Source organism: Somniosus microcephalus, chromosome 5 (assembly GCF_052327205.1).
Source record: "Somniosus microcephalus isolate GS21.2 chromosome 5, FLI_Smic_1.0, whole genome shotgun sequence".
Classification (NCBI taxonomy): Eukaryota; Metazoa; Chordata; class Chondrichthyes; order Squaliformes; family Somniosidae; genus Somniosus; species Somniosus microcephalus.
In genome coordinates, this window is record NC_140991.1 from 126340466 (window position 1) to 126482396 (window position 141931).

Genomic DNA, 141931 nt, shown 5'->3' on the forward strand with positions numbered 1-141931 from the left:
AGTGTGTCAGTGAGTGTGGTGCAATGTATTTGGGTGATGTTTGCCAGTGAGTGTGGGGCAATGTGTTTGGGTGAAGTGTGTCAGTGAGTGTGGGGCAGTGTGTTTGGGTGAAGTGTGTCAGTGAGTGTGGGGCAGTGTGTCAGAGAGTGTGGTACAATGTGTTTGGATGAAGCGTTTCAGTGAGTGTGGGGCAGTGTGTTTGGGTGACGTGTGTCAGTGAGTGTGGGGCAGTGTGTTTGGGTGAAGTGTGTCAGTGAGTGTGGTTCACTGTGTTTGGGTGAAGTGTGTCAGTGAGTGTGGTTCACTGTGTTTGGGTGAAGCGTGTCGGTGAGTGTTGTTCACAGTGTTTGGGTGAAGTGTGTCAGTGAGTGTGGTTCACTGTGTTTGGGTGAAGTGTGTCAGTGAGTGTGGTTCACTGTGTTTGGGTGAAGCGTGTCAGTGAGTGTGGTTCACTGTGTTTGGGAGAAGTGTGTCAGTGAGTGTGGTGCAATGTGTTTGGGTGATGTTTGCCAGTGAGTGTGGGGCAATGTGTTTGGGAGAAGTGTATCAGAGAGTGTGGTGCAACGTGTTTGGATGAAGCGTGTCAGTGAGTGTGAGGCAGTGTGTCTGGGTGAAGTGTGTCAGTGAGTGTGGTTCACTGTGTTTGGGTGAAGTGTGTCAGTGAGTGTGGCTCACTGTGTTTGGGTGAAGTGTGTCAGTGAGTGTGGGGCAGTGTGTTTGGGTAAAGTGTGTCAGTGAGTGTGGGGCAGTGTGTTTGGGTGAAGTGTGTCAGAGAGTGTGGTGCAATGTGTTTGGATGAAGCGTGTCAGTGAGTGTGGTTCACTGTGTTTGGGTGAAGTGTGTCAGAGAGTGTGGTGCAATGTGTTTGGATGAAGCGTGTCAGTGAGTGTGGTTCACTGTGTTTGGGTGAAGTGTGTCAGTGAGTGTGGGGCAGTGTGTTTGGGTGAAGTGTGTCAGTGAGTGTGGGGCAGTGTGTCAGAGAGTGTGGTACAATGTGTTTGGATGAAGCGTGTCAGTGAGTGTGGTTCACTGTGTTTGGGTGAAGTGTGTCAGTGAGTGTGGTTCACTGTGTTTGGGTGAAGTGTGTCAGTGAGTGTGGGGCAGTGTGTTTGGGTGAAGTGTGTCAGAGAGTGTGGTGCAATGTGTTTGGGTGAAGTGTGTCAGTGAGTGTGGTTCACTGTGTTTGGGTGAAGTGTGTCAGTGAGTGTTCTTCACTTTGTTTCGGTGAAGTGTGTCAGTGAGTGTGGGGCAGTGTGTTTGGGTGAAGTGTATCAGAGACTGTGGTGCAATGTGTTTGGGTGAAGTGTGTCAGAGAGTGTGGTGCAATATGTTTGGGTGAAGTGTGTCAGTGAGTGTGGTTCACTGTGTTTGGGTGAAGTGTGTCAGTGAGTGTGGTTCACTGTGTTTGGGTGAAGTGTGTCAGTGAGTGTGGTTCACTGTGTTTGGGTGAAGTGTGTCGGTGAGTGTGGTTCACAGTGTTTGGGTGAAGTGTGTCAGTGAGTGTGGTTCACTGTGTTTGGGTGAAGTGTGTCAGTGAGTGTGGTTCACTGTGTTTGGGTGAAGCGTGTCAGTGAGTGTGGTTCACTGTGTTTGGGTGAAGTGTGTCAGTGAGTGTGGGGCAATGTGTTTGGGTGAAGTGTGTCAGTGAGTGTGGTGCAATGTGGTTGGGTGATGTTTGCCAGTGAGTGTGGGGCAATGTGTTTGGGTGAAGTGTATCAGAGAGTGTGGTGCAACGTGTTTGGATGAAGCGTGTCAGTGAGTGTGAGGCAGTGTGTCTGGGTGAAGTGTGTCAGTGAGTGTGGTTCACTGTGTTTGGGTGAAGTGTGTCAGTGAGTGTGGCTCACTGTGTTTGGGTGAAGCGTGTCAGTGAGTGTGGGGCAGTGTGTTTGGGTAAAGTGTGTCAGTGAGTGTGGGGCAGTGTGTTTGGGTGAAGTGTGTCAGAGAGTGTGGTGCAATGTGTTTGGATGAAGCGTGTCAGTGAGTGTGGTTCACTGTGTTTGGGTGAAGTGTGTCAGAGAGTGTGGTGCAATGTGTTTGGATGAAGCGTGTCAGTGAGTGTGGTTCACTGTGTTTGGGTGAGGTGTGTCAGTGAGTGTGGGGCAGTGTGTTTGGGTGAAGTGTGTCAGTGAGTGTGGGGCAGTGTGTCAGAGAGTGTGGTACAATGTGTTTGGATGAAGCGTGTCAGTGAGTGTGGGGCAGTGTGTTTGGGTGATGTGTGTCAGTGAGTGTGGTTCACTGTGTTTGGGTGAAGTGTGTCAGTGAGGTTGGGGCAGTGTGTTTGGGTGAAGTGTGTCAGTGAGTGTGGGGCAGTGTGTCAGAGAGTGTGGTACAATGTGTTTGGATGAAGCGTGTCAGTGAGTGTGGGGCAGTGTGTTTGGGTGACGTGTGTCAGTGAGTGTGGGGCAATGTGTTTGGGTGAAGTGTGTCAGTGAGTGTGGTTCACTGTGTTTGGGTGAAGTGTGTCAGTGAGTGTGGTTCACTGTGTTTGGGTGAAGTGTGTCGGTGAGTGTGGTTCACAGTGTTTGGGTGAAGTGTGTCAGTGAGTGTGGTTCACTGTGTTTGGGTGAAGTCTGTCAGTGAGTGTGTTTCACTGTGTTTGGGTGAAGCATGTCAGTGAGTGTGGTTCACTGTGTTTGGGTGAAGTGTGTCAGTGAGTGTGGTGCAATGTATTTGGGTGATGTTTGCCAGTGAGTGTGGGGCAATGTGTTTGGGTGAAGTGTGTCAGTGAGTGTGGGGCAGTGTGTTTGGGTGAAGTGTGTCAGTGAGTGTGGGGCAGTGTGTCAGAGAGTGTGGTACAATGTGTTTGGATGAAGCGTTTCAGTGAGTGTGGGGCAGTGTGTTTGGGTGACGTGTGTCAGTGAGTGTGGGGCAGTGTGTTTGGGTGAAGTGTGTCAGTGAGTGTGGTTCACTGTGTTTGGGTGAAGTGTGTCAGTGAGTGTGGTTCACTGTGTTTGGGTGAAGCGTGTCGGTGAGTGTTGTTCACAGTGTTTGGGTGAAGTGTGTCAGTGAGTGTGGTTCACTGTGTTTGGGTGAAGTGTGTCAGTGAGTGTGGTTCACTGTGTTTGGGTGAAGCGTGTCAGTGAGTGTGGTTCACTGTGTTTGGGAGAAGTGTGTCAGTGAGTGTGGTGCAATGTGTTTGGGTGATGTTTGCCAGTGAGTGTGGGGCAATGTGTTTGGGAGAAGTGTATCAGAGAGTGTGGTGCAACGTGTTTGGATGAAGCGTGTCAGTGAGTGTGAGGCAGTGTGTCTGGGTGAAGTGTGTCAGTGAGTGTGGTTCACTGTGTTTGGGTGAAGTGTGTCAGTGAGTGTGGCTCACTGTGTTTGGGTGAAGTGTGTCAGTGAGTGTGGGGCAGTGTGTTTGGGTAAAGTGTGTCAGTGAGTGTGGGGCAGTGTGTTTGGGTGAAGTGTGTCAGAGAGTGTGGTGCAATGTGTTTGGATGAAGCGTGTCAGTGAGTGTGGTTCACTGTGTTTGGGTGAAGTGTGTCAGAGAGTGTGGTGCAATGTGTTTGGATGAAGCGTGTCAGTGAGTGTGGTTCACTGTGTTTGGGTGAAGTGTGTCAGTGAGTGTGGGGCAGTGTGTTTGGGTGAAGTGTGTCAGTGAGTGTGGGGCAGTTTGTCAGAGAGTGTGGTACAATGTGTTTGGATGAAGCGTGTCAGTGAGTGTGGGGCAGTGTGTTTGGGTGATGTGTGTCAGTGAGTGTGGTTCACTGTGTTTGGGTGAAGTGTGTCAGTGAGTGTGGGGCAGTGTGTTTGGGTGAAGTGTGTCAGTGAGTGTGGGGCAGTGTGTCAGAGAGTGTGGTACAATGTGTTTGGATGATGCCTGTCAGTGAGTGTGGGGCAGTGTGTTTGGGTGACGTGTGTCAGTGAGTGTGGGGCAATGTGTTTGGGTGAAGTGTGTCAGTGAGTGTGGTTCACTGTGTTTGGGTGAAGTGTGTCAGTGAGTGTGGTTCACTGTGTTTGGGTGAAGTGTGTCGGTGAGTGTGGTTCACAGTGTTTGGGTGAAGTGTGTCAGTGAGTGTGGTTCACTGTGTTTGGGTGAAGTGTGTCAGTGAGTGTGGTTCACTGTGTTTGTGTGAAGCGTGTCAGTGAGTGTGGGGCAATGTGTTTGGGTGAAGTGTGTCAGTGAGTGTGGTGCAATGTGTTTGGGTGAAGTGTGTCAGTGAGTGTGGGGCAGTGTGTTTGGGTGAAGTGTGTCAGTGAGTGCGGGGCAGTGTGTTTGGGTGAAGTGTGTCAGTGAGTGTGCTTCACTGTGTTTGGGTGAAGTGTGTCAGTGAGTGTGGTTCACAGTGTTTGGGTGAAGTGTGTCAGTGAGTGTGGTTCACTGTGTTTGGGTGAAGTGTGTCAGTGAGTGTGGGGCAGTGTGTTTGGGTGAAGTGTGTCAGGGAGTGTGGTGCAATGTGTTTCGGTGAAGTGTGTCAGAGAGTGTGGGGAAATGTGTTTGGGTGAAGTGTGTCAGTGAGTGTGCTTCACTGTGTTTGGGTGAAGTGTGTCAGTGAATGTGGTTCACTGTGTTTGGGTGAAGTGTGTCAGTGAGTGTGATTCACTGTGTTTGGGTGAAGCGTGTCAGTGAGTGTGGTTCACTGTGTTTGGGTGAAGTGTGTCAGTGAGTGTGGTTCACTGTGTTTGGGTGAAGTGTGTCAGTGAGTGTGGTGCAATGTGTTTGGATGAAGCGTGTCAGTGAGTGTGGGGCAGTGTGTTTGGGTGACGTGTGTCAGTGAGTGTGGGGCAGTGTGTTTGGGTGAACTGTGTCAGTGAGTGTGGTTCACTGTGTTTGGGTGAAGTGTGTCAGTGAGTGTGGCTCACTGTGTTTGGGTGAAGTGTGTCAGTGAGTGTGGGGCAGTGTGTTTGGGTAAAGTGTGTCAGTGAGTGTGGGGCAGTGTGTTTGGGTGAAGTGTGTCAGAGAGTGTGGTGCAATGTGTTTGGATGAAGCGTGTCAGTGAGTGTGGTTCACTGTGTTTGGGTGAAGTGTGTCAGAGAATGTGGTGCAATGTGTTTGGATGAAGCGTGTCAGTGAGTGTGGTTCACTGTGTTTGGGTGAAGTGTGTCAGTGAGTGTGGGGCAGTGTGTTTGGGTGAAGTGTGTCAGTGAGTGTGGGGCAGTGTGTCAGAGAGTGTGGTACAATGTGTTTGGATGAAGCGTGTCAGTGAGTGTGGGGCAGTGTGTTTGGGTGATGTGTGTCAGTGAGTGTGGTTCACTGTGTTTGGGTGAAGTGTGTCAGTGAGTGTGGGGCAGTGTGTTTGGGTGAAGTGTGTCAGTGAGTGTGGGGCAGTGTGTCAGAGAGTGTGGTACAATGTGTTTGGATGAAGCGTGTCAGTGAGTGTGGTTCACTGTGTTTGGGTGAAGTGTGTCAGTGAGTGTGGTTCACTGTGTTTGGGTGAAGTGTGTCAGTGAGTGTGGGGCAGTGTGTTTGGGTGAAGTGTGTCAGAGAGTGTGGTGCAATGTGTTTGGGTGAAGTGTGTCAGTGAGTGTGGTTCACTGTGTTTGGGTGAAGTGTGTCAGTGAGTGTTCTTCACTTTGTTTCGGTGAAGTGTGTCAGTGAGTGTGGGGCAGTGTGTTTGGGTGAAGTGTATCAGAGACTGTGGTGCAATGTGTTTGGGTGAAGTGTGTCAGAGAGTGTGGTGCAATATGTTTGGGTGAAGTGTGTCAGTGAGTGTGGTTCACTGTGTTTGGGTGAAGTGTGTCAGTGAGTGTGGTTCACTGTGTTTGGGTGAAGTGTGTCAGTGAGTGTGGGGCAGTGTGTTTGGGTGAAGTGTGTCAGAGAGTGTGGTGCAATGTGTTTGGGTGAAGTGCGTCAGTGAGTGTGGTTCACTGTGTTTGGGTGAAGTGTGTCAGAGAGTGTGGTTCACTGTGTTTGGGTGAAGTGTATCAGAGAGTGTGGTGCAACGTGTTTGGATGAAGCGTGTCAGTGAGTGTGAGGCAGTGTGTCTGGGTGAAGTGTGTCAGTGAGTGTGGTTCACTGTGTTTGGGTGACGTTTGTCAGTGAGTGTGGTTCACTGTGTTTGGGTGAAGTGTGTTAGTGAGTGTGGGGCAGTGTGTTTGGGTAAAGTGTGTCAGTGAGTGTGGGGCAGTGTGTTTGGGTGAAGTGTGTCAGAGAGTGTGGTGCAATGTGTTTGGATGAAGCGTGTCAGTGAGTGTGGTTCACTGTGTTTGGGTGAAGTGTGTCAGAGAGTGTGGTGCAATGTGTTTGGATGAAGCGTGTCAGTGAGTGTGGTTCACTGTGTTTGGGTGAAGCGTGTCAGTGAGTGTGGGGCAGTGTGTTTGGGTGAAGTGTGTCAGTGAGTGTGGGGCAGTCTGTCAGAGAGTGTGGTACAATGTGTTTGGATGAAGCGTGTCAGTGAGTGTGGGGCAGTGTGTTTGGGTGATGTGTGTCAGTGAGTGTGGTTCACTGTGTTTGGGTGAAGTGTGTCAGTGAGTGTGGGGCAGTGTGTTTGGGTGAAGTGTGTCAGTGAGTGTGGGGCAGTGTGTCAGAGAGTGTGGTACAATGTGTTTCGATGAAGCGTGTCAGTGAGTGTGGGGCAGTGTGTTTGGGTGACGTGTGTCAGTGAGTGTGGGGCAGTGTGTTTGGGTGAAGTGTGTCAGTGAGTGTGGTTCACTGTGTTTGGGTGAAGTGTGTCAGTGAGTGTGGTTCACTGTGTTTGGGTGAAGTGTGTCGGTGAGTGTGGTTCACAGTGTTTGGGTGAAGTGTGTCAGTGAGTGTGGTTCACTGTGTTTGGGTGAAGTGTGTCAGTGAGTGTGGTTCACTGTGTTTGGGTGAAGCGTGTCAGTGAGTGTGGTTCACTGTGTTTGGGTGAAATGTGTCAGTGAGTGTGGGGCAATGTGTTTGGGTGAAGTGTGTCAGTGAGTGTGGTGCAATGTGGTTGGGTGATGTTTGCCAGTGAGTGTGGGGCAATGTGTTTGGGTGAAGTGTATCAGAGAGTGTGGTGCAACGTGTTTGGATGAAGCGTGTCAGTGAGTGTGAGGCAGTGTGTCTGGGTGAAGTGTGTCAGTGAGTGTGGTTCACTGTGTTTGGGTGAAGTGTGTCAGTGAGTGTGGCTCACTGTGTTTGGGTGAAGCGTGTCAGTGAGTGTGGGGCAGTGTGTTTGGGTAAAGTGTGTCAGTGAGTGTGGGGCAGTGTGTTTGGGTGAAGTGTGTCAGAGAGTGTGGTGCAATGTGTTTGGATGAAGCGTGTCAGTGAGTGTGGTTCACTGTGTTTGGGTGAAGTGTGTCAGAGAGTGTGGTGCAATGTGTTTGGATGAAGCGTGTCAGTGAGTGTGGTTCACTGTGTTTGGGTGAGGTGTGTCAGTGAGTGTGGGGCAGTGTGTTTGGGTGAAGTGTGTCAGTGAGTGTGGGGCAGTGTGTCAGAGAGTGTGGTACAATGTGTTTGGATGAAGCGTGTCAGTGAGTGTGGGGCAGTGTGTTTGGGTGATGTGTGTCAGTGAGTGTGGTTCACTGTGTTTGGGTGAAGTGTGTCAGTGAGTGTGGGGCAGTGTGTTTGGGTGAAGTGTGTCAGTGAGTGTGGGGCAGTGTGTCAGAGAGTGTGGTACAATGTGTTTGGATGAAGCGTGTCAGTGAGTGTGGGGCAGTGTGTTTGGGTGACGTGTGTCAGTGAGTGTGGGGCAATGTGTTTGGGTGAAGTGTGTCAGTGAGTGTGGTTCACTGTGTTTGGGTGAAGTGTGTCAGTGAGTGTGGTTCACTGTGTTTGGGTGAAGTGTGTCGGTGAGTGTGGTTCACAGTGTTTGGGTGAAGTGTGTCAGTGAGTGTGGTTCACTGTGTTTGGGTGAAGTCTGTCAGTGAGTGTGTTTCACTGTGTTTGGGTGAAGCATGTCAGTGAGTGTGGTTCACTGTGTTTGGGTGAAGTGTGTCAGTGAGTGTGGTGCAATGTATTTGGGTGATGTTTGCCAGTGAGTGTGGGGCAATGTGTTTGGGTGAAGTGTGTCAGTGAGTGTGGGGCAGTGTGTTTGGGTGAAGTGTGTCAGTGAGTGTGGGGCAGTGTGTCAGAGAGTGTGGTACAATGTGTTTGGATGAAGCGTTTCAGTGAGTGTGGGGCAGTGTGTTTGGGTGACGTGTGTCAGTGAGTGTGGGGCAGTGTGTTTGGGTGAAGTGTGTCAGTGAGTGTGGTTCACTGTGTTTGGGTGAAGTGTGTCAGTGAGTGTGGTTCACTGTGTTTGGGTGAAGCGTGTCGGTGAGTGTTGTTCACAGTGTTTGGGTGAAGTGTGTCAGTGAGTGTGGTTCACTGTGTTTGGGTGAAGTGTGTCAGTGAGTGTGGTTCACTGTGTTTGGGTGAAGCGTGTCAGTGAGTGTGGTTCACTGTGTTTGGGAGAAGTGTGTCAGTGAGTGTGGTGCAATGTGTTTGGGTGATGTTTGCCAGTGAGTGTGGGGCAATGTGTTTGGGTGAAGTGTATCAGAGAGTGTGGTGCAACGTGTTTGGATGAAGCGTGTCAGTGAGTGTGAGGCAGTGTGTCTGGGTGAAGTGTGTCAGTGAGTGTGGTTCACTGTGTTTGGGTGAAGTGTGTCAGTGAGTGTGGCTCACTGTGTTTGGGTGAAGTGTGTCAGTGAGTGTGGGGCAGTGTGTTTGGGTAAAGTGTGTCAGTGAGTGTGGGGCAGTGTGTTTGGGTGAAGTGTGTCAGAGAGTGTGGTGCAATGTGTTTGGATGAAGCGTGTCAGTGAGTGTGGTTCACTGTGTTTGGGTGAAGTGTGTCAGAGAGTGTGGTGCAATGTGTTTGGATGAAGCGTGTCAGTGAGTGTGGTTCACTGTGTTTGGGTGAAGTGTGTCAGTGAGTGTGGGGCAGTGTGTTTGGGTGAAGTGTGTCAGTGAGTGTGGGGCAGTTTGTCAGAGAGTGTGGTACAATGTGTTTGGATGAAGCGTGTCAGTGAGTGTGGGGCAGTGTGTTTGGGTGATGTGTGTCAGTGAGTGTGGTTCACTGTGTTTGGGTGAAGTGTGTCAGTGAGTGTGGGGCAGTGTGTTTGGGTGAAGTGTGTCAGTGAGTGTGGGGCAGTGTGTCAGAGAGTGTGGTACAATGTGTTTGGATGATGCCTGTCAGTGAGTGTGGGGCAGTGTGTTTGGGTGACGTGTGTCAGTGAGTGTGGGGCAATGTGTTTGGGTGAAGTGTGTCAGTGAGTGTGGTTCACTGTGTTTGGGTGAAGTGTGTCGGTGAGTGTGGTTCACAGTGTTTGGGTGAAGTGTGTCAGTGAGTGTGGTTCACTGTGTTTGGGTGAAGTGTGTCAGTGAGTGTGGTTCACTGTGTTTGTGTGAAGCGTGTCAGTGAGTGTGGGGCAATGTGTTTGGGTGAAGTGTGTCAGTGAGTGTGGTGCAATGTGTTTGGGTGAAGTGTGTCAGTGAGTGTGGGGCAGTGTGTTTGGGTGAAGTGTGTCAGTGAGTGCGGGGCAGTGTGTTTGGGTGAAGTGTGTCAGTGAGTGTGCTTCACTGTGTTTGGGTGAAGTGTGTCAGTGAGTGTGGTTCACAGTGTTTGGGTGAAGTGTGTCAGTGAGTGTGGTTCACTGTGTTTGGGTGAAGTGTGTCAGTGAGTGTGGGGCAGTGTGTTTGGGTGAAGTGTGTCAGGGAGTGTGGTGCAATGTGTTTCGGTGAAGTGTGTCAGTGAGTGTGGGGAAATGTGTTTGGGTGAAGTGTGTCAGTGAGTGTGCTTCACTGTGTTTGGGTGAAGTGTGTCAGTGAATGTGGTTCACTGTGTTTGGGTGAAGTGTGTCAGTGAGTGTGATTCACTGTGTTTGGGTGAAGCGTGTCAGTGAGTGTGGTTCACTGTGTTTGGGTGAAGTGTGTCAGTGAGTGTGGTTCACTGTGTTTGGGTGAAGTGTGTCAGTGAGTGTGGTGCAATGTGTTTGGGTGAAGTGTGTCAGTGTGTGTGGTTCACTGTGTTTGGGTGAAGTGTGTCAGTGAGTGTGATTCACTGTGTTTGGGTGAAGCGTGTCAGTGAGTTTGGTTCACTGTGTTTGGGTGAAGTGTGTCAGTGAGTGTGGTTCACTGTGTTTGGGTGAAGTGTGTCAGTGAGTGTGGTGCAATGTGTTTGGGTGAAGTGTGTCAGTGTGTGTGGTTCACTGTGTTTGGGTGAAGTGTGTCAGTGAGTGTGGTGCAATGTGTTTGGGTGAAGTGTGTCAGTGAGTGTGGTGCAATGTGTTTGGGTGAAGTGTGTCAGTGAGTGTGGTTCACTGTGTTTGGGTGAAGTGTGTCACAGAGTGTGGTTCACTGTGTTTGGGTGAAGTGTGTCAGTGAGTGTGGGGCAGTGTGTTTGGGTGAAGTGTGTCAGAGAGTGTGGTGCAATGTGTTTGGGTGAAGTGTGTCAGTGAGTGTGGTTCACTGTGTTTGGGTGAAGTGTGTCAGTGAGTGTGCTTCACTGTGTTTGGGTGAAGTGTGTCAGTGAGTGTGGGGCAGTGTGTTTGGGTGAAGTGTATCAGAGAGTGTGGTGCAATGTGTTTGGGTGAAGTGTGTCAGAGAGTGTGGTTCACTGTGTTTGGGTGAAGTGTGTCAGTGAGTGTGGTGCAATGTGTTTGGGTGAAGTGTGTCAGTGAGTGAGGTGCAATGTGCTTGGGTGAAGTGTGTCAGTGAGTGTGCTTCACTGTGTTTGGGTGAAGTGTGTCAGTGAGTGTGGGGCAGTGTGTTTGGGTGAAGTGTATCAGAGAGTGTGGTGCAATGTGTTTGGGTGAAGTGTGTCAGAGATTGTGGTTCACTGTGTTTGGGTGAAGTGTGTCAGAGAGTGTGGTGCAACGTGTTTGGATGAAGCGTGTCAGTGAGTGTGGGGTAGTGTGTATGGGTGAAGTGTGTCAGTGAGTGTGGTTCACTGTGTTTGGGTGAAGTGTGTCAGTGAGTGTGGTTCACTGTGTTTGGGTGAAGTGTGTCAGTGAGTGTGGGGCAGTGTGTTTGGGTGAAGTGTGTCAGTGAGTGTGGGGCAGTGTGTTTGGGTGAAGTGTGTCAGAGGGTGTGGTGCAATGTGTTTGGATGAAGCGTGTCAGTGAGTGTGGGGCAGTGTGTTTGGGTGATGTGTGTCAGTGAGTGTGGTTCACTGTGTTTGGGTGAAGTGTGTCAGTGAGTGTGGGGCAGTGTGTTTGGGTGAAGTGTGTCAGTGAGTGTGGGGCAGTGTGTCAGAGAGTGTGGTACAATGTGTTTCGATGAAGCGTGTCAGTGAGTGTGGGGCAGTGTGTTTGGGTGACGTGTGTCAGTGAGTGTGGGGCAGTGTGTTTGGGTGAAGTGTGTCAGTGAGTGTGCTTCACTGTGTTTGGGTGAAGTGTGTCAGTGAATGTGGTTCACTGTGTTTGGGTGAAGTGTGTCAGTGAGTGTGATTCACTGTGTTTGGGTGAAGCGTGTCAGTGAGTGTGGTTCACTGTGTTTGGGTGAAGTGTGTCAGTGAGTGTGATTCACTGTGTTTGGGTGAAGCGTGTCAGTGAGTGTGGTTCACTGTGTTTGGGTGAAGTGTGTCAGTGTGTGTGGTTCACTGTGTTTGGGTGAAGTGTGTCAGTGAGTGTGATTCACTGTGTTTGGGTGAAGCGTGTCAGTGAGTGCGGTTCACTGTGTTTGGGTGAAGTGTGTCAGTGAGTGTGGTTCACTGTGTTTGGGTGAAGTGTGTCAGTGAGTGTGGTGCAATGTGTTTGGGTGAAGTGTGTCAGTGTGTGTGGTTCACTGTGTTTGGGTGAAGTGTGTCAGTGAGTGTGGTGCAATGTGTTTGGGTGAAGTGTGTCAGTGAGTGTGGTGCAATGTGTTTGGGTGAAGTGTGTCAGTGAGTGTGGTTCACTGTGTTTGGGTGAAGTGTGTCAGTGAGTGTGGTTCACTGTGTTTGGGTGAAGTGTGTCAGTGAGTGTGGGGCAGTGTGTTTGGGTGAAGTGTATCAGAGAGTGTGGTGCAATGTGTTTGGGTGAAGTGTGTCAGAGAGTGTGGTTCACTGTGTTTGGGTGAAGTGTGTCAGTGAGTGTGGTGCAATGTGTTTGGGTGAAGTGTGTCAGTGAGTGAGGTTCACTGTGTTTGGGTGAAGTTTGCCAGTGAGTGTGGTTCACTGTGTTTGGGTGAAGCGTGTCAGTGAGTGCGGTTCCCTGTGTTTGGGTGAAGTGTGTCAGTGAGTGTGGTTCACTGTGTTTGGGTGAAGTGTGTCAGTGAGTGTGGTGCAATGTGTTTGGGTGAAGTGTGTCAGTGAGTGAGGTTCACTGTGTTTGGGTGAAGTGTGTCAGTGAGTGTGATTCACTGTGTTTGGGTGAAGCGTGTCAGTGAGTGCGGCTCACTGTGTTTGGGTGAAGTGTGTCAGTGAGTGTGGTTCACTGTGTTTGGGTGAAGTGTGTCAGTGAGTGTGGTGCAATGTGTTTGGGTGAAGTGTGTCAGTGTGTGTGGTTCACTGTGTTTGGGTGAAGTGTGTCAGTGAGTGTGGTGCAATGTGTTTGGGTGAAGTGTGTCAGTGAGTGTGGTGCAATGTGTTTGGGTGAAGTGTGTCAGTGAGTGTGGTTCACTGTGTTTGGGTGAAGTGTGTCAGTGAGTGTGGTTCACTGTGTTTGGGTGAAGTGTGTCAGTGAGTGTGGGGCAGTGTGTTTGGGTGAAGTGTATCAGAGAGTGTGGTGCAATGTGTTTGGGTGAAGTGTGTCAGAGAGTGTGGTTCACTGTGTTTGGGTGAAGTGTGTCAGTGAGTGTGGTGCAATGTGTTTGGGTGAAGTGTGTCAGTGAGTGTGGTTCACTGTGTTTGGGTGAAGTGTGTCAGTGAGTGTGGTTCACTGTGTTTGGGTGAAGTGTGTCAGTGAGTGTGGGGCAGTGTGTTTGGGTGAAGTGTATCAGAGAGTGTGGTGCAATGTGTTTGGGTGAAGTGTGTCAGAGAGTGTGGTTCACTGTGTTTGGGTGAAGTGTGTCAGTGAGTGTGGTGCAATGTGTTTGGGTGAAGTGTGTCAGTGAGTGAGGTGCAATGTGCTTGGGTGAAGTGTGTCAGTGAGTGTGCTTCACTGTGTTTGGGTGAAGTGTGTCAGTGAGTGTGGGGCAGTGTGTTTGGGTGAAGTGTATCAGAGAGTGTGGTGCAATGTGTTTGGGTGAAGTGTGTCAGAGATTGTGGTTCACTGTGTTTGGGTGAAGTGTGTCAGAGAGTGTGGTGCAACGTGTTTGGATGAAGCGTGTCAGTGAGTGTGGGGTAGTGTGTATGGGTGAAGTGTGTCAGTGAGTGTGGTTCACTGTGTTTGGGTGAAGTGTGTCAGTGAGTGTGGTTCACTGTGTTTGGGTGAAGTGTGTCAGTGAGTGTGGGGCAGTGTGTTTGGGTGAAGTGTGTCAGTGAGTGTGGGGCAGTGTGTTTGGGTGAAGTGTGTCAGAGGGTGTGGTGCAATGTGTTTGGATGAAGCGTGTCAGTGAGTGTGGGGCAGTGTGTTTGGGTGATGTGTGTCAGTGAGTGTGGTTCACTGTGTTTGGGTGAAGTGTGTCAGTGAGTGTGGGGCAGTGTGTTTGGGTGAAGTGTGTCAGTGAGTGTGGGGCAGTGTGTCAGAGAGTGTGGTACAATGTGTTTCGATGAAGCGTGTCAGTGAGTGTGGGGCAGTGTGTTTGGGTGACGTGTGTCAGTGAGTGTGGGGCAGTGTGTTTGGGTGAAGTGTGTCAGTGAGTGTGCTTCACTGTGTTTGGGTGAAGTGTGTCAGTGAATGTGGTTCACTGTGTTTGGGTGAAGTGTGTCAGTGAGTGTGATTCACTGTGTTTGGGTGAAGCGTGTCAGTGAGTGTGGTTCACTGTGTTTGGGTGAAGTGTGTCAGTGAGTGTGGTTCACTGTGTTTGGGTGAAGTGTGTTAGTGAGTGTGGTGCAATGTGTTTGGGTGAAGTGTGTCAGTGTGTGTGGTTCACTGTGTTTGGGTGAAGTGTGTCAGTGAGTGTGATTCACTGTGTTTGGGTGAAGCGTGTCAGTGAGTGCGGTTCACTGTGTTTGGGTGAAGTGTGTCAGTGAGTGTGGTTCACTGTGTTTGGGTGAAGCGTGTCAGTGAGTGTGGTTCACTGTGTTTGGGTGAAGTGTGTCAGTGAGTGTGGTGCAATGTGTTTGGGTGAAGTTTGCCAGTGAGTGTGGGGCAATGTGTTTGGGTGAAGTGTGTCAGTGAGTGTGGTGCAATGTGTTTGGGTGAAGTGTGTCAGTGAGTGTGGTTCACTGTGTTTGGGTGAAGTGTGTCAGTGAGTGTGGTTCACTGTGTTTGGGTGAAGTGTGTCAGTGAGTGTGGGGCAGTGTGTTTGGGTGAAGTGTATCAGAGAGTGTGGTGCAATGTGTTTGGGTGAAGTGTGTCAGAGAGTGTGGTTCACTGTGTTTGGGTGAAGTGTGTCAGTGAGTGTGGTGCAATGTGTTTGGGTGAAGTGTGTCGGTGAGTGAGGTGCAATGTGCTTGGGTGAAGTGTGTCAGTGAGTGTGCTTCACTGTGTTTGGGTGAAGTGTGTCAGTGAGTGTGGGGCAGTGTGTTTGGGTGAAGTGTATCAGAGAGTGTGGTGCAATGTGTTTGGGTGAAGTGTGTCAGAGATTGTGGTTCACTGTGTTTGGGTGAAGTGTGTCAGAGAGTGTGGTGCAACGTGTTTGGATGAAGCGTGTCAGTGAGTGTGGGGTAGTGTGTATGGGTGAAGTGTGTCAGTGAGTGTGGTTCACTGTGTTTGGGTGAAGTGTGTCAGTGAGTGTGGTTCACTGTGTTTGGGTGAAGTGTGTCAGTGAGTGTGGGGCAGTGTGTTTGGGTGAAGTGTGTCAGTGAGTGTGGGGCAGTGTGTTTGGGTGAAGTGTGTCAGAGGGTGTGGTGCAATGTGTTTGGATGAAGCGTGTCAGTGAGTGTGGGGCAGTGTGTTTGGGTGATGTGTGTCAGTGAGTGTGGTTCACTGTGTTTGGGTGAAGTGTGTCAGTGAGTGTGGGGCAGTGTGTTTGGGTGAAGTGTGTCAGTGAGTGTGGGGCAGTGTGTCAGAGAGTGTGGTACAATGTGTTTCGATGAAGCGTGTCAGTGAGTGTGGGGCAGTGTGTTTGGGTGACGTGTGTCAGTGAGTGTGGGGCAGTGTGTTTGGGTGAAGTGTGTCAGTGAGTGTGCTTCACTGTGTTTGGGTGAATTGTGTCAGTGAATGTGGTTCACTGTGTTTGGGTGAAGTGTGTCAGTGAGTGTGATTCACTGTGTTTGGGTGAAGCGTGTCAGTGAGTGTGGTTCACTGTGTTTGGGTGAAGTGTGTCAGTGAGTGTGGTTCACTGTGTTTGGGTGAAGTGTGTTAGTGAGTGTGGTGCAATGTGTTTGGGTGAAGTGTGTCAGTGTGTGTGGTTCACTGTGTTTGGGTGAAGTGTGTCAGTGAGTGTGATTCACTGTGTTTGGGTGAAGCGTGTCAGTGAGTGCGGTTCACTGTGTTTGGGTGAAGTGTGTCAGTGAGTGTGGTTCACTGTGTTTGGGTGAAGTGTGTCAGTGAGTGTGGTGCAATGTGTTTGGGTGAAGTGTGTCAGTGAGTGTGGTGCAATGTGTTTGGGTGAAGTGTGTCAGTGAGTGTGGTTCACTGTGTTTGGGTGAAGTGTGTCAGAGAATGTGGTTCACTGTGTTTGGGTGAAGTGTGTCAGTGAGTGTGGGGCAGTGTGTTTGGGTGAAGTGTGTCAGAGAGTGTGGTGCAATGTGTTTGGGTGAAGTGTGTCAGTGAGTGTGGTTCACTGTGTTTGGGTGAAGCGTGTCAGTGAGTGTGGTTCACTGTGTTTGGGTGAAGTGTGTCAGTGAGTGTGGTGCAATGTGTTTGGGTGAAGTTTGCCAGTGAGTGTGGGGCAATGTGTTTGGGTGAAGTGTGTCAGTGAGTGTGGTTCACTGTGTTTGGGTGAAGTGTGTCATTGAGTGTGGTTCACTGTGTTTGGGTGAAGTGTGTCAGTGAGTGTGGGGCAGTGTGTTTGGGTGAAGTGTATCAGAGAGTGTGGTGCAATGTGTTTGGGTGAAGTGTGTCAGAGAGTGTGGTTCACTGTGTTTGGGTGAAGTGTGTCAGTGAGTGTGGTGCAATGTCTTTGGGTGAAGTGTGTCAGTGAGTGTGGTTCACTGTGTTTGGGTGAAGTGTGTCAGAGAGTGTGGTGCAATGTGTTTGGGTGAAGTGTGTCAGTGAGTGTGGTTCACTGTGTTTGGGTGAAGTGTGTCAGTGAGTGTGGGGCAGTGTGTTTAGGTGAATTGTATCAGAGAGTGTGGTGCAATGTGTTTGGGTGAAGTGTGTCAGAGAGTGTGGTTCACTGTGTTTGGGTGAAGTGTATCAGAGAGTGTGGTGCAACGTGTTTGGATGAAGCGTGTCAGTGAGTGTGGTTCACTGTGTTTGGGTGAAGTGTGTCAGTGAGTGTGGTTCACTGTGTTTGGGTGAAGTGTGTCAGTGAGTGTGGGGCAGTGTGTTTGGGTAAAGTGTGTCAGTGAGTGTGGGGCAGTGTGTTTGGGTGAAGTGTGTCAGAGAGTGTGGTGCAATGTGTTTGGATGAAGCGTGTCAGTGAGTGTGGTTCACTGTGTTTGGGTGAAGTGTGTCAGAGAGTGTGGTGCAATGTGTTTGGATGAAGCGTGTCAGTGAGTGTGGTTCACTGTGTTTGGGTGAAGTGTGTCAGTGAGTGTGGGGCAGTGTGTTTGGGTGAAGTGTGTCAGTGAGTGTGGGGCAGTGTGTCAGAGAGTGTGGTACAATGTGTTTGGATGAAGCGTGTCAGTGAGTGTGGGGCAGTGTGTTTGGGTGATGTGTGTCAGTGAGTGTGGTTCACTGTGTTTGGGTGAAGTGTGTCAGTGAGTGTGGGGCAGTGTGTTTGGGTGAAGTGTGTCAGTGAGTGTGGGGCAGTGTGTCAGAGAGTGTGGTACAATGTGTTTCGATGAAACGTGTCAGTGAGTGTGGGGCAGTGTGTTTGGGTGACGTGTGTCAGTGAGTGTGGGGCAGTGTGTTTGGGTGAAGTGTGTCAGTGAGTGTGGTTCACTGTGTTTGGGTGAAGTGTGTCAGTGAGTGTGGTTCACTGTGTTTGGGTGAAGTGTGTCGGTGAGTGTGGTTCACAGTGTTTGGGTGAAGTGTGTCAGTGAGTGTGGTTCACTGTGTTTGGGTGAAGTGTGTCAGTGAGTGTGGTTCACTGTGTTTGGGTGAAGTGTGTCAGTGAGTGTGGTTCACTGTGTTTGGGTGAAGTGTGTCAGTGAGTGTGGTTCACTGTGTTTGGGTGAAGCGTGTCGGTGAGTGTGGTTCACAGTGTTTGGGTGAAGTGTGTCAGTGAGTGTGGTTCACTGTGTTTGGGTGAAGTGTGTCAGTGAGTGTGGTTCACTGTGTTTGGGTGAAGCGTGTCAGTGAGTGTGGTTCACTGTGTTTGGGAGAAGTGTGTCAGTGAGTGTGGTGCAATGTGTTTGGGTGAAGTGTATCAGAGAGTGTGGTGCAACGTGTTTGGATGAAGCGTGTCAGTGAGTGTGAGGCAGTGTGTCTGGGTGAAGTGTGTCAGTGAGTGTGGTTCACTCTGTTTGGGTGAAGTGTGTCAGTGAGTGTGGCTCACTGTGTTTGGGTGAAGTGTGTCAGTGAGTGTGGGGCAGTGTGTTTGGGTAAAGTGTGTCAGTGAGTGTGGGGCAGTGTGTTTGGGTGAAGTGTGTCAGAGAGTGTGGTGCAATGTGTTTGGATGAAGCGTGTCAGTGAGTGTGGTTCACTGTGTTTGGGTGAAGTGTGTCAGAGAGTGTGGTGCAATGTGTTTGGATGAAGCGTGTCAGTGGGTGTGGTTCACTGTGTTTGGGTGAAGTGTGTCAGTGAGTGTGGGGCAGTGTGTTTGGGTGAAGTGTGTCAGTGAGTGTGGGGCAGTTTGTCAGAGAGTGTGGTACAATGTGTTTGGATGAAGCGTGTCAGTGAGTGTGGGGCAGTGTGTTTGGGTGATGTGTGTCAGTGAGTGTGGTTCACTGTGTTTGGGTGAAGTGTGTCAGTGAGTGTGGGGCAGTGTGTTTGGGTGAAGTGTGTCAGTGAGTGTGGGGCAGTGTGTCAGAGAGTGTGGTACAATGTGTTTGGATGATGCGTGTCAGTGAGTGTGGGGCAGTGTGTTTGGGTGACGTGTGTCAGTGAGTGTGGGGCAATGTGTTTGGGTGAAGTGTGTCAGTGAGTGTGGTTCACTGTGTTTGGGTGAAGTGTGTCAGTGAGTGTGGTTCACTGTGTTTGGGTGAAGTGTGTCGGTGAGTGTGATTCACAGTGTTTGGGTGAAGTGTGTCAGTGAGTGTGGTTCACTGTGTTTGGGTGAAGTGTGTCAGTGAGTGTGGTTCACTGTGTTTGGGTGAAGCGTGTCAGTGAGTGTGGTTCACTGTGTTTGGGTGAAGTGTGTCAGTGAGTGTGGTGCAATGTGTTTGGGTGATGTTTGCCAGTGAGTGTGGGGCAATGTGTTTGGGTGAAGTGTGTCAGTGAGTGTGGTGCAATGTGTTTGGGTGAAGTGTGTCAGTGAGTGTGGGGCAGTGTGTTTGGGTGAAATGTGTCAGTGAGTGCGGGGCAGTGTGTTTGGGTGAAGTGTGTCAGTGAGTGTGCTTCACTGTGTTTGGGTGAAGTGTGTCAGTGAGTGTGGTTCACAGTGTTTGGGTGAAGTGTGTCAGTGAGTGTGGTTCACTGTGTTTGGGTGAAGTGTGTCAGTGAGTGTGGGGCAGTGTGTTTGGGTGAAGTGTGTCAGGGAGTGTGGTGCAATGTGTTTCGGTGAAGTGTGTCAGTGAGTGTGGGGAAATGTGTTTGGGTGAAGTGTGTCAGTGAGTGTGCTTCACTGTGTTTGGGTGATGTGTGTCAGTCAATGTGGTTCACTGTGTTTGGGTGAAGTGTGTCAGTGAGTGTGATTCACTGTGTTTGGGTGAAGCGTGTCAGTGAGTGTGGTTCACTGTGTTTGGGTGAAGTGTGTCAGTGAGTGTGGTTCACTGTGTTTGGGTGAAGTGTGTCAGTGAGTGTGGTGCAATGTGTTTGGGTGAAGTGTGTCAGTGTGTGTGGTTCACTGTGTTTGGGTGAAGTGTGTCAGTGAGTGTGATTCACTGTGTTTGGGTGAAGCGTGTCAGTGAGTGTGGTTCACTGTGTTTGGGTGAAGTGTGTCAGTGAGTGTGGTTCACTGTGTTTGGGTGAAGTGTGTCAGTGAGTGTGGTGCAATGTGTTTGGGTGAAGTGTGTCAGTGTGTGTGGTTCACTGTGTTTGGGTGAAGTGTGTCAGTGAGTGTGGTGCAATGTGTTTGGGTGAAGTGTGTCAGTGAGTGTGGTGCAATGTGTTTGGGTGAAGTGTGTCAGTGAGTGTGGTTCACTGTGTTTGGGTGAAGTGTGTCACAGAGTGTGGTTCACTGTGTTTGGGTGAAGTGTGTCAGTGAGTGTGGGGCAGTGTGTTTGGGTGAAGTGTGTCAGAGAGTGTGGTGCAATGTGTTTGGGTGAAGTGTGTCAGTGAGTGTGGTTCACTGTGTTTGGGTGAAGTGTGTCAGTGAGTGTGCTTCACTGTGTTTGGGTGAAGTGTGTCAGTGAGTGTGGGGCAGTGTGTTTGGGTGAAGTGTATCAGAGAGTGTGGTGCAATGTGTTTGGGTGAAGTGTGTCAGAGAGTGTGGTTCACTGTGTTTGGGTGAAGTGTGTCAGTGAGTGTGGTGCAATGTGTTTGGGTGAAGTGTGTCAGTGAGTGAGGTGCAATGTGTTTGGGTGAAGTGTGTCAGTGAGTGTGCTTCACTGTGTTTGGGTGAAGTGTGTCAGTGAGTGTGGGGCAGTGTGTTTGGGTGAAGTGTATCAGAGAGTGTGGTGCAATGTTTTTGGGTGAAGTGTGTCAGAGATTGTGGTGCAACGTGTTTGGATGAAGCGTGTCAGTGAGTGTGGGGTAGTGTGTATGGGTGAAGTGTGTCAGTGAGTGTGGTTCACTGTGTTTGGGTGAAGTGTGTCAGTGAGTGTGGTTCACTGTGTTTGGGTGAAATGTGTCAGTGAGTGTGGGGCAGCGTGTTTGGGTGAAGTGTGTCAGTGAGTGTGGGGCAGTGTGTTTGGGTGAAGTGTGTCAGAGGGTGTGCTGCAATGTGTTTGGATGAAGCGTGTCAGTGAGTGTGGGGCAGTGTGTTTGGGTGATGTGTGTCAGTGAGTGTGGTTCACTGTGTTTGGGTGAAGTGTGTCAGTGAGTGTGGGGCAGTGTGTTTGGGTGAAGTGTGTCAGTGAGTGTGGGGCAGTGTGTCAGAGAGTGTGGTGCAATGTGTTTCGATGAAGCGTGTCAGTGAGTGTGGGGCAGTGTGTTTGGGTGACGTGTGTCAGTGAGTGTGGGGCAGTGTGTTTGGGTGAAGTGTGTCAGTGAGTGTGCTTCACTGTGTTTGGGTGAAGTGTGTCAGTGAATGTGGTTCACTGTGTTTGGGTGAAGTGTGTCAGTGAGTGTGATTCACTGTGTTTGGGTGAAGCGTGTCAGTGAGTGTGGTTCACTGTGTTTGGGTGAAGTGTGTCAGTGAGTGTGGTTCACTGTGTTTGGGTGAAGTGTGTCAGTGAGTGTGGTGCAATGTGTTTGGGTGAAGTGTGTCAGTGTGTGTGGTTCACTGTGTTTGGGTGAAGTGTGTCAGTGAGTGTGATTCACTGTGTTTGGGTGAAGCGTGTCAGTGAGTGTGGTTCACTGTGTTTGGGTGAAGTGTGTCAGTGAGTGTGGTTCACTGTGTTTGGGTGAAGTGTGTCAGTGAGTGTGGTGCAATGTGTTTGGGTGAAGTGTGTCAGTGTGTGTGGTTCACTGTGTTTGGGTGAAGTGTGTCAGTGAGTGTGGTGCAATGTGTTTGGGTGAAGTGTGTCAGTGAGTGTGGTGCAATGTGTTTGGGTGAAGTGTGTCAGTGAGTGTGGTTCACTGTGTTTGGGTGAAGTGTGTCAGAGAATGTGGTTCACTGTGTTTGGGTGAAGTGTGTCAGTGAGTGTGGGGCAGTGTGTTTGGGTGAAGTGTGTCAGAGAGTGTGGTGCAATGTGTTTGGGTGAAGTGTGTCAGTGAGTGTGGTTCACTGTGTTTGGGTGAAGCGTGTCAGTGAGTGTGGTTCACTGTGTTTGGGTGAAGTGTGTCAGTGAGTGTGGTGCAATGTGTTTGGGTGAAGTTTGCCAGTGAGTGTGGGGCAATGTGTTTGGGTGAAGTGTGTCAGAGAGTGTGGTTCACTGTGTTTGGGTGAAGTGTGTCAGTGAGTGTGGTGCAATGTGTTTGGGTGAAGTGTGTCAGTGAGTGTGGTTCACTGTGTTTGGGTGAAGTGTGTCAGTGAGTGTGGGGCAGTGTGTTTGGGTGAAGTGTGTCAGAGAGTGTGGTGCAATGTGTTTGGGTGAAGTGTGTCAGTGAGTGTGGTTCACTGTGTTTGGGTGAAGTGTGTCAGTGAGTGTGGGGCAGTGTGTTTAGGTGAATTGTATCAGAGAGTGTGGTGCAATGTGTTTGGGTGAAGTGTGTCAGAGAGTGTGGTTCACTGTGTTTGGGTGAAGTGTATCAGAGAGTGTGGTGCAACGTGTTTGGATGAAGCGTGTCAGTGAGTGTGAGGCAGTGTGTCTGGGTGAAGTGTGTCAGTGAGTGTGGTTCACTGTGTTTGGGTGAAGTGTGTCAGTGAGTCTGGTTCACTGTGTTTGGGTGAAGTGTGTCAGTGAGTGTGGGGCAGTGTGTTTGGGTAAAGTGTGTCAGTGAGTGTGGGGCAGTGTGTTTGGGTGAAGTGTGTCAGAGAGTGTGGTGCAATGTGTTTGGATGAAGCGTGTCAGTGAGTGTGGTTCACTGTGTTTGGGTGAAGTGTGTCAGAGAGTGTGGTGCAATGTGTTTGGATGAAGCGTGTCAGTGAGTGTGGTTCACTGTGTTTGGGTGAAGTGTGTCAGTGAGTGTGGGGCAGTGTGTTTGGGTGAAGTGTGTCAGTGAGTGTGGGGCAGTGTGTCAGAGAGTGTAGTACAATGTGTTTGGATGAAGCGTGTCAGTGAGTGTGGGGCAGTGTGTTTGGGTGATGTGTGTCAGTGAGTGTGGTTCACTGTGTTTGGGTGAAGTGTGTCAGTGAGTGTGGGGCAGTGTGTTTGGGTGAAGTGTGTCAGTGAGTGTGGGGAAGTGTGTCAGAGAGTGTGGTACAATGTGTTTCGATGAAACGTGTCAGTGAGTGTGGGGCAGTGTGTTTGGGTGACGTGTGTCAGTGAGTGTCGGGCAGTGTGTTTGGGTGAAGTGTGTCAGTGAGTGTGGTTCACTGTGTTTGGGTGAAGTGTGTCGGTGAGTGTGGTTCACAGTGTTTGGGTGAAGTGTGTCAGTGAGTGTGGTTCACTGTGTTTGGGTGAAGTGTGTCAGTGAGTGTGGTTCACTGTGTTTGGGTGAAGTGTGTCAGTGAGTGTGGTTCACAGTGTTTGGGTGAAGTGTGTCAGTGAGTGTGGTTCACTGTGTTTGGGTGAAGCGTGTCAGTGAGTGTGGTTCACTGTGTTTGGGTGAAGTGTGTCAGTGAGTGTGGTGCAATGTGTTTGGGTGATGTTTGCCAGTGAGTGTGGTGCAATGTGTTTGGGTGAAGTGTGTCAGAGAGTGTGGTGCAACGTGTTTGGATGAAGCGTGTCAGTGAGTGTGAGGCAGTGTGTCTGGGTGAAGTGTGTCAGTGAGTGTGGTTCACTGTGTTTGGGTGAAGTGTGTCAGTGAGTGTGGCTCACTGTGTTTGGGTGAAGTGTGTCAGTGAGTGTGGGGCAGTGTGTTTGGGTGAAGTGTGTCAGAGAGTGTGGTGCAATGTGTTTGGATGAAGCGTGTCAGTGAGTGTGGTTCACTGTGTTTGGGTGAAGTGTGTCAGAGAGTGTGGTGCAATGTGTTTGGATGAAGCGTGTCAGTGGGTGTGGTTCACTGTGTTTGGGTGAAGTGTGTCAGTGAGTGTGGGGCAGTGTGTTTGGGTGAAGTGTGTCAGTGAGTGTGGGGCAGTGTGTCAGAGAGTGTGGTACAATGTGTTTGGATGAAGCGTGTCAGTGAGTGTGGGGCAGTGTGTTTGGGTGATGTGTGTCAGTGAGTGTGGTTCACTGTGTTTGGGTGAAGTGTGTCAGTGAGTGTGGGGCAGTGTGTTTGGGTGAAGTGTGTCAGTGAGTGTGGGGCAGTGTGTCAGAGAGTGTGGTACAATGTGTTTGGATGAAGCGTGTCAGTGAGTGTGGGGCAGTGTGTTTGGGTGACGTGTGTCAGTGAGTGTGGGGCAATGTGTTTGGGTGAAGTGTGTCAGTGAGTGTGGTTCACTGTGTTTGGGTGAAGTGTGTCGGTGAGTGTGGTTCACAGTGTTTGGGTGAAGTGTGTCAGTGAGTGTGGTTCACTGTGTTTGGGTGAAGTCTGTCAGTGAGTGTGGTTCACTGTGTTTGGGTGAAGCGTGTCAGTGAGTGTGGTTCACTGTGTTTGGGTGAAGTGTGTCAGTGAGTGTGGTGCAATGTGTTTGGGTGATGTTTGCCAGTGAGTGTGGGGCAATGTGTTTGGGTGAGGTGTGTCAGTGAGTGTGGGGCAGTGGGTTTGGGTGAAGTGTGTCAGTGAGTGTGGGGCAGTGTGTCAGAGAGTGTGGTACAATGTGCTTGGATGAAGCGTGTCAGTGAGTGTGGGGCAGTGTGTTTGGGTGACGTGTGTCAGTGAGTGTGGGGCAGTGTGTTTGGGTGAAGTGTGTCAGTGAGTGTGGTTCACTGTGTTTGGGTGAAGTGTGTCAGTGAGTGTGGTTCACTGTGTTTGGGTGAAGCATGTCGGTGAGTGTGGTTCACAGTGTTTGGGTGAAGTGTGTCAGTGAGTGTGGTTCACTGTGTTTGGGTGAAGTGTGTCAGTGAGTGTGGTTCACTGTGTTTGGGTGAAGCGTGTCAGTGAGTGTGGTTCACTGTGTTTGGGAGAAGTGTGTCAGTGAGTGTGGTGCAATGTGTTTGGGTGATGTTTGCCAGTGAGTGTGGGGCAATGTGTTTGGGTGAAGTGTATCAGAGAGTGTGGTGCAACGTGTTTGGATGAAGCGTGTCAGTGAGTGTGAGGCAGTGTGTCTGGGTGAAGTGTGTCAGTGAGTGTGGCTCACTGTGTTTGGGTGAAGTGCGTCAGTGAGTGTGGCTCACTGTGTTTGGGTGAAGTGTGTCAGTGAGTGTGGGGCAGTGTGTTTGGGTAAAGTGTGTCAGTGAGTGTGGGGCAGTGTGTTTGGGTGAAGTGTGTCAGAGAGTGTGGTGCAATGTGTTTGGATGAAGCGTGTCAGTGAGTGTGGTTCACTGTGTTTGGGTGAAGTGTGTCAGAGAGTGTGGTGCAATGTGTTTGGATGAAGCGTGTCAGTGAGTGTGGTTCACTGTGTTTGGGTGAAGTGTGTCAGTGAGTGTGGGGCAGTGTGTTTGGGTGAAGTGTGTCAGTGAGTGTGGGGCAGTGTGTCAGAGAGTGTGGTACAATGTGTTTGGATGAAGCGTGTCAGTGAGTGTGGGGCAGTGTGTTTGGGTGATGTGTGTCAGTGAGTTTGGTTCACTGTGTTTGGGTGAAGTGTGTCAGTGAGTGTGGGGCAGTGTGTTTGGGTGAAGTGTGTCAGTGAGTGTGGGGCAGTGTGTCAGAGAGTGTGGTACAATGTGTTTGGATGATGCGTGTCAGTGAGTGTGGGGCAGTGTGTTTGGGTGACGTGTGTCAGTGAGTGTGGGGCAACGTGTTTGGGTGAAGTGTGTCAGTGAGTGTGGTTCACTGTGTTTGGGTGAAGTGTGTCAGTGAGTGTGGGGCAGTGTGTTTGGGTGAAGTGTGTCAGTGAGTGTGGGGCAGTGTGTTTGGGTGAAGTGTGTCAGAGAGTGTGGTGCAATGTGTTTGGATGAAGCGTGTCAGTGAGTGTGGTTCACTGTGTTTGGGTGAAGTGTGTCAGAGAGTGTGGTGCAATGTGTTTGGATGAAGCGTGTCAGTGGGTGTGGTTCACTGTGTTTGGGTGAAGTGTGTCAGTGAGTGTGGGGCAGTGTGTTTGGGTGAAGTGTGTCAGTGAGTGTGGGGCAGTGTGTCAGAGAGTGTGGTACAATGTGTTTGGATGAAGCGTGTCAGTGAGTGTGGGGCAGTGTGTTTGGGTGATGTGTGTCAGTGAGTGTGGTTCACTGTGTTTGGGTGAAGTGTGTCAGTGAGTGTGGGGCAGTGTGTTTGGGTGAAGTGTGTCAGTGAGTGTGGGGCAGTGTGTCAGAGAGTGTGGTACAATGTGTTTGGATGAAGCGTGTCAGTGAGTGTGGGGCAGTGTGTTTGGGTGACGTGTGTCAGTGAGTGTGGGGCAATGTGTTTGGGTGAAGTGTGTCAGTGAGTGTGGTTCACTGTGTTTGGGTGAAGTGTGTCGGTGAGTGTGGTTCACAGTGTTTGGGTGAAGTGTGTCAGTGAGTGTGGTTCACTGTGTTTGGGTGAAGTCTGTCAGTGAGTGTGGTTCACTGTGTTTGGGTGAAGCGTGTCAGTGAGTGTGGTTCACTGTGTTTGGGTGAAGTGTGTCAGTGAGTGTGGTGCAATGTGTTTGGGTGATGTTTGCCAGTGAGTGTGGGGCAATGTGTTTGGGTGAGGTGTGTCAGTGAGTGTGGGGCAGTGGGTTTGGGTGAAGTGTGTCAGTGAGTGTGGGGCAGTGTGTCAGAGAGTGTGGTACAATGTGCTTGGATGAAGCGTGTCAGTGAGTGTGGGGCAGTGTGTTTGGGTGACGTGTGTCAGTGAGTGTGGGGCAGTGTGTTTGGGTGAAGTGTGTCAGTGAGTGTGGTTCACTGTGTTTGGGTGAAGTGTGTCAGTGAGTGTGGTTCACTGTGTTTGGGTGAAGCATGTCGGTGAGTGTGGTTCACAGTGTTTGGGTGAAGTGTGTCAGTGAGTGTGGTTCACTGTGTTTGGGTGAAGTGTGTCAGTGAGTGTGGTTCACTGTGTTTGGGTGAAGCGTGTCAGTGAGTGTGGTTCACTGTGTTTGGGAGAAGTGTGTCAGTGAGTGTGGTGCAATGTGTTTGGGTGATGTTTGCCAGTGAGTGTGGGGCAATGTGTTTGGGTGAAGTGTATCAGAGAGTGTGGTGCAACGTGTTTGGATGAAGCGTGTCAGTGAGTGTGAGGCAGTGTGTCTGGGTGAAGTGTGTCAGTGAGTGTGGCTCACTGTGTTTGGGTGAAGTGCGTCAGTGAGTGTGGCTCACTGTGTTTGGGTGAAGTGTGTCAGTGAGTGTGGGGCAGTGTGTTTGGGTAAAGTGTGTCAGTGAGTGTGGGGCAGTGTGTTTGGGTGAAGTGTGTCAGAGAGTGTGGTGCAATGTGTTTGGATGAAGCGTGTCAGTGAGTGTGGTTCACTGTGTTTGGGTGAAGTGTGTCAGAGAGTGTGGTGCAATGTGTTTGGATGAAGCGTGTCAGTGAGTGTGGTTCACTGTGTTTGGGTGAAGTGTGTCAGTGAGTGTGGGGCAGTGTGTTTGGGTGAAGTGTGTCAGTGAGTGTGGGGCAGTGTGTCAGAGAGTGTGGTACAATGTGTTTGGATGAAGCGTGTCAGTGAGTGTGGGGCAGTGTGTTTGGGTGATGTGTGTCAGTGAGTTTGGTTCACTGTGTTTGGGTGAAGTGTGTCAGTGAGTGTGGGGCAGTGTGTTTGGGTGAAGTGTGTCAGTGAGTGTGGGGCAGTGTGTCAGAGAGTGTGGTACAATGTGTTTGGATGATGCGTGTCAGTGAGTGTGGGGCAGTGTGTTTGGGTGACGTGTGTCAGTGAGTGTGGGGCAACGTGTTTGGGTGAAGTGTGTCAGTGAGTGTGGTTCACTGTGTTTGGGTGAAGTGTGTCAGTGAGTGTGGTTCACTGTGTTTGGGTGAAGTGTGTTGGTGAGTGTGGTTCACAGTGTTTGGGTGAAGTGTGTCAGTGAGTGTGGTTCACTGTGTTTGGGTGAAGTGTGTCAGTGAGTGTGGTTCACTGTGTTTGGGTGAAGCGTGTCAGTGAGTGTGGTTCACTGTGTTTGGGTGAAGTGTGTCAGTGAGTGTGGTGCAATGTGTTTGGGTGATGTTTGCCAGTGAGTGTGGGGCAATGTGTTTGGGTGAAGTGTGTCAGTGAGTGTGGTGCAATGTGTTTGGGTGAAGTGTGTCAGTGAGTGTGGGGCAGTGTGTTTGGGTGAAGTGTGTCAGTGAGTGCGGGGCAGTGTGTTTGGGTGAAGTGTGTCAGTGAGTGTGCTTCACTGTGTTTGGGTGAAGTGTGTCAGTGAGTGTGGTTCACAGTGTTTGGGTGAAGTGTGTCAGTGAGTGTGGTTCACTGTGTTTGGGTGAAGTGTGTCAGTGAGTGTGGGGCAGTGTGTTTGGGTGAAGTGTGTCAGGGAGTGTGGTGCAATGTGTTTCGGTGAAGTGTGTCAGTGAGTGTGGGGAAATGTGTTTGGGTGAAGTGTGTCAGTGAGTGTGCTTCACTGTGTTTGGGTGAAGTGTGTCAGTGAATGTGGTTCACTGTGTTTGGGTGAAGTGTGTCAGTGAGTGTGATTCACTGTGTTTGGGTGAAGCGTGTCAGTGAGTGTGGTTCACTGTGTCTGGGTGAAGTGTGTCAGTGAGTGTGCTTCACTGTGTTTGGGTGAAGTGTGTCAGTGAGTGTGGTGCAATGTGTTTGGGTGAAGTGTGTCAGTGTGTGTGGTTCACTGTGTTTGGGTGAAGTGTGTCAGTGAGTGTGATTCACTGTGTTTGGGTGAAGCGTGTCAGTGAGTGTGGTTCACTGTGTTTGTGTGAAGTGTGTCAGTGAGTGTGGTTCACTGTGTTTGGGTGAAGTGTGTCAGTGAGTGTGGTGCAATGTGTTTGGGTGAAGTGTGTCAGTGTGTGTGGTTCACTGTGTTTGGGTGAAGTGTGTCAGTGAGTGTGGTGCAATGTGTTTGGGTGAAGTGTGTCAGTGAGTGTGGTGCAATGTGTTTGGGTGAAGTGTGTCAGTGAGTGTGGTTCACTGTGTTTGGGTGAAGTGTGTCAGAGAGTGTGGTTCACTGTGTTTGGGTGAAGTGTGTCAGTGAGTGTGAGGCAGTGTGTTTGGGTGAAGTGTGTCAGAGAGTGTGGTGCAATGTGTTTGGGTGAAGTCTGTCAGTGAGTGGGTTCACTGTGTTTGGGTGAAGTGTATCAGAGAGTGTGGTACAATGTGTTTGGATGAAGCGTGTCAGTGAGTCTGGGGCAGTGTGTTTGGGTGATGTGTGTCAGTGAGTGTGGTTCACTGTGTTTGGGTGAAGTGTGTCAGTGAGTGTGGGGCAGTGTGTCAGAGAGTGTGGTACAATGTGTTTGGATGAAGCGTTTCAGTGAGTGTGGGGCAGTGTGTTTGGGTGACGTGTGTCAGTGAGTGTGGGGCAGTGTGTTTGGGTGAAGTGTGTCAGTGAGTGTGGTTCACTGTGTTTGGGTGAAGTGTGTCAGTGAGTGTGGTTCACTGTGTTTGGGTGAAGCGTGTCGGTGAGTGAGTTCACAGTGTTTGGGTGAAGTGTGTCAGTGAGTGTGGTTCACTGTGTTTGGGTGAAGTGTGTCAGTGAGTGTGGTTCACTGTGTTTGGGTGAAGCGTGTCAGTGAGTGTGGTTCACTGTGTTTGGGAGAAGTGTGTCAGTGAGTGTGGTGCAATGTGTTTGGGTGATGTTTGCCAGTGAGTGTGGGGCAAGGTGTTTGGGTGAAGTGTATCAGAGAGTGTGGTGCAACGTGTTTGGATGAAGCGTGTCAGTGAGTGTGAGGCAGTGTGTCTGGGTGAAGTGTGTCAGTGAGTGTGGTTCACTGTGTTTGGGTGAAGTGTGTCAGTGAGTGTGGCTCACTGTATTTGGGTGAAGTGTGTCAGTGAGTGTGGGGCAGTGTGTTTGGGTAAAGTGTGTCAGTTAGTGTGGGGCAGTGTGTTTGGGTGAAGTGTGTCAGAGAGTGTGGTGCAATGTGTTTGGATGAAGCGTGTCAGTGAGTGTGGTTCACTGTGTTTGGGTGAAGTGTGTCAGAGAGTGTGGTGCAATGTGTTTGGATGAAGCGTGTCAGTGAGTGTGGTTCACTGTGTTTGGGTGAAGTGTGTCAGTGAGTGTGGGGCAGTGTGTTTGGGTGAAGTGTGTCAGTGAGTGTGGGGCAGTGTGTCAGAGAGTGTGGTACAATGTGCTTGGATGAAGCGTGTCAGTGAGTGTGGGGCAGTGTGTTTGGGTGATGTGTGTCAGTGAGTGTGGTTCACTGTGTTTGGGTGAAGTGTGTCAGTGAGTGTGGGGCAGTGTGTTTGGGTGAAGTGTGTCAGTGAGTGTGGGGCAGTGTGTCAGAGAGTGTGGTACAATGTGTTTGGATGATGCGTGTCAGTGAGTGTGGGGCAGTGTGTTTGGGTGACGTGTGTCAGTGAGTGTGGGGCAATGTGTTTGGGCGAAGTGTGTCAGTGAGTGTGGTTCACTGTGTTTGGGTGAAGTGTGTCAGTGAGTGTGGTTCACTGTGTTTGGGTGAAGTGTGTCGGTGAGTGTGGTTCACAGTGTTTGGGTGAAGTGTGTCAGTGAGTGTGGTTCACTGTGTTTGGGTGAAGTGTGTCAGTGAGTGTGGTTCACTGTGTTTGGGTGAAGCGTGTCAGTGAGTGTGGTTCACTGTGTTTGGGTGAAGTGTGTCAGTGAGTGTGGTGCAATGTGTTTGGGTGATGTTTGCCAGTGAGTGTGGGGCAATGTGTTTGGGTGAAGTGTGTCAGTGAGTGTGGTGCAATGTGTTTGGGTGAAGTGTGTCAGTGAGTGTGGGGCAGTGTGTTTGGGTGAAGTGTGTCAGTGAGTGCGGGGCAGTGTGTTTGGGTGAAGTGTGTCAGTGAGTGTGCTTCACTGTGTTTGGGTGAAGTGTGTCAGTGAGTGTGGTTCACAGTGTTTGGGTGAAGTGTGTCAGTGAGTGTGGTTCACTGTGTTTGGGTGAAGTGTGTCAGTGAGTGTGGGGCAGTGTGTTTGGGTGAAGTGTGTCAGGGAGTGTGGTGCAATGTGTTTCGGTGAAGTGTGTCAGTGAGTGTGGGGAAATGTGTTTGGGTGAAGTGTGTCAGTGAGTGTGCTTCACTGTGTTTGGGTGAAGTGTGTCAGTGAATGTGGTTCACTGTGTTTGGGTGAAGTGTGTCAGTGAGTGTGATTCACTTTGTTTGGGTGAAGCGTGTCAGTGAGTGTGGTTCACTGTGTTTGGGTGAAGTGTGTCAGTGAGTGTGGTTCACTGTGTTTGGGTGAAGTGTGTCAGTGAGTGTGGTGCAATGTGTTTGGGTGAAGTGTGTCAGTGTGTGTGGTTCACTGTGTTTGGGTGAAGTGTGTCAGTGAGTGTGATTCACTGTGTTTGGGTGAAGCGTGTCAGTGAGTGTGGTTCACTGTGTTTGGGTGAAGTGTGTCAGTGAGTGTGGTTCACTGTGTTTGGGTGAAGTGTGTCAGTGAGTGTGGTGCAATGTGTTTGGGTGAAGCGTGTCAGTGTGTGTGGTTCACTGTGTTTGGGTGAAGTGTGTCAGTGAGTGTGGTGCAATGTGTTTGGGTGAAGTGTGTCAGTGAGTGTGGTGCAATGTGTGTGGGTGAAGTGTGTCAGTGAGTGTGGTTCACTGTGTTTGGGTGAAGTGTGTCAGAGAGTGTGGTTCACTGTGTTTGGGTGAAGTGTGTCAGTGAGTGTGGGGCAGTGTGTTTGGGTGAAGTGTGTCAGAGAGTGTGGTTCACTGTGTTTGGGTGAAGTGTGTCAGTGAGTGTGCTTCACTGTGTTTGGGTGAAGTGTGTCAGTGAGTGTGGGGCAGTGTGTTTGGGTGAAGTGTATCAGAGAGTGTGGGGCAGTGTGTTTGGGTGAAGTGTGTCAGTGAGTGTGGTGCAATGTGTTTGGGTGAAGTGTGTCAGAGAGTGTGGTTCACTGTGTTTGGGTGAAGTGTGTCAGTGAGTGTGGTGCAATGTGTTTGGGTGAAGTGTGTCAGTGAGTGTGGTGCAATGTGTTTGGGTGAAGTGTGTCAGTGAGTGTGCTTCACTGTGTTTGGGTGAAGTGTGTCAGTGAGTGTGGGGCAGTGTGTTTGGGTGAAGTGTATCAGAGAGTGTGGTGCAATGTGTTTGGGTGAAGTGTGTCAGAGATTGTGGTGCAACGTGTTTGGATGAAGCGTGTCAGTGAGTGTGGGGTAGTGTGTTTGGGTGAAGTGTGTCAGTGAGTGTGGTTCACTGTGTTTGGGTGAAGTGTGTCAGTGAGTGTGGTTCACTGTGTTTGGGTGAAGTGTGTCAGAGAGTGTGGTTCATTGTGTTTGGGTGAAGTGTGTCAGTGAGTGTGGGGCAGTGTGTTTGGGTGAAGTGTGTCAGAGGGTGTGGTGCAATGTGTTTGGATGAAGCATGTCAGTGAGTGTGGTTCACTGTGTTTGGGTGAAGTGTGTCAGAGAGTGTGGTGCAATGTGTTTGGATGAAGCGTGTCAGTGAGTGTGGGGCAGTGTGTTTGGGTGATGTGTGTCAGTGAGTGTGGTTCACTGTGTTTGGGTGAAGTGTGTCAGTGAGTGTGGGGCAGTGTGTTTGGGTGAAGTGTGTCAGTGAGTGTGGGGCAGTGTGTCAGAGAGTGTGGTACAATGTGTTTGGATGAAGCGTGTCAGTGAGTGTGGGGCAGTGTGTTTGGGTGACGTGTGTCAGTGAGTGTGGGGCAATGTGTTTGGGTGAAGTGTGTCAGTGAGTGTGGTTCACTGTGTTTGGGTGAAGTGTGTCAGTGAGTGTGGTTCACTGTGTTTGGGTGAAGTGTGTCGGTGAGTGTGGTTCACAGTGTTTGGGTGAAGTGTGTCATTGAGTGTGGTTCACTGTGTTTGGGTGAAGTGTGTCAGTGAGTGAGGTTCACGGTGTTTGGGTTAAGCGTGTCAGTGAGTGTGGTTCACTGTGTTTGGGTGAAGTGTGTCAGTGAGTGTGGTGCAATGTGTTTGGGTGATGTTTGCCAGTGAGTGTGGGGCAATGTGTTTGGGTGAAGTGTGTCAGTGAGTGTGGGGCAGTGTGTTTGGGTGAAGTGTGTCAGTGAGTGTGGGGCAGTGTGTCAGAGAGTGTGGTACAATGTGTTTGGATGAAGCGTTTCAGTGAGTGTGGGGCAGTGTGTTTGGGTGACGTGTGTCAGTGAGTGTGGGGCAGTGTGTTTGGGTGAAGTGTGTCAGTGAGTGTGGTTCACTGTGTTTGGGTGAAGTGTGTCAGTGAGTGTGGTTCACTGTGTTTGGGTGAAGCGTGTCGGTGAGTGTGGTTCACAGTGTTTGGGTGAAGTGTGTCAGTGAGTGTGGTTCACTGTGTTTGGGTGAAGTGTGTCAGTGAGTGTGGTTCACTGTGTTTGGGTGAAGCGTGTCAGTGAGTGTGGTTCACTGTGTTTGGGAGAAGTGTGTCAGTGAGTGTGGTGCAATGTGTTTGGGTGATGTTTGCCAGTGAGTGTGGGGCAAGGTGTTTGGGTGAAGTGTATCAGAGAGTGTGGTGCAACGTGTTTGGATGAAGCGTGTCAGTGAGTGTGAGGCCGTGTGTCTGGGTGAAGTTTGTCAGTGAGTGTGGTTCACTGTGTTTGGGTGAAGTGTGTCAGTGAGTGTGGCTCACTGTGTTTGGGTGAAGTGTGTCAGTGAGTGTGGGGCAGTGTGTTTGGGTAAAGTGTGTCAGTGAGTGTGGGGCAGTGTGTTTGGGTGAAGTGTGTCAGAGAGTGTGGTGCAATATGTTTGGATGAAGCGTGTCAGTGAGTGTGGTTCACTGTGTTTGGGTGAAGTGTGTCAGAGAGTGTGGTGCAATGTGTTTGGATGAAGCGTGTCAGTGAGTGTGGTTCACTGTGTTTGGGTGAAGTGTGTCAGTGAGTGTGGGGCAGTGTGTTTGGGTGAAGTGTGTCAGTGAGTGTGGGGCAGTGTGTCAGAGAGTGTGGTACAATGTGCTTGGATGAAGCGTGTCAGTGAGTGTGGGGCAGTGTGTTTGGGTGATGTGTGTCAGTGAGTGTGGTTCACTGTGTTTGGGTGAAGTGTGTCAGTGAGTGTGGGGCAGTGTGTTTGGGTGAAGTGTGTCAGTGAGTGTGGGGCAGTGTGTCAGAGAGTGTGGTACAATGTGTTTGGATGATGCGTGTCAGTGAGTGTGGGGCAGTGTGTTTGGGTGACGTGTGTCAGTGAGTGTGGGGCAATGTGTTTGGGTGAAGTGTGTCAGTGAGTGTGGTTCACTGTGTTTGGGTGAAGTGTGTCAGTGAGTGTGGTTCACTGTGTTTGGGTGAAGTGTGTCGGTGAGTGTGGTTCACAGTGTTTGGGTGAAGTGTGTCAGTGAGTGTGGTTCACTGTGTTTGGGTGAAGTGTGTCAGTGAGTGTGGTTCACTGTGTTTGGGTGAAGCGTGTCAGTGAGTGTGGTTCACTGTGTTTGGGTGAAGTGTGTCAGTGAGTGTGGTGCAATGTGTTTGGGTGATGTTTGCCAGTGAGTGTGGGGCAATGTGTTTGGGTGAAGTGTGTCAGTGAGTGTGGTGCAATGTGTTTGGGTGAAGTGTGTCAGTGAGTGTGGGGCAGTGTGTTTGGGTGAAGTGTGTCAGTGAGTGCGGGGCAGTGTGTTTGGGTGAAGTGTGTCAGTGAGTGTGCTTCACTGTGTTTGGGTGAAGTGTGTCAGTGAGTGTGGTTCACAGTGTTTGGGTGAAGTGTGTCAGTGAGTGTGGTTCACTGTGTTTGGGTGAAGTGTGTCAGTGAGTGTGGGGCAGTGTGTTTGGGTGAAGTGTGTCAGGGAGTGTGGTGCAATGTGTTTCGGTGAAGTGTGTCAGTGAGTGTGGGGAAATGTGTTTGGGTGAAGTGTGTCAGTGAGTGTGCTTCACTGTGTTTGGGTGAAGTGTGTCAGTGAATGTGGTTCACTGTGTTTGGGTGAAGTGTGTCAGTGAGTGTGATTCACTTTGTTTGGGTGAAGCGTGTCAGTGAGTGTGGTTCACTGTGTTTGGGTGAAGTGTGTCAGTGAGTGTGGTTCACTGTGTTTGGGTGAAGTGTGTCAGTGAGTGTGGTGCAATGTGTTTGGGTGAAGTGTGTCAGTGTGTGTGGTTCACTGTGTTTGGGTGAAGTGTGTCAGTGAGTGTGATTCACTGTGTTTGGGTGAAGCGTGTCAGTGAGTGTGGTTCACTGTGTTTGGGTGAAGTGTGTCAGTGAGTGTGGTTCACTGTGTTTGGGTGAAGTGTGTCAGTGAGTGTGGTGCAATGTGTTTGGGTGAAGTGTGTCAGTGTGTGTGGTTCACTGTGTTTGGGTGAAGTGTGTCAGTGAGTGTGGTGCAATGTGTTTGGGTGAAGTGTGTCAGTGAGTGTGGTGCAATGTGTGTGGGTGAAGTGTGTCAGTGAGTGTGGTTCACTGTGTTTGGGTGAAGTGTGTCAGAGAGTGTGGTTCACTGTGTTTGTGTGAAGTGTGTCAGTGAGTGTTCTTCACTGTGTTTGGGTGAAGTGTGTCAGTGAGTGTGGGGCAGTGTGTTTGGGTGAAGTGTATCAGAGAGTGTGGGGCAGTGTGTTTGGGTGAAGTGTGTCAGTGAGTGTGGTGCAATGTGTTTGGGTGAAGTGTGTCAGTGAGTGTGGTTCACTGTGTTTGGGTGAAGTGTGTCAGTGAGTGTGGTGCAATGTGTTTGGGTGAAGTGTGTCAGTGAGTGTGGTGCAATGTGTTTGGGTGAAGTGTGTCAGTGAGTGTGTTTCACTGTGTTTGGGTGAAGTGTGTCAGTGAGTGTGGGGCAGTGTGTTTGGGTGAAGTGTATCAGAGAGTGTGGTGCAATGTGTTTGGGTGAAGTGTGTCAGAGATTGTGGTGCAACGTGTTTGGATGAAGCGTGTCAGTGAGTGTGGGGTAGTGTGTTTGGGTGAAGTGTGTCAGTGAGTGTGGTTCACTGTGTTTGGGTGAAGTGTGTCAGTGAGTGTGGTTCACTGTGTTTGGGGGAAGTGTGTCAGAGAGTGTGGTTCACTGTGTTTGGATGAAGTGTGTCAGTGAGTGTGGGGCAGTGTGTTTGGGTGAAGTGTGTCAGAGGGTGTGGTGCAATGTGTTTGGATGAAGCATGTCAGTGAGTGTGGTTCACTGTGTTTGGGTGAAGTGTGTCAGAGAGTGTGGTGCAATGTGTTTGGATGAAGCGTGTCAGTGAGTGTGGGGCAGTGTGTTTGGGTGATGTGTGTCAGTGAGTGTGGTTCACTGTGTTTGGGTGAAGTGTGTCAGTGAGTGTGGTGCAATGTGTTTGGCTGAAGTGTGTCAGTGAGTGTGGTTCACAGTGTTTGGGTGAAGTGTGTCAGTGAATGTGGTTCACTGTGTTTGGGTGAAGTGCGTCAGTGAGTGTGATTCACTGTGTTTGGGTGAAGTGTGTCAGTGAGTGTGGTGCAATGTGTTTCGGTGAAGTGTGTCAGTAAGTGTGGTTCACTGTGTTTGGGTGAAGTGTGTCAGTGAGTGTGGTGCAATGTGTTTCGGTGAAGTGTGTCAGTGAGTGTGGTGCAATGTGTTTGGGTGAAGTGTGTCAGTGAGTGTGGTTCACTGTGTTTGGGTGAAGCGTGTCAGTGAGTGTGTTTCACTGTGTTTGGGTGAAGTGTGTCAGTGAGTGTGGTGCAATGTGTTTGGGTGAAGTTTGCCAGTGAGTGTGGGGCAATGTGTTTGGGTGAAGTGTGTCAGTGAGTGTGGTTCACTGTGTTTGGGTGAAGTGTGTCATTGAGTGTGGTTCACTGTGTTTGGGTGAAGTGTGTCAGTGAGTGTGGGGCAGTGTGTTTGGGTGAAGTGTGTCAGTGAGTGTGGTGCAATGTCTTTGGGTGAAGTGTGTCAGTGAGTGTGGTGCAATGTGTTTCGGTGAAGTGTGTCAGTAAGTGTGGTTCACTGTGTTTGGGTGAAGTTTGTCAGTGAGTGTGATTCACTGTGTTTGGGTGAAGTGTGTCAGGGAGTGTGGTGCAATGTGTTTCGGTGAAGTGTGTCAGTGAGTGTGGTGCAATGTGTTTGGGTGAAGTGCGTCAGTGAGTGTGGTTCACTGTGTTTGAGTGAAGCGTTTCAGTGAGTGTGGTTCACTGTGTTTGGGTGAAGTGTGTCAGTGAGTGTGGTGCAATGTGTTTGGGTGAAGTTTGCCAGTGAGTGTGGGGCAATGTGTTTGGGTGAAGTGTGTCAGTGAGTGTGGTTCACTGTGTTTGGGTGAAGTGTATCAGAGAGTGTGGTGCAATGTGTTTGGGTGAAGTGTGTCAGAGAGTGTGGTTCACTGTGTTTGGGTGAAGTGTGTCAGTGAGTGTGGTGCAATGTCTTTGGGTGAAGTGTGTCAGTGAGTGTGGTTCACTGTGTTTGGGTGAAGTGTGCCAGAGAGTGTGGTGCAATGTGTTTGGGTGAAGTGTGTCAGTGAGTGTGGTTCACTGTGTTTGGGTGAAGTGTGTCAGTGAGTGTGGGGCAGTGTGTTTGGGTGAAGTGTATCAGAGAGTGTGGTGCAATGTGTTTGGGTGAAGTGTGTCAGAGAGTGTGGTTCACTGTGTTTGGGTGAAGTGTATCAGAGAGTGTGGTGCAACGTGTTTGGATGAAGCGTGTCAGTGAGTGTGGGGTAGTGTGTTTGGGTGAAGTGTGTCAGTGAGTGTGGTTCACTGTGTTTGGGTGAAGTGTGTCAGTGAGTGTGGTTCACTGTGTTTGGGTGAAGTGTGTCAGTGAGTGTGGGGCAGTGTGTTTGGGTGAAGTGTGTCAGTGAGTGTGGGGCAGTGTGTTTGGGTGAAGTGTGTCAGAGGGTGTGGTGCAATGTGTTTGGATGAAGCATGTCAGTGAGTGTGGTTCACTGTGTTTGGGTGAAGTGTGTCAGAGAGTGTGGTGCAATGTGTTTGGATGAAGCGTGTCAGTGAGTGTGGGGCAGTGTGTTTGGGCGATGTGTGTCAGTGAGTGTGGTTCACTGTGTTTGGGTGAAGTGTGTCAGTGAGTGTGGTGCAATGTGTTTGGCTGAAGTGTGTCAGTGAGTGTGGTTCACAGTGTTTGGGTGAAGTGTGTCAGTGAATGTGGTTCACTGTGTTTGGGTGAAGTGCGTCAGTGAGTGTGATTCACTGTGTTTGGGTGAAGTGTGTCAGTGAGTGTGGTGCAATGTGTTTCGGTGAAGTGTGTCAGTAAGTGTGGTTCACTGTGTTTGGGTGAAGTGTGTCAGTGAGTGTGATTCACTGTGTTTGGGTGAAGTGTGTCAGTGAGTGTGGTGCAATGTGTTTCGGTGAAGTGTGTCAGTGAGTGTGGTGCAATGTGTTTGGGTGAAGTGTGTCAGTGAGTGTGGTTCACTGTGTTTGGGTGAAGCGTGTCAGTGAGTGTGTTTCACTGTGTTTGGGTGAAGTGTGTCAGTGAGTGTGGTGCAATGTGTTTGGGTGAAGTTTGCCAGTGAGTGTGGGGCAATGTGTTTGGGTGAAGTGTGTCAGTGAGTGTGGTTCACTGTGTTTGGGTGAAGTGTGTCATTGAGTGTGGTTCACTGTGTTTGGGTGAAGTGTGTCAGTGAGTGTGGGGCAGTGTGTTTGGGTGAAGTGTGTCAGTGAGTGTGGTGCAATGTCTTTGGGTGAAGTGTGTCAGTGAGTGTGGTGCAATGTGTTTCGGTGAAGTGTGTCAGTAAGTGTGGTTCACTGTGTTTGGGTGAAGTGTGTCAGTGAGTGTGATTCACTGTGTTTGGGTGAAGTGTGTCAGTGAGTGTGGTGCAATGTGTTTCGGTGAAGTGTGTCAGTGAGTGTGGTGCAATGTGTTTGGGTGAAGTGCGTCAGTGAGTGTGGTTCACTGTGTTTGAGTGAAGCGTGTCAGTGAGTGTGGTTCACTGTGTTTGGGTGAAGTGTGTCAGTGATTGTGGTGCAATGTGTTTGGGTGAAGTTTGCCAGTGAGTGTGGTTCACTGTGTTTGGGTGAAGTGTATCAGAGAGTGTGGTGCAATGTGTTTGGGTGAAGTGTGTCAGTGAGTGTGGTGCAATGTCTTTGGGTGAAGTGTGTCAGTGAGTGTGGTTCACTGTGTTTGGGTGAAGTGTGTCAGTGAGTGTGGTGCAATGTCTTTGGGTGAAGTGTGTCAGTGAGTGTGGTTCACTGTGTTTGGGTGAAGTGTGTCAGTGAGTGTGGTGCAATGTGTTTCGGTGAAGTGTGTCAGAGAGTGTGGTTCACTGTGTTTGGGTGAAGTGTGTCAGTGAGTGTGCTTCACTGTGTTTGGGTGAAGTGTGTCAGTGAGTGTGGTGCAATGTGTTTCGGTGAAGTGTGTCAGTGAGTGTGGTGCAATGTGTTTGGGTGAAGTGCGTCAGTGAGTGTGGTTCACTGTGTTTGAGTGAAGCGTGTCAGTGAGTGTGGTACACTGTGTTTGGGTGAAGTGTGTCAGTGAGTGTGGGGCAGTGTGTTTGGGTGAAGTGTATCAGAGAGTGTGGTGCAATGTGTTTGGGTGAAGTGTGTCAGAGAGTGTGGTTCACTGTGTTTGGGTGAAGTGTGTCAGAGAGTGTGGTTCACTGTGTTTGGGTGAAGTGTGTCAGTGAGTGTGCTTCACTGTGTTTGGGTGAAGTGTGTCAGTGAGTGTGGTGCAATGTGTTTCGGTGAAGTGTGTCAGTGAGTGTGGTGCAATGTGTTTGGGTGAAGTGCGTCAGTGAGTGTGGTTCACTGTGTTTGAGTGAAGCGTGTCAGTGAGTGTGGTTCACTGTGTTTGGGTGAAGTGTGTCAGTGAGTGTGGTGCAATGTGTTTGGGTGAAGTTTGCCAGTGAGTGTGGTTCACTGTGTTTGGGTGAAGTGTATCAGAGAGTGTGGTGCAATGTGTTTGGGTGAAGTGTGTCAGAGAGTGTGGTTCACTGTGTTTGGGTGAAGTGTGTCAGTGAGTGTGGTGCAATGTGTTTGGGTGATGTTTGCCAGTGAGTGTGGGGCAATGTGTTTGGGTGAAGTGTGTCAGTGAGTGTGGGGCAGTGTGTTTGGGTGAAGTGTGTCAGTGAGTGTGGGGCAGTGTGTCAGAGAGTGTGGTACAATGTGTTTGGATGCAGCGTTTCAGTGAGTGTGGGGCAGTGTGTTTGGGTGACGTGTGTCAGTGAGTGTGGGGCAGTGTGTTTGGGTGAAGTGTGTCAGTGAGTGTGGTTCACTGTGTTTGGGTGAAGTGTGTCAGTGAGTGTGGTTCACTGTGTTTGGGTGAAGCGTGTCGGTGAGTGTGGTTCACAGTGTTTGGGTGAAGTGTGTCAGTGAGTGTGGTTCACTGTGTTTGGGTGAAGTGTGTCAGTGAGTGTGGTTCACTGTGTTTGGGTGAAGCGTGTCAGTGAGTGTGGTTCACTGTGTTTGGGAGAAGTGTGTCAGTGAGTGTGGTGCAATGTGTTTGGGTGATGTTTGCCAGTGAGTGTGGGGCAAGGTGTTTGGGTGAAGTGTATCAGAGAGTGTGGTGCAACGTGTTTGGATGAAGCGTGTCAGTGAGTGTGAGGCAGTGTGTCTGGGTGAAGTGTGTCAGTGAGTGTGGTTCACTGTGTTTGGGTGAAGTGTGTCAGTGAGTGTGGCTCACTGTGTTTGGGTGAAGTGTGTCAGTGAGTGTGGGGCAGTGTGTTTGGGTAAAGTGTGTCAGTGAGTGTGGGGCAGTGTGTTTCGGTGAAGTGTGTCAGAGAGTGTGGTGCAATATGTTTGGATGAAGCGTGTCAGTGAGTGTGGTTCACTGTGTTTGGGTGAAGTGTGTCAGAGAGTGTGGTGCAATGTGTTTGGATGAAGCGTGTCAGTGAGTGTGGTTCACTGTGTTTGGGTGAAGTGTGTCAGTGAGTGTGGGGCAGTGTGTTTGGGTGAAGTGTGTCAGTGAGTGTGGGGCAGTGTGTCAGAGAGTGTGGTACAATGTGCTTGGATGAAGCGTGTCAGTGAGTGTGGGGCAGTGTGTATTGGGTGATGTGTGTCAGTTAGTGTGGTTCACTGTGTTTGGGTGAAGTGTGTCAGTGAGTGTGGGGCAGTGTGTTTGGGTGAAGTGTGTCAGTGAGTGTGGGGCAGTGTGTCAGAGAGTGTGGTACAATGTGTTTGGATGATGCGTGTCAGTGAGTGTGGGGCAGTGTGTTTGGGTGACGTGTGTCAGTGAGTGTGGGGCAATGTGTTTGGGTGAAGTGTGTCAGTGAGTGTGGTTCACTGTGTTTGGGTGAAGTGTGTCAGTGAGTGTGGTTCACTGTGTTTGGGTGAAGTGTGTCGGTGAGTGTGGTTCACAGTGTTTGGGTGAAGTGTGTCAGTGAGTGTGGTTCACTGTGTTTGGGTGAAGTGTGTCAGTGAGTGTGGTTCACTGTGTTTGGGTGAAGCGTGTCAGTGAGTGTGGTTCACTGTGTTTGGGTGAAGTGTGTCAGTGAGTGTGGTGCAATGTGTTTGGGTGATGTTTGCCAGTGAGTGTGGGGCAATGTGTTTGGGTGAAGTGTGTCAGTGAGTGTGGTGCAATGTGTTTGGGTGAAGTGTGTAAGTGAGTGTGGGGCAGTGTGTTTGGGTGAAGTGTGTCAGTGAGTGCGGGGCAGTGTGTTTGGGTGAAGTGTGTCAGTGAGTGTGCTTCACTGTGTTTGGGTGAAGTGTGTCAGTGAGTGTGGTTCACAGTGTTTGGGTGAAGTGTGTCAGTGAGTGTGGTTCACTGTGTTTGGGTGAAGTGTGTCAGTGAGTGTGGGGCAGTGTGTTTGGGTGAAGTGTGTCAGGGAGTGTGGTGCAATGTGTTTCGGTGAAGTGTGTCAGTGAGTGTGGGGAAATGTGTTTGGGTGAAGTGTGTCAGTGAGTGTGCTTCACTGTGTTTGGGTGAAGTGTGTCAGTGAATGTGGTTCACTGTGTTTGGGTGAAGTGTGTCAGTGAGTGTGATTCACTTTGTTTGGGTGAAGCGTGTCAGTGAGTGTGGTTCACTGTGTTTGGGTGAAGTGTGTCAGTGAGTGTGGTTCACTGTGTTTGGGTGAAGTGTGTCAGTGAGTGTGGTGCAATGTGTTTGGGTGAAGTGTGTCAGTGTGTGTGGTTCACTGTGTTTGGGTGAAGTGTGTCAGTGAGTGTGATTCACTGTGTTTGGGTGAAGCGTGTCAGTGAGTGTGGTTCACTGTGTTTGGGTGAAGTGTGTCAGTGATAGTGGTTCACTGTGTTTGGGTGAAGTGTGTCAGTGAGTGTGGTGCAATGTGTTTGGGTGAAGTGTGTCAGTGTGTGTGGTTCACTGTGTTTGGGTGAAGTGTGTCAGTGAGTGTGGTGCAATGTGTTTGGGTGAAGTGTGTCAGTGAGTGTGGTGCAATGTGTGTAGGTGAAGTGTGTCAGTGAGTGTGGTTCACTGTGTTTGGGTGAAGTGTGTCAGAGAGTGTGGTTCACTGTGTTTGGGTGAAGTGTGTCAGTGAGTGTGGGGCAGTGTGTTTGGGTGAAGTGTGTCAGAGAGTGTGGTTCACTGTGTTTGGGTGAAGTGTGTCAGTGAGTGTGCTTCACTGTGTTTGGGTGAAGTGTGTCAGTGAGTGTGGGGCAGTGTGTTTGGGTGAAGTGTATCAGAGGGTGTGGGGCAGTGTGTTTGGGTGAAGTGTGTCAGTGAGTGTGGTGCAATGTGTTTGGGTGAAGTGTGTCAGAGAGTGTGGTTCACTGTGTTTGGGTGAAGTGTGTCAGTGAGTGTGGTGCAATGTGTTTGGGTGAAGTGTGTCAGTGAGTGTGGTGCAATGTGTTTGGGTGAAGTGTGTCAGTGAGTGTGCTTCACTGTGTTTGGGTGAAGTGTGTCAGTGAGTGTGGGGCAGTGTGTTTGGGTGAAGTGTATCAGAGAGTGTGGTGCAATGTGTTTGGGTGAAGTGTGTCAGAGATTGTGGTGCAACGTGTTTGGATGAAGCGTGTCAGTGAGTGTGGGGTAGTGTGTTTGGGTGAAGTGTGTCAGTGAGTGTGGTTCACTGTGTTTGGGTGAAGTGTGTCAGTGAGTGTGGTTCACTGTGTTTGGGGGAAGTGTGTCAGAGAGTGTGGTTCACTGTGTTTGGGTGAAGTGTGTCAGTGAGTGTGGGGCAGTGTGTTTGGGTGAAGTGTGTCAGAGGGTGTGGTGCAATGTGTTTGGATGAAGCATGTCAGTGAGTGTGGTTCACTGTGTTTGGGTGAAGTGTGTCAGAGAGTGTGGTGCAATGTGTTTGGATGAAGCGTGTCAGTGAGTGTGGGGCAGTGTGTTTGGGTGATGTGTGTCAGTGAGTGTGGTTCACTGTGTTTGGGTGAAGTGTGTCAGTGAGTGTGGTGCAATGTGTTTGGCTGAAGTGTGTCAGTGAGTGTGGTTCACAGTGTTTGGGTGAAGTGTGTCAGTGAATGTGGTTCACTGTGTTTGGGTGAAGTGCGTCAGTGAGTGTGATTCACTGTGTTTGGGTGAAGTGTGTCAGTGAGTGTGGTGCAATGTGTTTCGGTGAAGTGTGTCAGTAAGTGTGGTTCACTGTGTTTGGGTGAAGTGTGTCAGTGAGTGTGATTCACTGTGTTTGGGTGAAGTGTGTCAGTGAGTGTGGTGCAATGTGTTTCGGTGAAGTGTGTCAGTGAGTGTGGTGCAATGTGTTTGGGTGAAGTGTGTCAGTGAGTGTGGTTCACTGTGTTTGGGTGAAGCGTGTCAGTGAGTGTGTTTCACTGTGTTTGGGTGAAGTGTGTCAGTGAGTGTGGTGCAATGTGTTTGGGTGAAGTTTGCCAGTGAGTGTGGGGCAATGTGTTTGGGTGAAGTGTGTCAGTGAGTGTGGTTCACTGTGTTTGGGTGAAGTGTGTCATTGAGTGTGGTTCACTGTGTTTGGGTGAAGTGTGTCAGTGAGTGTGGGGCAGTGTGTTTGGGTGAAGTGTGTCAGTGAGTGTGGTGCAATGTCTTTGGGTGAAGTGTGTCAGTGAGTGTGGTGCAATGTGTTTCGGTGAAGTGTGTCAGTAAGTGTGGTTCACTGTGTTTGGGTGAAGTGTGTCAGTGAGTGTGATTCACTGTGTTTGGGTGAAGTGTGTCAGGGAGTGTGGTGCAATGTGTTTCGGTGAAGTGTGTCAGTGAGTGTGGTGCAATGTGTTTGGGTGAAGTGCGTCAGTGAGTGTGGTTCACTGTGTTTGAGTGAAGCGTGTCAGTGAGTGTGGTTCACTGTGTTTGGGTGAAGTGTGTCAGTGAGTGTGGTGCAATGTGTTTGGGTGAAGTTTGCCAGTGAGTGTGGGGCAATGTGTTTGGGTGAAGTGTGTCAGTGAGTGTGGTGCAATGTGTTTGGGTGAAGTGCGTCAGTGAGTGTGGTTCACTGTGTTTGAGTGAAGCGTGTCAGTGAGTGTGGTTCACTGTGTTTGGGTGAAGTGTGTCAGAGAGTGTGGTTCACTGTGTTTGGGTGAAGTGTGTCAGTGAGTGTGGTGCAATGTCTTTGGGTGAAGTGTGTCAGTGAGTGTGGTTCACTGTATTTGGGTGAAGTGTGCCAGAGAGTGTGGTGCAATGTGTTTGGGTGAAGTGTGTCAGTGAGTGTGGTTCACTGTGTTTGGGTGAAGTGTGTCAGTGAGTGTGGGGCAGTGTGTTTGGGTGAAGTGTATCAGAGAGTGTGGTGCAATGTGTTTGGGTGAAGTGTGTCAGAGAGTGTGGTTCACTGTGTTTGGGTGAAGTGTATCAGAGAGTGTGGTGCAACGTGTTTGGATGAAGCGTGTCAGTGAGTGTGGGGTAGTGTGTCTGGGTGAAGTGTGTCAGTGAGTGTGGTTCACTGTGTTTGGGTGAAGTGTGTCAGTGAGTGTGGTTCACTGTGTTTGGGTGAAGTGTGTCAGTGAGTGTGGGGCAGTGTGTTTGGGTAAAGTGTGTCAGTAAGTGTGGGGCAGTGTGTTTGGAGGAAGTGTGTCAGAGAGTGTGGTGCAATGTGTTTGGATGAAGCGTGTCAGTGAGTGTGGTTCACTGTGTTTGGGTGAAGTGTGTCAGAGAGTGTGGTGCAATGTGTTTGGATGAAGCGTGTCAGTGAGTGTGGTTCACTGTGTTTCGGTGAAGTGTTTCAGTGAGTGTGGGGCAGTGTGTTTGGGTGAAGTGTGTCAGTGAGTGTGGGGCAGTGTGTCAGAGAGTGTGGTACAATGTGTTTGGATGAAGCGTGTCAGTGAGTGTGGGGCAGTGTGTTTGGGTGATGTGTGTCAGTGAGTGTGGTTCACTGTGTTTGGTTGAAGTGTGTCAGTGAGTGTGGGGCAGTGTGTTTGGGTGAAGTGTGTCAGTGAGTGTGGGGCAGTGTGTCAGAGAGTGTGGTACAATATGTTTGGATGAAGCGTGTCAGTGAGCGTGGGGCAGTGTGTTTGGGTGATGTGTGTCAGTGAGTGTGGGGCGGTGTGTTTGGGTGAAGTGTGTCAGTGAGTGTGGTTCACTGTGTTTGGGTGAAGTGTGTCAGTGAGTGTGGTTCACTGTGTTTGGGTGAAGTGTGTCGGTGAGTGTGGTTCACAGTGTTTGGGTGAAGTGTGTCAGTGAGTGTGGTTCACTGTGTTTGGGTGAAGTGTGTCAGTGAGTGTGGTTCACTGTGTTTGGGTGAAGCGTGTCAGTGAGTGTGGTTCACTGTGTTTGGGTGAAGTGTGTCAGTGAGTGTGGTGCAATGTGTTTGGGTGATGTTTGCCAGTGAGTGTGGGGCAATGTGTTTGGGTGAAGTGTATCAGAGAGTGTGGTGCAACGTGTTTGGATGAAGCGTGTCAGTGAGTGTGAGGCAGTGTGTCTGGGTGAAGTGTGTCAGTGAGTGTGGTTCACTGTGTTTGGGTGAAGTGTGTCAGTGAGTGTGGCTCACTGTGTTTGGGTGAAGTGTGTCAGTGAGTGTGGGGCAGTGTGTTTGGGTAAAGTGTGTCAGTGAGTGTGGGGCAGTGTGTTTGGGTGAAGTGTGTCAGAGAGTGTGGTGCAATGTGTTTGGATGAAGCGTGTCAGTGAGTGTGGTTCACTGTGTCTGGGTGAAGTGTGTCAGAGAGTGTGGTGCAATGTGTTTGGATGAAGCGTGTCAGTGAGTGTGGTTCACTGTGTTTGGGTGAAGTGTGTCAGTGAGTGTGGGGCAGTGTGTTTGGGTGAAGTGTGTCAGTGAGTGTGGGGCAGTGTGTCAGGGAGTGTGGTACAATGTGTTTGGATGTAGCGTGTCAGTGAGTGTGGGGCAGTGTGTTTGGGTGATGTGTGTCAGTGAGTGTTGTTCACTGTGTTTGGGTGAAGTGTGTCAGTGAGTGTGGGGCAGTGTGTTTGGGTGAAGTGTGTCAGTGAGTGTGGGGCAGTGTGTCAGAGAGTGTGGTACAATGTGTTTGGATGAAGCGTGTCAGTGAGTGTGGGGCAGTGTGTTTGGGTGACGTGTGTCAGTGATTGTGGGGCAGTGTGTTTGGGTGAAGTGTTTCAGTGAGTGTGGTTCACTGTGTTTGGGTGAAGTGTGTCAGTGAGTGTGGTTCACTGTGTTTGGGTGAAGTGTGTCGGTGAGTGTGGTTCACAGTGTTTGGGTGAAGTGTGTCAGTGAGTGTGGTTCACTGTGTTTGGGTGAAGTGTGTCAGTGAGTGTGGTTCACTGTGTTTGGGTGAAGCGTGTCAGTGAGTGTGGTTCACTGTGTTTGGGTGAAGTGTGTCAGTGAGTGTGGTGCAATGTGTTTGGGTGATGTTTGCCAGTGAGTGTGGGGCAAAGTGTTTGGGTGAAGTCTGTCAGTGAGTGTGGTGCAATGTGTTTGGGTGAATTGTGTCAGTGAGTGTGGGGCAGTGTGTTTGGGTGAAGTGTGTCAGTGAGTGTGGGGCAGTGTGTTTGGGTGAAGTGTGTCAGTGATTGTGGTTCACTGTGTTTGGGTGAAGTGTGTCAGTGAGTGTGGTTCACAGTGTTTGGGTGAAGTGTGTCAGTGAGTGTGGTTCACTGTGTTTGGGTGAAGCGTGTCAGTGAGTGTGGTTCACTGTGTTTGGGTGAAGTGTGTCAGTGAGTGTGGTTCACTGTGTTTGGGTGAAGTGTGTCAGTGAGTGTGGTGCAATGTGTTTGGGTGAAGTGTGTCAGTGTGTGTGGTTCACTGTGTTTGGGTGAAGTGTGTCAGTGAGTGTGGTGCAATGTGTTTGGGTGAAGTGTGTCAGTGAGTGTGGTGCAATGTGTGTGGGTGAAGTGTGTCAGTGAGTGTGGTTCACTGTGTTTGGGTGAAGTGTGTCAGAGAGTGTGGTTCACTGTGTTTGGGTGAAGTGTGTCAGTGAGTGTGGGGCAGTGTGTTTGGGTGAAGTGTGTCAGAGAGTGTGGTTCACTGTGTTTGGGTGAAGTGTGTCAGTGGGTGTGCTTCACTGTGTTTGGGTGAAGTGTGTCAGTGAGTGTGGGGCAGTGTGTTTGGGTGAAGTGTATCAGAGAGTGTGGTGCAATGTGTTTGGGTGAAGTGTGTCAGAGAGTGTGGTTCACTGTGTTTGGGTGAAGTGTGTCAGTGAGTGTGGTGCAATGTGTTTGGGTGAAGTGTGTCAGTGAGTGTGGTGCAATGTGTTTGGGTGAAGTGTGTCAGTGAGTGTGCTTCACTGTGTTTGGGTGAAGTGTGTCAGTGAGTGTGGGGCAGTGTGTTTGGGTGAAGTGTATCAGAGAGTGTGGTGCAATGTGTTTGGGTGAAGTGTGTCAGAGATTGTGGTTCACTGTGTTTGGGTGAAGTGTGTCAGAGAGTGTGGTGCAACGTGTTTGGATGAAGCGTGTCAGTGAGTGTGGGGTAGTGTGTTTGGGTGAAGTGTGTCAGTGAGTGTGGTTCACTGTGTTTGGGTGAAGTGTGTCAGTGAGTGTGGTTCACTGTGTTTGGGTGAAGTGTGTCAGTGAGTGTGGGGCAGTGTGTTTGGGTGAAGTGTGTCAGTGAGTGTGGTTCACTGTGTTTGGGTGAAGCGTGTCAGTGAGTGTGATTCACTGTGTTTGGGTGAAGTGTGTCAGTGAGTGTGGTGCAATGTGTTTCGGTGAAGTGTGTCAGTGAGTGTGGTGCAATGTGTTTGGGTGAAGTGCGTCAGTGAGTGTGGTTCACTGTGTTTGAGTGAAGCGTGTCAGTGAGTGTGGTTCACTGTGTTTGGGTGAAGTGTGTCAGTGAGTGTGGTGCAATGTGTTTGGGTGAAGTTTGCCAGTGAGTGTGGTTCACTGTGTTTGGGTGAAGTGTATCAGAGAGTGTGGTGCAATGTGTTTGGGTGAAGTGTGTCAGAGAGTGTGGTTCACTGTGTTTGGGTGAGGTGTGTGAGTGAGTGTGGTGCAATGTCTTTGGGTGAAGTGTGTCAGTGAGTGTGGTTCACTGTGTTTGGGTGAAGTGTGTCAGTGAGTGTGGTGCAATGTCTTTGGGTGAAGTGTGTCAGTGAGTGTGGTTCACTGTGTTTGGGTGAAGTGTGTCAGTGAGTGTGGGGCAGTGTGTTTGGGTGAAGTGTATCAGAGAGTGTGGTGCAATGTGTTTGGGTGAAGTGTGTCAGAGAGTGTGGTTCACTGTGTTTGGGTGAAGTGTATCAGAGAGTGTGGTGCAACGTGTTTGGATGAAGCGTGTCAGTGAGTGTGAGGCAGTGTGTCTGGGTGAAGTGTGTCAGTGAGTGTGGTTCACTGTGTTTGGGTGAAGTGTGTCAGTGAGTGTGGTTCACTGTGTTTGGGTGAAGTGTGTCAGTGAGTGTGGGGCAGTTTGTTTGGGTAAAGTGTGTCAGTAAGTGTGGGGCAGTGTGTTTGGGTGAAGTGTGTCAGAGAGTATGGTGCAATGTGTTTGGATGAAGCGTGTCAGTGAGTGTGGTTCACTGTGTTTCGGTGAAGTGTGTCAGTGAGTGTGGGGCAGTGTGTTTGGGTGAAGTGTGTCAGTGAGTGTGGGGCAGTGTGTCAGAGAGTGTGGTACAATGTGTTTGGATGAAGCGTGTCAGTGAGTGTGGGGCAGTGTGTTTGGGTGATGTGTGTCAGTGAGTGTGGTTCACTGTGTTTGGGTGAAGTGTGTCAGTGAGTGTGGGGCAGTGTGTTTGGGTGAAGTGTGTCAGAGAGTGTGGTACAATATGTTTGGATGAAGCGTGTCAGTGAGCGTGGGGCAGTGTGTTTGGGTGACGTGTGTCAGTGAGTGTGGGGCAGTGTGTTTGGGTGAAGTGTGTCAGTGAGTGTGGTTCACTGTGTTTGGGTGAAGTGTGTCAGTGAGTGTGGTTCACTGTGTTTGGGTGAAGTGTGTCGGTGAGTGTGGTTCACAGTGTTTGGGTGAAGTGTGTCAGTGAGTGTGGTTCACTGTGTTTGGGTGAAGTGTGTCAGTGAGTGTGGTTCACTGTGTTTGGGTGAAGTGTGTCAGTGAGTGTGGCTCACTGTGTTTGGGTGAAGTGTGTCAGTGAGTGTGGGGCAGTGTGTTTGGGTAAAGTGTGTCAGTGAGTGTGGGGCAGTGTGTTTGGGTGAAGTGTGTCAGAGAGTGTGGTGCAATGTGTTTGGATGAAGCGTGTCAGTGAGTGTGGTTCACTGTGTCTGGGTGAAGTGTGTCAGAGAGTGTTGTGCAATGTGTTTGGATGAAGCGTGTCAGTGAGTGTGGTTCACTGTGTTTGGGTGAAGTGTGTCAGTGAGTGTGGGGCAGTGTGTTTGGGTGAAGTGTGTCAGTAAGTGTGGGGCAGTGTGTCAGGGAGTGTGGTACAATGTGTTTGGATGTAGCGTGTCAGTGAGTGTGGGGCAGTGTGTTTGGGTGATGTGTGTCAGTGAGTGTGGTTCACTGTGTTTGGGTGAAGTGTGTCAGTGAGTGTGGGGCAGTGTGTTTGGGTGAAGTGTGTCAGTGAGTGTGGGGCAGTGTGTCAGAGAGTGTGGTACAATGTGTTTGGATGAAGCGTGTCAGTGAGTGTGGGGCAGTGTGTTTGGGTGACGTGTGTCAGTGATTGTGGGGCAGTGTGTTTGGGTGAAGTGTGTCAGTGAGTGTGGTTCACTGTGTTTGGGTGAAGTGTGTCAGTGAGTGTGGTTCACTGTGTTTGGGTGAAGTGTGTCGGTGAGTGTGGTTCACAGTGTTTGGGTGAAGTGTGTCAGTGAGTGTGGTTCACTGTGTTTGGGTGAAGTGTGTCAGTGAGTGTGGTTCACTGTGTTTGGGTGAAGCGTGTCAGTGAGTGTGGTTCACTGTGTTTGGGTGAAGTGTGTCAGTGAGTGTGGTGCAATGTGTTTGGGTGATGTTTGCCAGTGAGTGTGGGGCAATGTGTTTGGGTGAAGTGTGTCAGTGAGTGTGGTGCAATGTGTTTGGATGAATTGTGTCAGTGAGTGTGGGGCAGTGTGTTTGGGTGAAGTGTGTCAGTGAGTGTGGGGCAGTGTGTTTGGGTGAAGTGTGTCAGTGAGTGTGGTTCACTGTGTTTGGGTGAAGTGTGTCAGTGAGTGTGGTTCACAGTGTTTGGGTGAAGTGTGTCAGTGAGTGTGGTTCACTGTGTTTGGGTGAAGTGTGTCAGTGAGTGTGGGGCAGTGTGTTTGGGTGAAGTTTGTCAGGGAGTGTGGTGCAATGTGTTTCGGTGAAGTGTGTCAGTGAGTGTGGGGAAATGTGTTTGGGTGAAGTGTGTCAGTGAGTGTGGTTCACTGTGTTTGGGTGAAGTGTGTCAGTGAGTGTGGTGCAATGTGTTTGGCTGAAGTGTGTCAGTGAGTGTGGTTCACAGTGTTTGGGTGAAGTGTGTCAGTGAATGTGGTTCACTGTGTTTGGGTGAAGTGTGTCAGTGAGTGTGATTCACTGTGTTTGGGTGAAGCGTGTCAGTGAGTGTGGTTCACTGTGTTTGGGTGAAGTGTGTCAGTGAGTGTGGTTCACTGTGTTTGGGTGAAGTGTGTCAGTGAGTGTGGTGCAATGTGTTTGGGTGAAGTGTGTCAGTGTGTGTGGTTCACTGTGTTTGGGTGAAGTGTGTCAGTGAGTGTGGTGCAATGTGTTTGGGTGAAGTGTGTCAGTGAGTGTGGTGCAATGTGTTTGGGTGAAGTGTGTCAGTGAGTGTGGTTCACTGTGTTTGGGTGAAGTGTGTCAGAGAGTGTGGTTCACTGTGTTTGGGTGAAGTGTGTCAGTGAGTGTGGGGCAGTGTGTTTGGGTGAAGTGTGTCAGAGAGTGTGGTGCAATGTGTTTGGGTGAAGTGTGTCAGTGAGTGTGGTTCACTGTGTTTGGGTGAAGTATGTCAGTGAGTGTGCTTCACTGTGTTTGGGTGAAGTGTGTCAGTGAGTGTGGGGCAGTGTGTTTGGGTGAAGTGTATCAGAGAGTGTGGTGCAATGTGTTTGGGTGAAGTGTGTCAGAGAGTGTGGTTCACTGTGTTTGGGTGAAGTGTGTCAGTGATTGTGGTGCAATGTGTTTGGGTGAAGTGTGTCAGTGAGTGTGGTGCAATGTGTTTGGGTGAAGTGTGTCAGTGAGTGTGGTTCACTGTGTTTGGGTGAAGTGTGTCAGTGAGTGTGGGGCAGTGTGTTTGGGTGAAGTGTATCAGAGAGTGTAGTGCAATGTGTTTGGGTGAAGTGTGTCAGAGATTGTGGTTCACTGTGTTTGGGTGAAGTGTGTCAGAGAGTGTGGTGCAACGTGTTTGGATGAAGCGTGTCAGTGAGTGTGGGGTAGTGTGTTTGGGTGAAGTGTGTCAGTGAGTGTGGTTCACTTTGTTTGGGTGAAGTGTGTCAGTGAGTGTGGTTCACTGTGTTTGGGTGAAGTGTGTCAGTGAGTGTGGGGCAGTGTGTTTGGGTGAAGTGTGTCAGTGAGTGTGGGGCAGTGTGTTTGGGTGAAGTGTGTCAGAGGGTGTGGTGCAATGTGTTTGGATGAAGCGTGTCAGTGAGTGTGGTTCACTGTGTTTGGGTGAAGTGTGTCAGAGAGTGTGGTGCAATGTGTTTGGATGAAGCGTGTCAGTGAGTGTGGGGCAGTGTGTTTGGGTGATGTGTGTCAGTGAGTGTGGTTCACTGTGTTTGGGTGAAGTGTGTCAGTGAGTGTGGGGCAGTGTGTTTGGGTGAAGTGTGTCAGTGAGTGTGGGGCAGTGTGTCAGAGAGTGTGGTACAATGTGTTTGGATGAAGCGTGTCAGTGAGTGTGGTTCACTGTGTTTGGGTGAAGTGTGTCAGAGAGTGTGGTGCAATGTGTTTGGATGAAGCGTGTCAGTGAGTGTGGGGCAGTGTGTTTGGGTGAAGTGTGTCAGTGAGTGTGGTTCACTGTGTTTGGGTGATGTGCCTGTCATGGTTGAATAGCTGACAGTGTGTGTAAGGTGTGAGATGTCAGTGTGAGGCTTGCAGCAGTTGTAAGTGTATGAGGGTGAGGTGAAGCTATGAATGTAAGGTATGAGTCGTGATTGATAGAGATTGTTGGTAGGTGAATAATGGGAGTGTGGTGCATTGGGCATTGTGTGAGGCTACTGGTGCAGTTGGTGGGTGGCAGCTTTTGAAGATGCATTCCCTGACCTGACCACTCGTGTGAGGTCATTAAACTTCTTTCAGCACTGGATTCAGGCCCTCGAAGCAAGGTGGCTGGCAGTGACCGCTTCGGCTGTCTGCACCCACTGCCTTGTGACTGTATTTCTGGCGGGCCTCCTGGCTCCCTACGGGTAGAGGACCTGTCTCCTCCATTTTACCCCCTGTACTAAGGCCTCCAGTGCTGCATCTGAGAACCTATGTGCCTTTTCTCTGCCCCGTTGAGCCATTATTAAGTCACAGTTGCCTTGACAAGCACTTCCAGCAGCTGCTGAATGCAGAATGCACCTCACCTTTAAGAGGTGCAGACTGCCTTTAAAGATGGAGGCTAGCTTTAAATAGAGCTGGCCTCGCACGAACTTCAGCCCCCTGCTGAGTGCTCAGCCATTCAGTGCTGGGCTGCACGCATGAATCATGGAAATGAGCAGGCAGCATGAAGGTTGCTTGTTGCCTGGATTACTTTCAACGGGCGCAGACCGATCGCGATTCCCGTGCCCGTTTTCGGGCCTAATTGAATTTTTAGTACTTACTTTCTGCCTGGTGGAAATTGGCATTGAAATGACCGCTCAGTGAGAAATCATTACATAAAATGATGATGTCATCAGTGGCTGTCATCATTGCACACAAAATTATTTACAGAAGATTCTCTAATTTGCAAAAGGAAAAATCTCACCAATCAGGGGCTTTTAAAATCTCTTCAGCTAAAAACATTTATTTACATTTTCACCCGTATTCCAAATTCTTTTCACTGCATAATTAGCTTATACATGTGACATGTGATGTAATCGCCATGACAACGTGGTCAGATGCTGGCTAAGAATCAGTAAAAAACAGTGAGGTTTCAACAGCCCAGAAACAGGCAGACGTAGCACCTCTATTTAAAAAGGATGGCTAAACAGACTCAGACTACAGGGCCAATAGCCCAACACCAACCATAGAAACTTATTTATGTGCATGGAATAATTTACTAAGAAGTAGCTAACAAGGAGCTAGAAGAAGATGCTCCCTGAAAACCTTCTTGACTTATTTCAGGACGTCCCAGATAAACTAGACAGTGGCAATCCCACAATAGAGCTTACCTAGATTTTAGGAACATTTATCCCCTCGAGCCTGTTCCGTCATTCAACGAGATCATGGCTGATCTGCGACCTAACTCCATACACCCGCCTTTGGCCCATATCCCTTAATACCTTTGGTTAACAAAAAGCTATCAATCTCAGATTTACAATTAACAATTGATCTAGCATCAACTGCCGTTTGTGGAAGAGAGTTCCAAACTGCTAACACCCTTTGTGTTAGAAGTGTTTCCTAATTTCACTCCTGAAAGGCCCGGTTCTAATTTTTAGACTATGCTCCCTAGTCCTAGAATCCCCAACCAGCGGAAATAGTTTCTCTCTATCTACCCTCTCTGTTCCCCTTAATATCCTGAAAACTTCGATCAGATCACCCCATAACCTTCTAAATTCTAGGGAATACAACCCTAATTTGTGTAATCTCTCCTCGTAACTTAACCCTTGGAGTCTGGTAAATCTGTGCTGCACTCCCTCCAAGGCCAATATATCGGGCCAGTAATTCCGGTCCCAACGCATGAGTACGGATGGTGTACTCATGTGTGGGCCCGTTGGAAGTGCCGGATTCCAGCATGCACCGCGCATGCGCAGGAAACCGGCATTTCCTCTCCATCGAACTAAGGGGTTAAGAGGTCCAACGCGTGCGCACAGGACTCTGCGCGCACGCGTTGAACTTCCTTCGTTTAGACAGGTTTGCGCGTGTGCAAGGGACTGAACTTTTTGGAAATGAAAAAAGTAGGCGTAAGCAGTGGATTCTTGAAGGTAAGTGGTCTAATATTTAAAATTGTTACATTTTTTCCACAGCTTCATTGTTTTTAAGGAATTTACAGTAAGGTAAGTTTATTTTTAGACCCGAATTCATGAAAAAAAAAAAAATTTTATTAATTGTTTTAAATAGTTTTTTAAAGTTATTTATAGTTTATTTAATTATTGGGATGTTTTTTAACATTTTATTTAAAGTTAAAGTAGTCTTTTGGGCGCCCGTACTTTTCATGAGTTTGACAGCTCTTACTATCAAACTCATGAATGAGTTTCCCCTCCCCTGATTGGCTGCAGAGTGCTCACCTGATCCCAGCCGGCACATCGCACTAACTACGCCGCTGGATCAGGTAAGCACATCGCGCCGACATCGGAACCGGGCCAGTGACAGGAAATGCAAGCAGGCCCGGGCTTCAGATGTCGGCGCGCAGGGTGAGTGCAGATCGGGGGCTTGCACGCGCGGCAAGCACCCGATCCTAATTTCAGGCCCATTCTTCCTAAGGTGTGATGCCCAGAACAGTTCACAGTACTCCAGGTGTGGTCTAACCAGGGCTTTGTATAGCTGAAGCATGACTTTTACCCTCTTGTATTCTAGTCCTCTAGATATAAAGGCCAGCATTCCATTAGCCTTTCAGATTATTTTCTGAACCTGTTCATGACATTTTAATGATCTATGTATAACTTCAGAAAGCTTTCAACAAAATTCCATCTGAAATACATCTAATTTAATTAATAGTCACAGGATTCCAGACAGAGTAAATCGTGGGATTGGATCTGAAACTGGTTTTAAAAAAATAGGAAAGAGAGAGAATTTGTGCGGTGTAGTGTCAGATTGTGGAGAGGTGTAGCAGATGCCCTATAAAGGCCAACGGTTGGAATCCTGTTGTTTCTCATCTACATATAGATAACCTGAACACCAAAACAAACCATCAATGGTTCAGATTTGCTGTTTGTACAAATATAGGGAGAGTGGTAAGGACGAGGGATCTCTAAAAGCATGCAACCTGGGTAGACAAATGAGAAACAGAATGTAGCAATGCTATAAGTGTAAGTAAGTAAACATTGGTCAAAATAATATGGGATCTAAGAATACAATAATTGGAATCAAATTAGTACAGAGAGACTTTGAAAGGACCCAGCAAGCAACAGGTTTCCAGACAGCACGGCAAAGCAATTTAAATGGCTAATAGAATGCTAGGAAATATAACTAAAACAGTAGAATGCAAGTCTACAGCTAAAGTTTTGCAATGCACTCGGCAGACCACATTTACAGCACTGTGTTCTGTTTTTGCCAAGACAGCACCAAAATTGATTAGAGAAGCTTCGGCATGGAAATTGGATCGCGGCAGAATCGGCGCCGATCCTGGTGCAGCATTTGACGCACATGCCTAATGAGTCTGGTGGCAAATTGGCCCCTAAATTGTACCTCTTTGTGCCCATTTTATGGACGGGAAACAGGCGCACAAAATCATTAGTCTTTACAATCTAGAAATAAGGCTTTTAAGGGAGGTCCTCACTGAAGGATATAAAATATTAAATGGTATAGCTAAGATAAATCCAGATTATTACTTCAAAGTACACCAAGAAAACAGGGCCAGAGTACTTAAATGGAAAAGTAAATTTAGATCAGGAGAAACTACTTCACTCAATCAAAGTAGTGGAGGTGAAAACGTTAGGTTATTCACAATACAATTAGATGCCATGATAGGAGAGTAAATGTACTGCAGGATAAGCTCTGATGAGCCAAATGGTCCTTTTTCATCCCTGACCTTCCTTGCGTTCCTGTCATGTTTACACCTATCTCGGGATTTATTCATTATCACTCATTTTCTTCTTCGGTTGTGGAGCCTGCAAGGGATTCTGGGAAATTCCGGTTTATTTTAAATATGGGCACCATGAAAAACCTCGACCAGTTCCTTAAAAATGGCTGAAACTGCGCCGACAAAAGGCAGGAACTTTTCCATTTCATGCTCCGAGATGAAGTACTAAAGCTGTTCAAACAGTGGGTGGCGCAGTGGCGCAGGGCATTATCTCACCAAGCTGTTGAACCGGTGAGAACTACAGGACCCAGGTACTGTAGGTGCCAGTGAAGGGAGGGTCCTGGCAGAGAGCTGGCCCTAAAGTGATCCCACCACCAAACGTATCTTCCCCTCCCCTCCCCTTTCAGCATTCCGCAGGGACCGCTCTCTCCGAGACACCCTAGTCCACTCCTCTATCACCCCAAACAGCCCTTCCCCTTCGCCTGGCACCTTCCCGTGCAAGCGGAGGAGATGTAACACCTGCCCCTATACCTCCCCCCTCCCCACTGTCCAGGGCCCCAAACACCCCTTCCAGGTGAAACAGCGATTTACTTGTACTTCCCGCAATCTAGTATACTGTATTCGCTGCTCACGATGCGGTCTCCTCTACATTGGGGAGACCAAACGCAGATTGGGTGACCGCTTTGCGGAACACCTCCGTTCAGTCCGTAAGGGTGACCCCGAGCTTCCGGTCGCCTGTCATTTCAATTCACCGCTCCATTCCCACTCGGACCTCACCGTCCTTGGCCTCTTGTACTGTTCCACGGAAGCTCAACGTAAACTCGAGGAACAGCACCTCATCTTCCGATTAGGCAGTCTGCAGCCTTCCGGTCTCAATATCGAGTTCAACAATTTCAGATCATAACCTCGGCCCCTATTTCATTTTCACTTATATTTTTCCACTCCTTTCCTTTCCCCCCCCCCTTTCCTTTTGTTTCTCTCTCACACCTGGCAGCTATCTTTTGCCCTGCCAGTACACTTTACACCTAATCACAGCCTATTACCATCTCGTCTAGCTTCTAATCTCTTTTACTTCTTTTGGTTCTTTTATTCTTTTGTCCGATCGCAGCCCTGCCTTCGATCTAGTTCCTTTTCTCTCCAGTTTTGAAGAAGGGTCAAACCCGAAACGTCAACTCAAATTTCTCTCCACGGATGTTGCCTGACTTGCTGAGTTTTTCCAGCATTTTCTGTTGTTATTAAGGAATTACCATCCTGCCTTTCTATCAGTGGCCTGCTAAAGAGGCTTGGGAGCAAGTCATCTATATTTTCTCCTGAGTGAGTAATGGGTTATGTGGCAGTGAGATTTAACAGAGCGAGAAAATAAAAACACACGCAAAATAAAACCTCAGCAGAAGTAGGTGCAAAGGCCGATCTGAACTGGAAAGAGTTATTGCATTAAAACGGAAATGGACAATCAGATATGTGCCACTGGAAGAAGTGAAGAAAGAGGAAAGGGTTCGTTACCAGTGATTGGCTTATGAATGATGTTTGGTGAGAGGGGGTGATTTTCACGGATTTGCAGTGGTGATGCTGATGAGGCTGTAATGCTTCAGCTCACCGTGGAGAGTCGAAAGAATTTATGCAGATTACACAGACTCAGCCTTTCCAGGAAACAACTTTACACCACAGAAAGTGGAACCAACAATTGTCAACACTCCAGAGACACACAAAGGCTACACCAGAAACATCCAGTCAGGGCAGAGAACTGCTCACACTGGGCAGGGTAAACAAAAACCTGAAAAACATTGCTTGCTAATGGCTGTGGGTTGTTGAGTTCTCAAAGCTCAGTGTTCTGCAGTTCATGCACTCTGTCTCTGAAGCAGGTCCTCCACTTGGCTGATGAACATAGTAAATCAAAATAGCCTGCTTATAATGTCTGAGGTGCACGTGGACCTTAGGTGACGTAGACAGCTACTGCAAATAGAAACCAATTAAAAATAGCCTTTGTCTAAACGTGGAAGGGATGTAAATATAGTAGTAATATCACCTTACCACAGGAGCACTTACATGAAGGCGAACAGAAGCTTTTTATAGAGCCACGTGCGTCACAGGGCTGGAAAAGAAACCGGAGCTTAAATTAGAATTAGCATCCACAGGGAAAGAAAATGTAATTCGTCTCTATTTTCCAGAAGATAGTGAGAGGGGGCGGTTTGGCTGGTTTTTGAATAGCTTGTGATTATGTAAGGATACTTGAGAACTGGAGCTTGCTGTTTGCAGGAGACGGCTGACGCTGTACAGCACCTGACTTGTGACATGTGTCAGTGGAGAGCCCGGCAGGAAGGGAGGAAGAAAATAAACAGCAGTGAGAGACAGGGGCGAGAAGGTTCAATGAATCCACGGGTGTGTCGAGCAGTTATCAAATGCTGCAGCCCACGGCTATTCTTTGTGAGCTGGGGAATTCAAATTTTGCACAGCGCCTAAACTGAACTTTGTGCAGTTTGCGTTCAGCCTATTTTGGTGACGTGTAGCAGGCAGCAAACTAACAGATTTAGGGCGGGAAAGTGGAGTTGAGGTAGAAGATCAGTCATGATCTTATTGAATGGCGGAGCAGGCTCGAGGGGCCATATGGCCTACTCCTGTTCCTATTTCTTATGTTCATATTTAGTTTATAGCATCCTGATAAACTTCAAATAACAACCTTGCAGATTAGCAGGTTGTTTTTCAAACAATCAGTTTAGATTCGGTGAACTTTCTGATGGGTCATTGCTGAATTACAGGGATGGGCACAGTGAATTAGGACATCAATGTGTTTCATCACTAAGCTCCCCTCTACAAATTAAACCTCTTTCACTGAGCAATGTATCATAGTTAAACGACAATAATAATTGGAAGGCCTGAGATGGCTGTCACATGCTGGCTGTCTTTAGTTATAACTGACTATCTTACCATATTACATCACTTAACGTGAGCATTCAGAAACACCTCTGCCTGGATGCTGTATGCTTGAGTTTTGGCTAAGGACAGCCTGACCTGATTGAGGATACTTAGCCCAACATGCCCCTCGCCATGTCAGCAGCAATGTCGAATTCTCTGTTACCATTTGCCGCTGGAGACCAATTTTTGTAAATTAGAAATACTACAGAAAACATGGCAGAACCAGGGATGAGTCTGTAATATTGGAGGCACACACCTACTCCACCAGATCTGTAATATTGGAGGCACATACCTACTCCACTGGATCCCAATTCACTGGGCTGGATTTTTATTGAGGAGGCGTGTAGGAGGCGGGACTACAAATTTTGGGGTTGTAGTCCCACCTCCATCGAGTTGTGGCCAACCCACGCGATTTTCACTTGATTGACCTTGTTGAGCCTGCCCAGCGGGCTCAGCAGGCCAATTAAGGGCCACCCGGCAACAGGTGATGTCACAGACAGACATTTCATCTGTCAAGAGCTTTTGACAGATGAAATATCAGCGTTTCACAGCTGACAATCTGTACTCTAAGTTAATTCCTTCCTCTCAGGATGATTTAGAGATCTCTCCAGAACAGAAAGCTGAATGCTGTAGATTTTGACAGATCGCGGCCATTCTGCTTTCTGTGCCGGTGAGATGAGGGACTCCCGAGACCTGAAGGGAGGAAGGCTGTAAAGGTAAGTACATGTAAGTAAAACTTCTTTAAACACTTTACACACACCAAACACACTTACCTCTGCACTCATGCACCCATCACTCACCTGAACACCGGACATCTCGACCCCTCCAAGCCCTTCATCCCGACGGCCCGCCTCGCTAACTTGGCATGGTTTGGAGCCATCGAGAATCCCACACTTCACCAATAAAAATAGGGATCAGGCTAAAAACTGCCTGTTAACTACCCAGTTAATTGGGACTAATCCTCTTCCCGCCTCGGGGAGGTGGGTCCCAGTGCGGGTCAGGTACCCACCTCCTTTGAAACTGGCATGGAGGCGGGTTGGGGGTGGGATGGGTTCGTGCCCCTCGATTTCAAGATTTTAACCCCCCACACGCCTCCAATCCCGCCTCCACGGCTCAATGAAAATCCTGCCCAATGTCTATGAATTGAAGATATGGGGGTGATTTTCATTCAGAAGTCGGGAAGGAGGCGGGACTACAACTTTCGGGGTTGTAGTCCCGCCTCCATCGAGATGCAGCCAATCCACGTGATTTTAACTTGATTGACCTTGTTGAGCCCGCCCAGCGGGCTCAGCAGGCCAATTAAGGGCCACCCAGCAACAGGTGATGTCACAGACTGAAATTTCATCTGTCAAGACGTTTTGATAGATGAAATATCAGTGATTCACAGCTGTTTGAAGCTGTCAAACACTGACAGTCTTACTTCTAACCTGAGTCCTTCTACACAGACTCAGTTAGGAATCGCACTGGCACAGAAAGCTGCAGGCTGTCACTTTTGACAGATTGCAGCCATTCTGCTTTCTGTGCCGGTTAGATGATGGACTCCCGAAACCTAGAGGAAGGAAGGCTGTAAAGGTAAGTACAGGTAATTTAAACTTCTTTACACACTTTAGACACACCAAACACACTTACCTTTGCACTCATGCACCCATCACTCACCTGAACACCGACATCTCGACCCCTCCAAGTCCTTCAACCCGACGGCCCGACTCCTCCAACTTGGCGTGGTTTGGAGCTGTCGGGAATCCCACACTTCAACATTAAAAATAGGGATTAGGCTAAAAACTGCCTGTTAACTACCTGTTAATTGGCACTAATCCCTTCCCGCCTCGGGTAGGCAGGTCCCAGTGCGGGGCGGGTACCCACCTCCTTTGAAACTTACATGGAGGCGGGTTGGGGGCGGGATGGTGTCGGGACCCCCGAATTCGGGACTTTAACCCCCCCGCACGCCTCCAATCCCGACTCCACGGGTCAATGAAAATCGACCCACTGGTGTTTCTTTTTTGACACGACTAGATAGCCATTATGTAATTATAAAGTCATGGGGAAAGCTAAAATCGAGTTCATGAAAATAGGAAAAAGTTTTTTGTACCCTTTAATTATTCCAAAGGGAACCCTAAACTCTGGAATTCCCTCCCTAAACCCCTCCCCCTCTCCACCTCTCTTTCCTCCTTTAAGATGCACCTTAAAACCTACCTCTTTGACATGTCCTAATATCTCCTTCTGTGGCTCGGTGTGAAATTTTGTCTTATAATACTCCTGTGAAGCAGCTCGGGACATTTTACTACGTGAAAGGTGCTATACAAATGCAAGTTGTTGTTGTTGCTGTTGTGGGATGTCAAATCCACAGGTATCGTGCGAGGTGTGTCAGTCTGTCAGATTTCTGTTAGTGGTGGTGGGGGAATGAACAACACTTGGGCGAATATTGTTTCTTCTTAACAATATAGTGCCTTTGATTTCATGCAAGTTAGCTGTCGATAGGAAACCCCCTACGCTCCTCCCCCCACTTTCCCTTCAGACTGCTGCAAACATTCTTTCAGTTACTGAGCACTGATAAGGACAAGTTTAGCCAGTAGTCAGACTGCTTACAAACAGCTTCCGTGCAGGCAAGATGTAAAAAAACCGTTAAGGCCCAATTGTGAAAAGGAACTGTGTGGGTTTGAAAGAAAGCATAGCATTCAAAGTATTGATCTATATATAGAAAGCAATGTACATGATGCGATCTACTCTGGTATTAAAAGTCCTTTCAGGAGATAATATCTCTTTTGTAGTCCTGCATTGACACTTTCATAAGCAGCAATCACAAAAAAAATCATATCTACTAAATATCTTTTTTTTGTCTGGTGTCAGTATCTTTCAAAAAGTCTCCAAAAAATTCTAGCAGTGTACTCAAGAAGAGATTTACACTACAGTTGAATAGCTCCATGAGGAGGCTCCCCCCATGGTGCAATGAGTAAACACACCATCTAGAAATGCAACTGAGCCTCACAGAGCAAATTTCAACCCAGCTCTGCTCTGATTTTAGTTGGAAGCATTAACATTGTATCAATGCCCCATAGCTAGTGTGGTGGAAAAATCAGTAAAACTCCCCGTCCTGGTCACCATCCGCTGATTCACACTGGAAAGTGTGTGTGGACTTTGGATCAGGTTCAAATGTGATGTCACCGTGGTGGAATAGCCTGCCAACACCCACAGTCTACGCCACTTGGGCAATGTTTTTGGAGGAATAGCAACAGAAAATGCTGGAAAAACTCAGCAGGCCAGGCAACATCCGTGGAGAGAAAAAAGAGTCAACGTTTCGGGTCTAACCCTTTTTGTTTTTGGAGGATTGTTGCTGCCCGTGGAAACATTCCCCTGCCAAAAGTGACAGGAGAGGGGAAAATTGGAGAAAAAACCCCTCCAAAAACAGCTACACTTTACCATGGGCAGAAAAATAATGACAAAATGGAATCTATCAAGATTGAATCTGATATCAAAATGTCCATTTTTAAATTCATCCTTTATAAACAAATGAAAGGTGAAAATGGATCTTTAAAAATAATTCTTTAAAAAAAGGATGAACGCAACAACAGAAGGAGGAGAGACTGTTAGAAAACCATCAGACTGTAGAACGCTGCCATCTGACTGACAGTGGCTGTCACCCAGAGAAAGGCATCAAGTAGGTTTAATAAAGAACCGCGAACGGGGGTTGCATATCTGCTTACAAAGACAGCCCAGGGCACTGTGCAGGCGAGTGCGTTCCTGCTGCTAAGGGCAATGTCACTCACACCACACTGAGGTGTTATTTAAAGGAGCCCACAACTTTATTCTCTGTAACCAGGATACCAGCCAGTGGAACCCAGAAAATCTATCGTTTTAAATCGGCTCCAATCTTATATCAGATAGTGCAAGTTATATAGAAATTAATAGGAAATGCTTCAGTGTTCCAAAAAACCTGCAATTACGCAAAGATTGTTGGCTGGGAGAGAGTAATAAGGACCATCATTTTAGTTGAGAAGTTCGAGTAACATCATAAGCCATGCGGTCTAACCACTAGCCTGGGTCATGAGCAGTATCTGAACCCCAAGATTAAATCACAGCTTTTTTACTCATGGCCTATCACCCATTATTGCTTTTATAATAAAGTGTCAATTGAATGAAAACAATGCAGTTAAAAGTAGAGCTGAAGTAGCACTGATTGATAATCGGGAACTATTGTGAGTTCATCACATACAGAATCCTGCCACATGGTTCACAGCAGGTTACAGTACAGCGAATAACACATAGCATGGAGTGTGTTAGAAGCCAGAGGGGTTCAGATGATATCACAAAACTTGAGAGTGAAGTTCAGGTGGTTTATCAGCTTTATCTGAACCCCAAATGTGTCACCCACCCTTCAAACACTACAAACCATTTTTTGCCAGTTTTTTTGTACTATTTTATTTGAGCTGCGGCGTATCGGGTTCAGTTTTGCAGCATTTTACAGCACAACCTGTGTACATTATACAGAGCCTAACAGATGGCTGGGTGTCATTCCAAGAGTAAAATAGTCTGGATGGATTTGCATAACATCAGAGACCACACTCGAGCGAGTTGTGAATGTCTTCTATACCCTAAGAATGGATTTTAGACCCACAAATGTCTTTTTTTATTCTTTATAATATCCACAGCTCTTCCTTTTTCTTTTCAATACTGAGTTTCGCCATTTAAGTTTGTAATTTTCATTACTGCTGCTAATTCTTCCCTTCCTGTTGTGAGCTGCCACCAATATAGTTGCTGAGTTTCGTTGTACAGCTTCAGATCATGACAGGAAGGTCGGAATTTATAAGGTTCTGACACAAGACCACAATTGTAATAGCAGGAGCTAACAGGGGAAAATACACTTTTGTAGTGATTTGTAATACTTTACTATATATATTATGAGATTTATTTTAATTTATGAGAAGTGATATGAATATTAATATTAGAATTGTAAGTGATTAAATGTTATGATACTAAAAGATCTTTACTATAAGTAAGAGTGAAGGTCTTACGGTCCATAGTGTCTGCTAAGATTACTTGCCCTCTAAGGTTCCTATAGTAAGAATGAGATGATGTCATTGGACTGTATCAGTCAATGGCATCTGATGAAGGAGCTGGTTTTATCAGAAATAATCTTGAAGGTGCCAGGAGATTAAATTGGTCAGGAGAGTCCATGATAGGGCAGATTGCACATGACCTGTAGAAGAGGCAGGCTTGATGACCAAATGACCTTTTTCTTTTTCAAGCATTCTTATGTTCTTCTGAGTCTTTATCAGGGAAAACAAACCCCCAGTGTATATGCATAAAGACCCAGATGGATGGGTGTTGGAGGAGTATCCCAACTTTCAGTGGAATTGCAGTCCATGCTAATCTTTACAGTCAATTTTAAAGAGGCTTACAATGAAAGTGGGACTCCACTGCAGATGCCATTTTGAAGCCGACAATGTTCCTGGCCTTCAAACTAGCATTCAGTCATACTCATCTGACTTCACCCCCAGTTCTTTTGTTGACATGACGCAAGTTGTGCAGATAATAGGTAGGCTATGCTGTCATTTTGGATATGTATTTACACTGCATTGATTTGAAGTCAGAATGACACACTGAAAATTAAATTAATTTTGTTCTTTATGTGCAGTTATCGATGATGTCGCGTGTTATAAAATCAGAAAGCGGTCTGCTATTGTTGGATCATATAGGTCAGTTTAAATGTAACATTTCACATTCTTGGCTGTTGCTATTTTGAGAAGTAATGAATCCAAGCCTCTTGAAGTCAAAGAAATTGGGTAACCATCACTCAGCAGAGTTCATCCATAAACTTGGTTGGTATTCCTGGCATTTTTTCTTTATTTTCTCCCTCTCTTTGGTTTTTTCCTCTCAGGTACACCTCCCTCTTACCATGGCTTATCGCAACATTTTGGCACGTTACTACCTCACCTCTTTATTGTTATCAGATGATGATAATACTCTCCTGTTGGTGCTGACTTATACTGGGGTACAGTTCAATCAGTGTTAGAAGTCCTTTGATACTTCACCCAAGTGACCATTTCTCATGTTTGAACCTACAAAGTGAGTGTTGACAAGCAAATAGAGAACTCATCCAAAGTCCAAAGACGAGAACTTAATGAGCGAAATCTCGTTTTTAGTGCACACTGGGGTTTTATCAGGGGCACGGATGAAAATTGTCTCACAGTAAAAACAAAGATCCCACTCCATCCCCATAATCGTGGATCAACCTTTAAAGCCATTTCCAATCATGTAGAACTAAGGCCTTATTAAGAACATGTGGAAAAATCAATAACAAAAAAGTCCATTCAGCCATTGAAGCTCATCCTTGCAGTAATTTAACTCACTCAGCCTAATATTAGACTGTAATATCAATGCCCCTAATATTAGACTGTAATATCAATGCCCCTAATATTAGACTGTAATATCAATGCCCCTAATATTAGACTGTAATATCAATGCCCCTAATGTCTTTGAATTTATTACCTTAACTGGGAGATTATTCGAAACATTTATCATCCTTGGAGTAAATCAGGTTTGAGGCAGGGTTGTTGCATGCAATTTTTTTAAAATGTTAAAACTATTTGGCTAAACAGTGGTTATGCTCTATTTGAATACCACTCAGTAAAAATACAATTGTACATTTGGATTACAGAATCTTACCCACTTTGTGGGATAGGATGGGTCTTGCTGTTCATTTGCTCTCCAGAGATGGGCCATTGTATAACCACAAAACATCCTGCATTCAACAATGTGGCTAGAATTCCCCACAACTTACCCACAAGCTGGCTGAGGTCAGGCTTCTAGCTTAAGTACTTAGAATATACACCAATGCTCTATTTAACGTACAACATTTCTAGATCCTGTACAATGGAATGGGATGTGCTTACCGTAGCTCCCAACGATGTCATTTGAATCAGGAGATCCTGACAATAACCAATGCCACTGAGAAAAACGTCTCAGGTTGTCAAAATAAGCTCATTTGTTGGTTTTAGAGAAAGTCATGCTCTCATGCTGAAGCCGACCCAAATTCTAACTTTTGAAGTCAATGAGGTCATTATCACCTTCACCGCCCGGGCAGTTATCTGGTGGAGTGGATCACCCACCTATTGTAGAACAAATCCGATTTTCAACCTATTGACGTGTGGGATTGGTGAATTCACCCTATAGTCTCAATATTAGTGTGTAATAAAACTAATCTAATGTTCTCATTATCTGCAGCAATGGGCTCACTGGTGAGGTATGTTGCCCACAGTCCCTTATGTAGCTGTACATAGTGTAAGGAGTGGAGTCAACCACAGTACACCTTTTAAAGGAATGTTGCAGTGTCACTAGTAGGATCCAGAGAACTGACCAACCAAAGTTGGTGTTTGTTTCATTATCGGCACAGACATGTTGAGCTGAATGGCCTCCTTCTGTGTCGTAAATTTATATGATTCTACATCAAGACCTGTGGGGGTATGGGTGAGTGTAGAGTTGCAGAGGAGAAAATTAAAATGTGGGGCTTAGGTGGTAGAGTGAGCTGCACATTGTCCTTACACATTTAGAGCTGAGACTTAAACCCAACACAAAATGAAGAGATAGGAGTCTCCTCTCTATGTCAAATGAACTTATGCAACCTCTCAACCCAGTTCAAACGAGTGTAGGTTAACTGCACAAATTGAACACCAGATTATTGCCCGGACGGTGAAGGAGAAAATGATCCACATTGTGTTCAAAAGATGAAATCTGAGTTGGCATTGGCATGAAAGCATGGCACAAAGCTGCTAATCTCAATTAGAGGTGGCAAAATGATGGCTGGTGTGGGAGATGAAAATATTCACAGCAATGCAGTAAAGTGTGAATTTCTGAGGTTGGAGTCAGGCACAATGTTGGAATGGAGTGGAGGGAGCTCTACTCACCTTAACTCAGCTGGAAGTACTTGTCCACAACCTGTGGATTGCAAATCTGAAATAAGTTCAATACCTTTCCATCACTGATTACAATTATTATTTGTTCAGTTAGAAAGTGCCTGTAAGCATTTATTTGATCTGTTCTTTTTCTCTCCATTGTTTTGTGTCTCCCTTCCTCAACATACACTCTGTCGCGTGTAAGAAGGCAGCCAGACAACTTGTTCTCCAACCTGTTCCCAGGCCTTCGCCAATTTGCTCTTAACCCAGCACTTAGCTATGTGTCACTGGACTATTTATGGGTCTCTGGTACATAAGTGCAACATTCAGCATCACTGGACAATCCGTGCAGCTATAAAGTGACTCATTAAATGGCCATAACATTATTCACAAACACATTAGAGTATCTCAACTACCATAATAAAAGTCTTATCATTCAACTGTAATTGGTCCAGTCATTTCCAGCAATAACTCACTGCACCCATTAACTCAGCAACTTTAATAATCAGTAGCATAGCGCCAGTTACCACCAGCCAACTCCAGTTTACTTTGTCTGGATAACAGGGCGAAGTATGAGCGGAGGAGGGAAAACAAGGGGCCTCAGCAAAAGAAGCTTTTTATATTTTTGTTAATAACTCAAAAAACAGAAGGCCTGATATTTATTTGGGGGGATATATTCATTATAGTATTCAGGGTAATATATAAATTCAGTTTGAATATGATCTTGTGTTTGCTGTTTTGAAAATCATCACATTGCTGCTGCCCCTTTGGTTTTTAAGAGACGCATGGACCTGATGACTGGTGAAAACCGAAAGTAGCAAAGTGCTTGATGTAAACTCAGAATAATACTTAAATCTCATCAAAACTGAATAAACCTGGGAATCACTTTACTTGGTTTGATGCAGGGATCAGCGGGAGATCCTTTTCTTTGTTGATGATGCAATAAGAGGGCCACATTCCAAAGGGCACTAGTACAAAGCTTTATCCCTCCGGCATCATCCAGAGTACAGGGTTGCATGAAAACTGGCACGACATTAAAAAAAACAGTTGTATAACTATCTTCATTAGAGTCAGTACTGCACCCAGCGTGGAACAGGACAACCATAACTTTCCTTATAACATCTGTCATCTTCCAGAGGTTAAAAACAAAACTTTTAGAGCCACGCAAAACTTTCTGGACACCATTACTGCACCATTCATGAGTCAAGGGGACAGTGTCCAACACCACTTTCTGCTTTGTAATAAAGAAGAAAATAAATAAGTTGATAGTATTTATTCAGGATATATAAATAGTTGGGCGCTTCCGTTCACAATGTTAAAATAGCTCAAGAAATTGCTACATGAAATATATTTAATTATCTCAAAAGCATAGAAATGGAATGGCCACCACAATCTGGAATGCTGTAGACAGTGTTAGAAGTCCTGATACTCCTCTCATATCCCACCTTGTTTGGAATGAGTGTAGCTATCTCCCTTCCTCAAGTATAGAATTATACAGCGCAGCTGGAGGCCATTCGGCCTATCATGTCTGTGCCGGCTCTTTGAAAGAGCTATCCAATTAGTCCCACACCCCTGCTCTTTCCCCATAGCCCTGCAAATTTCTCCTTTTGAAGTACATATCCAATTCCCTTTCAAAAATTCGGAACTGTCCCTCCGTTCTCCTTCTGGTATGTTTTTATTAAATCTGAAGATACCCACATTCTGGCTTTATAGTCTTCAAATGATTCCAGGTATGTGTTTTGTTATACTTGACTTCTCCTGACAGTGTAAAACTATGTGAGAAAAATTCAAAAAAAGCTGCCAACGTGATTGTGAAATAAAGATGTCAGACTTAAAAGGAAATGGGCTCCACGTCACCGCACAATGAAGGAATCTCAGATTGTATCTGGCACTTACACTGTTTCAGTAACTGTTGCTCAGCGCTGTTGGTGTTCTGCCTGACTGCAGCTGCCTGTTCTATGTTGTCACTTTGTGCAGTAAGATCCCTGCTGTTGTCACTCTCCAGATTTAAGAAGAACACAAGTGTGAAGTGGCAAAAACAGGCATTCTCTCCAATGTCAATGCAGTTTTACTCCAAGAAACATTTGCCATGAAACATCTGCAATGGAAACCACTGGGAAATAACTCAAGTATTTGCATTGAGGGAGATTTTGAAAACAATTACCATTTTGAAGAGAACTGATAAAGTTTACTCCTAACTGATGTGGCAAGAGAATGGAAAGAAAATGAGCTTGGTTGTGTGAAAGTAAGCGACCCCAAAAATTGCAAATGGAATAAAAAAAACTAGCTTTCTCTTCCAGAGTTGCAAGTACAGATTGCTCCCAAATCTGTACACACACAGGGCTGACGTGTCGCTGTGGGCTATATATCAATGTTGAACTTGAGCACAGTGCAGACTATTCATCAGCCATCTTATATGCTGCTTGACGACAGTTTTGATCACTGTCAGAATTTGTGCTAAAATAAAGGGGTACATTTTATGACTTAGTGCTCTGGGCACAGTTTGTATAATGGGAGCATGCATCAGAAATGTGGGTGTGAAGGTCAGATGGAAGATCATGCGGGCTGCAGATCAGACACACTGGCCTCCACGCCCAGCACAGGAGGGGAGCAAATTGGGAGAAACAGACGCACTTTATACTTATAATGAATGGGGCTGACAATATGGCCCTAAGGACAAGATAAAATGGCTGCAACAAGCATGTGCATCAGATTGGCTCCATTTAATGAGCAGCTCTGGAGGCCCTGTGCGAACAGTTATGGGCCCAGAATTTACAGTTGGAGGCTTCCCGTGGGTGGATGCCTCCGACCTGTAAAAAATCTACAAATTTACCTGGTGGTCCAGGCGGTGCGGAGACTTGCATTCCTGGGCCTCACCGGGTACCTGCGGGCAGAGGCCCACATATCCCAGGGGCTCAGGCGGTTCGCAAGTGCCCATGGGATCACGTGGGCCAGCCCAACCAATAAAAGAAGGGAATCCCCATTCATACTTATGGGAGTTCGGTATGTACGGAATCCCCATAAGTATGATTACTTAGAAAATACACTGTGGCGGAGACCACATAGGGACAGTAACACAATTCACTATGTTTAGCCAATGTTGTTATCGCTCCACGTTATGTACGGAACTTGGTTGGGTTATCGGGGCAGGGTCCCTTTAAGAGTTGTTGATTGTGTGATGACGTCATAGCCCTGTGACGAGGCTGAGTCCCTCAGTCCATGCGGGGAGTGAATAAAGCTAACACGCGTTTTTCTTTGCTGCTACGAAAGTCTCGCAGTCTGTTGATTTCCAGCGACTCTTACAACACGAACACATGACATTTTTTTTTTAATTACATATTTAAAATTAATTAAAATGTCATTTAATTAAATATTTTAAACAAAAATTAAATTTTTTGAAAAATAAATGTATATGTTTTAACAGAACTAAAAATAAACTTACCTTATTGGACAGGGTTTTTAATGTATAAATGGGTGATAACATTTTATTTTTCTATTTTTTAAAACTCTTGCGCTGGTAAAAGCAGGCCTTATGCCTGCTTTTATCAGGCGTAAGAATTTCACGGGCATTCAGCGGACGGAAGTTGGGCAAATAGCGCAACTCTCCGCCCACGGTTACCCTTTTCCCAGGAATGCGGAGGATCTGTCAAGAAGACTTGCCAGATCGCAAGTTCTGGGTTTTAGCACATGCGCTTCGCATGCTTAAACCCGGAACTTGTGCGGCCCCTACGGGCGCGTGCACACCTCGTAGGGGTCGCAAAATACGGCCCATCATTTTTGGAGTCCATGAAGAGCAGCATTATAACAGCCCGAAAGGAGGTGGCTTAATGAGTGCAGGCTAGGGGTCATTTTGTGACTCCACGCTGCCGGGGTAGGGAAGGGGTGTGGGGGGGGGGGAGGGGCATATCGGAATTTCAGGTGTAGACTGTGTAAGATTTTCCAATAATGGTCTGAAAATCATATGTAGAGTGCACCTGAATTTCCAGTATGATCTCCCGTCATGTGAGACTCCCTGCTGGGACCACTAAGTCAGAAAATTGTCTCACTGTATACTGAACCTGGGAGCGGGTGAAGAAGAAATTTACTGGTCTCTGGAAAGTGCCCAAAATAAGTTCTGCTCACATTTAGATGAAGTTTATACATTTTTCATACCAGGTATCTTAAAGACACTTCAGTTTAAGTGCGGGGCAGCATCACAGGAGGAGAACACACAGTACTCTCAGAACTATTCCTATACTTTACAAATCACAGGTATTTTACCAAGACAGAATGTATCGCCACCATTAAATGTGTTTCCTTGCGGCCCATTACAAGTGACAAACGCCAAGCACGCTACCAACACAAAGTACCTGCATGCTGCACGTTCATAGATTCACATAAGATGGCTGCTGCCCTGGGTACTTGGCTGGGACAACTTCTTTCACATTTCTCTCTGAACATATGTCCCATTTCTATCTACTTAGTGACCCACCAGCATCTTCTCAAGTGTAACTAGGGATGGGCAATAAATACCCGCCTTGCCAACGACGGCCACATCCCGAGAATTAACTAAAAAAAAGGAAAGTTGCATATAACAAGGCACAAGTAAGGAGTGTGATGGAATACTCTCCACTTGCCTGGGTGAGTGCAGCTCCAACAACACTCAAGAAGCTCGACACCATACAGGACAAAGCAGCCCGCTTGATTGGCACCCCATCCACCACCTTAAACATTCACTCCCTTCAGCACCAGCGTACCGTGGTTGCAGTGTGTACCATCTACAAGATGCACTGCAGCAACTCACCAAGGCTTCTTCGGCAGCACCTCCCAAACCCGCGACCTCTTCCACCTTGTAAGGGGTCGTTTTAACGAGCTTGTGGTGTGCGAGATCGGTTTTTGATTTCACACTGCTCGTGAGCGGTTCCGAAGTGCTCCCCCTCACCGGTTCTAGACACTGGGCTTATTGCCAGACCACCTTGATGTGTTGGCCCAACTTGTGACTCGGAAGACAAATGGATCAGGTGAGACAAGGTAAGTTTTAAATCAAAGGTATCTTTATTTTTAAGGAGAATAAAACATAGAGGCCTAGAAATTAGGTATGGCCCCGCCAGCTCAGTTGCGCCCAAAAGTTTGCGCAGCGTCCGGAGCCCGTTGCGCCCGCCGGAAATTCACTTTTAGCGCCCCAAGTCGGAACCGGGTGCTGTTCCAAGGTGTGCCCGCCTCCGCTTGGGGCGCTGAAAGTGAATTTCAGCGCTCCAGCTGCCGCTGCGCCATCCGATGCGGTGCGGCAGGCTGGGGTACTGCAGGCCTCCTCCTTCTCTTAAGGAGGAGCTGCCTGCAGCCGTGAGATCGCCGCTGGATTCTGCCGGCAAATGAGCCCGGCACCACGGAGAAGTGCCGGGCTCGCGGGAATCAGCCACCAATGCCGCGGGGGGGGTGGTGTAGGAGGCCGGGGAGGGAGGTGCGGGCAGGCGGCCGCCGAAAAAGCGGCCGGCCGCACCTCCACCTTTATGCGCCCCACTAACGCTGCATGAAGGCCGTGTTTCATGAACGTTGTTTGCGGCCGCTGCGGAAGAGGCGGCCGCAACTGAATATGGGCGTCGGGCCGGCATCGGGACGGAACCGGGGCGCTGCGCACACCGATGACGTCATCGGTGCCGGCGCAGCGCTACCGGCTACAGCCGCCTTTAACGCTGCACTCAATTTCCGCGCTACCAACCCCGCCGGCGCTGAAGACCTCTTTAGGCGTTAAGTGGGCGCAAGGCCCACTGAATTTCTAGGCCAGAGAATGAAGAAACAATGCAGACAGAAATCATGAACACGCCTCTCAATGGGAACTAAAATTTAACACACAAGAGTTACTTTGACTATCATAATACATCAATTCTAGATCAGCGATATAATAAAACGGGGGTGGAGAAAGCGCACGGCACAACGAAGGATGAATAACACTCCCGAATTACAAAGCCCTTAATATTAAAAACCCTCCCGTCTCTACAGTATACCTCAACTCGATCAGCTAGGTGGAGTTGGGCCTCTATGCTCACCAGGGTTTTTAAAACTGTCCTTGACCTTGGTGCTCCTGTATCGTCCGGGATCTCCAATCTTCTTTATGGGACCGGCTCCTGAACCTGCTCTCCTGCTCGAACTTGTAGGCCCTCTGTGCTCCTCGAACCTCACCAGGGTTTTTAAAACTGTCCTTGACCTTGGTGCTCCTGTATGAAACTGTATTTTTCTTTTCTCTTTTCCCCCAACAGTTATACTGTTTTCTTGCCCTTATCTTGGCGCCAAATCAGGGGTTTTCTTTTGTTAAAGTAATGGGCAGGCTGCTTTGACAAAAGCGGGTACTTTATTTTAATGCCTTGTAAATGAAACTAATGGGATCTGTCCTGTGCCCCTCTGAGTTTGGTACAGATAATAGGTTTTATCTGTGCTCTGCGATTTCAGAGATGGGTTTGCGTTTTGCTAGCACTTAACACACCTTGAGGTGTAAATACTTTTGTTTTGACTTCGTTACTACTGTAACCATTTTACCATATCAATTGCAGTCAGTTCTGGAATCTTCTAATCGGTGGCGACTCAGGTTTCTTTAAGATACTGCAGTGGTATGTCCTTCTGAAATGAGTCATGTGATCTGCCAACTCCATCTTGTGTTCATAAAATGTGGCCATTTCAGGGGTTTTACAATGTAGACTGTATTTTCCTGGATTTTTGCGAATCCTACAGTTGTCCCCCCTGTGATACAATGGACATCGCAAATCGTCTTTTGTATCATGAATGTTTTAGGGTGAGCATAAATCCGTTCCCCCCCCCCAACTGACCTTCCCCGTAGTTCACCTGACTATGGAGTGTACCTCGCACATGCACTTTCCTCATCCCGAAAATGGAGTTGAGTAGATATCCCCTACCGGAGAAACATTTATGCTATGTACAGACTCACCTTAGAGTCATAACCCGACGCAACACAATCTTTGTTATAATACACCAAAAACAGATGGAATAAAAACATTTAGCTACACGGGCGAGTCCCCGTTTATGCTGACATAGTGGCCCCGCCAATTCCGCTGACTAGGGAACTCCCTGTCGTGTCCCTTCCTCCTACACTGGACACAGACCAGGTACAGAACGATCCCTACCTGGCACACCACTAAGACGTGGGAAGCCAATCTGACCCATGATGGGATCTCTATATTATCAAAAAGGTCCCACCATGGTGGAACCACTATGTCTTGGATTTTTGCCCCTATGTCGGTGGTTTTCTGCTCTAAAGTAAAGAAGTGCTTCTGAGAGACAGTAACTGCTTTCAGCAGTTCGGTTAAATGTTCTGGAAGAGGGGGAATTGTGAAACCAAAGTGGGCCACGTAAACCCTGTGAACCAGTCATTCACGGCGCCCCTTTGTCTCCCCAATTGCTCCCATTCCTTGTGGCCCTCGGTGTAGAGTTCGGTTCTATTGACCCCCGCGAAGTCAAACTCGTAAAACTTCTGCAGGGTCTCTTTCAGCAGGGCCTGATACAGCCTTGCCGTTTCTACGGGGCACCATTCCGGGAGGTGCGCCTCGGTCAGGTTGAGGATGACCGAGGCCACCGCGTAATGGACCCCCTGATAGGCCATTTGGTCAGTGGGAACTAATACTAACCCGTTCCCTGGTACCTTGGTGGTGGTGGGGCATCCCTCTGCTACCGTCCGTGGTGTCTGGGTCGTGGGCAGGGGCTGTCGGGGGCGGGTCACTAGCTCAGTGGCATTAACCGCGATTGGGGAGTAGGGGACCGCGCATGCATCCAAGCGCGATTCCCAGCCTATCCCCCTCCCGTTATCTTGCCACTGGCTGTGGAAAATGATGGAAACACCTGTGGGGCAGACTTTCTCTGAACCCCACATACACACATAAATCCCCTGATCGGGTTCCCACCATTTATCCCAGCACACTGTCAACCCTCCCTGGGTCCCTGTGATAGTCCGGTGAGTGTTGTTCCCTAACCTTTCCCACTTTCCTCTGGGGTTCCCCATGTCCCTGCTCAGTTTCCTGAGCCACCACCACCTATCCAGGGGGACGTACCCCCTGCAGGTTAGGCAAATACGTTTCCCCACAGTCACACTGATCCGCGTGGCCTGGATCTTGATCCGAGGACACGACAAAGAGACCTCCCCGTATGTGAAGCCAGTTTCGCTTGAATATTTTGTGGCGTTCGAGCCCAGCCATCCGGGCCAGTTGCCCTCGTGGGTGTACCCAGCGACTTCCTCTGCTTCGCGCAGGCCCTGCCCGTCCTGGGCCAGAGGCGCAGTTTCCCCGGAGCATCCAAAGATACGGTGATCCTCCATTTCTCCTCTCCAGGCGACGTTGAGGCCCACCAGGGCCGCGAGGATGATGCCTCCGACTGGCATCATCTTGTTATGATCTGGCGGAGAGATAAAAAAAGGTTTCGAGCCGGGCTCCCTGGGCTCCTCGGCTTGGGTGCGGGGTGAATGGGTCCCGCGACCCTAGCTCACTTAAAACTTGCCACATTCTACCGCTCCAAAGTGCTACCGTACTTCCAGAAGACCACATTACTTATTTTCTAAAATTACAATAAACTAAACCTTATTACCCAAAACTATATAAATATATACATCTGCCACCCGTCTCCGGACGGCCAGCCTATAATCTGCGGGGACCGTCGCAGGCCTCCCCCTGCTGCGTTCCCACATCGGTCTCAGCTGCTGGTCCCTGGCAGCCCGTGGCTGCTGGCTGTGGACCGTTTAAACTTCTCGCAGCTTTCTTCCGGGGGGTCCCTCTTGTGAAAACCGGCGACCAAACCTTCTTCGGTTGCGGTTTTCTATTTGACCGTCTAAGGGTCACCACATATGAGGCTTCCTCGTAGGTCGGACCCTTGGCTGGAGTTTTGGCCCTGGCTGCAGTCCGTGGCTTCCCCACGACTGCCGGCTGTGGGCTTCCTCCCGCAGGCTCCGCCTCCCTAGGCTCTGGGTCAGCAGCAGGCACCTCCCCGCTACCTGGGACTCCAGGTTGAGAGTCTCCGCCCCCAGACGCCACCTCTCTAATGCTGCACTCAGGGGCAAGACCTAAGACCTCCGGCTCCTCCCCTTCACCGCAGTCGGGGGCGGGACCTTCGTCCTCCGACTCGGCTTCCTTGTGACCAGGGACAGGACCTAGGACCTCCGGCTCCTCCCCTTCTGGGTGACCAAGGACAGGACCTAGGACCTCCGGCTCCTCCCCTTCTGGGTCCCAGAACAATGGGGGAGTCTCCCGTGTGGACGGGACAACTCCTCCCCTCACGCAGGCTGCTCGTCCAGCCTGTGTGACCTGTGGCTGCAGCTCCCCTGCAGTTTTTAATTCTTTGCTGCCTTTTTCAGCCCCCGCTGCCTGCTTCCCTGCCTCCGGCTTAAACAGCTTACATTGATTGATGTGAAACCATTTTGTGCGCCGGGGCAGTTTCACAGCATACACCATGGGGCTGGCCTGATCTCCGATGCTGCAGGGACCCATGTAAAGTGGCTCAAAACTCCCCACACGGGCGAAGTTCCTTACCATCACTAGATCCCCTACCTCCCAACGATGGGTTTTACTGGGCTCGAGCAGCATTCTATTTCCCTGGTGCTGCCTCCCCATGTTACCTGCGGCCCCCTCATAGATCCTTTGGAGGCGTTCAAGGAGCGTGCGGGCGAATTTGTCCTGATTCACCTCCCTTAGCTGCCCCTCCGTTAGGACTGGGGCCAGGACATGGGTGGGGGTTCTCATGACCCTCCCGGTCATGAGCTCATGCGGAGAGTACCCCGTACTCTTCGACTGGCTGGAGCGGATCCCCATGAGGACAAGAGGCAGGACTTCTGCCCACCTTTGGGGCGAAACCATTATCTCTTTCCTCATTTTTTCTTTTAAGGTGCGGTTCATCCGCTCCACAATCCCCGATGTCTGTGGATTGTAGGCTACGTGCCATTTCACCTGAATGCCCAGCAGCATCAGGGTGTTCTGCATTACTTGGCCGGTAAACTGGCTTCCCTGATCGCATTCCACGAACTAGGGCAGTCCCCATCTCGAGAACACCTCCCGCACCAAGATTCTCGCAGTCCCTAACGCTGTGGCTGTTCGGCAGGGGAAGGCTTCAACCCATTTAGAGAACACGTCCACCAGAACGAGGCAGTACTTATAGCCTCCCTGGGTGGCGGGTAAGGGTCCGATATAGTCAATTTGGATTGACTGCCATGGTCCCTCTACCCTCCTAACGTGTCCCATCGGCACCTTCCTCCTGTGAGGATCAGGGTTATTTGCCACGCACACAAGACAGTTCACGCAAAACTCCCGGACGTCCTCCCGGAGTCCTGGCCACCATCCTGCTTGTTCCACCCGCTGCCAGGTGACCTCAGGCCCAGGGTGCCCTGCTCCTGGTCCCTCATGGGCCAGTTGAAGGAATTCCCTCCGGTGCTACTGAGGCACCACCCACTGCTCTTCTTTAAACAGCATTCCCTCTCTTATGGACAGGGATGCTGCACCATACGGGCCTTCCATTTTCTTCCCCTCGCTAACCGCGTTAAATACCCCTCTCAGGGCAGGGTCCTGAGATTGGACCGATTTGAGGTCCGGGGCTAGCGCTACCCCTACACTCTTCTGGATCCCATCCCTGCCTTTTACAGCTGCCACTGGTCCGGACCCGTAGGGGTCCCAGAAAATGCTGATTTGGGCAACCTCTCTCGCCAGTGCGTCAGCTCGCTGGTTCCCCTGACCGCGAGGTTCTGTGGAGGAGTGAGCCTCACCCTTCTCCCCCACGGCTGCCAGGACCTTCTCCAGCAGGGGCTTTACCCCCAAGGGTCTCCCATCCGCGGAAGTGAATCCGCGACGGGGCCTGATGGCCAGGTATTCGGTACACGAATTGCATGTAAACATGCTGTCTGAGCAAATCGTGTACGGGGTAGGGAAAACTTCGGGATGGGTAACCACATACGCCGCAGCAGACAGTTCTGCCTGCTGGGCGCTCATGGTACTGGGGAGTTTAATCTCCAACGCAATGTCAGCCGTTGGGTCATACACTCCGAACCCCATGAGCCGCTTTCCAGCGGATACTGTGCTGGAACCATCCACGTAAATCTCACGGCCGGTGGGATGTATCCCAGCCCGGAGACCAACGTCGACCTCCCATACCCCTTCAACGGAACATTGATGGGCTGTCCCAGGGTAAGCCAGGTTGGCGGATAATCTGGGCTCGCACAGGCCTCGTACCCGCAGATCCATTTGTGAGAGGAGTAGGGTCCAGTGCGCAATGCGGGCACTGCTTACTGTCCCATCCTTAATCCTCCCATCCAAAAGCACCTTGGTAGGCATGTGGTGTGTGAGGAGGGTGATGGGGGAGGTGCCTGTGAAGATGGCGGATCTTTTCACAGCCCAGTGTGTGGCCAAGAGGTGCCGCTCACAGACCGAGTAGCTCCTCTCCACGTCGGTGAGCACCCTGGAGGAGTAAACCACGGGTCTCAGCTTGCCATGTCGCTCCTGGAGGAACACAGCACTCAGACTGTCCCCGCTGGCCGCCACCTCCAGGAAGAACTCCCTTCCCCCATCTATCGCTCCCAGGGCCGGTGCGGTCTGCAGCTTCCTTTTTAGGAGCTCGAACGCGGCCTGGCATCCTTCATCCCATGACCACTCCACTCCCTTGTGCAGGAGTCGGAGTAGTGGGGCTACCATGGCCGCATAGTCCTCCATGAAGTCTCGGCAGTACCCAGTTAGCCCTAGAAATGACCTCACACCCTTTATGGTGACGGGGACCGGTAACTCCTGTACCGCCTCCCTCCTAGCCCTATCAATGGCCCTTTCTCCGGCGCGGATGGTCAGCCCCAGGAACTTGACTTCCTTTTGACCGATCTGCGCTTTCTTTGGGTTGACTTTGAACCCCCTTCTGGTCAGTAGTTCCAACAGTTCAGCCAGCAGTGGGCCGTGCTCCCCGACCGTGTCGGTAAACAGGAGCAGGTCGTCCACGTACTGTACTAACTGAAGGGGCTGACTGAACTCCTTCAGGCTGTCCGCCATGCATTGGTGGAAAATGCTGGGACTATTGTGGAAGCCTTGTGGCAAGCAATTCCAGGTATACTGTTGCCCTCTGAAAGTAAAGGCAAATTTATACTGGTCCTCCCTCCGCACAGGGATCGACCAGAACCCATTGGAAATATCCAGCATCATGAACGTGGTCGCGGATGCGGGGATACTCCCAATGAGGTCGGCCACTGCTGCCACTGTGGGGGCACGTGCGGGGATGTTGCTGTTCAACACCCGATAATCCACCGTGGCTCTCCAGGAATTGTCCGGTTTCTTAACCGGCCAAAGCGGAGAGTTCACATGGGTGGCTATAGGCCTCAGCACCCCCTGCTGTACCAGCGCTGATATGGCCACCTCCATATCAGCCTCTGCTTCCTTTGGGAAGTTGTACTGCCTTTGGGGCCAGGCCATGGGATCCCCATCTACCCTAACCTCAAAGCCAGCAACCCTCCCACAGTCGTGTTTGTGCGTGGCGAACGCACCTAACTGAGCCTGCACCTCGGCTCTAAATACTTCTGGGATACCCTCCATCATTTCACCGAGGTCGTAACTCCCTTTCGGCTTCATGGTACACAGGGTTCCCTTCCCATCCTTTCCCGGGATTACTACCACTCCATTTTCCTTTCCGGTGTTGGCCCCCCAAAGGCAATGGTTCCTGAGGTCCATGAGGATCCCATGCCCCACGATGAAGTCGGCCCCTAGGATCCCCTTCCCTCCCTCCGCATCCCATCTCGCCAGGACACATGTCCACTTTGTCTGGAGTGTGCCCAGACGGATCGAGAGCGGCCTGGAGAACGCACCCGTCTGCTCCGCCCCTGTGAACCCCGATAGGATGTATGGAACCCCGTTAGACAAAGGTGAGGTGGTGGGATTCTCTGTGTGGATCACGGTGCATGAAGCTCCCGTATCCAACAGATAAGTCCCCGTTTTCTTCTCTACCTCCATCTGCACGAGCGGTCTCTTCCATCCGTCGTACTGGAGCGCACATAGATAGACGGGCTGCGCAGGCTCCAGTCATTGCGGGCCACTTTGGGAAGGGGTTGGGGGAACCGCTGGACCGGTGGTGGCTGCTATCTTTCCCTTAGTGAGGGCCAATGACCTCACTGAAGCCAGCAGCACGTCCAGCAGCTCTGGAGGGACAGTTGGCTCCATCTCTCTCTCTGGGGCAGAGGTCGGGGGTGCGGCCGGGGCTTGGGCTGGGGCTGTGGGGACCTTTTCCCTTGTGTCCTTCCAGGGATTCTTACAGTCCCTGCGCCAATGCCCCTCCTTCCCGCAGCCATAGCACGTTTGTCGGCTTTGGTTGGGACAGCTCCCTTCCTGGCGCCACTCTTTACGGGGCTGGTCACCAGGCCTGACCTCACAAACCTTCCCGTTTTGCTGGGGTGTCTCACTATCCCTCCCGTTTCTAAAGGTGACGGTGAGTTGGCGGATCACCGTCGCCTCCGTGGTCAGAGGGTTTCGGGGGTCGAACCAGGCCATTGCCTGCATTCGAACGTGGGGCAGGGAGTTGTTCATGAGGCACCTAAGCCAGTGGACTAACTGGTCCCCGTCCAGGTTCGCTCGCGCCGGCATTCCCGGGCACGCACCCTGGTAGACTGGCCACAGCCTGTCCGCGAACGCCTGCGGGAATTCCCCGGGGAGCTGGACTGTTTTCTCCACCCGGGTGAACGGACTCCCCTCGTTCATCCCCATGGCCTCCAGGATCTCGTCCTTCAGCCTGCCATAATTTTCCTGGCCCCTCTTACACCCATCGGGTAGCGTCTGGAGGAGATCGCTACCCAGGGAGAACAACAGCATCTTGGCCTGCTCTGCCTCGTCGCAGTCATTAACACAGGCCGCCTGCTCTATCTCCCTAAAGTGAAGAGAAGGGTCCCCCTTCATGGTGAGCTTGGGGATGTAGCTCACCATGGAGCGCAATTGTTGCGCACCTTGTGGCACCAGGAATTAGTTCTGGAGGTCCCCAGGTTCCCCGTCATCACCGGGTGGTCCGTACCTCCATTGTGTCACGGGGTACACCGGTCCTGGTCCCTGATTCTCTCTCGGGCTACCCTGGTCTACCTTGGATTCTTCATCCTCCACCCCCTCCTGATCCCAGACCTCTGGAAAACTAGGGGCTAGGGGTGGTGGCTGTGAAATCTCGGGTTCCCTAACCCGTTTTGTTCTGGGGGCTGCCTGCGGGACTTCCCTGCTTGGGTTACCGTTGAACTCAGCCTGGCCGACCTTGGGGCTAATGAGGCATATCATCCCCTTTGCCCTGGCCAATGCCAGATTCAGGCTTTCTATTTCCTGCCTACAGGGGCCGTGGTCTGCCTCCTCAAACCCTTGAGCGCAGGCCAGCTTATAGGCTGTTTTTACTTCGCCTACCTTTTCCTCCTGTGCCTTCAGTTCCCCTGTAAGGCGGCTAATCTCTGTTTTTAATCTCCTCTCTTTCTCCCTGGATTCTCTTGCCTGATACTCTACATGTTCTACCCTGAACCTAGCGCTCCCCTCCAGCTCAGCTATCTTGCCCTCCAGCCTTTCTACCTTCCCCCGATGGTCCCGGACCATCGTTGCCCTCTCTTGGCTTATGGCCTCCAGAGCCACTAGCACCTTCCCTTCCGCTGCAACCTTTTCCTGCAGCTCCCGGGACAAATGCTTAATTTTGGTTTCCTTACTGGCCACCGCGTGGTCCAGTACCAGAACCTGCTTTTTATAGCACATAAGACACACCGCTTTTTCAATGCCGTTGCGGTGCTCTTTACTAGCCGTCCACTGGGCGGCTGCCTGTGGGGACGCTCGGCTCCTAACAGGTCATATACCCATTTTTTTGCTACATTTACTTTGCCACACACGTAGGAGGATAACCTGTCCTCCATAACATCTGTCTCACCCGAGTCTTTGTCCACCACACAAGGGTTCTGTAGCCAGTGTCCCATCTGGGTCGCCATTCTGTAAGGGGTCGTTTTAACGAGCTTGTGGTGTGCGAGATCGGTTTTTGATTTCACACTGCTCGTGAGCGGTTCCGAAGCGCTCCCCCCTCACCAGTTCTAGACACTGGGCTTATTGCCAGACCACCTTGATGTGTTGGCCCAACTTGTGACTCGGAAGACAAATGGATCAGGTGAGACAAGGTAAGTTTTAAATCAAAGGTATCTTTATTTTTAAGGAGAATAAAACATAGAGAATGAAGAAACAATGCAGACAGAAATCATGAACACGCCTCTCAATGGGAACTAAAATTTAACACACAAGAGTTACTTTGACTGTCATAATACATCAATTCTAGATCAGCGATATAATAAAACGGGGGTGGAGAAAGCGCACGGCACAACGAAGGATGAATAACACTCCCGAATTACAAAGCCCTTAATATTAAAAACCCTCCCGTCTCTACAGTATACCTCAACTCGATCAGCTAGGTGGAGTTGGGCCTCTATGCTCACCAGGGTTTTTAAAACTGTCCTTGACCTTGGTGCTCCTGTATCGTCCGGGATCTCCAATCTTCCTTATGGGACCGGCTCCTGAACCTGCTCTCCTGCTCGAACTTGTAGGCCCTCTGTGCTCCTCGAACCTCACCAGGGTTTTTAAAACTGTCCTTGACCTTGGTGCTCCTGTATGAAACTGTGTTTTTCTTTTCTCTTTTCCCCCAACAGTTATACTGTTTTCTTGCCCTTATCTTGGCCCCAAATCAGGGGTTTTCTTTTGTTAAAGTAATGGGCAGGCTGCTTTGACAAAAGCGGGTACTTTATTTTAATGCCTTGTAAATGAAACTAATGGGATCTGTCCTGTGTCCCTCTGAGTTTGGTACAGATAATAGGTTTTATCTGTGCTCTGCGATTTCAGAGATGGGTTTGCGTTTTGCTAGCACTTAACACACCTTGAGGTGTAAATACTTTTGTTTTGACTTCGTTACTACTGTAACCATTTTATCATATCAATTGCAGTCAGTTCTGGAATCTTCTAATCGGTGGCGACTCAGGTTTCTTTAAGATACTGCAGTGGTATGTCCTTCTGAAATGAGTCATGTGATCTGCCAACTCCATCTTGTGTTCATAAAATGTGGCCATTTCAGGGGTTTTACAATGTAGACTGTATTTTCCTGGATTTTTGTGAATTCTACAACCTAGAAGGACAAGGGCAGCAGGCACATGGGAACACCACCACCTCTAAGTTCCCCACCAAGCCACAAACCATCCTGACTTAGAAGTATATCACCGATCCTTCATCGTCGCTGGGTCAAAATCCTGGAACTCCCTACCTAACAGCACTGTGGGAGTACCTTCGCCACACGGACTGCAGCAGTTCAAGAAGGCAGCTCACCGCCACCTTCTCAAGGGCAATTAGGGATGGGCAATAAATGCCGGCCTTGCCAACGACGCCCACATCCCACAAAGGAATAAAAAAGAACAGGCAGCAGGAAAAGGGAGCCATCTAACTTAAGGGGTCTGGAGTTTCCGAGGCAATAAAGGGAGTGGTCGAGAAGGAGATTGGAGGCCTTCCCAAAGCTCTAAGCTAGTATAGTTGTTTATTTTTTATTCTTCATCTTTATATTCTCTCCCTCACAAACATACACAGCAGCACAACAGCATAACTCAATGGCATATCTAGCCACATAAATTATTTTTCAAGAAGTGTTGTGTTGCCAGGGTTCTAAAGTCTGGTCTTCTTCTGCTCCTGTAGGTTCCCGAGACCAGCAGGTTGCAGAATCCAATGTGTAGCCTCAACCGAGTCTCTCGGTGCCTCACAGCCCCCGCTCCCACAGCGGCTACCACTGTCAGATATATATCCACTCCGCAAGGTCAGTTAGGTATGTGCAGGATGGAACACTTAGTAAAGAGCAGTGTGTGAGTGAGGAGCAGCAGATGCAGATGGAATTGGAGGAGTCACAACCCGTTGGCTGGGGAACCACCTCACAGGCGGATTGCGGGGATTCAAGCTCACATGACCAACTTATAAACTCAGTTTGATTGCTCAGCATCAGCAGCTCATCTAAGCATCTAACAATGTCCCTGCAGCCTGTACATTATGGGGGAGTCCATAACACTCATCTGCACAACTTCCATAACAAATAGCACTCTACAGCCTTTGGACTCCAACCTACAGTAGTCTGTCTTCTCTGCATTCACCATGTTGAGGAACTGGATAAGGCAGGAATTCAACAAACTCACTGCTATCCAGAACTCTGCTCCCACACAGATCTGTGACTATGTTGAGGGAATGCCCAGCAGCAGTGGAATGGCAGGAGCCAGCATGATGACAGTGGCGGAGCCAGTGGAAGTGGGGGAGGGGTGGGTGTTTGGGGAAGGGTCATGACCCACCCCTCGATCACTTTAAGGTCAGGTAATTTTGTATGTCAAGACTTGGCCAAAACTGCCTGCCAAAAAATGTACTCACTTAATTTTTAAATTCCCGATCGCACTCACGTTGTCATTTTAAGTCTGATGCGAGCGGGAACACGGCATTGGAGGACATCATTATGGCTGTGCTGTGTCAAGTCATCCAACTATGGACTTTGATCTCCCCCTGTCAATCTTTCGCCCTTAGCTCTGCCTCTGCATGATGCTGCTGTTGTGTCTCAGGACAAAGGCACCTAGCCATCCCATAAATAACTATAGTTATGTCACATAGCTTACAGGCCCAGACACCAACCACATCAATCCCTGTGGTGTCTTGTCCGTAGTTGCAGGGCCATCTGCTGACCCAGCACAAGGAGCTACTGAACCGCCTGCGTCACCTGAGGCAGACAATGACACCCAGCAGCCATTAACCTTACTTTCTACTTTCATTGGGGAAGCTCTTAGAAGGAGCAAACAGTTAGATACAAGTGGAAGACACACTATTACACTTTCACTATTGGGAAGCACTAGGGAAAAACACACTGGACATAGCTAAACCACACATTGTCAGCGTTCATAAATATTGGGATATCAGGTGGATTAAAGTAGTTGGGGATAAATTATATTATATTCAAAGGGTTTGATGTACGAATAGGGCCATTGAAGGTGATGCTTTATTTGGTAAGGGTATTGGGCATATGTGCCGTTGTGTCTTGGAAATTTCAGACATTCAACCAAATGTGTCCTCCATTACAAGCTGCTCTTTTCCTTTTGCTGAGTGGCCAGTTCATTGTGCAGACAAGTCTTCTGTCTCATGGTTGGGGTTGCTTTCTGCTGTTAGTTGCTGCTGCCTGTCTTCTCCTGCTTGCTCCATGACAAGGCCCCCAAAGTTGTGTAAGTCGCATCAATAACTTTGGACGCCATGGCTGGGCTGTACAGATTACCTCCTCTGATCTGACCCTACCATCTTCAGAAGCAGCAGATGGAGAGGCATATTGGAACAGTGGTGGAATATTTTTTAATTCATTCTTGGGCTGTGGACATTGCTGACACGGCCGGCATTTATTGCTCCCATCAGGTAAGGACATTTGGATTTTTATGACAATCGGACAGCTTCAGTCACTTTTACTGATACCAGCTTTTTATTTTCAGATTTTTAAAACTGAATTCCCATTTTCAAACTGCCACGGGTGGGTTTCAATCTCACCTTCTTGGGATCACTAGCCCAGGCCTCTGGATTACTAGTCCAGGCCTCTGGATTACTAGTCCAGGCCTCTGGATTATTAGTCTAGGCCTCTGGATTACTAGTCCAGGCCTCTGGATCATTAGTCCAGGCCTCTGGATTACTAGTCCAGGCCTCTGGATCATTAGTCCAGGCCTCTGGATTACTAGTCCAGGCCTCTGGATCATTAGTCCAGGCCTCTGGATTACTAGTCCAGGCCTCTGGATTACTAGTCCACGCCTCTGGATCATTAGTCCAGGCCTCTGGATTACTAGTCCAGGCCTCTGGATTACTAGTCCACGCCTCTGGATTACTAGTCCACGCCTCTGGATTACTAGTCCAAGAACATAACCACTGCACTACCATATCCAGGTACTGAGGTTAGAAAAACAAATATTTACACAGATCGGGGTTAGAATGTGGAATATTCTACCCCGAATCATTTTAGAAGCAGAGTCCATAAAGTCTCTTAAAAGGGAATTAAATAATTATTTTAAAAAGGGGAACATTAAAGGGTATGGGGATTGAGCAGAAGAGTGGGATTAGACTAGATGGTTTATGTGGATAAAAACATTAACACAGACTTGATGGACTGAATGACCTACTGTATTTCTGCATTGTGAGATTCTGCATGATTCTACATTTGGACAAAATGCACTGATTTGGAGCTAGATTCTAAAATGGATCTGTTATTTATTTTCATCACGGTAAATAACTCCAACACAAAGGGAGAATTAGGTCTTTGTTTCATTATTCTAAGGACAAAGGGGCCAGATTTTTTCAGTGGCATTATCTGGACCTGTCCTATCAAGTCTCATTCATCTGGAGCGAGACCCATTCATTTTGATTTAGAATCTGACTTAGTTTGCTGTATCTCACTGTGAAAAATTAGTACAGCCACATATGTTTAAATGGTTCTGCAGTCTGTTTAGTACCTTCTAATAAATCTCACTCCTAATGTTTTCCTGATGTTGATATGTCTGCAGAGCCCATTTTCTATTGTGCCACTTGTGTGCGTATAACTCAATTGGAGCTAGGTCAGTGGGGGTATTTGCACAGGTTTCTGACTTTCTGGGTTAAACACTGATATACTAAGTAGTAAGGGCCAAAAGGAGCAACCCTTAACAGAGTAACATCCAGAGAAACATAGAACTTTAACCATTCCAGTACCTCACTCTGTTATATTGCTAGGCTGAACATAAGTTCCAGACTAAAACTTCCTGCAGCATTTAGCAGGCCTATCAAGTCTGAACTATTTAGAATCTTGGAATCATAGCACCCAACATTTCACGAGCCCCGCTCCGCTGCTGTTAGTGTGATAGTTCCAGACTTCCAGTCACCGCTGTGGCCTGGAGCTGACCCCCATGCCAAATCGTAGAGATGGGGTCAGTTAACTAGTTGGTGCGAATGGCCCATGCCTGCATAGTTGCAACTGAGGTGCCTGGCCCAACGAGGTGGTGGAAGTTGGAGCAGTATCCCAAGACCCGGGTAGGGCTGAAGAATAAAGGCTGACGCATTTTTCTTTTTTTCTCCTCAGGGTGCAGGAGACAGAATTTGTGAGGACCTTGTGGAGGCCTCCTGTACCTTCAGGTCAGGCCCAGAACTTACACATTGAGGGCCTTGGTTAGAGTTGTGCAGGACTTCAGCCCGAAGCGGAGAGCTCAATACTCTCACATGCATCCATCGAGCACAAATAATGAAGTTCCTGCACATTCTGTATAAGAACTGCAAACGCAGATGGGAAACGTGCAGTGGGAAATGGCGTGGTGCATGTTACAAGTGGGCTCTTAATAGTTTCATGAAGTTGAGGGATGATCTAATCGAGGTATTTAAAATGATAAAGGGACGCAATAGGGTAAATACAGAGAAACTATTTCCTCTGGTAGGGAATCCAAAAGAAGAGGGCTTATTCTTAAAATTAGAGCTAGGCATTTAGGAGTGAAATTGGGAAACACTGGGTCAATAAAAATGTTCAAAACTGAGATCAACTGAGGTTGTTGGGAGAGGGTATCAAGCGATATAGAGCAAAGGTAGGTAAATGGAGTTGAGGTACAGATCGGCCATGATCTAAGTGAATGGTGGAACAGGCTTGAGGGGCTGAATGGCCTACTCCTGTTTCTATGTTCCTCGAATATCACACAATATAATTAAATAGTTGTATGGAATAACAAAACTGACTACTGGAATAACTGACTACAATGTTCTTATTTTTATTTAGAGACTTGCTAAACACCATTGAATCGCTGCCAGAACCTCCTACGTTATTTTATATGCAGTAAAAATGAAAGAAATTTCATCAAAACAACTATTCCTATTTTCTACACTGCACAAAATAGACAATAAAGTCAAATAAAAAGCAACATACTGCAAATGCTATAAATCCAAAACAAAAACAGGAAAAAGCTGGAAACACTCAGTAGGTCAGCCAGCATCTGTGGAGAGAACAGACAGTCAACATTTTGGGCCCGTACCTTTCTTCAGAATTGTTGAACTGCTCTGAAGGGTACAAGCCCGAATCATTGACTGTCTGATCTCTCCACAAATGCCAACTGGCCTACTGTGAGCTTCCAACTGTTTCCATTTTTGTTTCAGACTATAAACACGGTTTAAAACAATATTTGTGAAAAAACACGCTGACAAACTTTCATGTACACCAGATGCAAAAACTAAAAGGAACATTTCATCACTTTAATAGGCTTGTGTTACTGTGAAGCACTGCAATCAGGTTGCTTTCACTTAGCTGCTCCTTTTAAGCAGTTCAGATGCAAAGCTGTAGAGCTGCAGGGTACAGTGTCACTGAGGTATACTCATTGCTGGAGGAGCCGACAACTGGTCTTCTGCTTCTAATCTGTGTGAGCGATATCTTAACCCAGCTCCTCTCAGTGATTCACCTTGTGAAAGTGGGAACATATGCTAGGAGTCAGGGAAGCTAAGTCTTTCAGTTCTTGACACTTTCAAACAGAACTGCTTGTTGAGTGACCCAGTAAAGTAATTTCACTCCACTACGACTTTGTTGATGTCATTCAAATTCGCTATCTATTCTCTGGTGAGGGAACCATAGTTGCAGCCAGAAATTGGCAGCTTTGACTCCAAATTTAAAATATGAAACCATATTGAAGCCAATTGAATGTACGTTGAGATACAATGGATTGGTAGGCCAATCTTTCGCTGTGGTGGTTGGGCTTAGCTATTGCCTCGTTGCCAGACATAACTTGTCACATTGACTATCAATCGAGGCATTCCCAGCATTGCCTGTTTGACTTACAAAGAAGAGCTCAGGTGTTAAAGTAATGCATAAAGCTGAATGAAGGCTTAGAACTGAAGAGCAGCTTGGCTCAATGGTGTGTATTTGATTAACAGGAGAGAATTCAGAAATCCTTTATTTGGCAACGGGCCTAAAAGAAAACTTTAGTTGGAGCCAGAATTGCTTTCATGACTCATATTTGTCCAGTGCAATTTCTGACTTTTTAAAAATAATTATTTTTGTAATCTGTTTCCTTATTTTCTTCTCCTCCTGTCCTGCACTCGTGTTGTCTTACAAAGGCTCCAGGGTGGAACATCTCCACAAATGCTGGTCAAACTGCTGACAACGTAAAGAGGCAAGGTTGTCCATAATGTTTTTCCTCTTGTCCCAAACAGTCCATTGGAGACGAATCGAATGCAGCCTCAAGAGGAAGACAGAGCATGAAAGCCACGGGAATTCTGCAGCGATGAGAAAGTGTACTTATCATTTTCTGCACTAAATAGTGAGTGAGCTGTCATGTCACAACTTCTTGAAACAAAAAACTTGATTGCTAAGTTTCTGTCAGTAGCTGTTTCACAACTTGTTATCCACACATAGATTTTCAGATAAAGCAACTGTTCCGTGCCTTGTTTTGTTATTTACAAGGGTTCTATAATTTTATTTGATTGTTTCATGTAAAGGTAAAAACTTTCCACCTTTGTACTTCTTGTTATGCAAACATTTTCTGACATTGTCCTCCGGATCCATTCAGATGTATAATTTTTCACTCCATACTCCACTCAGAGAAGTGAAAATCAGGGGCGATTTTACGCTCGGGATTATGCTAATGTGTTTTCGTGGAAACTTGGGTGCAACTTCACCTTGGCAAAACTGGCGCAATGTCCAGCGCATTTTGAGCATATTTTCCCAATTGCGCCCCCAGCGGAAACTCCAGGCCCAAATATACTACAATGAAAAGGTAACTAAGTTACTCATCTATAAAGAAAACGAATTCAACAGTCCTGAGATGGAGTTATAATGAAGCAACATTTACCCTTTTCATTGTAGTATATTTGGGCCTGGAGTTTCTACTGGGGCGCAGTTTGCCAATGTGAAGTTACACCCAAGTTTCCACAAAAATGCATTAGCATAATCCCGAGTGTAACATCTCCCATGATTCAGCACAATGAAGCAGCATAATTGAGCATTATCGATTCATGACTGGAAAAGGAGCAATGGGGCCTCAAGTAGCTGGCGTGGGGCGGGGTGGGGTTCGACAACATGACATTTAAATAACAAGCTGGAGATCATAAGGTCAGGCACATATCTCTCTTTCTGCAATCTTTTTACAGCCATGTGCCCTGCCCTGCCCAGCCTTGCAGCAATCTGAGCAGTCTGAAAATCAAATTGATTTAATGCAATTGGGTACTATATCTAATCGTAAATGTGTGTGCTTGGTAAGTAAGTAAGTAAATAAAGCACTGTAGAAATCTAGTCACCGAAATTCATGATTATTAATGTGCAATTATGCATATTCTTGAAACTCTGAGAATCAGGCTATAGACAGCACTTGGAGAAACCTCAGGTGTGGTGTATGTAACTGTTCCACCTTTAAGAGAACTATTTTAAGAGTTGCACTACTTTATCTTGGCTGCTGTATACTGTAATACCGGTGGTGACCACACCGGTATATAAGTGCTGTGTAATGATTTATTGGGCAGTTCAGCCTGACCTCCGACTAGTAAAGACCTGTTGAATTTACTCTTGTGGTCTGTGTGCAGTGATTCTTATTAACAATAACTAGAACACACAGACTTAACAGTGGCGACGATGACGATCTTACCCTGCGGCAGAGATATATCCAAGGCAGTTTAACGGGCGTCGAGAAGAGGCATCCGCCCTCATCATCCTGCTGAGAAAAGACTCGGGTCTGAAGAGCAAGGAAGAATCCTGACACGAAGCCTTCCATCAGCAACAGGCAGTGATCATCCCTTCTATCACGGTGGTGGGTAAGCCGATCAGCGACGAGCAGCAAGTCGGCCACGTTGGCTGTGAAGTAGGGGAGGGAAAAACGGAGGATATAAGGGCGGAGAACTCGACCACGGCCGGGGAAAAGAGCCGGACAGAACTCGGGGCCAGAGGCGCTGAGACTGGGGCAGCGTAAGGCACGGGAGCCGCGGTGAATGCAAACGCAGCCGGTGTAAAAGACCGGGCTGCAAGCGGGCTGGGAGACGCAACAGCGTCGAGAGAGAGCTCGACCGCGACCGGGGAAAAAGGCCGGGCAGCTACCGAGGCTGCGAGGCGCGGGATAAAATTTTTTAAAAAAACGCGGAGAACTCAGCCACAGCCGGGGGAAAGGGCCGGACTGCAAGAGGGGCTGGGAGGCACGATTTGAGAACCGCTGGGGAGGGCGAACGCAGCAATACGGCAATCGCCATTACAGCCAGCGGGGGAGAAAGGCAAACGCGGGAAGCCGCCATTTTCGTAGGCGGGGGAAGAAGACAAGCGCGGGAAACCGCCATTTTGAAAAAATAAATAAAATTTTTTTGTTTCTCAAGAAGATTGTGAGGATGCCTAAGCGTGGTAACATCAACGATTTCGATGCCGATGTTGAAGATTGGGCCACATATGTAGAACGCATAGAGATTTATTGTAAGGCAAATAAAATATCAGATGAAGATAAAGCACTAACCTTACTAAACTCAATGGGTGCGAAGACATACGGGCTATTGAAGCATCTTCTATCACCAGCTAAACCGGCGGATCAGGCTTTCGCTAATATTGTTGCTGTCCTGAGAAATCATTTGAACCCCACACCGCTGATGTTAGCGGAACGATTTAAATTTTATGCGAGAATGCAACTGAAAGAGGAAAGCAACGCGGAGTATTTAATTGAACTGCGTAAGCTAGCGAAATACTGTCAGTTTGGGGAAAGACTGACAGAGGCACTGAGAGACAAATTCGTGTGTGGATTGTTGAAAGAAGGAACACAAAAGCGGCTGCTTGAAGAGAATGATCTTACACTTGATAAGGCTGTCACTATTGCAGCATCGCACGAAGCCGCAGCGAGAGGCACTGCAGAAATGCAGCTGAAGGCAGCGGTACTCAGCGTAGATCAAATGGCTTTGGGTACAGCGAAATGTTATCGTTGTGGAAAGACAACACACGATCAGAACCAATGCTGGTTTAAAAATCAGGAATGTAGAAAATGTGGCAAGCTTGGTCACATAGCTAAAGTATGCCGGTCAGGAAAGAAGACCAGCAACAAAAAGTCACCGCAGGAAAAGTGCAGAAAGGTACATAAGGTGGCTGAGAAGAGTTCGGATGAACAGAATTCGGATTCAGACTCCAACAGCAAGGAACTGGGTAGTCTGAGAATTCACAATGTGAGTAAGGAAGCTGACCTACAAACTATCTGGGTCACACTTCAGATAGCAGGAGTCCAAGTGAAGATGGAATTGGACACCGGATCGGCGTTGACGGTCATGAATAAGCAAGATTACAAAAGGTTATTCACACATATTCCCCTACGGGATACGGAGATAGTATTGCAGACATACACGGGGCAAAGAGTATACCCCATCGGAAAGATAAAAGTCAAGGTGGTACACAAGGGCAAAGAACACCAAGGAATGGACTTATATGTACTACCTGAGGGAGGTCCACCACTTCTGGGACGGGAGTGGATCAGGAAAATAAATATGGACTGGCACTCCCTAAAAGCAATAACGGTAGATTCCGGAAAAAAAGATGTCAAACCTGAACGATTGTCCAGAATATTGGATGAGGTTAAAGAGGTGTTCCAACAGGGACTGGGAACACTGAGAGGAATTACGGCAAAAATCAAGATTGCAGAACATGCAAACTCAAAATTTTTCAAAGCCAGACCGGTACCTTATGCGATACGACCTGCTGTGGAAGCTGAGCTGGAAGGGCTAGAACGTTCAGGAGTACTGTCTAAGGTGGACTGGAGTGAGTGGGCCACGCCCATTGTTCCCGTCATGAAGCGTTCATCGAGTAACAAGCCAGGGGAACCGGGGAAGGTCCGCATCTGTGGAGACTTCAAGATCACGGTTAATCCGGTGCTTCACACGGTGCAATATCCGCTTCCGCGGATTGAGGATATCTTTGCTTCATTGTCTGGCGGGAAACACTTCACCAAGACAGACCTGGCGCAAGCGTACTTACAGATGGAAGTTGAGGAAGAGTCGCGCCAGTATCTCACAATCAACACGCACAGAGGCTTGTATCGATATAATAGACTGGTTTTTGGAGTGGCTTTGGCTCCAGCAATTTGGCAGAGGGCCATGGAGCAGGTATTACAGGGAATTCCAAGCACTCAATGTTACTTGGACGATATACTGATTACAGGAGATGACGATGAGGAACACCTTGCAAATTTGAAACTGGTGCTCACCAGATTGAAGGAATATGGACTTCGAGTTAATCGCCAGAAATGTGAGTTCTTTCAGAAATGGATCTCGTACTGTGGTCATGTCATTGACCAGGAGGGGCTGCACAAGTCACCTGACAAGATCGAAGCTGTTGTGAAGGCTCCCGCTCCGGAAAATGTATCCCAGTTGAGGTCGTTCCTAGGGTTGATTAACTATTACCATAAGTTTCTGCCAAATCTATCCACGGTGCTGCACCCGCTGAACGCGCTTTTGCAGAAAGAAGTACCATGGAAGTGGAGCAAGGACTGTAAGAAGGCCTTTCGCAAAAGCAAGGCATTGATCACCTGAGAGGAAGTGTTGGCTCACTTCAACCCAACGCTACCTATTCGTTTAGCTTGTGATGCTTCGCCTTATGGTATTGGAGCAGTACTCTCACACAAGTTGCCAAATGGCTTGGAAAGGCCAGTCGCATCCAGATCATTGACCTCCGCTGAGCGCAACTATGCTCAGATAGATAGGGAGGCTCTCAGCCTTGTGTGGGGAGTAAAGAAGTTTAATCATTACCTGCAGGGCCAGAAGTTTACACTGCTGACAGACCACCAGCCGTTGGTATCCATTTTTAACCCTAAGAAGGGTGTTTCGGTGATGACAGCACAGAGGCTCCAGAGATGGTCCCTTTTCCTAGGGGCACATCAATATCAGATAGAATTCAAAGGTACAAAGCAGCATGGTAATGCTGATGGGCTGTCGCGCCTGCCACTACCTACTGAGGAGGAGGCACCGACGGTTGACCCGGTGGAGTTATTTCACTCGACCATCATCGAATGTTTACCTGTCACCAATGCAAATATTGAAAGGGAGACTAGGAATGACCCGACACTGTCCCGGGTCTACGAATTGACAGTAAAGGGATGGCCAGCCCATGGTGATCCACTGTTGCCGGCATTCTCAGCAAGACGACAACAGCTGTCCATCTGTCAGGGAACATTGATGTATGGAACAAGGGTGATTATCCCTCCTAAGTTAAGAGAGAGAGTTCTAAAAGAACTACATGAAGGTCATCTGGGGGGAGTCAAGATGAAAAGCCTTGCTAGGGCTTATGTGTGGTGGCCGGGTATCGACCAACAGATAGAGGATCTGACGAAAAGCTGCTCAGGGTGCCAAAAAGTCCAAAATGCACCTCCAATTGCACCGCTGCATCCATGGGAATGGCCTTCAACCCCATGGCAACGTGTACATATTGACTTTGCTGGTCCATTCATGGATTCCATGTTTTTAATTGCGGTGGACGCACATTCTAAATGGCCAGAAGTGATTAAAATGACTACCACTACGTCGGAGAAGACGATCGCGGTGCTAAGAATGATATTTGCAAGAAATGGATTGCCAGAGCAAATATGTTCAGACAACGGACCACAGTTCGTGTCAGAGGAATTCCAGAAATTCCTGAAGAAGAATGGGGTGAAACATTATACCTCTGCCCCATATCATCCAGCTACGAATGGGCTGGCCGAGAGGTTTGTACAGACGTTCAAAAAGGCAATAAAGGCCATGAGCGAAGATCAGATTCCACTGCAACACAAGGTGGACAATTTCCTACTGGCATATCGAAACGCCACCCATGCAACAACAAACCAAAGTCCTGCCATGATGTTCTACAACAGGAGGTTGCGGTCCAGGTTGGACTTGTTAAAACCAAATGTGCGGAGGGAAGTCGAAAACAAACAGTTCCAGCATATCAATAACAAGCCCACTCGGAGTTTTGAAATAGGACAACCGGTGTTAGCCAGGGACTATAAAAACGAGAAATGGCAATCTGGAACAATTCGGGCCAGACAAGGACCCCTGATGTACACGGTAGATGTTGGTGAAAATGTAATGCGACGTCATGCTGACCAACTGGTGGGATCGAGAACAAGGGTCGAGCCCATGGTTACGACAGAGACAACCGTGGAGGAAGTTAGTGAACCTGAAGCATCTACCTCAGAAGTGAATATACCTGATGATGATGTCCTATCCATAGGGGATCAAATAGATGAGTCACCCCAGCAACGAGAACCAGAGACCCCTGAAAGGCGTTATCCGTCTCGGATCAGGAGGCCTCCTCAGAGACTGAATCTGTGAACTGTTTTTACATGAAGTTGTGTATATATGTTATTATGTTATGTTTAATGGGGAATATATACTGTTAAGCTAAAAAGGGAGGATTGTGGTGTATGTAACCGTTCCACCTTTAAGAGAACTATTTTAAGAGATGCACTACTTTATCTTGGCTGCTGTATACTGTAATACCGGTGGTGACCACACCGGTATATAAGTGCTGTGTAATGATTTATTGGGCAGTTCAGCCTGACCTCCGACTAGTAAAGACCTGTTGAATTTACTCTTGTGGTCTGTGTGCAGTGATTCTTATTAACAATAACTAGAACACACAGACTTAACATCAGGAACAGTCCCTCGATGCATTCAAAATTAGTGCACTTTTTCCCAAACAATTTCACCGACATTTTAAAAGCCAACAATTCACCTCTCATCCCACAAAAATCTCCCCAGTTCCGCTGATTCGCTCCTTTCCCCTGCTCCCGTGTGCCCTCTCCCAGGTTAATTTAACTTCTTCATCCAAATTCAACAGTACAAGAAAACTATTTTAATACTTACATAGAAACATAGAAGATAGGAGCAGGAGTAGGCCATTCGGCCCTTCGAGCCTGCTCCGCCATTCAATGAGATCATGGCTGATCATCCAAATTCAGTACCCTGTCCCTGCCTTCTCCCCATATCCCTTGATCCCTTTAGCCTTAAGAAATATATCCAACTCTTTCTTGAATATATTTAATGAATTGGCCTCCACCGCCCTCTGTGGCAGAGAATTCCACAGGTTCACCACTCTCTGGGTGAAGAAATTCCTCCTCATTTCAGTCCTAAATAGCTTACCCCTTATCCTTAGACTACCAGAAACATGGGTAAATAGAAAACTTGGTGAGTTCCTTCTGAGCACAATTTTTATACATGCCATTAAGGCAACATTGATGCTAAAGTTTTTAGTCATCAGCTCCATTTGTCAGGAAAATATTACATGTACTGTAACTAGCAGATCTACTGTGGTGTTGCTCCTGGATAGAGGTGTGGAGAACACACAGCTATGGGACTGGATTTTCCTGGCAAAACCCACCCAAAATGAGTTACAGCTGAAACCACAGCCCAAAACTTGTTTGTTATTATTTTCTATCATTACCCTGCAGTAGATATTGACTTGGTATCTACTTGGATACCAAGGTATTGACTTGGATAGAGAACTGGTTGGCGGACAGAAAGCAAAGAGTTGGAATAAACGGGTCGTTTTCCGAGTGGCAGGCAGTGACTAGTGGGGTACCGCAAGGATCGGTCCTAGGACCCCAGCTGTTCACAATATATATTAATGATCTGGACGAGGGAATTGGATGTAATATCTCCAAATTTGCAGACGACACAAAGCTGGGCGGGAGGGTAAGCTGCGAGGAGGGTGTCGGGAAACTCCAGTACGATTTGGACAGGTTGGGTGATTGGGCAGAAACATGGCAAATGCACTATAATGTGGATAAATGTGAGGTTATCCACTTTGGTGGCAAAAACAGGAAGGCAGATTATTATTTGAATGGCAATAGATTGGGAGAAGGGGAAGTGCAAAGAGACCTGGGTGTCCTTGTGCACCAGTCGCTGAAGGTAAGCATGCAGGTGCAGCAGGCGGTTAAGAAGGCAAATGGTATGTTGGCCTTCGTAGCAAGAGGGTTCAAGTACAGGAACAAGGATGTCTTGCTGCAGTTGTACAGGGCCTTGGTGAGACCGCACCGTGAGTATTGTGTGCAGTTCTGGTCACCATACCTGAGGAAGGATGTTCTTGCCATGGAGGGAGTGCAGCGAAGATTCACCAGGCTGATACCTGGGATGGCAGGAATGACGTATGAGGAGAGATTGTGTCGATTGGGCTTATACTCACTGGAGTTTAGAAGATTGAGAGGGGATCTCATCGAAACCTATAAAATTCTGTCAGGTCTGGACAGACTAGATGCAGGAAGGATGTTTCTGATGGCGGGGGAGTCCAGAACCAGGGGTCATAGTCTAAGGATAAGGGGTAAGCCATTTAGGACTGAAATGAGGAGGAATTTCTTCACCCAGAGAGTGGTGAACCTGTGGAATTCTCTGCCACAGAGGGCGGTGGAGGCCAGTTCATTAAATATATTCAAGAAAGAGTTGGATATGTTTCTTGAGGCTGAAGGGATCAAGGGATATGGGGAAAAGGCAGGGGCAGGGTGCTGAATTTGGATGATCAGCCATGATCACATTGAATGGCGGAGCAGGCTCGAAGGGCCGAATGGTCTACTCCTGCTCCTATCTTCTATGTTTCTATGTTTCTATGTTAGACAGTATCCGCCCACTCCAAGCCCATGTCACTGCATGTAGATAAAGGCAGTAGGCCGTGGCTTCATTGGTCTTGGGAATCTCCCTTAGTTTTCACCATGGAAACGCTGCCACTGCAAAGGTCAGAGAGCCTGTAGGACTGCAAAGAACCGTCAGTAAAGGATCCTATTGAAATCTGAGAAATCAAAGGAAGTTGCTGGATTCGTCAAACAATTTACTGAGAGAACTAAATTTTAGGGAAGTAATGGATTTCCCGTTTGCAATTACATTGTTCATCCGCTTTGAGGAAAAGGCCGATGAGGAAAGAAGGAGGATAGAAACCAGGAGATTCCAACATCATGCATGCAGGCAACACCTAACCTGTAGGTATCCACATCAGAAGATCTACTGACCAAAGATCTCCTATCTGGATTTTTCCTCCAGATAGTGTGTAAGAAGGCTGCAATTTCCCTCAGATGCAATAAGTGAGGATATGTTGATTCTTGGTACCTGACCTGGAGCCTCTTTCCACCAGAGGCTCAGCCCTGACAATGGCCGTAAAGCTGACAATCACTCTAAAATTTGATGTAACTGGATGTTTCCAAGCAGCCTCTGGTGACATTAGTCACATAAGTCGATCAGCAGTGCATCAAACAGGTGACAGGAGCCCTGTTTAGGTGGGCTTAGATTTCAGTGCTTCCCCATGTACTCACCAAGGCAGAGAGAGAGAGCAATCGGTTTTTTCAAATGGCAGGATTCCACCAAGTGCAGGGTGCCATTGATATCAATATTGTGGCATTAAAGGTTCCATCTGAAAAATCTCTCAACTTCATCAACTGGAGTGCAACATAAAGCAACATGTTCCCCTATGACAGGAACAACAAATAAATATGGCTACCTACAAGTCAGGTGTTAGCTTTGTGCCATAATACTGGAGTCTCCTTGCTCCCATCCTCTCATGAGCAACAACTGGACATAGTATTTTTCTGCTCTGAGAAGACAATTCTTTGTACTGTTTTAACAATTTTGATGTAGGAATAGAAATTGTTTTTGGCCCATTTACAGGTCTGCAATGGTCGTCGCGCTCCCAGCGCGTGCCAGAGACCCAAGGCTCTCCCAAAATTGGGCCTCGGGCCTCATCTTGATAATCATGCCTCCAAAGACAGCTTGCCGGTCGGTCACTGCGGGACCAATATGGGCCTGGAGCAGCCCTCAAGTAAGTTCCGGGAGGGAGGAGTAGAACAAGAGGGGAGCTAGCACGGGCTGGCAGCAGTCCGCGGTCATACTGTGGAGGCACCAACAATAGCAGCGTCTCTTGTGATGGCAGTATAATATCTAGTTGAAGGGAAAATAATTTGAAGCAGCCATCATGGATATGAGAAAGAAAGATTGTACTTGATAAACCAAATAGTTTTACAAACATACAAAAATAACGGCAGGAAAAGACCAGCTGGTCCATCAAGTCTACCCCACAGCACAATGGCTGGACCATCATCCATCATGGCTAAACACTCCATCCCTCCCCCAACCGCACTCCCCCCACAATTACCACCGCCCCCCCCTGCCCCCCCCACCCCCAACATCCACCCTTGCAGCCATGTAATCTCCTGGGAGAGGCAAAAAACAGAAAAAAAACAGGGCCAATAAGGGGGAAAATACTTTGGATAATTCCTCTCCGACCCCCTCAGACAATCAAAACCAGTCCAGGAGATCACACAGACCAAGTTTTATCCATAAAGACACTTACTGTGTCCCAGTCCCTACTGAAGGCAGTGCAGAGAGACAACACCCACCACCCTTGGTCCTCCCTATTATGTCCGTGTATAATTGAGACACGGACTGCAGGAGTTGATTATAACAAGTCTTTACTGAATGGAGACAACCTGGAAACTGAAACTACAGAAGCCTGCTAGGACCTTTTATACAGGGGTGGTCACTGCCGGTGCTGCAGTCTGAGACCAGTTATTCCCTTAAAGGAACATACACAACCAATTCCTCCCCTTTTAGATAAACAGTACATAACATTCATTTAACAACTAAATAATAACTAATTACAATTACAATTACAATTACGGTTGCTAGATACATTGGTTGAAGTTAAGCAATTATAAGTTCAGTCTTAGAGGAGGCTTCCTGATTCTGTCTGGGTAACGCCTCGTTGGGATATCAGGTTCTTCTGGCAAGGTTGAGTCGGGATCAGTGTTGTTGTTTGGTTCGTCTGCTTCCAATATCACCGATTCTGCGGTAGATGCAATTGGCACTTCGGTTTCATCGCCAGGTGTATCAGATCGTGGTGTGGAGTTGAGGTTTTCCAGTGACTCTAGAATCTGGTCAGCATGGCATCTTACAATGCTTTCTCCAACGTCCACGGTATACATTAGAGGTCCTTGCCGTGTACAGATCGTTCCTGGCTGCCATTTCTCTGTGCGGTAGTCCCGGGCCAAAACTGGTTGACCTATCTTAAAACTCCTGGTCGGCCTTTCATTCATATTCTGAAACTGCCTGTTCTCCACATCTCTTCTGACGTTTGGCTTAACCAAATCCAAGCGGCATCGTAGTCTTCGATTGAAGAACATCATGGCTGGAGTTTGGTTGGTAACCGCATGTGTCACATTCCGGGAGGCAAACAAGAAGTTATCCACCTTGTGTTGTAGGGGTATATCTTCATTACACATTGCCTTGATAGCCTTCTTGAATGTTTGGACAAACCTCTCGGTCAATCCATTAGTGGCTGGATGATATGGGGCGAATGTGTAATGCTTAACACCATTGTTCTTTAAGAAACTCCAGAACTCTTCAGACACAAACTGTGGTCCATTGTCAGAGCAAATCTGTTCAGGCAGCCCATTCCTGGCGAATATGGTTCGTAAGACTGTGATAGTTTTTTCTGTGGTGGTTGAAGACATTTTTATTACCTCTGGCCACTTTGAATGTGCATCCACCGCAATTAAAAACATCGAGTCCATAAAGGGACCAGCAAAATCAATGTGCACCCTTTGCCATGGAGATGAGGGCCACTCCCATGGATGTAGAGAGGCTTGTGGTGGGGCGTTTTGGACCTTCTGGCATCCTGTACAGCTCTTGGTCATCTCTTCGATTTTTCTATCGATTCCCGGCCACCACACAAACGCTCTGGCTAAGTTCTTCATTTTTACCCCTCCCAGATGACCCTCATGAAGCTCATTGAGCACTCTATCCTTCAATTTGGGTGGAATTACTACTCTGGATCCACACATCAAGGTTCCTCTGCACACTGACAGCTGTTCTCTTCTCGGCGAGAATGCTGGCAGCAGTGGTTCGCCATGTGCTGGCCATCCCTTCACCGTTAAATCATAGACCCAGGAGAGTGTCGGGTCATTTCGTGTTTCCTTTTCTATGTTTGCATTCGTCACAGGGAGACATTCGACTATAGTCGAGTGGAATAACTCCACTGGATCCACTGCCAGTTCTTCTTCCACCGTCGGCAACGGTAGGCACGACAATCCATCAGCATTCCCATGCTGTTTAGTTCCTTTGTACTCGATGTCATATTGGTGTGCCCCTAGGAAAACATAGAAACATAGAAACATAGAGATAGGAACAGGAGTAGGCCATTCGGCCCTTCGAGCCTGCTCCGCCATTCAATGAGATCATGGCTGATCTTCGTCTGAGATCATAGCTGATCTTACCAGTTCAGTACCCCGTCCCCGCCTTTTCTCCGTAACCCTTAATCCCCTTAGCCTTCAGAAATATATCCAATTCTCTCTTGAAAATATTTATTGAATTAGCCTTCACAGCCCTCTGTGGCAGGGAATTCCACAGGCTCACCACTCTTTGAGTGAAGAAATTCTTCCTCATCTCTGTTTTAAATGATTTGCCCGCTATTTTTAGACTGTGGCCCCTGGTTCTGTGCTCCCCTGCCATTGGAAACATTCTCTCTGAATTCAGCCTGTCCAGGCCTGCCATAATTTTATATGTTTCGATGAGATCCCCTCTCAATCTTCTAAACTCCAGTGAGTACAAGCCCAAACTATTCAATCTCTCCTCGTAGGTCATTCCCGCCATTCCAGGTATCAGCCTGGTGAATCGCCGCTGCACTCTTTCCATGGCAAGAACATCCTTCCGCAGATGGGGCGACCAAAACTGTACACAATACTCCAGATGCGGTCTCACCAGCACCTTGTACAGCTGTAGTAAGGTATCCCTATTCCTATACTCGAACCCCCTTGATATGAAGGCCAACATACCATTTGCCTTCTTAATCGCCTGTTGCACCTGCATGCTCTCCTTCAGTGACTGGTGCACAAGAACACCCAGGTCCCTCTGCACTTCCCCATCTCCCAATCTATTGCCATTTAGATAATAATCCACCCTCCTGTTTTTACCCCCAAAGTGGATAACCTCGCATTTATCCACATTATAGTGCATCTGCCACGTATCCGCCCATTCCCCCAACCTGTCCAAATCGCACTGTAGCCTCCTGACATCCTCATCAGAGCCCACCCCTCCTCTGTAGCCGTTGTGCCATCATTGTCGGTACCCCCTTCTGAGGGTTGAAAATGGAGACGAGAGGTTGATGATCAGTTAGTAGAGTAAATTTCTGACCGTGCAGGTAGTGATTGAACTTCTTCACCCCCCACACCAGGCTGAGGGCCTCTCTGTCAATCTGGGCGTAGTTACGCTCGGCTGAAGTTAACGAGCGTGACGCAAAAGCTATCGGCCTCTCTGAACCATCAAGGAATTTATGTGACAGTACCGCCCCAATGCCGTAGGGAGACGCATCACACGCCAGTCTTATCGGTAGTGATGGGTTGTAGTGAGCCAATACTTCTCTTGAAGTGATTAGGTCCTTACCCTTCTGAAAGGCCCGCTTACATTCATCGCTCCATTTCCATGCTACTCCCGTTCGTAGTAGGGCGTTCAGTGGATGCAGAATTGTGGACAAATTCGGCAAAAACTTATGGTAGTAATTCACCAATCTGAGGAATGACCTCAGTTGCGACACATTTTCAGGCGCTGGAGCCTTAACTACCGCTTCAACTTTGTCAGGGGACTTATGCAACCCCTCTTCATCAATCACGTGGCCACAATACGATATCCGTTTCTTAAAAAACTCGCACTTGGGGCGATTGGCTCGTAGCCCATGTTCATGTAGTCTAGTGAGCACCTGCTCTAGGTTGGCAAGGTGTTCACTGTCATCTTCACCTGTCACTAGGATGTCGTCCAAGTAACACTGAGTCCCCGGAATCCCTTGCAGGACTTGTTCCATCGCTCTTTGCCATATCGCCGGAGCTGATGCAACTCCGAATACCAGTCGATTATACTGGTAAAGACCTTTGTGAGTGTTTATCGTGAGATACTTCCTAGAGGATTCTTCAACCTCCATCTGCAAATATGCTTGTGCTAGGTCAATTTTTGTAAAATGCTTCCCTCCAGATAGTGAGGCGAAGATATCTTCTATCCTTGGAAGAGGATATTGTACTGTGTGAAGGACTGGGTTCACTGTCACCTTGAAGTCCCCACAGATGCGAACCTTCCTTGGCTCCTCAGGCTTATTGTTTAACGTTTTCTTCATGACAGGAACAATGGGTGTCGCCCACTCGCTCCAGTCTACCTTAGATAACACGCCTGCATTCTCCAGATTCTCCAGCTCTGCCTTGATGGCTGGGCGAATTGCATATGGTACCGGTCTTGCTTTGAAAAACTTGGGAATTGCATCCTCCTCTATTTTTATCGAGGCGGTTACGCCTTTAAGAGTGCCCAGTTCATGTTGAAATACCTCTTTGGCGTCAGCTAAGATTGTTGACAATCGACCAGGAGTGACGTCGTCATCCTTTTTACCAGCCACCGTCAGTGCCTGAATGGAGTGCCAGTCTAAACTTATCTTTCTGATCCATTAACATCCCAATAACGGTGGTCCACCATCTTGCAGAATGTAGAGATACAATTTCTGTATTTTCTTGCCGTTGTATTCGACAGGCACCCTTATTTTTCCTCTGGGGTATACTTTTTGCCCCGTATATGTCCTCAAGACAATGGATGTCTCTCTCAAGTGTATGTGTGAGAATAGCCGCTCGTAGTCTCGTTGATTCATGACGGTTAGAGATGATCCTGTATCCAATTCCATTTTGACTTGGGACCCTGCTATCGTGAGGGTGACCCAAATGGTTCGGTGATCCTCTTTTGCGATTACGTTGTGAAGTTTGAGACAGCTTAGTCTCTTGTTCCCGGATTCACTATCGCTCATCTGGTCTTCGGAACTACTGTCCGTCATCTTTTGTACTTTCCTGTACGGTTCCTTAGTAGCCTTTTTGTTGTCGTTGTTCTTCTTCCCAGACCTGCAAACTCGTGCAATGTGTCCCACCTTTCCGCATTGCCTGCATATTTTGTCCTTGGACCAGCAGTCCTTCTGGTCATGGCTTGTTCTGCCGCAGCGATAACATTTTGCAAATCCCCGTGTCATTTCGTGGGTGCCGTATTCCTGTGGCTTTTGTTGTATTTCCGCAGCTCCCCTTTCTGCTGCTTCGTACGATACTGCCACGCTGAAAGCCTTATCTAGCGTCAGCTCTTTCTCTGAGAGTAACCTCTTCTGGGTTCCTTCACTCAGGAGTCCACAGACAAATTTGTCCCATAAGGTATCTGCCAGTCCTGCTCCGAACTGGCAGTGCTTTGATAGCTTGCGTAGTTCCGTAAGGTAATCAGCATTGCTCTCATTTTTATGCTGATTTCTCCTGTGGAATTTAAATCTTTCTGCTATCAGCAGCGGTGTAGGATTTAGGTGTTCCTGTAGGATAGCAACAATTTTGTTAAAACTCTTCGCCTTCTGTTTGGCTGGAGTAATCAGGTCCCGCAATAGGCCGTACGTTCTTGCGCCCATTAAATTTAGCAATACCGATGCCTTTTTCTCATCGGCTATTTCGTTTGCCTCGCAATATACCTCAACTCTTTCCACATACGTGGTCCAGTCTTCTATTGCATTATCGAAGGCAGTGATATCGCCAGTCTTTGGCATCTTAAAAATCTAAGATGGCGCCTCCCGCGCTTTCCCGCCGCTGCCGCTGCTGCCAATGCTGTTGCTGGTGATTATATTTATTTTACTATCCTGTAATGGCGACGCCCTATGGTCTTCGCGCCTCCCCGATCGCTGCTGCCAACGCCGCTCTCCGCGGTATTTTTATTTTTCTATCGCGCTTCAATATTTGCTCCGTTAATTGAAGAACCGTTCCCGTCGTGGAGCGGACCCTCTGGGACACTTCCCTCCCTCTTCTTAGGTCCGAACGCTGCCCGGCTTCGAAGCACCGGCCACGCCCTGTGTGCTCCACCCTCTCTCTCTCTCTTTGCTTCCCGACTCGCTGCCCGGCCCCGTTGCAGAGCCACCCGATCGAGCTCTAGCCCGCCGCAGCCCAGGAAGGATCAGTGCACTACCTGCCACCAGCCCGATTAGCTGGCAAACCACAGACTGGAGAACCAAGCCTGGCTCTTGACAGTCTCTCCTGCAACTTTTCAATTTGATGATTTGGAGGGCGGTTGGCCACGGTCGACGCCCGTTTCTCGAGTTCCTTTGGATTTTTTTTTTTCTTCTTTCTTCTGGCTTCGACCTTCAATAACGTCGTCTGAGGTGCTGCCGAGTTGCAGGTAAGTTCATTTCTTACTCGTCGCCAGTATTATGTCCGTGTATAATTGAGACACGGACTGCAGGAGTTGATTATAACAAGTCTTTACTGAATGGAGACAACCTGGAAACTGAAACTACAGAAGCCTGCTAGGGCCTTTTATACAGGGGTGGTCACTGCCGGTACTGCAGTCTGAGACCAGTTATTCCCTTAAAGGAACATACACAACACTCCCCAATCTGTTGGACTGGAATAATCTAACAATGGGGACATTATCCAGCACTTGAATTATTTTATAGACCTCTATCAGGTCACCTCTGAGCCTGTGCTGCTCGAAAGTAAATAGACCAAGGTCCTTGAGCTTGTCTGAATAGCTGAGGTTCTTTAAGCTCGGAATCATTCTTGTAGCTCTCTTCTGGAACTTTTCTAAGGCCCCTTTTGAGGAGGTGATGGATATGAGGGATTGGGGAAATGCAGTGGTTGTGGGGTAGATGGGCTTTCAGAAAGCCTTTGTCAAGGTACCACACAGAAGATTAAGAGGTACAAAATTTGGGGCTGAAAACTGGTTAGAATGGAGGAAACAGAGAGCAGCCTAGTAATTTGATATCAATGCCAAGAGCTTAGTTCTCAGGACATGGCAGCAATGCCAAAAGAAGTTCAATGACCTCACCAGACTTGTCAAAGTAAGAATACTGCTCTCTTACTTTCTGCTCACACCACCTCCAACCTCACTACTCACAACACGCCCCTCCCCCACTTCATTTCACTCTCTTATAATCACTGCACCGAACTTTGCTCTACCTCAAGCTGTGGTTGCGGCAAGTGGCGTACCTCAGTGACAGCCTCCTTGTGAAGCCAAGGTGCCTGAGACATTGCTCCTCAATGATGTTCAGGTAGGCAAAGTGTTCTCTGAAGACCCACTGTGGGTCTCCAGTGCAGTGTCCTCCTCCTCCCTCTTCTCCCAGTTGCTCCTGCGCTCTCCTGTCTTCTTGGCTGCTCCCCCTCATCCTCCAGCCCTGAAGGTAGCCCAGCACACTATCCATGACTGTGGTAAAACTGTCTGAAAGCAGCTAAAAATAGTCCAGCAGCAACAGGAACTTCTTAGCAGAAGTCAGAAATCAGTTGCAGAAAATAGGACAAAAGATACTCAAAAGTTAACCAGCAGCCTAAAAGGACTAACCTGTATGGAGTGGATGAGTCCTTTAAATGGCGTGCGTCCCAGCCATACCGGCACTTAGGCGTTCATTTAGCACCTGTAAAATGGACATGGTGCCAACAAATTTCTAGGCCAACGAACGAAGGGAACATTTTCAGAGCGACTGGAAGTGGATAGTGGTGTCCTACAGGATTCTGTTCTGGGGCCACTTCTGCTCACTGTGTACATCAAATATTTGCATATAGGCCGAGAGGGAATGGTGTCCAAATTTATAGACAATATTAAAATATAAGGCATAGTAAATAATTCTGATGACCAAAGGAAGCTACAAGGGGATATTGATAAGATAGTGGAATAGGCAATTAAGTAGCAAATGGAATTCAACATCAGTAAATATGAGGTGGCGCATTTTGGTAAGTAAAAAGTAATAATTATACTTTGAATGGGGGAAAGTTGGAAGATGTGGAAGGGCAGAGAGATTTGGGGGTTCAGATTCAAAGACATTAAAAGCTGCACCTCAAGTTCATAAGGCTGTTACAAAAGAGTGAAAGGAATACTGGATTTTATGGCGATAGGTATAGAATATAAAAATTGAGATGGTGAATCTATATAAAATTTTATTAAGACTACAATTGGAGTACTGTGTGTAGATTTGGTGTCCAGACTATAAGGATGCATTTGGGTGGTACTTGGTATGAGGAAATATAAGTATAAAGAAAGACTTGAAAAATTGGAGATGTTTTTGTTAGAACAGATTATGGGGTGATTTGGTAGACATGTTTAAAATTATGAAGGGATGGGACAGAGTCAATATAAACAGAGGCCCTGATATTTACAGGGCTGCGCGTTCGGAAGGGGTGGGGGGGGGGAGGAGTTATGGACAGGAAACCTGGAAGCATGGATTTCCCGAACATCCTGCACTTTTTAACTACAGGTTGACTTTTAAATTCTTTCTCCAGGTTTCCTGTCCAACAGCCAGCCTGATTGGCTGCAGCAGAAGGAAGCAGCGGAGGAGCAAGTAGGGAGAGATCGTTGTCGCGGGTCCTTGTGGGGGGGTGGGAGAGATCATTGTCGCGGGTCCTTGTGTGGGGGGTGGGAGAGATCATTGTCGAGAGGTGGCAATGGTGGTTGGGGGAGAGATTGCTGTCAGGGGGTGGGGATGGTGGTGGAGGGGCAGGGTCCGATTACGGGGTGGGGGGTGCAGGAGCAGCCAAATCGTGGGGGAGGGCTTTACAGGTAAGCTTGTTGGGCCTGGAGGAAACAGTCCTGCTCCTCCTGGCCCACAAGCAGTGCTATAAAGGCACTTATCTTCCTGATCCAGCCCCTCCCACCTCCTTTTACCTGCCGGGTTTCCCAAGGCCAGGGAAACCTGTCCGACATGAGTTAAAAATAAAAAGGTTGATAAAATGGAGGCGCATAGCCTCCTTAAAAGGATTTGCCAACTGACCCGCCTCCAGAGAGCGGGTTGGTCGCCCTTCTCTCCCCCCCCCCACCCCATCCTGCCTCCGTTAAAACCGGAAGTGGGCGGTTTCGATTCAGTTTGGAGTCGGGATTGAAATTTTTTAAATTTTCAACTCTCACCCGACCCAAATGCACCTGTTTTTGGGGGTTAAAATTACCCCCAGGGTTTTCCAGTGGTTGCGGGGTCTAGAAGAAGAGAACTAAAGAAAATTAAATGTAAGAGACTTAGGGCAGACAGCAGGAGAAACTGTTTTACACAGAGGCTTGTGAGACTGTGGCATTCATTTCACGAGTTAATGATTGGAGCAGAGACCGTGTCATCATTTAAGATTATGCGAGATAGATGGTTAAAGGAAAGCGGAATAAATGGAATAGGAACAGGGCGGCACTTAGAATGAGGACTACTGCTCATATAGAGGATAAACACCATTGTTTCCATGTTTTAATTCGATGTAATTCTGTGTAATGTAGTCGAGGATTACATATTGCTACCAAGCGATTATAAGCAATCATTTTTGAGTAGTGTCCTTGTATCCTGCATTATCTTCTGCTAAAAGCATTGGTGGGGACCTGCTGCTAGACCTCTGCCAATTCTGCTCTATATTCCCCCAGTGTGAGATCTGTGAGAGCAGCTCAAAGTAACTGGGTCTTTGATTCTGCCTCTCTCTATAGGAAGCACCTGGCCTCCACTTTCTGCTTTCCCATGGTAGCAAATTAAGGTCATGAACTTACCTTTAATGTGCTGTGTCAAGAAGTAGTCCTTCAATAGCTCTCTGGAGCTTTGTCCTTCTTTTGAAAGATCTCCATCAACATTACCCTTCATCTCAGATCATTATGATCACCCCCAATGAATACTGTCCCTTTCTCACATGCTCGATTCAAATCATTCCATATCAATTTCTTTCTTTTGCGTTTCGTTTTGTAACAACTCAAAATGAATGTATTCCCCGTTATATCACAGGTTTAAATGCAAGTTATTTGTTCTTAAGCCAGCTCTTCGATTGCTGTTTGGTTCGCTCTTATGTGCAGCCTTACTCCTTGTGCAATCTAGTTTTCTTATTCTTCTGAAATATTTTATACCCAACTATATGACAGTGCCGTTCCATCGTGGGCTTTAATTATGTCTCCTTTAAGCTGAGTTTACCAAGCTTTTCCTCTCATACGTACAGGGAAAAATTGGTTATTGCCCATTCAGGGGCGCTAACCTCGCCGGGGTGCTAATTTTAGCACTCCAAAAAAGTTAGCACACCTACCCTGTAACTTCGGTAGTAGCGCCCCAAGAAGGAGGTGGAGCGCTACTGGAAGTACTCCACCTCCTTCTTGGGGCGCTACTACTCAATATCGCGGCACTACGTGCAGTAGTGCCATGTCATTGCAGGCCTCCACCCCTGATTAAAGGGGAGGGGCCTAGCGCTGCACGCACTGGGGCCCTGCCGGACCACCGGGGAGCGGGGTGCCGTGGAAACAGCCTGGCATTCAAGAGGAGTGCCGGGCTGAATGATCGCGGCCGGCACCCCGCATACAAATGTGAAAGAGGGCAGGTGACGGCAGTCGGTCAAAATAAAAATGGCCGCCCGACACCTGCCCTTTAAATTGCGTCAAAGCCCGCTACCTCTGCTGCAAAACCGCCCCCTGATCCTGTCGCACACACCGGCGATAGGTCAGGGGGCGCAAGGGAAGTTTGTAGCCGGGGTGCAAACAGGGTGCTGCGCACGGCAATGACGTCATCATCACCGTCGGAGCGCTACTGGCTAACGCTGCTGCTAACCCCCCGGGGGCACTAACGAGAGGTGCAAAGCAACCCAATTTTTAGCCAGTAAGCTTGAGGCTCCAACGCCCCATCCCCATACCTCTTATATGTTGGTATAAAGCACAAGTTTATTTAGTATTATACCTAATATCAGATACATATTTGTTGATCTTTATTTTCATTTCTTGACATCTCAACTCTTTTGTTACAACCACACTTTGTTAGATTTTCCTTTTAATCATTTGCTTAATGTTTGTCCTGTCTCTTCCTGCCTCTACTTCTAGTTTAAGGTCATCACATTTGAAGTCAATGGGGCAGATTTTCCTCTTGCAGCCCTTGCGTGTAAAGGATCTCCTGGGCAGAGCACCTAGGAGAAAATCAAGCAGGGAGGATTGTACAGTCATAATTGAGCCTGCTTGTGTTTTCACTCAATAATTTAAATCAACTGAAAATCAAACGGGCTTCATTACAGGCAACGATCCTCCCAGTCCGATATTCTTCCACATGCTCCGTCCAGGTGATTCCCCAACGCCCAAGGACTAGAAGAGAAATATCTACCCCTAAAAGTACTCACTACTGCTGCTGATTGGTTAAGAGCTGTTGTAAAATTTATGATGCCTCTTAGGCTTAGAGCCATTCATTGCCTGAAAACAAATCAATAAAAACTAATCAACAATCTGTGCAAATCAACAGCCAAAAATCCATAAATGCATATACCTCAAGTCTAACATTAGGAATGAAGAAGGGTTGGATATTTCACTGAGTTTTAGTTAATTTTACCACCAATTTGTGCCAAAAGTAACAGAAACACTGATCAAGCTTGGCTGCAATCCCTTTCACAGATGAAGAGCCTGCTGAAATTCAGGGGTCGATTTTAACTCAGGTGTGGGGAATTGGCAGGTTCCCCGAATTTAGTGTTTCCCACACGATTCTAAATGGGTCTGTGAGATTGATGCAATTTTAACTTAATTGGCCAATTGATTTCCAGCGTGTGGGAACCCTTGGCAATTGAGTATTTCCAGTCAGAAAGTTGCAGAATATGACGTCATCATTGCTGCTGCTTCTAAGGTCCACAGCAAGCCTTGCTTCCTCTGCAGGCTCCCAAACTTCACCATTAAGATGGCACAGGAGCCTGCAGGAGCAATGGCCAGCGGGAGGGCCAGATCTGCCCCCAAATTTGATGAGGCTTCACTCCAGGCATTACTGGATGGTGCTAGGGCCCACAGGGAGGTCCTGTTCCCTTCTTCAGGGAGGAAGAGGCCTCCCAGCCAGACCAAGGCTGTGTGGCTACATGTGGCAGGTCAAGTCAACTCCTTGGGGCTCACACGAAGAACGTGGTTGCAGTGCAGGAAAAGATTCCATGACCTTCTTCGCACTGGAAAAGTGAGCACTGTATGAAGCTTCCATCACCCTCAATCTGATCCCCATTGCCTTTCCTCACCAGCACTCAGCTTTACCAATCTCTTCCTGCACATCCCACTAGACACTCACATCCATGCACCCTTACCCATTCCCTCTCTCTCTATGCTCACATTCACAGAACTATTCCACCATGCAGCCCTCACACTCCCTCTCACTCTGATGCTTTGAACACAACTGACTATACACAGGGAGGGCCCTTGGTCTTGCAACCTCACTCCATCTTTGTCTCCTTCTAAGTATCTATGCTATGCAATCTCTGCACTCACTCCTTCATTCTCACTCAACCTCCACTTGTCTCCCTCATTGCAGGAAAAGAGTGCTCACAACAGGAGAGAGCGAGCCAGGACAGGAGGAGGGCCGCCCTCAGTAGCCTAGCTCACCCCCTGGGAGGAAGGCGTCCTGGAGATTGCCGGGGCTGACCGAGATGTGGAAGTTGGGGACGGACAGACAGGAGCATCCCCGCAAGCTGGTGACAGAATAGTTTTCCATCTCTCTCATTGGCATTGCATGAGTCGCTGATAATGATTCTGAAGCTGCATCATATGGACTTATGATCATCTGCAAAATGCAATGTGCATGTAACCTTGGCATCACATCTCTAACTTTTTCCTTGACTCCCCCACAGGACCATTGAGAGCCCCCGTCCCCAGTGTGCAGGAGGAAAAGCCTGAGCAGCCAGACTCATCAGAGGAATCCGCAACCTCTGAGGGCGCAGCGTCAGCAGAAATAAACGCACCCAGCACCAGCGCAGACACTCACACCTTGGTGGGACCTTCGGGACATAGAGTAGAGTTGTTACCTGGTGTACCACAGCTCACAAGGGAGCATCAGCAGATTGTGGAGACAGGGACAGCAGTGGAGAGTCCTCGTCGGAGGGCGCAGGACTCTGCCAGCTCGGCCCAGCAGCATGTCGACCCTCTGCCTCTGGGCCCATCCGTAAGATCAGAGGTGATGGAACTCCATGCACAGATGCAGGAGTCTCTGGCAGGTTTTGTCTCCAGGGTCGCTGCGAGTGTGGAGCGAATGGAGGAGTCCATAGCGAACATGAGCAGAGCCTTTGTGGAGTCAGTGGCACATGAACGCATCAACACGGAGAGGATGGCTACCTACGTGGAAATGATTGCTGCCTCCGTGGTAAGGCTGGCTATGGTAGAGGAGAGGAGGGCTACGGCCATGGAGGAGGTTAGTCGCCAGGATATGGAAAACATGGTGAGTGCTCAGAATAGAATGACATCTCTTGAGGAGCGATGGGCATCTATTGAACAGAGAAACCAGACCTTCATGGAAGTCCTTCTGAGTAGGACTGCCATTGTAGATACTGAGGGGGACCTGACCCATGAGAGGGAGGTTGGTGGCAGACCTCAAGGAAGTGGGGGCTCCTCTCCAAGCGCTCACACTTCCATGCCACTGCAGAGCCCTCGGTCAGAGCCCCGCCGGAGTCCACACCCAATGGAGATAGAGGTCTCAATCCCTGCATAGCCGCAGGAGCAGCAGACTGCTGGCGAGCCCTCACAGGCTCACCACCCCAGAGGACGCCCCCCAAAGGTGTCGAGACAGGAGCAGCAGGAAAGTGAGCAAGGAGCCTCCACATCTGCTGAAGCCACAGGGGAACCACTATGTAGGAGCACGCGTAAGAGGAAAATAAAGCACAAATAGTCACAAGGGTAGTCACTTGGGTGAAATGCTGTGTATTTTGTAAAAATGCCATCAGTTGTTTGTTTTTCATAAAAATTCTGATGGCAACTTCTGCAGTTGTGGCATGCGTCATTTCGCAAATGGGGCTGGAGGTCCTCTAATGCCAAGAGGGGAAGGAAAAAAAGGCCTCCCATGCTTCTGGTAGGTGCCTCAGTTGAGGAAGCACTGAGTGAGGGTGGCGAGAGGGGTCTCGCAGGAGGTCACACTGGCGAAGAGTGTGAGGCTCCAACCTTCCACAGGTGTGGTTCAGCCTGGTAAAAGTTGCCCCAGACCTGAGACAACAAAGTCCTGTCAAATATCCTCTTTAATGTTGGGCCTGCAGCTGATAGTCAGCAAGCCAATAGTGTTCACGCCAGGTTTCACAGGCGTGATCCCCACCAGGTGTGTTTTACGTGGGAAAAGGGTTAAACAGGCAAGGGCCTGTTAAAATGGGATTATAAAGGCCAATTAGTGCTGTTTAAGGGCCCTAAAGACCAGTCCCGCCTGTTGCAGGCGGGACTGATTCGGGTCCATCAGACTCACCTAGGTTAAAATGGCGTGGAGGCGGGAACCAGAAAGGGGGGGTCCTGTAAGATTTGCAAAATTTCTACATTTCCCCAAAGGTTATTATTAATAAAAGGGACCCTGCGTGGACATTTTAAATCAAAAGGGGTACCCAAGATGGCGTCCGCACCTCGTGGCAGAAAGCCTGTGAGATTTTAAAACTTGGACTCTGCGACGTAGGCAGCTTATAGAGAAATCGAAACCAAGACTGCAGTTTCTGTGAAGAGAGACTTTGCATTTTGAAAACCAGACAGGACTTTGAATTATGTATTGGATCAAATTGGAGACAAATCTAAACCCAGTTAGGCCTATAGTTAAGGCCATCAAGCAGTTTGCATAAATAATTGGGAACAGATTAAGGAAGCCATCGAGGCTGGACAGGCCCATCAAGGTGCATTCATAACAAAACAAGTCAATTATCGGGCCAGTAGATGTGATTACCGGCCATCTAAAAACAGTTAGTATAGATTGCTACCATTATTTAAAATAGCCCACCAAGATTAAGACAAAGAACTAACCTGATTTGGCACGCAGATAAGGGCCATCCATAGGAGTATAATTGAAGGCCCCGGGTAGCAATCTCTCTCTTCTCTTTGGCCTCTCCTTGCTCCTCGCCCTCGTGGCTGCTGCTCTTCCCCGTCCCGCGCTTACCCCCTGGCCTCTGCCCGTGCCTTTCCCCACTCCATCTGGAATCGCCCAGGCACTACATCGGGCGGACACAGACAATCCAGGCCAGGCGAGGCAGGACGCGACGAGGTGAGGAGGCAAGACGAACTGAGGAGGCAAGATGAACTGAGGAGACGAACTGAGGAGACGAATTGAGGAAGACGACTGAAGACAAGCTTCGAATGATCGGGCCTTCAGTCTCAGCTGACCTGCAACTATCTTTATATAAACTCAAACTGTCGGCTGTGGAAGAGGAACCGTCGTCCCTGCAAGGCAAAGTACCCTAGCAGAGACTTTAACTTTGGGGTACTCGTACCTGGACAACGCCCTTGCAGCACCCGGAGACCACGTGACGACGGCAGGCTCCAGAGAGCACCAAGAGTGAACCCCGAACCCCACCGCTGTTTTGAATTCAGCAGACCCTTGTGATTGGTGAGCATAAATTCTGGCCCCTCATAGCTTAATCTAGTTAGGTATAGGGGGTGGGATAAGGATAAGGGTATTGTTAAGATAGTTGTTTTCCCTCGATGTGCCATGTGTTCCCCATTCCCTGTATAAGTATATAGTTATTTGTATTTGCCTGTAATTTTACACTAGTAATTTCTCATAAGACTGTGTTATTTTTCCTGTTTAATAAAGTCTTGAGTTTGCTTACATCCAAACCACTTGTCTACTCGAGTCTTTTCTGTATCGCCGCCTGTACCTAAGTCCGGTGTCTAGAACCCAGGGGCGTGGGAGCGATTCGAACTGCTCACAAACAGTCAGGGGCATAACTGACTGGGCACACGCGCCAAACAACCACCACACACCACCCCCTACAGTCCCGACCCCCAGGTTTGGTGATTTTAACCCCCCACACACCTAAAAGCCCGCCTGTCGGCTGCGTTAAAATCGAGCCCTCAATGTTTAGGCTCACAAATGAAGAATGACCACTTGATTGAAATACCAATTAGCAGCCAGTGCCCATGGCAGTGTACCAGAGTAAGGGTAAGAAAGAACTTGCATTTATCTAAACTAGGTTTAAACACTAGCCTTTGACTTGGGCTCTATCTTTCGGATGAGACGGTACTTATTCAGGTGGATGTAAATGATCTCATTGCATTGTTCAAAGAAGGACAGGGAATTCTCCTGGTATCCTGGACAACATCCATCCCTGAACCAGCACCAGTAAAACAGATTATGAGCAATCATCTCATTTACAGTTTGTGGGATCTTGCTGTGTGCAAATTGGCTGCTATGTTTGCCTACATAACAAAAGTGACTACACTTCATAAGCAATTAATTGGCTGTGAAGAGCTTGAGGACATGAAAGGTACCATATAAATGCAAGTTCTTTCTTACCCTTACTCTGGTACACTGCCATGGATACTGGCTGCTAACTGGTATTTCAGTCATTCTTCATTTGTGAGCCTCGACATTGAATTTCAGCAGGCGCTTCATCTGTGAAAGGAATTGCAGCCAAGCTTGATCCTGACCTCTCCCGACATGCAGAAATTACCAGATAGCGATCAAGAGAGGCAATCCTAGCTGAATTTTTCCCTCACTAATCCAAAGGACTAAGGTTAAATGCCGCATTCCCAAAGGAGGTCAGCTTACTCAGCAAAGACCAAAGGTCAAACCTGGGACCTTTCTGATCTGTATGGCTCAGCACTATGCTGGGCACTATTCGTACCTACCAGGCGATCAGAGAGATCTGAGCCTTACTGTTTTGAGTGTATTTTCAAAACTCCAATAACCAGAAGGCCATTGAATATTTAAATCTATGTTGTGCTTTGAACACTAGGATTGCAATCTAATGTTGTATGTTCTCCATTAAGTATAGAATAAATTGTATAAAGGTCACCCTCTACCAAAGCATGTGAGCAACCCTTTGAGTACCTCCAATTTCAAAATGTGTTGTGGGGTGAGGTAGAGGTCTGGAGGAAATGGTCTTGAGTTAGGCTTGTTCTCCTGTACTGTACAATTTCACTAAACTTCATTCCTGACACATAGTGTCATTTTCACTTCAGGCGTGGGTGGGAGACTTGCAGTTACAGAAGGGCTGCCCGTGGTAGACCCCACCCAACTTTCCTTTCTAGTGAAGTCAATGGAAAGAAAAATCAGGTGTGGTGTATTAAGGGCGGCCGATTCGCTACCGTCATTCATCCACCTGCACCCCCCACCCCCCATCGCGCCCTGCCCCATGAGGAACTTTTTCAGGTGGTCCTTTAGGAACTGATCATGAGCAAAAGTTTCAAAAAGTAAGAAAGACACCAACTACAAAGTGATCAATAAAGTAATACAACGACAAGTTGCATTCATAAACGTCTTTAATAAAAGAAAACGTGACAAGGTGCTTCACAGAGGAATGAGGAAACTGTTCAAATTTTCTTAATAGTTGCAAAGTGCCACCATTTTTAGATGATTAATGTGAGCGATATCAGTTCTGGAAGATGGAACACTTTGGGGGGAATTTTAATCCCCAAAAACGGGCGGGTTTGGGTCAGGTGGGAGGTTAAAGTGTTACAAATCTGAATCCTGACCCCATACCACCTCCAACCCGCCCACTTCCGGTTGTAGCAGTGGTGGGACGGGGGGTGGGCAGCCAATCAACTCCCAGAAGGCGAGTTGGCAATTTAATTATTATAATGAAGCTGCGTGCCTCATATTTATCTACCATTTCAAATTTAACACTAGCCGGCCGGGTTTCCCGGGCCTTGGGAAACCTGGCGGCTAAAGGGAGACGAGGACAACTGGATCCAGGAGGTAAGTGCCTTTCCACTTACCTGATGGATCCAGCGTACTTGCTTCACCAACACCCCCTCCCGACGCCCCCCACAGTGATTGGACTCCCCCCTCAACCTTTCCAATCTCCCAACGACCTCCTCTACAAGGTCTTCGATCTCACCCGCTTCCAACCCCGCCCCCCCCGGCCTCAGGTCCCGCAGGCCTCCGATCTTCGACCGCCCCCACACACACACCATTGGCCTCCAATCCCTCCTTCCCGCTCCCCGGCTGCAGCCTGGTGCTGAAGGCCTACCCGCCCGTCAGCCTCTCAACCTGGCTGGCTACAGCTGGGAAACAGAGGAATAAAATGTTAATCAGGTCCTGCCGTTAAATTCAGCAGGGCCTGAGGGAAAGCCAATTGTCCGGGTTTCCCGAATTCAATCCAGCACCGCCCCCCCACTCCCTCTGTAGTGTATGTACCTTGAAGAAGGAACTATATTCTGCAGCCCCTGTATACTGCAGTACCAGTAGTGACCACCCCTGTAGATAAGCCTGTGTAGTAACTTTGTATAGTACTTCCAGTTTTGTCTCCATTCAGTAAACACCTGTTATAACCAACTTCTGCAGTCCATGTCTCAATTACACACGGACATTACATTGGCGACGAACAGATCCGAACTTACCTACAGTTTTGCACCACCTCACGGGGATCCATCCCTGAAGCGAAGTTATTAGAGGTCGAAGCCACAAGGAAGAAATCCAAAAAGAAAAAAAAAACAAACAGAAGAAACGGGCATCGAGCGTGGGCAACCGCCCTCTGATTCATCGAATTCTAAGATTTGCAGGAGAGGCTGTCGCGAGCTGGGCTTGGTTCTCCAGTCTATGGTGTTCCAGCTAATCGGACTGGTGGCAGGTAGTACGCTGATCCTTCCTGGGCTGCGGCGGGCTAGAGCTCGATCGGGTGGCTTTTCAACGGGGCCGAGCAGCGTTGTCGGGGAAAGAGGAGAGAGAGAGAGAGGGTGAAGCACACAGGGCGCGGCCGGTGCTACGAAGCCGGGCAGCGTACAGACCCGAGAAGAGGGAGGAAAGTGTCCCATAGGGTCTGCTCTGATGATGGGAACAGTAATTAAAATAAAAGAAAAAGAAATTAGAAGCGCAGAAAGCCGCGAGGAGCTGCCGTTTGCCACGGGGACCGCGGAGAGCGGCGTTGGCAGCAGCACGGGGGGAAGCACGCGAAGACCATAGGGCGCTGCCATCAAGGCATAAAAATGCCAGCAACAGCATTGGCAGCAGCGGAAAAGGCAAAGCGCGGGAGGCGCCATCTTAGATCTCCAAGATGCCGAAGACTGGCAATATCGCTGCCTTCGATAATGAAATAGAAGACTGGACCACGTATGTGGAAAGAGTCGAAGTATATTGCAAGGCAAATGAAGTAGCCGATGAGAAAAAGGCATCGGTACTACTAAACTTAATGGGCGCAAGAACGTACGGCCTATTGCGGAACCTGATCACTCCAGTCAAACCGATGGAGAAGCGTTTTAACGAAATTGTTGATATCCTACAGGAACACCTAAATCCTACACCGCTGCTGATAGCAGAAAGATTTAAATTCCACAAGAGAAATCAGCATAAAGATGAGAGCAATGCTGATTACCTTACGGAACTACGCAAGCTATCAAAGCACTGCCAGTTCAGAGCAGGACTGGCAGATACCCTACGGGACAAATTTGTCTGTGGACTCCTGAGTGAAGGAACCCAGAAGAGGTTACTCTCAGAGAAAGAGCTGACGCTAGATAAGGCTTTCAGTGTGGCAGTATCGTACGAAGCAGCAGCAAGGGGAGCTGCGAAAATACAGCAAAAGCCACAGGAATACGGCACCCATGAAATGACACGGGGATTTGAAAAATGTTATCGCTGCGGCAGAACAAGCCATGACCAGAAGGACTGCTGGTTCAAGGACAAAACATGCAGGCAATGCGGAAAGATGGGACACATTGCACAAGTTTGCAGGTCCAGGAAGAAGACTGACGACAACAAAAAGACTACTAAGGAAAAGTACAGGAAAGTACAAAAGATGACGGACAGTAGTTCCGAAGACCAGAAGAGCGATAGTGAATCCGGGAACAAGAGACTAAGCTGTCTCAAACTACACAACGTAATCACAAAAGAGGATCACCGAACCATTTGGGTCACCCTGAGGATAGCAGGGTCCCAAGTCAAAATGGAATTGGATACAGGATCAGCCCTGACCGTCATGAATCGACGAGACTACGAGCGGCTATTCTCACACATACCCTTGAAAGACACATCCATTGTCTTGAAGACATATACGGGGCAGAAAGTATACCCCAGAGGGAAAATAAGGGTGCCTGTCGAATACAACGGCAAGGAAATACAGAAATTGTATCTGTACATACTGCAAGATGGTGGACCACCGTTATTGGGACGTGAATGGATCAGAAAGATAAGTTTAGACTGGCACTCCATTCAGGCACTGACTGTGGCTGGTAAAAAGGATGACGACGTCACACCTGGACGATTGTCAAAAATCTTAGCTAACGCTAAAGATGTATTTCAACAAGGACTGGGAACTCTTAAAGGCATAACCGCCTCGATAAAAATAGAAGAGAATGCAATTCCCAAGTTTTTCAAAGCAAGACCGGTACCGTATGCAATTCGCCCAGCCGTCGAGGCAGAGCTGGAGAATCTGGAGAATGCAGGCGTGTTATCTAAGGTAGACTGGAGCGAGTGGGCGACACCCATCGTTCCTGTCATGAAGAAAACGTTAAACAATAAGTCTGAGGAGCCAAGGAAGGTTCGCATCTGTGGGGACTTCAAGGTGACTGTGAACCCAGTCCTTCACACAGTGCAGTATCCTCTTCCGAGGATAGAAGATATTTTCGCCTCACTATCTGGAGGGAAACGTTTTACAAAAATTGACCTAGTGCAAGCATATTTGCAGATGGAGGTTGAAGAATCCTCTAGGAAATATCTCACGATAAACACTCACAAAGGTCTTTACCAGTATAATCGACTGGTATTCGGAGTTGCATCAGCTCCGACTATATGGCAAAGAGCGATGGAACAAGTCCTGCAAGGGATTCCGGGGACTCAGTGTTACTTGGACGACACCCTAGTGACAGGTGAAAATGACAGTGAACACCTTGCCAACCTAAAGCAGGTGCTTACTAGACTAAGAGAACATGGGCTACGAGCCAATCGCCCCAAGTGCGAGTTTTTTAAGAAACAAATATCGTATTGTGGCCACCTGATTGATGAAGAGGGGTTACATAAGTCCCCTGACAAAATTGAAGCGGTAGTTAAGGCTCCAGCGCCTGAAAATGTGTCGCAACTGAGGTCATTCCTCGGATTGGTGAATTACTACCATAAGTTTTTGCCGAATTTGTCCACAATTCTGCACCCACTGAACGCCCTGCTACAAACTGGAGTAGCATGGAAATGGAGCGATGAATGTAAGCGGGCCTTTCAGAAGTGTAAAGGCCTGATCACTTCAAGAGAAGTATTGGCTCACTACAACCCATCACTACCGATAAGACTGGCGTGTGATGCGTCTCCCTACGGCTTTGGAGCGGTACTGTCACATAAACTCCTTGATGGTTCAGAGAGGCCGATAGCTTTTGCGTCACGCTCGTTAACTTCAGCCGAGCGTAACTATGCCCAGATTGACAGAGAGGCCCTCAGCCTGGTGTGGGGGGTGAAGAAGTTCAATCACTACCTGCACGGACAGAAATTTACTCTACTAACTGATCATCAACCTCTTGTCTCCATTTTCAACCCTAAGAAGGGCGTCCCGATAATGACAGCACAACGGCTACAGAGGTGGTCCCTTTTCCTAGGGGCACACCAATATGACATCGAGTACAAAGGAACTAAACAGCATGGGAATGCTGATGGATTGTCGCGCCTACCGTTGCCGACGGTGGAAGAAGCACCTGCAGTGGATCCTGTGGAGATATTCCACTCGACCATCGTCGAATGTCTACCTGTGACGAATGCAAACATAGAAAAGGAAACACGAAATGACCCGACACTCTCCAGGGTCTATGATTTAATGGTGAAGGGGTGGCCAGCACATGGCGAACCACTGTTGCCAGCATTCTCGCCGAGAAGAGAACAGCTGTCAGTGTGCCGAGGAACCTTGATGTGTGGATCCAGAGTAGTAATTCCACCCAAATTGAAGGATAGAGTGCTCAATGAGCTTCATGAGGGTCATCTGGGAGGGGTAAAAATGAAGAACTTAGCCAGAGCGTTTGTGTGGTGGCCGGGAATCGATAGAGAAATCGAAGAGATGACCAAGAGCTGTACAGGATGCCAGAAGGTCCAAAACACCCCACCACAAGCCCCTCTACATCCATGGGAGTGGCCCTCATCTCCATGGCAAAGGGTACACATTGATTTTGCTGGTCCATTTATGGACTCGATGTTTTTAATTGCGGTGGATGCACATTCAAAGTGGCCAGAGGTAATAAAAATGTCCTCAACCACCACAGAAAAAAACTATCACAGTCTTAAGAACCATATTCGCCAGAAATGGGCTGCCTGAACAGATTTGCTCCGACAATGGACCACAGTTTGTGTCTGAAGAGTTCCGGAGGTTCTTAAAGAACAATGGTGTTAAGCATTACACATCCGCCCCATATCATCCAGCCACCAATGGATTGGCTGAGAGGTTCGTTCAAACATTCAAGAAGGCTATCAAGGCAATGTGTAATGAAGACATACCCCTACAACACAAGGTGGATAACTTCTTGTTTGCCTACCGGAATGCGACACATGCGGTTACCAACCAAACTCCAGCTATGATGTTCTTCAATCGAAGACTAAGATGCCGCTTGGATTTGGTTAAGCCAAACATCAGAAGAGATGTGGGGAACAGGCAGTTTCAGAATATGAATGAAAGGCTAACCAGGAGTTTCAAGATAGGTCAACCAGTTTTGGCCCGGGACTACCGCACAGAGAAATGGCAGCCAGGAACGATCTGCACACGGCAAGGATCTCTAATGTATACCGTGGACGTTGGAGAGAGCATCGTAAGACGCCATGCTGACCAGATTCTAGAGTCACTGGAAAATGTCAAATCTACACCACGATCCTATACACCTGGTGATGAAACCGAAGTACCAATTGCATCTACCTCAGAATCGGTGATATTGGAAGCAGACGAACCAAACAACGACGTTGATCCCGAATCAACTTTGCCAGAAGACCTGATACCCCAAAGAGGCGTTATCCGGACAGAATCAGGAAGCCTCCTCAAAGACTTAATTTATAATTGATTAACTTCAGCTAATGTATATAGCAACTGTAATTGTAAATATGTTATTTAATTATTAATCGAATGTTATGTACTGTTTAGCTAAAAGGGGAGGAATTGTAGTGTATGTACCTTGAAGAAGGAACTATATTCTGCAGCCCCTGTATACTGCAGTACCAGTCGTGACCACCCGTGTATATAAGCCTGTGCAGTAACTTTGTATAGTAGTTCCAGTTTTGTCTCCATTCAGTAAACACCTGTTATAACCAACTTCTGCAGTCCATGTCTCAATTACACACGGACATTACACCCTCTCTGCTTTCAAGTAAAATACAGACCTTTGTGTCAGCATCAGGTATTCACAAGTCAGGTACAGCACTGTTAAATGCAGAGTAGGGCTCCATCTATTACATCCACCAATATACCTCAGCCCCAACCTCAGACAAGCAGCCTGGTAGCTCAAGAAGTTTATCCAGTTAGTATTTGAGGCACAAAGTTATGAGGTTCAATCCGCAGTGTGTGCAAGACTAGCTGAACCCAGCCAGGAGGGTGTTACAGGTGTGACAATAAATTAAGCATCCCTGGACTAAGGAGGAGAAAATCGTCCCGTGTGCTTGCTCCTGATAATTATCCAGTGACTCCTGCTGGATGTGTGCTTGTGTGGATATTTGGTGAGGCCTGCGAATAGCTCCTCAAAACTCACTATCAAGACTTCTGTATGAATAGTGAGGTACCAGAGGATGTGCAGTGCCAGTGATCTGTACCACAGCAAGGAGTCAATAGGGGTGATTTCAACCATTCTCGCTGGCGGAAACTGGGCAGGTGGGTAGTTACAATGGCCCAGGCTACTTACCGCCGGAAAGCCATTGGGAAAACCGAAGCCATTTTTTTCGGTCCCCGCCACAAACTCCGTTCCCTAGCCACTGACTCCATCCCTCTCCCTAACATCTGTCTGAGGCTGAACCACACTGTTCGCAACCTTGGTGTCATATTTGACACTGCTGAGCTTCCGACCACATATCTGCAGCATAACTAAGAACGCTTATTTCCACCTCCGTAACATCGCCCGTCTCCGTCCCTGCCTCAGCTCATCTGCTGCTGAAACCCTCATCCATGCTTTTGTTACCTCTAGATTTGACTATTCCAACGCACTCCTGGCTGGCCTCCCACATTCCACCCTATGTAAACTTGAGGTCATCCAAAACTCAGCTGCCCGTGTCCTGACTCGCGCCAAGTCCCGTTCACCCATCACCCCTGTGCTCACTGACCTACATTGGCTCCCGGTTAAGCAACGCCTCGATTTCAAAATTCTCATCCTTGTTTTGAAATCCCTCCATGGACTTGCCCCTCCCTATCTTTGTAATCTCCTTCAGCCCCACAACCCCCTGAGATATCTGCGCCCCCCTAATTCTGCCCCCTTGAGCATCCCTGATTATAATCGCTCAACCATTGGTGGCCGTGCCTTCTGTTGCCTAGGCCCTAAGCTCTGGAATTCCCTGCCTAAACCTCTCTACCTCGCTACCTCTCTTTCCTCCTTTAAGAAGCTCCTTAGAACCTACCTCTTTGACCAAGCTTTTGGTCACCTGCCCTAATTACTCCTTATGTGGCTTGGTGTCAATTTTTTTGTCTTAAAATACTCCTGTGCAGCGCCTTGGGCCGTTTTACTACATTAACGACGCTATATAAATACAAGTTGTTGTTGTTGGGAATTTACCGTTCAAATTTTCTCCTGCTCTACTGAGCTGGCGGCAAGGACACCCGGCCAAAGCTGGCGGCATCCTTCATTACATATGCATGTCGGGTCCTGACAACATCATCTGGACTTGACTGCAATTTTAACCGGGCGGTGAAGCCACTGTGGCTTTCCCGTCACGTGAAGAGGAGCAGAAAGCCTTAAGAGGTAAATTTTTATGCTTTCCTTGTGGGGATAGCTTATGGGGGGAGTCAGAGCATGCAGAGAGGTTCTCTTCCCTTCCATTGGGCGGAAGAGACCTTCCCAGAAGACCAACACGGCCTGGTTGCACATTATACAGGAGGACACAAGCAGGGATGTCATCAGGAGGACCAGGCTGCAGTGGTGCAAACCTTTCAATGATCTCAGTAGATCACGAAACGTTACTGCAAAGCCACACTCAACCTCATCCTGCTGTGCCACTCATAGGATTACTTAGGATGTACGGCACAGAAACAGACCATTCAGCCCAACCAGTCCATGCCGGCGTTTATGCTCTACTCGAGCCTCCTCCCGTCTTTCCTCATCTAAATCTATCAGCATAACCCTCTATTCTCTTCTCCCTTATATGCTTGTCTAGCCTCCCCTTAAGTATATCTATACTATTCACTTCAACCACTCCCTGTGGTAGCGAGTTCCACATTCTCACCACTCCCTGGGCAAAGAAGCTTCTCCTGAATTCCCCACTGGACCCCCTGGTGATCATCTTATATTGATGGCCTCCAGTCATGTCCTTCCCCATAAGTGGGAACATTCTCTCTACATCCGCGCTATCAAAACCTTTCATAATTTTAAAGACCTCTGCTAGGTCACCCCCCAGCCCTCTCCTTTCAAGAGAAAAGAGACCCAGCCTGTTCATCACATCCCCATCACTCTGACTTCCCTACCCTACTCCTGCACATCCTTACTCACACCAACTTACCATGCACCTCTACCCATCCCTCTCTATCTACATTATCACTTCCTCATCTCACTAGCCACCCCTCACACTCACCCTCCTCCTAGTTCAATCATACCAACTAACAACACACAAGGGTAGCCACTTGTGTGTTTAACCAATGTTCATGTGAAGTTTCTATTAATGTGCTGTCAAACCTTTATTTTGAACACTTTGCGTTCTTGGACAGATTTGTGTGCACCTTTGGCAGTGGCTTAGTGAGTTGCAGTGAATGGTGAGACATAACGGTACTCCCCGCAATGGCGATGAGTGTGAAAGGAATGGCTTGGGCATTGTAGGGATGCTTTATGGTGTTGGTGTGGGGTGGTGCCAACCTGGCGCATCATGTGGTAGCCATATGGGTGTACAGCATCAAGTGAAGTAAATGTGGCCATGGTGAGGCCATCCCTGGTGTCCTGGGCAGCAATGTGGTCGGGTGCTGATGCCCTGTGTCCTGTGCAGCATCAGTTGATTGCGGAGAAGGTTGGTGTTGTTGTTGTGCGGCTGGTGTGCCTGGTGCTGCTGGTGTTGGAGCTGATCGTAGTGGGATTCTGAGGACCAAAGTGAGATAGTTTCAAGGGCACCGATGCTGATGTAATAGATGGCAGGTGAACTTGAGATGAAAGAAGCAATCTGTCAATGGTGAGAGAGGTTGTTCCAATGAGGTGACACTGGATAGACAGTTTACTCCAAACACATGCAACCTGCATAAAGCTCACTCTGCCTTCCAAATGCAGTAAGCAACAGCTTCTGAGCTTGGAAAGTGAGCAGCTGTGAGAGCTTTTATAGCACATTTGCAGCTGTCAAGTATTGAGATGATTCCATGGCCATTCAACTCCCGCCCTGCTTACCTGACGTGATCCCCGAGCAGCGTGGACCCCATGAGCGACCTGGTAAACTCTGATGGTGAGCTCAAAATAGTTCTTAGTGATCTGTTAACAAGTTCATAATGACCTGAATTGCCTCCCCCGCCGCTGTGTGTCGGGTCTGCTCAGCACTGACAGACCTGACATTTGGGAAAGGCATGTGGCAGCGGGTTGACAGCGGGGCCCCGGCCCTCTATCAAAAAAAAAACATTTTCCCGCCTGCTGACCCCCTGAAAAATTCCCCCCTCTTATGTTTGTTCAAGCTTTGTGGATACCTAAATCAACACAGATAAAATCAGTGCACGTTTTCCATTCATTTTCTTTTTGTAAATCAGTGATCTAAAAGCTCCAGCTCAAAAATCAACTTGAAGCTCACCTAAATTCAAGTTTTAGCTCATTCAGAATGTATTGGCAACTGCACAGTTGTAAGGAGACTCCACCACTTTAAAATGTTCCATTTTGCAAATATATTATTTAATCTCCTCTATGCCCATTATGCCACAAGTAACATTTGTCATTTTTCTAGTCCAACCACACAATTGTTGGGGTGTGTTGGGGTGGGGGGGAGGAACGGAAACAGTGGAGATAAACCAGCATCTCATGTAAATGGAAAGAACTGGCACCTTTTTTTAATGACGATCAAACTGCTGTTATCAGGATCACTGTTAAATTTCATCACAGAGAAGGTCTACCTGTGGCACTTGTACATGATCTACTTGGTTGTTTTGGGTCAGCGAATACCCGACCTCTCCTGGTCACGAGTCCTGGACCACTGTTTTAGGCAGTTTTAAGCGCCAAGGCCCTTAGAGAGAATGTGCCACTGCGATTTATGAGTCACCAGTTCTTGCTCTGCCCAAGTTCTTGTCGTGTGTGTGCCTGTCAAGATTCATCTCCGTCATCATTGCCCCTGTGGCAAAAAGTCAAATTGTGTTTTTTGCTCACTTGTCTGATTCTCGGCATATCACCCTCCCATGAATCATTGCTAGCATCTATCTGGAGAAGCTTTAAGCACTGAAGGGGAAGGTGTTTTCTCTTTGCTCAACTTAAAGTCACAAGATCTGTTATTTCCTTCCCTAGGTCTTTCATATGTCTATTGAAATCAAAATGTAAATTAATTTAGCTTTAAGAAAATAATATCAAAATAACAGGGTGGGTGTACATAGATTAATAAATATATGTCCACATTTTAAATTAAGTGTAAGGTATTCGTAGCTGTGTTATACGTTAGGTTTTTTATGTTTTGTTTTTATTTTTTAAATCTTTTTCAGAGAAAATTGGAGAGTTCCAATTTCCCTGCCGCTAATAAGGAGACTGATGGGATATTGATAGCTGAGTCTGCATGCAACTAGACGTGTGAACAGGTGATAGTGAGGTGTGAGAGATGGCTGATTAACTGTGAGCTTGAGTTTGTAGGAATTAGCAAATGTATTAGAGGGCTGTAATTTTAGTCAGACAGACTGTATATTTATAGGAGGGTGATATTCAGAGACATTTTATATAAATATACATAATATTTTGTACCATTCAAGATATATGGCCAGAATTTGCTGGAGGAGAGCATCTCGCGGCGTGCCCTGTGAGTGGAATTTTTTCCTCACCCTCCAGCTCAAAAATATTTTGCGCTGCATGTTGCTGGAAGTGTAAGGTCAATGGGGCATCTGGGACCTTGGTGAACGACGGGACCAACAGTCTTAACCAATGACATTTAAGGATACAGAAACAGCAAATGACTGAAAGGGGAATAGGGTGAATTAAAATCAAATTAGAAACAGAAAGCAAAATAAAGAGAGTGATAAAAAGATTGGGTAAAGAATGAGAACGAAAAGAGGCAGAAAGGAAATGAAAGAATTTTTTTTTAAACATTTTAATTTAAAAACCTCTCAGAACAATTTTCTACCTGCAGGAGTGAAACTGCACAGTTTTAATTGTTTCCTTTCTGGGCCAGAGAGGTTGAGTGTCATTGCAGGGACATAAATCTCATCATTACAAAGGTCCTTACATAGTTAAATACCAGCCCTAACTTTCTGCAGAGAGCTTAATTCGCTTTTACTGCATAAATGCAGCAATTTCTTGAAATCCACGGCGAGCTCCAGTTGTCATGAGGCGGAGCGGCGCAAATCATCCAGCAATTTGTGGCAAATTGACGCATCTTTTCCTCACCACAAATTACTGGGGTTTTTTACATACTAGCAATGGCGAGCGCATTAAGCTCGCCGATACTTTCCCAGCTAATTCTGGGCCATAGTTTCCTGTTTATCGTCCAGTAACTTTTTTCATTATTCTTTTATTTTAAAATGGTGTAAATTTGATAACAGCTAGATCTCCCCTTCCAAATGGGTCCAGTACTGGGGTGAACGCAGGCTCGGCAATCTGGGAAAGGAAAGAGGGAAAGTGGGAACGGAACAGTGGTGGTAGATGAAGTGGATAGACACCTGATCCCTGGTGGTCATGTGTGGGTGGATGTATTTGTGCTACTTGGCAGATAAAGTTACCCATTGCAGGCAGATTTAGAGCCATTATCCAACCCCATCCCTGTCCCCCGAAGAAAAATGTTCACCTCCCTTATAACTGTACACAGATTCTTTTGCAGTTGGTTTTAGATACCTGGTTTTAAATGATTTGGAGTTGACAGATTGGATATGTGATGATGCAGCTTTCATGAAACTTGTTCCTCACATGTCTATTCATGGATTCCACACAAGGCTTTTGAATCTTTAAAGTTAAACAGAAGCAACCATCAGAAAAACAATATAATATTGCTGTATGAACACATCGTCCCTCAGGAGCTACAGCAGCATTTCTGATTATTCCAAGAATTTTGTTCATGCATTTTTCTAATTCCAGTTTAGAAAAGTCACCAACAGAAAATTAAGGAAATTTGTATATAATGCAAATTTTGAGAGTACTTTAAAAAGCTACACGGGCACTCACTCAAAGTCTAAAATTATATCTAGAATTAGCACCAGTCTACTTTTGGGCAAAATATTTTAATATGTCACAAGAGAGGCTGCAGTGTGACACTTTAGAGGAGAGAAAGAATCAGAAACAGAAATAGTTGGCATAGAGGAGGAGCACAGGAAAATAGGAGTGGGCCTTTCAGCCCCTCAAGCCTGTTGCACCATTCAATTAGAACATGGCTGAGGAGCAGCAACAGCCTCAGCAACTACCACCACCGGCACCTGTGCCTCTCAGAAGACAATAGGTGAAGGGGGTCTGCGTACAGGAGGCTACACCCAGTGTAAAGTCTGTGTGTTATAGTGAGAATTACTACACAGACCACAAGAGTAAATTCAACAGGTCTTTACTGGTTGGAGGTCGGACTATACTGAATACAATATTATTACACTGTGCTTATATACCGGTGTGGTCACCACCGGTATTACGTATACAGCAGCCAAAGAAAGTAGTACCTTTCTTAAGGTGGACCAGGCTTAAGTTCTCTTAAGGTGGAACAGGTTACATACACCACAATCCTCCCTTTTTAGCTTAACAGTCATATCCCCAAATAAACATAACATATATACATATATAACTTCAGGGATAACAGTTCAAAGGTTCAGTCTCTCAGGAGGCTTTCTGATTCGGCTTGGATAACGCCTTTCAGTGGTCTCTGATTCTTGTTGTTGAGGTGCCTCCTCTAGTTGGTTGCCAATGTATTGGGTGTCATCATCATCAAATACATTCTCGGCCGAGGTAGATGCTTCAGGTTCATGAACGTCTTCCACAGCTGTCTCTGTCACAACCATGGGTTCGACCCTTGCTCTTGATTCTACCAGTTGATCCGCATGACGCCTTATCACATTATGACCAATATCTACGGTGTACATCAGAGGTCCTTGTCTGGCCCGGATTGTTCCGGACTGCCATTTGTCGTTTCCATAGCCCCTTGCCATCACTGGTTGTCCTATGTCGAAAGTTCGAGTGGTCTTGCTGTTAATATGCCGAAACTGTTTGTTTTCCACTTCCCTCCGCACATTTGGTTTTAACAAGTCCAACTTGGACCGCAACCTCCTGTTATAAAACATCATAGCAGGACTTTGGTTAGTCACGGCATGATCGGCGTTTCTATATGACATCAGGAACTTATCGACCTTGTGTTGCAGCGGAATCTGATCATCATTCATGGCCTTAATAGCCTTTTTGAATGTCTGGACAAATCTTTCAGCCAACCCGTTTGTCGCCGGATGATATGGGGCAGAGGTATAATGTTTAACTCCATTCTTCTTTAGGAATTGTTGGAATTCTTCCGATACAAACTGTGGTCCGTTGTCCGAACAGATCTGTTCTGGCAATCCGTTCCTTGCGAATATTGTTCTTAACACCGCAATTGTCTTTTCTGAAGTAGTGTTATTCATCTTAATGACTTCTGGCCATTTGGAATGTGCGTCCACCACGATTAGGAACATGGAGTCCATGAATGGACCAGCAAAGTCAATGTGTACGCGTTGCCATGGGGCTGAAGGCCATTCCCATGGGTGTAGCGGTGCTATCGGAGGTGCATTTTGCACTTTTTGACACCCAGCGCAGCTTTTCGTTAACTCCTCAATCTGTTGGTCAATACCCGGCCACCATACGTAAGCCCTAGCAAGACTTTTCATTTTAACTCCCCCCAGATGACCTTCATGTAGTTCTTTTAAAACTCTTTCCCTTAACTTGGGAGGAATAATCACTCTTGTCCCGTACATCAAAGTACCATGGCAGACGGACAGCTGGTCTCGCCTTGCCGAGAATGCCGGTAACAGAGGATCACCCCGTGTTGGCCATCCTTTCACTGTCACCTCGTAGACCCTGGACAGTGTCGGGTCGTTCCTGGTTTCTCTTTCAATACTTGCGTTGGTGACAGGTAAACACTCGATAATGGTCGAATGAAATAACTCAACAGGGTCAACTTCCGTCGTGTCTTCATCTTCAGGTAGTGGCAGGCGCGACAGGCCATCAGCATTGCCATGCTGTTTCGTACCTTTGAATTCTATCTGATATTGGTGTGCCCCTAAGAAAAGAGACCATCTCTGGAGGCGCTGTGCTGTCATCACCGAAACACCCTTCTTAGGGTTAAAAATGGACACCAACGATTGATGGTCCGTCAGAAGTGTGAATTTTTGGCCCTGTAGGTAATGATTAAACTTCTTCACTCCCCATACAAGGCTAAGGGCCTCCCTATCGATCTGCGCATAGTTGCACTCAGCGGAGGTCAATGATCTGGATGCAAACGCGACTGGCCTTTCCGTGCCATTTGGCAATTTATGTGAGAGTACTGCCCCAATACCATATGGAGAAGCATCACAAGCCAACCGAATAGGCAGTGTTGGGTTGAAGTGAGCCAACACTTCCTCTGAGGTGATCAATTCTTTGCTTTTGCGAAATGCCTTCTTACAGTTTTCGCCCCAGTCCCATGGTACCCCTTTCTGTAAAAGAGCGTTCAACGGATGCAGCACCGAGGATAGATTTGGCAGAAATTTATGGTAGTAGTTAATTAATCCTAGAAACGACCTCAACTGAGAGACATTCTCCGGAGCGGGAGCCTTTACAACTGCCGCTATCTTGTCAGGAGACTTATGAAGCCCCTCCCGGTCAATGACATGACCACAGTACGAGATCCGCTTCTGGAAGAACTCACATTTCTGCCGATTTACCCTAAGTCCATACTCTTTCAGTCTGTTGAGCACCAGTTCCAAGTTAGCGAGATGCTGTTCATCACCATCACCTGTGATCAGAATGTCGTCCAGGTAACATTGTGTGCCTGGAATTCCCTGTAATACCTGCTCCATGGCCCTCTGCCAAATTGCTGGAGCCGATGCCACACCAAAAACCAGCCTATTGTACCGGTACAACCCTCGATGCGTGTTGATCGTGAGGTATTGGTGTGACTCTTCTTCAACCTCCATCTGCAAGTACGCCTGCGCCAGGTCTATCTTGGTGAAGTGTTTCCCGCCAGACAGTGAAGCGAAAATATCCTCAATCCGTGGAAGCGGATACTGCACCGTGTGAAGCACCGGATTAACGGTGATCTTGAAATCTCCACAGATGCGAACCTTCCCTGGATCTCCTGGCTTATTGTTCGCAGGACGTTTCATAACGGGAACAATGGGCGTAGCCCACTCACTCCAATCTACTTTAGACAGTACCCCTGAACGTTCTAGTGCTTCCAGCTCCGCTTCAACCGCAGGTCGTATTGCATAGGGTACCGGTCTGGCTTTAAAAAATTTTGGTTGTGCATGTTCATCAATCTTGATGTTTGCCGTAATTCCTCTCAGTGTTCCCAGTCCCGGCTGGAACACCTCTTTAGCCTCATCCAATATTCTGGACAATCGTTTAGGTTTGACAGCTGTTTCCCCGGAATCTACCGTTAGTGCTTTCAAGGAGTGCCAGTCCATATTCATTTTCCTAATCCACTCCCATCCTAGTAGTGGTGGACCTCCTTCAGGTAGCACATATAAGTCCATTACTTGGCTTCCTTCGCCCTTGTGGACCACTTCTACCTCTATTTTTCCGATGGGGTACACTCTTTGCCCCGTGTACGTTTTCAATATAATCTCCGTATACTGTAAGGGAATATGTTGGAATAACCTTCTGTAATCTTTCTTATTCATGACCGTCAATGCCGATCCAGTGTCCAATTCCATTTTTACTTGGACTCCTGCTATCTTAAGAGTGACCCAAATTGTCTGGAGGTCTGTATCCTTACCAACATTGTGTATTCTTAAGCTATCCAGTTCATTACTGCTAGCGTCTGAATCTGACTTCTGTTCAGTCAAACTGTTCTTTGTCACCTTGTGTACCTTTGCATATTTTCCTTGCGGTGACTTTTTATTGCTGGTCTTCTTTCCTGACCGGCATACTTTAGCTATGTGGCCAAACCTGCCACACGTTCTGCATTCTTGGTTTTTAAACCAACACTGGTTCTGATCGTGCGTTGTCTTTCCACAACGATAACATTTGACAGAACTCAAACCCAATTTGTTTGTACCGAGTTCCGGTGGCCGTAGCTGCATTACTGCCGTGCCTCTCGCTGCGGCCTCGTGTGCTGCTGCCATAGTGACCGCCTTCTTGAGAGACAGCTCATTCTCCTCGAGCAGTCGCCTTTGTGTATCCTGTTTAAATAAACCACACACAAATTTATCTCGTAGTGCCTCTGTCAGTCCCGTTCCAAACTGACAATATTTTGCTAGCTTACGTAATTCCATCAAATATTCAGCATTGCTTTCATTTTGCCGCTGTCTTCTATCGTAAAATTTAAATCGTTCCGCTAGCATCAGCGGCGTGGGGCTAAGATGATTTTTTAGGACAGTAACAATCTGTTCGAACATCTTATCCTCCGGTTCATCTGGTGATAACAGGTGTTTCAATTGCCCGTATGTCTTCGCACCCATTAAGTTTAGTAATGTTAGTGCTTTATCTGTCTCAGGAATTTTATTTGCCTTACAATAGTTTTGTATGCGTTCTACATACATAGCCCAGTCTTCTATATCACTGTCGAAGGCATTAATGTTCCCATGTTTAGGCATCGTAGCAATTTATCGTATTTTTAATGTTATCTAAGATGGCGGCTTCCCGCTCTTGCCGTCGTCCTCCGCCCACAAAATGGCGGTTTTCCCGCGCTTGGCGGTCTTCACCCGTCCCCCGACGCTGTCTCCACTTCACCGCGGCTCTCGCGCCTTCAGTTTCCAGTTTCCCCAGACGCTGCGCCTTTAGCCCGAATGCGGCCCTTATCTCCGGTCGCGATCGATGTCCCGCGCTGCGCCTCTCGCTCGAAAGCGGCCCGGCCCTTATCTCTGGTCACGATCGACCTCACCGCCCTTATTCCTCCGTCTTCCCAGCCCTGTCTGTACAGCCAACGCGGTTGACTTTCTGTCATGTCGCTGCCCGGCTTACCCACCACGAGGTAGTAGAAGAAGCTGACAGTCGCTGATGGAGGCTTCGAGGTCAGGATGTCTTCTGCACTCCGGTTGCTCGATGCCTGCCGCTCGACGTGTCTTCCCATAGGTGATGAGGGTGGAAACCTCTCTTTGACGTCCTGTCTGTGGACGAAGTCGCCGTGGAAATTACTGCAGCAGGGTAAGAATCGGACTCGTCGCCACTGTTAAGTCTGTGTGTTATAGTGAGAATTACTACACAGACCACAAGAGTAAATTCAACAGGTCTTTACTGGTTGGAGGTCGGACTATACTGAATACAATATTATTACACTGTGCTTATATACCGGTGTGGTCACCACCGGTATTACGTATACAGCAGCCAAAGAAAGTAGTACCTTTCTTAAGGTGGACCAGGCTTAAGTTCTCTTAAGGTGGAACAGGTTACATACACCACACCCAGCACACAGGGTCTACAGGTCAAGAGTCACCTTCTTAGACCTATCTGAGGAGCAGTGCAGGAGGAGGCTGTGTTTCTCCAGGCAGGCTGTCGCAGACCTCTGCAGCCTCCTCCAACAGGACCTGCTGCCTTCTGGACAAGGAGGGCATACCATGCCAGTCGCCCTCAAAGTCACCACAGCCCTGAATTTTTGCACCACTGGTTCCTTTCAGTTTGTTACAGGGTACATCAGCCGCATATCACAGTCTGCAGTTCACAGCTGCATTAAGCAGGTGACTGACACCCTCTACATCAGGGCCAAACAGTAGATCACCATCTCCACTGACCTCAGGAGTAAATAGAAGAGGCTGGCGGCTTTTCAGCAATGGCTGGGTTCCCTCATATGCAGGGTGTGATTGACTGTATACACGTGGCCATCAGGGCTCCTGAATACAAACCAAAAACATTTATAAATAGAAAAGGATACCGCTCTATAAATGTACAGACAGTGGCCGATCACAGGAACATCATCATGCAGGTCTGTGCAAGGTACCCAGGGAGCTGACTTCAATGGAAGCAAGAACCAGGAGATGTAAAATCGGCTGCTGATTTGCTATCACCTGTTTTACACTATCGCACAGAGTCAAAACTTCCCCCTCTGAATTTCTTGCTCTATGAATGTCACATTCTATGTCAACATCTACATAAAACTGTCTTGCTGACTGTCATTGTCCTTAATGTGCAGATTTGTGCCAACCGTTGATTTTGCATTTAAGAAATGCCCTTGATTTGCATATGGACTTTTATATACTTGCCTGTAAAACAAGAGCAGACATTCATGATAACTCTCCATTACTGATGATTAAAATATTGCAGCTGCTTTCCTCCTTATCTCTTTTAAAGTGGTGCATTGTATTCTGTTCTAAATTTATACAATTCCTGCTCTTTAATCGCATTGAGCCAAAATCTTTTTTATGTAGTCTTTCACTTTACCCCCTTCCTTGCCCAAAGACTATAGAAAACTAGGAGCAGAAGTAGGCCATTCGGCCCTTCAAGCCTGCTCCACCATTCAATATGATCATGGCTGATCCTCTATCTCAATACAATATTCCCGCTCTCTCCACATACCCCTTGATGCCTTTTGTATCTAGATGATGCCTTTTGTGTCTAGAGATGCCTTATGGGGCAGAAATTCATCTGGGCTTGTTTTCAGGACCAGACTCAGCTGGGAAGCTTGAGGCCCACTCGAAATTGGGCCTCGAACCTCCTCTAAATAATGTGGTTGAGCTGCTGGCGCCTGTCGAGCCTCCACAGCAAGCTCACCCATCTCAGAAAATGAATTTCAGGCCACTTCCATCGCTGGCAGCAGCCCTCAGGTAAGTGCCGGGGGTGGGGCGGGGGCTGATCGAGGTCAGCAGGAGTGCTGTGGAGCCGGGAGGATCACTCCTGTGCCTCCTGTATCCACATGAATTTAAAAGAATGTTTTACTTACCTTTTTGGTGGCGGCCGCTTACTAGGCTGCATCCACGGCTAGGAAAGCTGGGCGGAGAAGCCTGCTCCTCTCAGTGCAGCCCAAGTTGAGGAAGTGGTCCTACAACAGTTGTTAGGACCTCGCCTAATGCCTGTTTTGGGCAGCTGCCCCAGATGCCTAAAATAGTCCAAAGCCAAGTTGGACCTTTATCAGGAGTCCTTGGGGTGCAGGACATAACCCAACAAAATTGCCCTTCTTTTCCCTCTAGAAAACGGGCACAATGATGACCATTTTCTAAACTTTGACTGGTGCTTGAATACAGTTCCAAGGGTGCTGGGTGTCCTCTAATCCCATATGGCTATACTTAATGCGTGAGCAGAGACAATGACACCAGCAGGCCTTTTGACTGTGGGTGAAACCTGGCCAAACTTGATCCTATCCTCACACACACACACATTCTAGTAGGAGTTCCTGGATAAATGGAACCATAATTCATATCCCCCTTCCTAGCCCAGGGACTGCTAAGGCCAATGGAAGCATTCCAACTGATGCCCTAGCTGAGATCAGCTCATTCACACAGACCTGGGATCTTCCTACTTGTATTTTTTTTAAACTTACATTTTTTTTCAGTCTTCTGAAACCAAGAATAAATATTTCTTGTATAAAGCAGCTGACTAAAGCATAGGAGCTGAAAACTGGAAATGCTGCACTACAGCACGGATGAGTGACTTGTGGTCACGAGTGAAAGAACACCCGTAACCACATCACCGCTGGTGCGACGGTCTGTTTATTCTATGGGGCATTGTTTGAGTCGGGATTAAAGACGTTCTGCAATGTGTTGCGTGGTGCGGACCAGTAAGTGATAATTCCCTCAAGTGTATTGTCATGTTTTTTATTTTATTTTGCACTCCAGAGAATTATCACTTGTCTGAGCTGTAAAAATTATGCTCACTGACACAGAATAAATAGATTAATTTCTTCATATAATAAAGTAATCACATATTATTTGGGGGGCATCATGGTCATGACCAGCCCTGAGGTGCTCATTAGTAGCCCAAAACATGTGAAGCACAAAATGAGGCCCACAGTATAATGACCATTAGGCCCAGATAAAGTGATCACTAATTCTAATATTAATAATCTCAATTCTACACTGTGAATATCTGATAAATTAAATCTATTGAATGAATATAAACTAAAAAAAAAATTAACCATAGCAGTATTGAACTATTTTCATTCCAATATAATGTATGCAAGAGATTGTGCAAGGGATTTTTTTTTCAGCTTATAAATTCTTCCTAAGTGAAAGTGCTATTGAGGTAGACAGGTAATTCATTTAACAGGAACTGACTGTGTTAGGCTATAATCTCCATGTGTTATGTACCAGTGCTTTCCTGCCACTGTACACTGCGAAAGCCTTTCTTTTAATACTTTGATGTAGCATCTGAATACTTGGATATCAGAAGAAGTCACAGGTGCGTGACGGTGCATGCAACAATGAATGATTTGGTGTTCTGTACACATGAATGATCCTCTGACCTGAGCACTGTATGAACTATTCCTCAAGTATTACATTTTATAGTAGAGATATTTCAGGCTTGAAAGGAAGTATTAGAACCCAAGAGGAGCTATGGACATCTGCAAGCGGACCTGTCCTGGGTCAATGAATGCAGCAAGGCTGCAATATTTTCCGATACGCACAACTTTTCTGGCAAACATTTCACCAATACATAATAACCTGCATTTATATATCGCCACTAATGTAGAAAAACATCCCAGGGCGCTTCACAGTTGCGAACAGTCTGATTCAAAATTATACAGTGGGTCAGGAGGGGCTGGAATCAGTGGCAAGGGTACGGAGCTTGTGGCGGGGGCCGAAGGCGATGGCATTGAACTTCCCAATATTTAACTGGAGGAAACTGTGGCTCATTCAAGACTGGATGTTGGACAAATAGTCTGACAGCACAGAGGCAGTGAAGGGGTCGAGAGAGGTGGTGCAAAGGTAGAGCTGGGTGTCGTACACAGGAAATTAATTCATAGCATGTGACATTTAGCCATTATTATACTGCTGGCCTGAAGCTGCATTACTTGGTCTTTATCTTTAGTGATTGATTGAATTGTCTCCACGGCGATGAATCACCTGATGCCAACAAGGTGCTCGGTTGGATGATTGGTTTGAATGAATTATCAGCCTTGGGACGTTTCATTAGTGTTTGAAGCGGTGGGGGGGGGGGGGGGGGGGAGACTGAATCATCATTAGGCGACAGATTGATAATTGGACAATAATGGACTCAAAGGTGTGTTTATTATGGCTGTTAGTACCCAAGGGAATTTTTTGTTTTCCACAAGGAAACACTGAACAGTAATGCAGATCCTGGTGTGCTAAACAAATATGTTAGAGTTTGTTATGCTGCCAGTTGACTACAGATACAGCACATGCATTTCCATTTATTTTTAATGACATTTTTGAGTTTATTTTCAGCTGCTCCCTGGGATTCTCTTGAATTCACAGTAGCAGCAGCTCTGATGCCGAACAATGGGAGGTCCTGAGGGGGAAACAAAGCGGGAGTTCATTGAGGGTTTTAACAACAGTTTTCAGCTAATCAGAACCTTTCTTTATCCTCACCCATAATTTAATTAACAATCCATGCTAAGGGCACATCACACAGACTATATTAAGAGGGCATTAATTTTGCAGGAGACCGTGCCGGTGATAGACTAACTGACTTGCCTATGCTTTCCTGAAAAATATATGAATTATGACAGGTGATTTTTTTTTACGACTTTTGTGTTTCTATCACATGAAGAGATTTGCTCTAGGTGTTTTAGTCTCTGAAAAATGTAGAGCTAAGATAGATTTACAAGCAATTGGAAATGTAGAATAAACCAACAGGCACCTGTTGTCATGGCAGTGACAGCAGAATTCAATATTAAGAATGGCTCTTTATTTTCAAATACAATCACTTTAAGCATGAATCGAATTATTTTACATATCCAATTTTTTATTCACTTAATTTCTTTCAATGAAAATGAATCATTCTCCTTTTTTTAAGGTTTGTGTTTTCCATGCACAGACAATGAAGTTGACATGTTATAACAGAGTTTAATACACTCATATTCAAGGTGTCAGTTAACAAATGAGACATCTCACATTGCAACGGTTATATAGCCAGGCAGTGGAATTTGCTACAATATAATTGTAGAATTGTAATTAGCATGACTGCATTAAAATTAATAATGGGAATTTTTGCACTCTGTAACAAAAATATTGTTGTTATATTTGAAACTGGGAATTCTCAGAGAATTTTGTGTCACAGTGCATCAGATGATAAAGGTGCTGCACAGTGCTGGGCTGCAGATTAGTGGGAGGGGAATTCACATCCACAATCCTCCATCTGATGAATTCCCAGGCTCCATTGTGGAGTAATGTTAAGTGGAGGTTAGGCATTTCCCCAGAGGAAGGGAGGAGATTTTGGAGAAAGTTATCTCCAGAGTTCTTGTGCTCCCCTAACAGTCTGTGTCCCAATAGTATTGATGGAAAATGCGTCACAGAGAGACCACGAGTGAGGAAGGGGAGAATAACAAACTTATTAGGTCTTACGCATTTGGGGTATGACTCACTCATTTTAGTTTGAAATGGTTTTAATGCAAAATATTTTAATATATCTCATTCTGAAAAATAGTGCAGCGAGCACTACTTGGTAAAAACAGTGCAAAGAAAGCACAGGGTTTCTTTAGCAGGGAAATGGAGTACAAGTCTAAGGAAGTTAGATTAGTCAGACCCAGCTGGAGTACTGTGTGCAGTTCTGGCCATCTAATTATAGGAAGAATAGTATTGCCCATAGAGGGGAGCAACAAAGATGTTTGTGGGAATCAGAAACCTACCGGAGCACTCGGAGGAAACCCCCGTGTTTGCGTGGGTTTCCTCCGGGTGCTCCGGTTTCCTCCCACAGTCCAAAGATGTGCGGGTTAGGTTGATTGGCTATGATAAATTGACCCTTAGTGTTAGGGGGATTAAATACGTGGGGTTACGGGGATAGGGTGGGATATGTGTTGGTGTAGGGGTTACGGGGATCGGGTGGGATATGTGTCGGTGCAGGCTCGATGGACTGAAATGGCCTCTATCTGCACTGTGGGGTTTCTGTGATTCTGTGATTCTGTGAAGTTGGACTTGTTTTCTTTGCGGGGGAAAAAAGTTTCAAAATGATCTATCTGAAGTTTTCCGGATTATGGAAGAATTGGCCAAATTAATTTCGATAAATTGTTCACTTTGGCAAAGGATTCGAATGCCAAGGAGGTTGGGAGAAAGAAGGTACGCCGGGTGGAACTTTTTTCATATAGAGATTAATAGTTGTGAAATATGTTACGCTGGGAAGGTCATTGAAGCAAAGTATAAATAGGTTCAAGAGACAATCAGATGTGTTTGTGCAGAAAGCAGGGATTGAGGGATTTGGTGAGAAGGTGGGTAGTTGGGACTGAACTATGAAAAAGAGACCAGTTTGAGTTTCTTAACTTGTCCCATTACCATCTCCTTTTGCCTTGCACCATCGTCCCTTTTGTCTTTTAATCTCTCCTGCCTTCCACCCTATCACAGACCTTCCCTTTTGTTCTTTCCTCCCCTCCCCCCTTTCCCTGCCCCTGCACTTGCTTAAAAACCTGTTCCATCTCCAGCTTTTTCTAGTTCTGACGAAGGGTCATCGACCTGAAACGTTAATTCTGTTTTTCTCTCCACAGATGCTGCCTGACCTGCGGAGTATTTCCAGCATTTTCTGTTTTTATACCAGTTTGAGTGGGCCTGATGATCGTAACCTTTTCTTTCAATTTATTATGTGTTTAAATTAGGTTTTTGTTCTGTATCACTCTTTTTGATTGCAAAGCTCTCTTCTAACATTTTGCTTTATAATACTTTATAAAATGAGAGTTTCACTCTCAATAAAGAGAAGAGAATTTGTCAATGAAATTGTTGTGATGCTCCACTTTCACCATTTCTACCTTTACTCTCGGTCAAAGTGAGATAGAATAGTGGTCGGGGAACAGGTGAATCTTGAAGCCTCTACTGTCAATATCAGAAATCCTTAACATTTTTAACAATGGAGAGAGAAAAGGCACTTTTCTTCTTAAAAAATATACATTTGGACATTGGAAGAGGGTCATTGTGATTCTGGCACAGTAGAATTTCCTGCCAAGCCTCACTGTCTAGCCTTGCACTTGAAGAAAGGTCAATTGGGAAAAATACTGGGAGGGTGGCCTGTGCTCCTGGAACTATACCTCAGCAAGCATCAGCACCTTCAGGAGAGAAAGAGAGAAAAACGGAGAAAAAAAATCTGTTCTTAGTTTCTAAGCAAATTTTTTAAATATGTGTAATGGTAGACGTGATTACTGATGCAGTGATCATATTAAATAATCAGGCACATAATTTGCCAACCTCCTGAACCTGGCAAGGTGGTTCGCAAGGTACCGCAAAAGACAACAAAATCTTTCAATTAAAAAAATATTAGGTCACTGGGCATGATTTCCTCTAGTCGCCCTGTGTAGCTGTAAGAAACCTCTTTGGGTGTAGTTTTGACTTTTTGTGATGGTGTAAAACAGGTGATAGCGAATCGGCAGCCTGTTTTACGTCTCTCCCCATTTTATTTCCATTGACTTCATGGAGAGAACTAGAGAGTGGGTAGGGGGCCTGGGGGCGGGGGCTCGGGGGGAATAGGCAAAAAATGTAGTAGAGAGGACAGGAGTGGGAGAACAAAAGGGTGTGTGTGGCACTTGATGTTATTTGAAATGTCCTTTTGCTCTTACAAAGCACACACTAAAATGTATCATCCAAAGGTATCAGCTTCAGTTAGCATCAATGTCTTCAGAAGAGCAGGGGGAAATACACTCACATTTGCTGAGTTTCAATCTTCACTTGCTGTAAGCTGCTGACCGCCCTGTATTTTCTAACACAACAGCCACTAATTAGAAGACAATTTACTTCAGTAAAACTTTGAAAAGGAAGTAAAGCAAGTTATAGAAGTACTTTACATTTAGCTCAGGCCTGTTGTTCATATAAATGCCACCAAGATGTAGCAGGAGATGTTATAGAACATATGTTTTGCTTTGTATCAAGGAGCACAAATAACGCAGCCACAGTCACTAGTGTTGGCTGACTCGATTAACACAATATTAGGTATCCTTTCTGTTAGAAAGAATAATTATGATTAGCATTCAAATGATTGTGCATAAATTGCTCAGGTACTTTTAAAGTTTTTTTTTGTTCCTCAAAAGGTAGATTATTACAATTAGGCTAAAATTATAGATGGAGAAGTGTGTTCTGAGACTACTTTGATGTTTCAAAATGATGCCTACCCCATTAGCAGCAGCACACATCTGGAAAACACAACCTCTGGAGTCCTCTTTTATTCCTGAGGAATTTCAGGAAAAATGCATTTTTAGCATTCACCAGTTTTTTTTTAATGAATGTTTATACCTCTTGATGTTTCACTTTAACAAGATACAAATTGAATGTAGCCATTAAAAATAGATAAGAAGTGGCTGATCATTTTCTTGATTACTTGCTAATTGAAGATGATACCTTTGCATTATTAGTCAGTACTATATAATGAGCACATGTACATTAAAAAAACATTACGTGCTACACCCCTTAAGTCTCACTCTATTTCTCTCACTCCTATTTTAGCTACTGTATTTTTTTGGCAATTTTTTTTCTACCAGGCCCCCTCTAGTTTCTGTCCTATCTCCTCTCTTGCCCTCTCAAAGCTCATTCTGTCCATGGGATCCACCTCATGCTCCCTACTAAACTGCTGACCATCCAACTTACCTTTTTGGCCCCCTTGCTAGCTGACATTGGTCCCCACTCATCAGGCACTGCCCTCCTTCCTTTCAAATTTGTCATCATCACCCTGCTCCTCAAAACAATCCTACCCTCAACCCTTCAGTCCTTAAAAACTGCCACCCTATGTCCAGTCTCCCTCTTCCCTCCAAAGTTCTTAAACATGTTGTTGCCTCCCAGATCCATCCTCATCTCTCCAATAAGGTTTCCACTCCTGCTGCAGAAATTAAACAACCCTAACCAACTGTGACTGTGACTGTGACTGTGACTGTGACCATGATGCACTACCTCTCCATTCCTCCTCAAACTCTCGACAGCCCGTGACACGGTTGACCACACCTACAATGTCTCTCCTCTGTTGTTCAACTCAGTAGGACTGCTCTCACTTGGTTCTGCTCTTACCTTTTGAATCATAGCCAAAGCATCTCTAGCAATGACTTCTCTTCCTATCCTTGCACTGTCATTTCAAGAGTACTCCAAGGATCAATCTTTGAATCTCTTCTCTTCATGTTTACACGCAACACCTTGGTGACATCATCAGCTCCCACATGTATACTGACGACACCAAGATCCACCTTTTCATCTCCTTTGACCTGTCCACTGCCTCTGGGCTATGAGACTGCTTGTCCAATTTCCAGTCTTGAATGAGCAGAAATTTCTTCTTGCTAAACATTGGGAAGATCAAAGACGTTGGAGGGGATTTTAACTCAGGTGCAGGATGGTGTCGTGTTATCCGAATTTTGTGTTTCCCACACGAATCTAAATGGATGTGGGAGATTGATGCAATTGTAACTTAATTGGCCAATTGATTTCCAACATGTGGGAAGCCTTTGCAAATGGGTTTTTCATGACTGAAAGTCCCCTCCGATGACGTCATCATTGCTGCTGCATTTAAGGTCCACAGCAAGCCTTGCTTCTTCTGCAGACTGCCAAGCTTCTTGACTATGCAGTGTGAGGGAGCTGCACAAATATGACAAGCGGGAGGGCAAGATCAGCTCCTCGCTTTGACGAGGTGGCACTGCAGGCATTAGTGGATTGGGCTAGGGCCAACAGGGAGGTGCTCGTCCCTTCATCAGGGAGGAAGAGGCCTCCCACTCAGACCAAGGCAGTGTGGAAGCAGGTGGCTGAGGAGGTCAACTCCTTGGGAGTCACCCACAGAACCTGGATACAGTGCAGGAAAAGATTTCATGACCTTCAGCGCACTGGAAAAGTGAGTATGAATTTCCCATCACCCTCAATCTGATCCCCATTGCCTTTCCTCACCAGCACTCAGCTTTAGCAATCTCTTCCTCCACATCCCACTTGACACTGACATCCATGCACCCTTACCCATTCCCTCTCTCTATGCTCACATTCACATAACTATTCCACCATGCAGCCCTCACACTCCCTATCACTCTGATGTTTTGAACACAACTGACAACACACAGGGAGGGCCCTTGGTCTTGCACCCTCACTCCATCTTTGTCTCCTTCTAAGTATCTATGTTATGCAATCTCTACACTCACTCCTTCATTCTCACTCAACCTCCACTTGTCTCCCTCATTGCAGGAAAAGAGAGCTCACAACAAAAGAGAGCGAGCCAGGACAGGAGGAGGGACAGCCTCAATAGCCCACCTGACCCCCCGGGAGGAGGCTGGCCTGGAAATTATGGGAATAGAGGATGATTCGCGCATGGGGGATGGACAGACTGGTGTAACACAGCAAGCTGGTGACAGAAAAGTTTCCCATCTCTCTCTTTGACATTGCATGAGTCGCTGATAATGATTGTGAAGATGTAACAGATGGATTTATGAGCATCTGCAAAAAGCTATGTGCATGTAGCCTTTGCATCACATCTCTGACTCTTTCCTTTACTCCCCCACAGGACCATCACAAGCATCCGTCCGCCCTAGCCAGGAAGAAGAGGCT